The sequence below is a fragment of the Hemiscyllium ocellatum genome, chromosome 4, assembly GCF_020745735.1.
Source record: "Hemiscyllium ocellatum isolate sHemOce1 chromosome 4, sHemOce1.pat.X.cur, whole genome shotgun sequence".
NCBI lineage: Eukaryota > Metazoa > Chordata > Chondrichthyes > Orectolobiformes > Hemiscylliidae > Hemiscyllium > Hemiscyllium ocellatum.
In genome coordinates, this window is record NC_083404.1 from 20,200,216 (window position 1) to 20,344,394 (window position 144,179).

Sequence of the window (144,179 nt, forward strand, 5' to 3'; positions counted from 1 at the left end):
ACTCCATTGGAGAGGATGAGGTGTTGCTCCTCCAATTTGCCTGGGCAGCCCTCTCCAATTTCAAATAATTTTCCTTCCCCTCCTCCTGACTCCCTTCCAAGCCCCTTCCCCTTCCTTCCATTCCTGACCGACCCTTCCAGCTACCAAATAGATTTATTCCTCCTATTGACCAACCAGATCATTCCCTCCACCTGTGTTCACCGACCTTACACGTCTCTTCCCCCCCTCCCCCCTAATCCTTTATCTGCAGCTTCCCTTATACCCACCTTCAGTCCTGAAGAATGTTTACACCTGAAACCTTGACTTCGCCACCTCCTGATGCTGCCTGGCTTGTTTGCTTCATTCAAAATGACAATCTGATTTAACATCTCCATAAAAATAGCATTTACCGTTAGCAGTAGCTAATTTCCAGATCATGTTTTCCTATTTCCATTCGAAATCAATGTAACTTGTCTCCATGAGAATGAAAAAGATAGATAACAGATATACTTTATTTCAGAGCTTCGAGTTCATATTTTGCTGATTTTCCCAAACAAAAAGCTTTCCAAGCACAGTACTCTAAGAACTGATGCTCTGGAAGAGATTAGGGTGGAATTAATTTAATGATACAGTAAAAATATTGCTAAGGTATGTGTAGGAAGGAAGCACTAAATAGTTAAAATCTCAATGGTAACAAGTCACTTCCTCCAAATAGGTGGTGTGCAGTTCTTGGGAAGCAAAAGTAAGATTCAGCAGGAAGCATGAGTTGTTAAAACATGAATTCCTTTATATTATTAGACTCCCTCTGTCAGTGCCTAAAATGCACAATACAAATACACAACTGCCTGATGAAGGAGCAGCACTCCGAAAGCTAGTGCTTTCAATTAAACCCGTTGGACTATAACCTGGTGTTGTGATTTTTAACTTACTATAGTGTATTGAGATTTATATTCTCTCACCTCCCACTTCCATTAATGAATGAGAGGTTTAGCACATTTAAGTAGTTTGCTTCCACAAATATAAAACATTAAACTTGAGTATGATGTGAAGATTGAATTTCCCAATAACTCTTTTACATGTTCTTACTTTTGAGTTTAAAATTACTAATTTACGCACAACGCGATTAAAGACTTGTTCGCCAACTGAAAATAATTCATTTTAGAAATTTAATCACTCAAGTACGGTCGATGTTTACACTCACAAGTAGGTTGTTGTCTGACATCAGGTATGAACTTGTAACGTGTTATAGAGTGAGTTTTCTTAGGCTGTGGAGGGGATTGTTGTGCCTGATTGTCCCTGTTTCACAGTTATGTCCACACTTCGTTGTTGGTGGTGAGGGAGCATGTGGTGTTCACCAGATGATAGAAGCTGGTTGGCATCACAAGGGTTGGGATGCATCATTGCCTGGACAGTGTTATTTGAAGTAAGTTCTATTCCCTCCTGTAAGTTTTCATTAACCTCTATTTGTATCTTTGTTACAGTGTCTCATCAGGGACTGTTTAACCTTTATTTTAAGTTGAAAGGATTAGAGTATGAGTTTTTAACAATATTTTAAATGCCCCATTGTGTCTGAGCATTTAACTATTCTAATCCAATGTTTTAGCCCTTGGCCCATAACCTTCTGTGCAGTAGATTTCAAATGTTCAACTAAATACTTCTTAAAAGTTTTGATGGTTACTGCCTGTACCACCCTTTATAGGCAATGTGATCCAGATACCCACCATACTGAATGAAGAAAAATTTCCTCAGGTACCCTTTAAACACCAAAGCTAGGTGGGAGGATGAGTTGTAAGGAAGCTGCAGAGGTGCTTCAGTGTGACTTGGATAAGCCAAGTGAGTAAGCAAATGCATAACAGATGCAGTATAATTTGGATAAATATGAAGTTATCCACTTTGGTAGCAAAAACAGGAAGGCAGATTATCTGAATGATCATAAACAGAGAGGGGAATGAACAATGAGACTTGGATATCCTCATGTGTCAGTCACTGAACACAAGTGCTGCAGGTAGTAAAAAAAGCATTTATGTTGGCCTTTGTATCAAGGGGATGTGCGTACAGGAGCAGAACGTCTTGTTGCACATCTACAGGGCCCTGTGAGATCACAGCTGGAGTATTGTGTGAAGTTTTCGTCACCTTATATGAGGAAGGATACTGTTGCTAATAGTGCAATGAATGTTGACCAGACTGATTCCTGGGATGGCAGGACTGACACATGAGGAGAGGTTGAATTGCTTCGCATTACATTCAATGGAGTTCAGAAGAAGGGGTGGAATCTATAAAATTCTAACAGGACTAGACATGATAAAGGCAGGAAGGATGTTCCTGAGAGTGGGGAGTCCAGAACCAAGGGTCAGTCTAGGGATAAGAGGGTAAACTAATTAGGCCTGAGATGAGGAGAAATTTACTTGCCCAGAGAGTGGCGAGTCTGAGGAAATTGTTATCTTGAAAACAGTCAAGGATAAAACATTGTATGACTTCAAGATGAAGTATATAGTGCTTGTGGCTAAAGGGATCAAAGGAAATGGGGGAGAAGCAGGAATCAGGTATTGTTGGATGATCGGCCATGATCATAATGAAAAATACAGCAGTCTGAAAAGATTACTTACAGTATGGAAACAGGCCCTTCGGCCCAACAAGTCCACACCGACGCGCCGAAGCGCAACCCACCCAGACCCACTCCCTTACACCTAACACTACGGGCAATTTAGCATAGCTAATTCACCTGACCCGCACATCTTTGGATTGTGGGAGGAAACCGGAGCACCCGGAGGAAACCCACGCAGACACGGGGAGAATGTGCAAACTCCACACAGTCAGTCGCCTGGGGCGGGAATTGAACCCAGGTCCCTGGCGCTGTGAGGCAGCAGTGCTAACCACTGTGCCACCGTGCTGCTAAATAGCTATCTCCTGCTTCTGTTTTTGTTTCTAAAGGTCCTGCTCCTCACCTTAAAACTGTCACCCTGATTATCTGAGTTGTTGATTTTAGAATCAACATCCACCTTATGTCTCTACTACATTATTCACATATGCACATACCATACTGCCCATTTACACACCACCACATTCACTCAAACAAGTACACTAACATGCTGAAGGTCTGACTTCGAAACTGTAACTTACCAGAATATATAGCTGCCTTCACAGAAATGGGTAGGGCTTTCATGCAGTTTCTCTCCAATAATCTCTCTCTGTGGTAAGTTCTATAGGATCCCAAATCAGAAGGTTGGTTTCCAGGACTAATTGAAAGATTTGGGGCAATAAATGCATAAAGGGGAGACCACTTTACTGTAGTTTAAATTGCCTCAGAAATAAGGTAGTGTGATTAATAGTTTTTGTCATTTATTGCAGGAAAAGTTTTAAAGCATGAATTCCTGTCCTGTCGTTCTTTCAGTTAATAACTAGAAGTTTAAATCTCTTCCAGCTATTGTTCTCTGCAGAGATCACTATAGCTCTTGTGTTTTCTTCGTTTGATCATTCTGTTCTTGACTGCATGCATTGTTACCATTTGCTCAAGGAGTAGTTCAGGAAACCATGTGTATAAAATGAGCAAAGATGCACTTAGTGGGAGAGGTGTCCTTCTGCTGAAAAGAAAGTCATACCACTCTTGATTCGATCACTTGCTCTCAGCTGTAGCCGTACACAGAGTCATAGAACTGTACAGCATGGAAACTGACCCTTCAGTCCAACTCGTCCTTGCCGACCAGATACAGGCTGTTCTGGTCTGTCATCAGCACAAATTGACGAAAATGCAATTGACGAATTGTGCGCACTGTTTGGATAACGTGAACTTTCTACTAAGTGGGTATAGAGATTTTCTATAGTGATCTTCTACGGTTTTCTATATTGGTTTTCCAATAACACACTTTTCTATAGCATGAAGTTGCAAAAGAATGCAACCACCATGTTATATTAGAACGTTCTGTATCTTAAATCAATCTAGTCCCATTTGCCAGCATTTGACCCATATCCCTCTAAACCCTTCCTATTCATATACTGATCCAGATGCCTTTTAAATGTTGTAATTGTACAAATTTACTGATGTCATCATTGTTGAATGGGATTCATTATCCCTTCTCACCATTTGAGAAACTCTAAAACAAAAATTTGGCCAAGTGCTAGGATGTCTGCTTTTGTTGAGTCTGACATTTGTTTTTCCAACAAGTGAGAACCTTCTACAGTTGGCTGTCACAAACAGGTATTCACCAGTGGGCAAATCTGTAAAACCATTGCAAACTTCAGTCCATCATCTGAGAGGTAATGCAGACATCGAGAGAATTAGTGATTTGATATGATGGTTGTTTGACATCGCAATTCATTGGTTTTGTATGCAATATGTGGTCAATTTCCTTGGAGCTCTAACATTTTTCTGATCTTATTGTCACCCTAAGATTTTTTTTCTATGATATTGGGGCATCTTTTTAGCTGCTTAAAACTGCAGAATAATATTAATTTCAATATAAAGTTTTGCATGCAGTAAGGTTTCAAAAATGGGTATTCTGTTTATCAAACAACCATCATATCAATTCACTAATTCTCTCAAAGATGTCTGCATTACCTCTCCGATGATGGACCGAAGTTCGCAATGGTTTTACAGATTTGCCCACTGGTGAATACCTGTTTGTGACAGCCAACTGTAGAAGAGTTGATAGTTTGCCAATTCTTCATGTGCTAATCAAATTATACATCCTTTCAATATTTGTGTATCGAAATTACTGGATAACTCATTAGATGTGATTATACTGGTGTGCTTCTTTTAAAGATTGAGATGATCTTTCAGTTTGTGAACAATTTTATTTGCAAATGCTCTCAATCATGTATTTCCACTTTTGTGATTCCCTAGCTATCACACATAGTTGTAACGTTCTTCTTGTATTGTTGAAGAACAATGAGCCCCTGAACAAGCCTGCTGGCAGCCACCAAATCTAACACTGTATTTCACTTGTTTTTTTATGATGGCATCGTTCAATGAATGTAAGCTCGCCTGATTTTCCAGCTCAAGACTCTATCTTGAAGAATTTTGGTTTTTGCACCGTAATTTCTGACAATTTCCCCAACATTAGGTAAAAGATACATCCAATTGGTCCAACTGATATTAGCTTTTTTCTTCTGATCTTAGTTTAACTATAGATTACTGCAAGCAGTATTCAGAGTCATTATTGTTAACTTTGAATTAATCTTTCAAGAACAGATATAGTACATTTTGATTTAAGCAGTTTTTCCAGGCTTTACCCAATAAAGCAAGCTATGTTCAGAGTGAAACATAATCTTTATTCTTATCTTTCAACTAATCTGATAAAAATCAGCTTTTGTACATTTTGTTTCATGACTTTTACCGCTTCCATGTTATTTAGATAATTTACTTAATGTGTTGCTGGAAAGCGCAGCAGGTCAGGCAGCATCAAAGGAACAGGAGAATTGACATTTCGGGCATAAGCCCTTCTTCAGGAAGAATATTTCATGAAGAAGGGCTTATGCCCGAAACGTCGATTCTCCTGTTCCTTTGATGCTGCCTGACCTGCTGCGCTTTTTCAGCAACACATGTTTAAGCTCTGATCTCCAGCATCTGCAGTCCTCACTTTCTCCTATTTAGATAATTTGCCAAATAACATGCAACATTTTAAGGATATGGAACATGTGGAACCATCTTTAGAGTATATGCAAATTTACTAGTAAATTTTAATCTATAAATCTTTGAAACTTACTACATATGGTTTGTCTAGCTTATCATGTTGGCAGTAACTTGGTATTTTAAACCCATTTCAGTGGGTCTTACTGACATCTATAACTTTTCAAAATATTTACCTCAGATATAGCTTTGGTTCACAATAGCATTCTGGTATCAGAAACTTATGGGCTCAAGGGCTACTCCGATTACTGCAGCATCAAATCTTGGCTGACTCTTCAATGTGGTACTGAGGGAATGTTCAGAGGCATTTTTGAGATGGAATGTCGAGTGAAGATCCTACCTGCTCCCTGAGTTTGATGTCAATATTCCATTGGCCCTGCTTTGAATAATAGGTGGCGTTTGCCCTAGTTTCCTGATCTGTCTCAACAAACAGATTACCCATTTTTGAAACCTTACTGCATGCAAAACATTATATTGAAATTAATATTATTCTGCAGTTAAGCAACTAAAGAAATGCCCCAATATCATAGAAAAAAAATCTTAGGGTGACAATAAAGTCATAAAATTGTTGACCATAAGAATAAACAAACACTTATTTGATTAGACCAAATGTCTATTCTTTATAAATAATCTTTGATTAATTTTCACTCCTGCTGTTGAGTATCACTTTTGATGTGGTGTACATGGACTTCAAAAAGGCTTTCAATATGATGCTACACAACAGAATTGTATGAAAGTCTATGAAATTAACAAGACAGTAGCAATTTGAATACAAAATTAGCTGTGTGTCATTGCAAACAGAGAGCAATGGTCAATTATACTTTTCAAGATGGAGGAGGGGTCGTGGAGGAGTTCCCCAGCGGTCAGTATTGTGACCCTTGCTTTTTTTGATATATATTTGATACAGAGTTTGTGTGCAGGGGTCAATTTCAAACTTCGCTGATGACACAAAACTCAAAAGGACAGCAGGACAGGTTCCAGTAGGGGTGAGCTGGGCATGATGATCACTCATTGACTGTGAGTTTGTTGTGGCTCAAGAGCAAGCAATCCCTGTCAGTTCGCAAAGGCAAATTCAGCTTCTGTTTGTTTATTGCTCGCTTTTGTTGTTGCTGAGTAAAAGTGAACATTCTCAACTGTTTTAGGCTCTCCTGAATGTCATGGTCACACATTGAGAAACAAGATGTTTGGCTACGTTGTGAATTGTGGAAAAAAAAAACAATCCCTTAGGGTTTGAAGATAGGATAATGATAAGGATAACTAACCTAGGTAGCTTGTTTCTGAAGGTGTAGTACACATATGAACGTGCATCTCTATTCGCTATAAAGTGTCAGCCATTCCACCTGACAGGACAAATCCTGACTGACAACATGTATGGCTGGGCTACACAAATGGCATGGCACTAGGAATCCCTGAAGGTTGTGAAAGTAGCAAGTATTGCCATCTCTGTCAAGAGGAAGTGAGGTTAACTGGGGCATCTTAGCACTGAGGTACATAAGTAATTAGACAAGAATAGCTTCAGAGAACACATTCAGGCTTAGAGAGAGAAACCCCCCACGAACCTCTCCAATATTGACACTTAGCTGATTTCTGATAAAGTTCTTTCCTAGGTTACAAAACCATAAGGCAATGTACAGTATTATACTCACAGATGAACAACAGTATAGATGTACATAAACTATTGCAAACATTCAAAAACATCTGAATTAGATAAAAGATTCACAATTCTGGCTGTCCTAGTTAAAATGATCAACTCTTATACTCTTGGATTGATGTTAATTGATAAGCATAGGCAAAGAGTATTGAATAACTGACTATTGTGGAATTTAAAACAAAAACTAATGGAGGTTTGAAGAGTCATTTTCGGAGTTTATGATTACAATATAGCAGACTCTAGGGTCATTAAGATTATTTATTTGACCTGAATGGACTTAATATGGACAATAAGACTCTGGTTGTGTGTGTCTCAGATACAATTCATAGAACAATAGTTTAAAAACTGTGTTAAGGTACAAAGCAAGAGACAAAAGTACCGGTAACTTTTTTCTGGCATGCTTTAATGTAATAAATTTATAACCTTTAATTTAGAAACATCTGAAATACAGTAAAGTAAAAGTAAACAATTCAACAATATTGCACATGGCTCGAACACAACACATAAATCATAAAAATGCAATTCCTTTGCCAGAAGCAAATACACAAAGCATCTTGTTGATTACTTTAAAAACATGTCAATGTACTGCACGTAGCAACTACTTATACAGGTCACTGCAATATCACTTGATCCAACTAATCAATGCTTGTACTGATGCAACTGAACAGTAACAAGAGGTTCCAGTTTCCATTACACATTCCCATACCATCAAAAACATACAGACAACAGAAGACCAAAAAGCTTTGGTTGCACTCAGTTTTATCATCAACATAAAAGTACAGCATGACGATTAAACTTGTTAAGCTTCTAAAAGCAGCAATAAAGTACACAGCTGAGCTGTAATAAGCCATTGAAAAGTATGTTTAAGCAGATTCTGGAGTCAGCTGCCTTAGAAGATCAGTATCAGTTATTTTCTGTTCAAAACTCTGAAGGCAGTTTTCACCAATAGGAAGAATAAGTGTTTAGAACTGTGCCTACAACAGTGTTCAAATTGAGATCCAGGCCCATATACGTCAACAAAAATACATCACTTTTCCATGTCTTTTCAAAAATGTCACCGCTACAAAGTCTATTGACATAGTGCTCAGTAGTGGATCAACTTTGGCCACATAAGTTCATTTTATTTTCCTCACTCAAGGAAAGCATTCACATTACCCATTCTTCAAAAGCAGCTTACAACACTGTAAACTCATTCCACCATAAGTCAAGTAATATATCTATACTTATTAACAGTGCAAATTAAATCTCACTGATGTGGTGAAACACACCTAGCCACATACAAAGACGATGCAATAAGCTAATTCCAGTACTCTTCAAGTATCCTAAACTAAAATCGAAGTGCAATTAGTGGTTGTCTTTATTTTTATCTGAGTGGCAAAACAGTGTGCGAGGTGTATGGCGCAAAGAGTGCAAGGCCACCAAACAGCATCCACGCAGCAGAGTCCCAATATTGTACAGGGGCTCTGTTCCTCCTCTATGTGTGGAAAATACCCATGCCAAAGTTGGCACTACAGGAACAGCCACTGCCAATAAATCAACGATAAAATGGCTGCTCCAGTAGCTTTTCTGACATAGTGCAGATGGCTGCTCCTCTGACACAAGACATTCACCACCATCTGTTACATCAGGCGTGGATGTGAAAGTATGTTCTGTCATATGTTTTAATCTGGGCAAATGTTGATTGTAAGTATATGCCTCAGGGCTCATGAAATGGTTAACAGGTTCCACTTTAGATACCAGAATCGCAGTGTTAGGATTGTTTGGAGTCAGATCCAGCAAGGCATCACTGACTATTGTTTCAAACTGTGGGGCACTTGCTGCTTGACTGACATCTGACACCCAAGTTGAAGATATGGGACTGACTGGGCTATTATGCTGTGATTTCAAAATATGCAAGATGAGGTTCTGTACATCTGGGCTATACGGTACTACATCAGTCTGGATAGCCTGCTCCCTCACCAGCTTATTATCATTGGTTACAAAGATCATGCCACTCTGATCAGAAATCTCACGTGCTGCCCTGTTAACAAGTGTTACCTGCCTTTCCGCGGCTTGAGGCCAAGAGCCATCTCCAGGGCTACCTTCAGCAGGTTTTGACCTAAGAATTTGATCAAAGAGATCTGTTCTGCTTGCCATGTCATCATTGGCCAACAGACCACTATCAGCCATTTCTTCAACTGCTTGATCTTCTAGGCCCATGGCTTCAGTCATTTTTGTGTAGGTAGTGCTTCGAGCCAATGACTTTACTGGTGATGGACACATGCAGTCCAGAGATGAATCATCCCTTGAAGCACCATTCTGAGCTAACTCCATGCTCTGCAGCAAAGACTCAAGTTTCTTATTTTGGATGTTAATGTCAACAAAGTATTTCTGAACACCTTTGTCCTTTTCAACCAGACTGTTCTTCATAGTGTCAATCACCTCACGTAGTTGCTTGATTTCCTTTCGAGCTTCCTTCAGCGCTAACTGGGCTTCAACTCGGTGGCATTCTTCCTCAATCCAGTCTTCTCGCATGCGAGCAAGCTGGGACTTGAGATCTGCAACTTCAGATTCCCTGTTAGAACATAAGATATGATAAATATAGCCTACAGAGTATTAAATTTGCCAAATAAATGGATGTATCTAAAAATGTACAGGAAGCCTTAAGTACTTTTGTAACATGAATGCATAGAATCCTCACAACTTGTAGTAAAAGACATCAAATTAAACATAAATTGAAGGCATATGTTTGGAGAGATAAAATAAATTATGAGTCTTATGAATGCAGCTTAATGAAATTTTGCACATTATATTATGGAGAATACTGGATATTATCAACACATTGTAGTGGAACTAGACCTGCGTATCACAACTTGGGAGCAAATTGTTGCAGCCTCAGTTAAAAAAAAAACTATTATAAAACTGTATTAATTAGCCAAACTGTCCCAACGTAACAAGTTTTGTGCATCTTCCTCACTGGTCAATTATATTATGTGCAAAATTCAAAATATGGCAGTGTGTTATTCACTTAAATTTAAGATTCTTCACTAATTGCCATTTCATTGACACATACATAATTTTCTTTTACAGGGAACAAAAGTAAAGGGTTCGCTCGATGTGATTTTTGACTTCATCTGGACAATTATACATATTCCAGAATTTTAAAGGATAAATGATCCTGTGGGTCTGCTGATCTCCTCACCTATCTCAGCGTTACAATAAATATTATGGATCCTGAAGGGCCCTAACTGTTCAGGCATTGTGTGCACATGTCCTAATAGTGCAAGATCAACTCATTTGAAAAAAAACAAACTTTCTGCCACTTGATTATTTTGATCTAGCTTTATACAAGCTCAAGTTGCACTCTACTTGAGATCCAACCTTTGATCTAAGAGATTCCTGTTAGTATTCGCATTCAACATTTAACACAATTTTAAATTCAATGGTGAGATATGGGTGCTCCTGGTAAGGCCAACACTTACTCTCCATTCCAAATTATCCTTAAGAATGGATAGTGGGATGCATTCATGAGTTGTTGTAATCCATGTGCTGTCAGTACACCCAGAGTGCTATGATGAGTAAGTGACCCAGCAATAGTAGAGGGATGGTGATATAGTTCCAAGTCAGGATGGAATGGGGTTTGGAAAGGAATTTGCAGGTGGGGGGGGGGGGGGGGGGGGGGGGGTCTTTCCATGTATTTATTGTCCTTGTGCTTCGAGACAGCAGAGACTGCAGGTTTGACAGATGTTGTCAAAGGACCCTTGGTAAAAATTGTTGTATTTTATAGACGGTACACACTATCCATCAATGGTGGAGGAACTGAACATTATTGTTAGATGGATGCTAATAAAATGCGCTGCTTTCTCCTGAAAATTGTTATTAAAGCTGCATTCTTCCAGAAGAGGAGTATTCCATCACACCTCTGACTTGTGCTTTGTAGATGGTGGACAAGCTTTGGGGAGTCAGGAAATGAGTTACTTGCTGCTGGATTCCTAGTTTGCGACTTGCTTTTGTGGCCACAGTATTTATATGGGTGGTCCAATTCAGTTTCTTGTCAATGATAACACCATCACCTTCCCCCAACCCTACCCAAATATTTTGATAGTGGGGAGTATTAGTAATGGTTAATACCATTGAATGTTGAGTGGTACTAGTTAGATGGTCCTTTGTTGGAGATGTCACTACCTGGCACTTGTATGGTGCTTGTTTAACATTCAATGGATCAGTTCAATAATTTTCAAAGGGCTGATGTCCCCATGAAAACCAGGTCAGGACTGGCTGTATTTTCCAGAGGTGCAATTGGAAAAAAAAATGGCCAGTACTCTGTGCACCCTTACATCCTGCCTCTGTTACTGCCCTGAACCATTTTCACAAAGGTACAAATTGAAACAGAAAGAGTTGTGGACTAACAGCGATTCTATGTCCATTAAACTGTTAAATTTCCAGAAGGGTGACCAGACTTCAGCAGGTACCTTGGTGGCATAGACCATGGATTGGAAGAGAGAAGAGTTTAAAAAGGAAATCTAATGAGTTTGTTTCCTTTGCAATTCATCACGGACTGCTGTAGCATGAACTCTATCGGTGTTCATTGAGGCATGACAGTGTTGTGATTGGAAGATGTTTAAATATCCCTTGCCATATTGTTATTTCTCTTTTCTGGCATGCTGTTCAGTAAAAAGAAATCAACTTTGTACACATAGAAATTTGTAAGATAGATTAAATGTCCATAAAATGAATAGGATGTTAGAACACTTTCTACAGTATTCAAAACAAAGCCTAGTTTGATAATGATGTCTAAATGATTAACCTTTTCCCATTGTTTTATCTATTCTGTCTAGATATCTATTAAGATCCCAGTTGTGAAGTCAGTTTGATTACTTAGGGGGAGCTTTGAGCTTTTGGCTGAAATCCAACTGCCTAATAGTTTTGTAAATGCTTGACTTTGTTTATACAGCTGAGCTAAAGAGGCAATTTGTTAACTTCGGAAGACCTATGGGTTTAGCTAGCTCTCTTCGTGAAGTTAAATATCGGTGACAGAGGGAGGGTAGTGAAGGTGAGGAGGATAATGGAGATAAGGTAGGATTAAAGGTAGGGGGAGGGTTAAACTGTTTGAAAGGCTTAAAGGTCTATTGCCTGGGAGGTCTTTCCAATTCAGCTCAATCTTTGCTACTGGTTCTTTTGGAAAAAAATCAGGCTACTGTTTCCTGAGAAATAAAGTATGCCTTTTAATGTGACTGTTCCAAAATCACCCATGATTCTGTTCCCATCACATGTCTGTCACGAAGGCCAATTAAAATACAGCAGCCAGAAAACCCTGCTTCCTGGTGGGTTGATGATGAAGGTGGAATCGCAAAGGTGGGTTTAGTCCAGGCTCCCAATTTCTGCCTTCAAGATAACCAGTTACATTGAGTTTTTAAATCTACAGAAGTCATCAATAATTTTGAGGCTTTAATAGTGTTGCATGGTGTGACACTGTCATCAAGAAACCTTTTAGCTGCTCTTTTCTTCCTTAATAGTAAACTCCTAAGGAGAACGAGTGTCATATGGGGAGACTTGATGCCTCCTTGCGATAATGTCAGCTGTACTCAGAGTCAGCACATTGCTAATGTTTCAGGGAAGATATTATGTACAATCTTGTATAAAATTCAAACATTCCAGAATCTTAGGTTTGTATTATGGAAAACTCACCACAAACTACAGAGGTAAATGCTATATGAGCAGCAGAGCTGGAATATTATGCTGGAAGAGGAAACACATCGGGTCTTCATGCAGTGTGTAGAGACCTCAGGCCTAGATTCACTGGAACCACACAACAGTTCCAATTCATAGAATCCCTACAGTGCAGAAAGAGGCCATTTGGTCCACCTGATCTGTACCAACCCACTGAACAACAACACACTGTGACCCAGCTTCCCCATCACCCAACGTTGTCCCAAGGCTAATCCAACGAGTCTATACAATCCTGGGCTCTATGGAGCAATTTAGCAATCTTTGGATTGTGGGAGGAAACCAGAACATCCAGGGAAACCCACGCAGACAAAGTGAAAATGCCTGTGTGGAGTTGCACAGTCATTCGAGGCTGGAACTGAAACTGGGTCCCTAGCACCAGACACTAACCACTGAGCTGCCCAAACAGCGTCCATGCAGCAGAGTATCAATATTGGGACCGGCAGACCAATATCAACATGAAATTCTCTGTAACAATCGACTTTTTTTTACTGGCTGTTATTTACAGTGAAAGGCTGAATTCAAACTCCAACAGCGAACAAATCTCAAACACACCACTTTACCCTAACTGATAAACTGGAATTGAACAAGAACCATACAATGGTACACTGTGGTCATGTTCACATATTCAGCTTGAGAAATGATCCAGGATGGTTCTCTGTGTTCCTAGATTTTATCCTAAGACCATCTATAAGCTTGCCTTATCTTTGCTCTGGTGTCCTGGGCTCCTCCATCATTGAAGATGTGAAACTTTCTCCTCTAGCAAATTGGTTAATTGCCCACTAACATTCATGACCGAGTATGGCAAGACTGCAGAGATTAGATCTAATGCATTGGTTATGCCATTATTTAGTGCTGTCTGACATATACTGCTTAGACTTGGCATACAAGTTATCACGATTTGTACCTTCAGCAAGTTGACATCTCACTTATAGGTAAACCTCCTGCACCCTTCACTGAATCAGGCTTGATCCTCTGGCTTGATGGCAATGGTGGAGTGGGGATATACTAAGCCATGAGGTTATTCATTTGTTGCTACTGACCACTGGGCTTCTTAGTTGCTCTGTCTTAGATCTCAAACAGATCTTCCAATACATTACATTCAGCCTGGTTTTGTGACAGACAAGGATTGTATATGGTGGTCACTTTTCCAAATCTGTTATGAACATTTCAATCTGCTACAGATGAATTAGTGAGGACAATGTGAAGTATTTCTTTCCCCCTATTGGCTCCTTCACCACCTACAACAGGCATAGTCCAACAGCAATGTCCTTTACCACTTGCCTAGTTTGGTCAATAGTGGTGTGATTGAGTCACTTTTGGCGAGGGATATTCAATTTGTCCACCCAGGGTATGTTCTGTGCCTTTGTTATACTCATTGCATCCTCCAAAAAAGTGTTCAACGTTGATTAGAAATGATTCACCCCAGCAGAGGGTGGCTGATAGTTGGTAACCACTGGGAGGTTTCTGTGCCCAAGAATGAACTGATACCATGCATCCAGAGTCAATATTGAGGACTGCGAAGACAACTCCCTCCTGACTGTATATTACTGTGCTCCTACCCCACATGTATCTTTCTTGTCTGTGGGACAGAATATAGAGATGAACCTGCTTGGGACATTAACTGCAAAGAGCATTTTACAGTCATCGGTCTTTAAATTTTAAAGGGTCTTGATAATGGACATTTATCAACACTGTAGTGAACAATTATGGCAAATATAGTTAAGGATGGGAAGATTAAAAAAATGAAGAATACAAATTAAGTGAATGGAACAAAACAAGATAATAGAGCATTTTGAAATAATATTGAAAGTAATTTTTCAATTTTTTTTGCGAGAAAAGACTATGATGGAAGAGGACAAAATTCAAAGGTTCCATCAGGCCGAACATAATGTTTAAGTAAGGGACAACGTTTTCACGCAGAGGGTGGTATGTGTATGGAATGAGCTGCCAGAGGATGTGGTGGAGGCTGGTACAATTGCAACATTTAAGACGCATTTGGATGGGTATATGAATAGGAAGGGTTTGGACAGATATGGGCCAGGTGCTGGCAGGTGGGACAAGATAGGGTTGGGATATCTGGTCGACATGGGTCTGTTTCCATGCTGTACATCTAATGACTATCACCTAGCTCAGGAACCTACCTTTCTTTCACTTGAAAAGACTTTCATAAATAAAATTTGCTTAAAAAATTCAAAACCACAGGTAGAAATTTGGTGATCCTTTATCAAATACACAATAAGTTGTCTAAAAATGTTAGGTAGCATGCAAAATTTGCATACATGATTAATCAAATTGAATGTACTGAATTTATTCATTTTTGAGATAAAAATGCTTCTAGCAGTTCAGAATAATTTACTTTCTCAGATATATTAGAAACAATAATGGTCTCAGACATAAAACTTGTTCCTCAAACCAGTTATATGTAGACAATTACTATGATGTGGCTGTGCCAGACGACCAGGTTTATATAAAGACAAAGGTTTTTTTGTATTAACACAATCATTTGATTTTTACAGGGCAGCGCATTGCTTAGCTTTTTTTTTCATTCTTGTGATAAAAGCAAGGCTCTTAATTTTCTTAATTTATTTCTAAGCTTTTCTCTTTCCATATTAAGGTGATCCAACTGGAAAAGAGCCACAAGTGTCTGGAACGTTATAAGTTGCAGACCCACAGCCTTGCAGATAAATCCACAACATGATAGAAATTGCTGTTGGCAGAACTCATTATTTGTAATTAGTTGTGAATATGACAACACGATAAATAGGATGTAACTGCAAACAAAATTAAGGAAACCAAACACAGGTTCGCTGATTGCTATAATTCACTTTATTCTGTTCATGAAAATAACCACCCTCTGACAAACAACTGTAATTCCTCTTCTTACTTTGCCCTCATTGGCTGCCTACACAGTATACTTTGAATGCACAGGGTACGACAGAGCAGTTCGACACTAGAAATGATGTCGAAAGAAAGTTGACCCAATTGTTCAGAATGATACTGGGTCAGTTTTAAGCAAAGTTGCTCCTTTTCCAATGGAAGTGCCACTGCAGATGTGGACCAAGGGAGAATGAGACATATTTACAGCAAGGGTGGAGGTTTCCACTTGAAATCAGTGCAATCGCTAAGATGCCTTACATCTGTCTATAAATTAGAAAGTGACTTGTTTGCAGTACGTACCAATAAAGATAAAAGTCCAAGTTGGTACCTCTTGCACCCACTTGGAAGTATTATTTTAAGCAATGCACAAAGAGGGGCTGCTATCTCATAAAAGAGAAGCGTCTGGTGGTGATTTAACCTGAGGCTCACCAGATCTCAGCTGAGGGAAAAGGTTGAGAAGGAGAGTCCTTCATGGTAACCTCAAACCAGTGATGGGAACCGAACTCACGCTGTTGGCGTCACACTGCTCCAGAAACCAACAAGCCAGCCAACCGAAAAAATTCAATTTTGCACATGCACATTCATTTTGCTAAATCTGGGTGGTTAGAAGCCTTTCTGACAGATAAAGCGACTACTGTGGATTGGAAATATAGAGTTTTTGTTATGTAGTCAGCAGAACAGCTAAACCTTTGAGGGAGCCAGAAGAAACCAAGATGTGAAATCAGAAGCTTCAAAATGAGCTGGAAGCTCTTAAGGAAATAAACAATAAATCCCAAAAAGATTTGAATCAGTTTGACGGAGCTTGTTTCCAGCTGTTTCTTATGGTTCAAATCTTCGTGGCTTTTATTGTTTCATTCCTCAAGAGTTTCCAGCTTATTTTGATGCTTCTGATTTCACATTTTGGTTTCTTCTGGTTCCCTCAAAGTTTTAGCTGTTCTGCTTGCCACATGAATAAGTCTCAACATAGACCAGTCTCTCAAACTGGAATTCTGAGCAGCAATATCCAATCTGGAATAAAACCGGACTCTGGTACCATTTAGGGTTAGCAAATTCTGGGACAGCAACTACATTCCATCAAAGTAAAATGCCAACACAAACAAGAATGGTGGACAATATCACTGACTGTGGAAATCAATGGTACCCCCAGACAATTTCACCAATACAAGATCTGGATGCATCAGCAAAATGCCTCTATGTTATTATAGATTTGTACGCTCATCTGTTTTGTAAACAGTTTAACTTTGTTTTGGAATGCTCAGTCATGTTACATATGTACCTTCCCTTTTTAAGAGTGTTCACATTTAAGGCCTCTACGCACTCTACGAATACAATATTGCAACTCTGTCTGCAAATCTGCTGTAGGTCTGAAAGATTTGCACAATTAGAAATTAGTTGGCTTTCTGCAAAGTCTGCTTCATAACTTTAATGTGTTTTACTAGTTAAATAAGCTAACTCATTGAATCCCTGATACGTGACTTATTATTAGACTATTATCATTAACATTGCATGGGGTATCGGATGGAGACTGTTTGGCAGTCTTAGAGACAGGGGTAGGGGAGTGGAGGGTTGAGGTTGTAAAGTACACACAGGGGGGAGGGAAGTGGGTACACTGTGTCCTGGGGTGGCATTCCTGTTGCACAAAATATCTCACCTTTCTTCCTGATGTTTGAAACAAGAGGCTGCCCACTCAACCTGCCTACCCATGCCAACCTTATTATGACATGAGCAATATAGTCACCAGCAGCTCTGAGGAAAGGTCACTGGACCCGAAACGTTAACTCTGATTTCTCTCCACAGATGCTGCCGGACCTGCTGATCTTTACCTGCATTTTTTTTTATATACTGGGGTCAACTAATAACAAGTTCAGTTGATCTTTATATATTTACATACAGTGGATAGGCTGACAGTTTTAGGACCTGCCCTCCCTTTATATTATGTGGAAGAACAGGAAGGTAGTGGGCTGGACACACACCACCAAAACCACATGTGGCAAAGGCATGCAATATCCAGCCCCATGGTTGAAAAGAAATTTCATTTCTCATTTTAAGGGGCAAATGTAGGGGAATGGGTTGCTCTTCGGAGGGTCGGAGTGGACTTGTTGGGCCGAAGGGCCTGTTTCCACATTGTAAGTGATCTAATCTAATCTAAAAAAATGTTATATTGGAACCCCAAAGGAATTCTTAACCTCATCACTTTGGTATGATTTAAATAGAAACCAGAAACAAAAATAATAAAGAACAGTTCTGGCAGGAATGAAAAAAACCCAGAAAACTTTAAAACAAAGCTAATCCACTGAGTAAAACCCACTAAAAGAAATTGCAAATGCAAAATAAAACGTTATGTTTAGTGAACACAAATGCACAACATAATCCCGCTTCTTCGACTGTAGGTTTACGGGCTCTCATTAGTGCACCTGTAGGCCGGGATGCTGAAATTCAATTCGTTGTGACTTTACTGACTGTAATGAAGACTTACGGTGGTCCGTTTGCTGCAGAGTCAATTGGGTATCTTACGTGGTTGATGAATGATGATTTAATGGTCTTCTTCCACTGTCAATGGGACTTTGTGGTGGGTGCCAACTGCTAATTCTCAAGCCCACCAGGTAAAACTTGGCAGAGTGGTAACCAGGCAATGGAAAGGAAGTTTCTTTTTTGGCCATGTGACCAGTGGAGACTTCCCAAAGGTAATGTTTCCCTCAGGGTTTCCATATCCACGGACCTTACATCTCTGGGCTTGGGAGCCTGAGTACGGCAAGAATCTGGACCCAGCTTTTAGTCCAGCTCCATTGCTGTATGTGCTCCTTTGCACGCGCTGGTGGATCAAGAGAGGGGCCACTAATTTTACTAGCTGCAGCTCTCAGAGAGAAGGCCTCATCTCCAATGGGGTATATTATGACCAGACCAAACCTCCTCAAAGTATATTAAGAAGCTAGTCTAGACCCTTACTTTTCCTTATTTTAAAAGGCAAATATTGGGCGTTGCATTCCAGATGCCATTCCATTGGTCAAACTACTCGGCTTTAAGTAAACACACTTTATTTTTACACTACAATTAAAATACAGACAAAATAAAAACTAAAAGGCTTAACTGTAACTCTATTGGAATGCTGAACAAATAATATAAACTATTACTAATTAACTGTTCCAATATAGTAACATCCCATAAACACACGCTTAACAAAGGCAAGTTCAGTAAAATAGATGGCCCCACATGCAATTCTAGCAGCAGGATGAGAACATCAGCTTTCAGCTGTAACAGAGACAGGAGAAGAGCTTCCACATCCAGCTTCAAGTCCCCAGCAAATGCAGAAAGCTAAAGCTAAACATTCTGGTTCTATGGTAGCTAGACCCTGCCCATTCAGGCTGCTTCTTTTGTTCCAATTTTAAAAAACTCAAGGACTCAAACTTTTTACTTTATTGGCTTGGAGCAATCTACTTGCCACCTCTGTCTCAACCTTTCTTCATTAAAAAAGATGAAACATACCTCTTAAAGCCTTGTATCGTCACAGCTGGAAATATGCCTCGATCTGATTTCAGAACCTATGCCTGACGCCACTAATGTCCTGCCATGCAGCCCTCATAAAATTGTTTTTGCTGTTTTCCCTTTTAGTGGGCCCTCTGGTCTGAACATGACCATTTAGAATCATAGAAACCCTACAGTGTGGAAACAGGCCCTTCAGATCAATAGGTCCACACCAACCCTCTGAGGAGTATCCCACCCAGATCCATTCCCCTACCCTATTACTCTACATTTATCCCTGCCTAATGCACTTAACCTACACATCTTTGGATTGTGCGAGGAAACTGGAGCACCCAGAGGAAACCCACACAGACACGGGGTGAATGTGCAAACTCCACACAGACAGTTGCCTGAGGCAGGAATTTAACCTGGGTCTCTGGCGCTGTGAGACAGCAGTGCTAACCACTGTGCCACCGTGCTGCCCATAAGTTTGATGAACTGGGTTTGGGAGTTGATTAGCTCAGGTGGTTGGACAGCCAGTTTGTGATGCAGAGTGATGCCAACAGGGTTCAATTCCTGCATCAGCGGATGCTACTGTGCAGGACCATCCTTTTCAATCTCTTCCCTCGCCCGTCTCATGAGAGCGCACTCCTATGGCAACTCTACCTTTGATGATATACATTAGTTCAATATTTAGGTGCAATGACTTATTACTTGAAGTCTGTACTGCAAAAAACTGACAACTTACGGCATCACACATACATAGCTAAAATCTTGTAACTGCTGTTAGTGTCCTAAATTGGGTGCATTGTTGCATTCTTTACACATGAACAAAAAGGAGAGACAGGGACATAGCAAATGTCACTCAAACAGATCTTGACTGATCATCTACTTCAATGCCATTTTTCCCTACGAGTCCCCTATCTCTTGACCGAAGTCCCCTTTAAGATGTATAGCCGTTGGCACATTCTGCATGTGCCGATCTGCATACTGTTGCACTGGCTTCACCATACATGGAAATCTACTGACATCCGTCTTGAACATGCTCAGTGATTGATTGCCCTCTAGGCTTGTGAATTTCAAAGGTTCATCAACCTGAGTGAAGAAGTTCCTCCTTATCTCGGTCTTAAATGTTCTTTAGGTTTCTGATTTGAGACTTATTCTAGACCTAGCAGCTATGGGAAACATTCTATCTCACATCCACATTTTTGTGTTTTATTAAGAGGCTCATAAGTTTCAGTGAGATCACCTTTCTTTCTTTGAAACTCTTCAGAATGCCTGCCCAGTTTCTGAAAACTCTCCTTATAATGTAAACCCACCGTCCCAAGTATTCTTATTTCTCTCCATTGTACTCCCTCTATAGCAAGTATATCCTTCCTTAGATAGTGAGACCACAACAATACACAATCAGTCTCAATAAGTGATCTCAACAAGCCCTTAGTCAATTGCAGCATCATGACTCTATTCCTGGATTCAAATCCTCTTGCAATGAAAGGCAATACACCACTTGCCTTCCTAACTGCTTGCTGCATTTAGCTTTTAGTGACTCACGAAAAAGGACACCAAGGTCCTTCTCAACATCAAGACTTCCCAACAGCTTGTATATCAATAAATATTATGTATTTCTGCTTCTTTGTACCAAATAACTTCACAGTTATTCACATTATATGCCATCCTGTTCAACTTCCATATCTGATTTGATAAAATAGGCTAAAATGGCTTTACATAAGCAAAAACACTGACTTAAGTCGGTTGTAGTGGCCATCTAGACAAGCTGAATCAAGCTCCTGGAGGTACAAATAAACAAGACTAAGTATAAACGGAAATTAACACACCATCAAAATAGAAAAGAACAAGTCTTTCAGAAATGTTCTCTGTTTGATTTACACATCTCTGGAGGTTTCACATATTGGAATAAAAGTTATCTGCAAATTATCTAGTTTGTGAAAAACAGCAAAGCCAGATGTGAGAGTCTACGAAGTAATTGCATTTCAGGTATCAACTTTTAAGAGAGAGGTGAAAATAGACTCAAACAGCAGCAAATGGAAGTCTCAATCTCAGTCCATCTCCGTTTCGTAAATACAGACGAAAACAAATGCAGATGCTGGAATCCAAACGTAGATGAGCAAGAGGCTGGAAGAACACAAGCCAGGCAGCATCAGGTGATAGAGAAATCGACGTTTCGGATATAACTATTCCTGAAGAAGGCTTATACCTGAGGTGTCAGCTTTTCTACCTCCTGATGCCGCCTTTCAGCCTCTTGCTTGTTTACTTCACTGTCTTAAAACTGAGCCTAGTAACACAGCAAATTGAAGGAACATTCATTCACCAAGAACTCAAAAGATACTTACAAATTTTACTGCTGCCGCTGAAGAATACAAGACAATCATGGCCTCATGATAAAAAATAACATCAAGGACTCTACTGACTTTTAAACTGCCCCATTTTAATTTTTTTTAGTACTTGGCACTTCTTCCCTTTTTACACTTTATAGATAGATGCTGTGTTTTATTATTTTTCTTAGAGTTAGTACATAAGTCCTCTTTCCGTCAGTCAATAAAATCTTGTAACTGGCTCCTTAGTCTTGGCTAATACTTTGTCTTAAATGAAGTATAATATAGCTGTGTTTGAAAAAGTATTAAAAAATCTTTGTTGAGGCAATCAATGTTTGGGGTGGGTGGGGAAAACAGTTCAGGGGCTTATAAAAAGGGGCACCAATTCTCCCCTTCTGTGCCTGGTGCCTCTGTGCATCCACCTCATTATAAAGTGCGAGTGCAAGTTTTGTGTCAGCAGCCAATTTGGAAATATTGCATTTAGTCACAAAATCAACATCATTAATGTAAAATGTGAATAGCACTGCCTAACCACTGAAACCCTCAGTACCACACTAATAACAACCGGTCACCTTGAGAATGATTCGTTTATTTCTAACTGCTGTCCCCAGTCTGTTGGTCAATTTTTCAATCCATCATTACTCAAATTCAGTGGATTCTAATTTTGTTTACTGACATCCTGCCTGGGACCATACCAAAAACATTCAGAAAATCCAAATATCCCACATTCACAAGTCATCTCCAAAAGTGACTCCACCATTTCTCTGTTCTCTACTATAAATTCATTTGTCTCTGCCAGAAAGCAACCACATTTTTCCTTGCAAATCTATCCTTTTCACAGATCTAAAGAAGTTTTAACAGGCTGACTTAGTGTTTCTTGTTAGCTTTCATTTGTAATATCTTAACCTATTTCGATATCAGTTTTTTTGGTCATTTTTTGCTGGATTTCAAGCTTCCCGTATCCTCTGGCTTAATATTTTTCTAGCAAAATCAAAAGTTACTTCATTTGATCCAATGCGAATTTTAAACTTATCTTGTTAACAGTGATGATTCACCTTTCCTCTGAGATTCAAAAGCTCAATACAAATGTTTATTTGTTGTAGACCATGTATTGATTTTTAAAAATGTTACATATTGCCTGTTATCAAATATTTTAATTTTTTTCCCCCAAATCCATCATAGTCAATGTGCCCCTTCATATATTCAGAGTTCCCTTTGTTTAGATGTAGGATTCTAGTTTCAGAATTAACTACATCACATAGAACTTAATGTAAAATACTCTCATGTTATGGTCACTATTTCCTAATGGATTTTATTTTAAAGTGAGGATATTAATTTGCCCTTTCTCATAACATAATACTAAATCTAAACAACTTGATCCCTAGTTGGACTCATTACATATTGCTTCAGAAACCCATCCTGGACGTACTCTAGAAATCCATCCCCACAGTATCATTGCTGATTAGATTTACCTAGACAATATACAAATTCAAGTGTATAAATCAATACAGAATCAATGACTTGACAATAAATGCAACTTTGTACACACTATTCTCACTACAAAATTTTGGACTTGAGGAAATCCAGTTTGGAAGCCAGCTAAATCATCGCGGGCAAGATTTTTAAAAAGTTAGCCTGACTGTCATCCGACAACAAAATCTAGATCATAATTTCCAAATAGTCATGCAAAATTGTGAATGCTTCCTTGGTGATGGTCAACAAAACAACATAATTAGTTAAAAGAACTCTGGGAAAGTTCTGACAAATTATCAGAGCTTCATATTTTTACTCAAGCAGAAGGACAATCTTTACAATGAACAGAAAACAAACTGAAAGTTATGGCTTTAAGAGAAAACAAGATACAGATAAGGAAGAGCTGAAAATGTGTTGCTGGAAAAGCGCAGCAGCTCAGGCAGCATCCAAGGAACAGGAAACTCGATGTTTCGGGCATAAGCCCTTCATCAGGATAAGGAAGAGTCAGGGTGTGCAGGTGGTGAAAGAAAAGTGGGAGAAGAATAAATATTTAAAAAGTTAATTTCAGCAGATTTTTATAAATTCCTTCTTGAGGTGAAGGTGATGCTTGCTGGGCCAATATTACTTACTCCCATTTGTCCTGGAGAAGATTGTGGTAAGTTCCCTTTTTGAATTATCGCAGTCCTTGGGATGTCAGTACATCCACAATGCTATTTGGAAGGTTCCAATATATTTGATTCAAGAAAAGAATAGCAACAGAGTTCTAAGTTATCTTGTGTGACTTGGAGAAGGATTGCAGTTTGTGGGGTTCTCATGTATCTGCTGTTGGTTAGGAGCATGGCTAATTCTGGAGCACACGTCTTCGTGAAATGGCTGGAATGTTGTCAGGGTCCATCATTTTCATATTAACCAGTGCCCTCAGGCATCTCTTAACATCATATGGATTAGAGAGAATTGGTTGAAGACTGGCATCTCTGACACTGGGGATCTCAAGTGGGACAGAGATGGATTATCCACCTGGCACTTGGATGCTAATGCTTTATCCTTGTCATTTGCACCTGGGTTCTCCTATTGTTGAGAATGGGGACATCTATAGAATCTTCACATCCTATTAATTGTCCATTACCATTCATGACAGGATGTGTTAGGACTACAGACAGAGAGATGTTCTACTGGTCATGGGATCACTTAGACCTACCTACTACATGCTCCTCCCACGGTTTGGTACAGAGGTAGACGTTTGTCATAGCTTCACCAGGCTGACACCTAATTTTTAGGCATGCCTGGTGCTGCTCTTGCATTCTTCATTGAACCTCTGTGCTCCCTACTTGATCATTATGGGAGAGTGGGAAATAAGCTGGGTTGTGAGGTTACAGAATGCGACAACGCAGATGGCACACAATGCTTCATGGTTGAAGATTTTGCCTTCACAAGAACAGTATGGTGGCCACTTCTACTGATTCTGTCATGGACAGACACATCTATGATAGGGAGATGGATAAGGATTAGGTCAGGTGGATTTTTCCCTCTTGCTACTTCCCTCATTAGTTACCAAAGAACAAGGCCAACAGCTATGTCCCTTCGGATTAGGGCAGCTCAGTCAAAATGTTGCTACTGAGGCACTCTAGGTGATAGACATTGATCTCTCCCACCAAGAGGGCATTCTCTGCCATTGCCAACCTCTGCTTCCTCCATGTGATGTTCTATAGAGAATTCACCACAACATTCTCCAGGGCAAATGGGAGTAAGTAATATTGGCCTAGCCAGCATCACCTTCACCTCAAGAAGGAATTTCTATAAATCTACTGAAATTAACTTTTTAAATATTTATTCTTCTTCCACTTCTCTTTCACCACCTGCACATCCTGACTCTTCCTTATCTGTATCATGTTTTCTCTTAAAGCCATAACTTTCAGTTTGTTTTCTGTTCATTGTAAAGATTGTCCTTTTGCTTGAGTAAAAACATGAAGCTCTGATAATTTGTCAAAACTTTCCCAAAGTTCTTTTTAACTAATTATGTTGTTTTGTTGACCATCACCAAGGAAGTAATCACAATTTTGTATGACTATTTGGAAATTATGGTCTCGATTTTGTTGTCGGATGACAGTAAGACTAACTTTTTAAAAATCTTGCCCGCGATGATTTAGCTGGCTTCCAAGCTGGATTTCCTCAAGTCCAAAATTTTGTAGTGAGAATAGTGTGTACAAAGTTGCACTTCATGTCAAGTCATTGATTCTGTATTGATCTATACACTTGAATTTGTATATTGTCTAGGTAAATCTAATCAGCAATGATACTGTGGGGATGGATTTCTAGAGTACGTCCAGGATGGGTTTCTGAAGCAATATGTAATATGCTGCCATGGGAAGTCAATGTTGAATTCCCTCAGTACAACAGCTTCTCCTCTGTATACAACTGCACTCCCACCTCTGGTGGTTTGATACAAGTCATCATATCCAGGGAAGGTGGTGGTGGTGTTTGGATCACATGGAATGAAACATTACTGACAATACCAGGGTGCTACTCATTTTGTGTAGGGGAAAGGTCTCCCAATGCTGGCACAAGCACATTACTCCCAACCAATCGTCTTCCTTTAGGCTCGAACAGTTTAATCCAACACAGGCTTGCTCGGTCATTTCAGAGGGCAGCTTAGAGTCAACCACATTGTTGAGGGGCTGGAGTCACACTTAGGCCAGACCACATAAGGACAGTAGATTTCCTTCCCTCAAGGACATCAATAGGCCCGATAGGTTTTAATGACAATCCAAGGTGGTTACATGATTGCTATTAAGTTAGCTTTTAATTTCAGATCTCATTGAATTCAAAGGTTTGATTCTGATTCAAATCTGTGTACCGCAACATTAGCTTGGATTACTAGCTCAATGACATCACCGCAAAGCCATGACCTCCTTGAGAAGAATTTGCAAGACACTGCGGTTAGAATTACTTTGAGTAAGCAAAACATTCAAGTCAAGGGAAGTCTTGTAAACTCGTGATAAATGTATTCTACTACCGTTTTCAAAAATAAATAATTTAATCTACAATAACATTTTGCTAAGTTAAGAATCAGACTCACTGGGGTCAAAATCAAGAAGCACTCAAGCAGAAGCAAAGAGAGGACAGACGACTGTGAATTATGACAGGTAGCAGCAAGTGTTGGAACTTTGACAGCAGACCAATAGGACGCAGGCACGCATAAAACGCGGACAGAGGAAGAAGCAAATTAGTTTACAAGAGAGTAAAGTAGTGGAAGCGCAGAAATTTGGGTTTCGGGTTCAAGAAAGAGCAGGAGCTTGGAAGAAAGAGACACAGGAAGCAAGAAGTACTAAGAGACAGGGAGAAACCAATGGGAGTTCAAATTTAGACTGGGAAGGAAAGCAGGAGTAGGAGTTAGAACAAAGGAGAAGAGGGGAGCAACCACAATTTAATTACAAAAAGGAAATTGCAGAAAGTAGGATCTTGGATTTAGAGACAGAGTATACAGTGGGAACTTAGCTTCAGAAATACTTGACATGGGGACCTCAGATAAAGGAAAAAGTACATGTAGTAGAGTGTCTTCAGAAAAAGAGAAGAAATAGCTGGAGACCAATTCTTGAGAGAAACGTAACAAACTGACCTGAGATTCAGGAAAGGCAAAGAATCAGAGAGAGGCTTCAAGCTGCTGGAACTTAGACTAAAGTTGGTGACAGGAGGAGGAAGCAGGTGTAATCAGTAACTAAAAATATAGACCTAGAGGGAGTGACGAATGTGAGAATACTGACCTACTTAAGATTAAAAGACCAGATAGAAGGAAGGGAGACAGGAAAAGAAATGTTAATTGCCAAAAATGAATCTAGATAATAACCTTCAGTGTGTTTGTTGGAGCAAATACCGATGCCAGCGAACGTGTGCAGTAACTATTAACTTTCCTGATGAAGGGCTTATGCCCGAAACGTCAAATTTCCTGTTCCTTGGATGCTGCCTGACCTGCTGCGCTTTTCCAGCCACACATTTTCAGCTCTGATCTCCAGCATCTGCAGACCTCACTTTTTCCTAGTAACTATTAACACCCCTTATTTTGGTAGACTAAGAAAATGGGCAATAAATCTGACATTTTCTTACAATTCTGCAGCCACTGATTTCTATTCTCAAGTTGTGACTGCAGTATTTTACAATTCTACCTCTGAGATGAAGAATCAGTATTGTGAGCCTTCTCTTGCTTGATGTATTCCCAGACTCACTTCTGCAAGAATTGAGTAAATCCTTAATCCCTGAACATACTCAATATTCAGTATCACTCCTCCTTATACAAAGGTTGCCTCATATTTCTGACAATATATTAACTTACAAACAAAAAAAGTGCAGACACTCGAATCCAAAGTAGACAAGCAGGAGGCTGGAAGAACACAGCAAGCCAGGCAGCATCTGAAGGAGGAAGGGTTATACCCAAAATGTTGGCTTCTCCACCTCCCGATTGTCTACTCTGACATATACTTGGCCATGAATTCAATTCCATTGATAACAGGAACAATTGGTGGAAAAAGTGTAATAGAAGTGAAGGTGTCCTAAGTGTGTGAATGAGTGAGTGAGTGCGTGTGGATACCTACCTAATAGGTATGTCACATGAATTATTCAAGAAAATACATTTATTTCTATACAAACCTAAGTCCCAGCACATAGCACTGACACTAGAACACAAGGTTAAGATAAATAATTCCTCACAATTTGGAGACAGGGAATGGAGAGTAGAAAGAGGTCTTAAAAAAATACAAATGCCTGTTGTTTTCATAGCTCTTTGAATCTCCAGATCTGCAATGGCACATTTATAGAAATAAATTATTTCACATGTTCAAGTTTGTGCTCTTATTACCTGGCCCGAAGGTTGAATGAGATAGGTTTAGAGAAAGGGATAATGATGAGTATACTCATCTAAAAACAGATAAAGCACAAGGTAGCAATGATACAAAAAAAAAAGTGACCCCAAACTCTCAAGTCAATCTGACACAGTAATTTTTAGTTTTCACGGTGAACACTTTAAACAGCTGCACACAACCTGTTTAGTGTGGGTAGCTTTGCCAACTCTGATATCCACCTTATGTACCTTTTTAAAATCAAGATCGATCTGTAATTCCAAATTTAATTTCAGTTTTCTCACCATTGACTATAATATGCAAATCTGATAACTAAAGAAAAATGATGATATGAATTCAATGGGATCCACTGATATGTTTCCCAACATCTCTCAGACTTGATGCCTTATCTGCTCACCACAGGTTTTCATTCAGGAAAGGTTAGGCAAGATTGACACCAAAATCTAAGTTGAACGTAAACAACTTATTAGTTGTTAGAATTAAAATAATTACCACCTCTCTTGAAGGCTGCTTTCAGAATCCTTTAGTTTTGTCCTCAGGTGTCTAATGGTAACCTCCTTTTGTTGCAGTGGAGTCAAGTACTGCTCCGGGTTTGGGGGCGTAATGCCATGATTATCACTGCAAGAAGTGTATTTACCAGATCGCCTGGAAAATGCAGATAATGACAGTAAAAGGAAAGAAGAGAGAGTGAGTTATTGAAGCCCAGGTGAACAAAACAATTGAAGGATTCAAAAAAGGAAATCTCACTTTTAATGAACTAGATAAAAACAATAATAGTTGTGAAGAATTCAATATATACCTTATTTTCTATCTTTTTCTATAAAAAGAGTTGAATACTTTAAGCGGTTCCCAATGATATTATAGCAGATTCTACAGGTAAAATTTGAAGCTTACTGCAAGACATCTGAGTTAAGAGAAACCAGTAACTCAGAATAGTTCCCCAATCCTGTCATTTGGACAACATATGTTCATTCATCTTGCTCAAATGGTTGAGTTCAGTTTCTTGACTGAACCGAATGTGGTGAGCAGTCTTCAAAGATATAAGTATGACAGGCAAGATATCCTTTCCACTGTTTTATTCACCCAGAAATTGAATCTACTTATGTTATTTATTTTTAGTAATTCTCTCTGAAAAGTCAGCAAAAAGAGGAAAGAGAGAAAAAGTGGCTATGTTGGGTTACAGGTGCAGAATGATAAAAGACAGTTCTGTTCACAAGCCACAGGTTTCTATTGTAACTACATAGTTAACAAAACTGATCTATTCTATTTAAGCAACATAAAAAGATTGAGCTCACATGATATTTCAATGATAGAGCTATATAAGCTAATTCCTCATCTGGATCCCATGCTGACTGTTCTCTGGCTCCAGTATGAATGGGGAAAGATTACATTTTAAGGACGGGATAAATTTTGTATGAGAAATATACGACAAGTCACAGGGCCCCGTAGATCTGATCCAAAGCCTCGAAGCAAAGGATGGAAGAAGGGACATTTCAGGGTCTGATTCCAGACCAGAAGGCCTTTGCATCGGGGCCAAATGGGGTAATGAGATCCTATTTTGAAACCACAATCTGTAACATAAAGGCATCTAATGACTTCAGATCGCTTTTGCTGATGACCTTTCCCTGGCCTGAGAAACTGAACTGGTCAGAATTTAATCCATGGAGCAGGTTAAGACAGAGCTTGTCAGTCTTGGTGTGATATTTAAATTACCAGACAAAAGTGAGGACTGCTAATGCTAGAGATTGATGTTGAGAGTGTGGTGCTGGAAAAGCACAGTAGGTCAGGCAACATCCAAGGAGCAGGAGAATTCATCAGGAATACATTGGGAGGTATGTGGGTGGGGGAAGAGGTAAGTGTGAAGGTAACTGAGTGCAATATGTGGATGGAGGTGGGGGTAATGGTGATAGGTCAGAGAGGAGGGTGGAGTGAATAGGTGGGAAGGAAGATGGACAGGTCATGAGGGCAGTGCCAAGTTGGAAGATTGGAACAGGATATGGTTGGGGGCGTGGGGGAAGAGGGGAAATTAGGAAACTGGTGAAATTCACACTGATGCTGTGTGATTGGAGGGCTGTGAGGCAGAAAATGAGGTGCTCTTCCTCCAGGCGTCGAGTGGTTAGGGAGTGGCGATGGCGACAGCCCAGGACCTGCAGGTGCTTGGCGGAGTAGGAGGGAGAGTTGAAGCGTTTGGCCACGGGGTGGTGGCGTTGGTTTGTACGGGTGTCCCAGAGATATTCTCTGAAGCACTCTGCAAGTAGACATCCTGTCTCCCAATGTAGAGGAGACCACATCGTGAGCAATGGATACAGTAAATGATGTGTGGAAGTGCAGGTAAAGCTCTGATGGATGTGGAACGCTCCTTTGGGGCCTTGGTCGGAGGTAAGGTTGCGAGTTGCGGGGGGGGGGGCGGGGTTTCACAGGTTTTGCAATTCCTGTGGTGGCAGGGGAAGGTGCCGAGGGAGGAGGATGGATTGGTGGGGTGTCAAGGAGGGAATAGTCTTTACGGAAGGCGGATGGGGTGGGAGGACAAATATCTCTCTGCTGGTGGGATCCGTTGGTGGAAGGTGATGCGATGTATACGGAGGTTGGTGGGGTAGAACGTGAGGACCGGGAGGGGGTTCTGTCCTTGTTGCGGTTGGAGGGGTGGGGTTCGAGGATGGAGATGCGGGAAGTAGATGAGATGCACTAGAGGGCATCATCAACCCCGTGGGAGTGAAATTGCTGTCTTTAAAGAAGGAGGTAATCTAGTGTTCTGGTCCTCCAGAGAGCAGATGCAGCAGAGTCGGAGGAATTGGGAATCGTGTTTTTACAGGAGCAGGATGGGAGGTGGTGTGGTCCGGGCCACCTTATTTAAAGACCGTAATTTCCCCTCCCATGTGGTTGATGATGCCCTCCATGCATCTCATCCACATCCTGCACGTCCGCCCTCGAATCCCATCCCTCCTGGGCTTCAACTTTATCCCCACCAACGTCCACATGCATTGCATCAACCTCCACAATTTTCGCCACCTACAAAAGGACCCCACCACCAGAGATATATTTCCCTCCCCATCCCTATCTCTTTCTGTAAAGATCATTCCCTCCTTGTCAAGTCCAGGCCCACCACCAACCCACCCTTCTCCTGTCGCTGCAGGAACCGCAAATCCTGCAACCACACCTCCCCCCCCTACCTCTGTCTAAGGCCACTGAAGAAATCCTCCACATCAATCAGAGCTTTACCTCCACTTCTACACGTCATCTACTGTATCCGTTGCTCCTGATGCGGTCTCCTCTGCATTGAGGAGACAGGATGCCTACTTGCAGAGCACTTCAGGGAATATCTCCGGGACACCCACAAAAACCAACCCCATTGCCCTGTGGCCGATAGCTTCAATTTCCCCTCCCACTCCACCAAGAACACGCAGGCCTTGGACCTCTTCCATCACCACTCCTTAACCACCCAACAACTGGAGGAAGAGCGCTTTATCTTGCACCTCGGGACCCTCCAACCTCATGACATCAATGTGGATTTTACCAGTTTCCTCATTTCCCCTCACCCCACCTTATCACAATTCCAACTTCCAACTTGGCACGCCCTCATGACCGGCCCATCTTCCTTCCCACCTATGTGCTCCACCCTCCTCTCCGACCTATCACCTTCATCCCCACCTCCAGCCACCTATCGCACTCTCAGTTACCTCCCTCCAAGCCCAACCCCCTCTCATTTACCTCACCACTCCTCAGCTCGCAGCCTCATTCCTGACAAAGAGCTTTTGCCCGAAATGTCGATTCTCCTGCTCCTCAGTTGCTGCCAGCACCACACTCTTGACATATTTAAATTACCAGCCTGTCTCATGGAGGGTCTAATTAAACCTGGGAGTGTGCAGGTTGAAGGAATGATACAATTGCTTTTGAGATTTTAAAAATTTTAACCCAACCTGATTCCAACCCAAATGCTTTGGTGTGGTGAAATGCGGCCCATTGGGCTTGGCTGTCTTCAGGTAAACCCCATGCTTTTGTGTAAACTTCCTACCACATGAGCACAATAACATTTACTCTAGAACTCCTGTGCCACATTCGCTGTAACAACTGCTTTTCATTCTTACATACACATTGAAATACTGTGTACAAGGGCTCAACTTTAAAATTTTCATGTTCAAAATTCATGATAGCCCATTTCTTGAAGAACTTTGCATTCATCCAATTCTGATCTTCAGCACGCCCTCTCTATCCTACCACTGACAATCATTACATTAGCTGTCCAGGTTACAAGCTTAGAAATTCCCTGCTTAAAAACTCTCTATCTTGCAACCTTTCACACTCATTCAAGATCCTTTTTAATATATAGCTGTTTGACTAGCTATATATAGTTGGTGAAACTGCGTGAATACCTTCTCTTACAGCTTGGTGTAATTTTTTTGTCTTATGCTCCTGTGAAGCACCTTACGATCTTTTCCTACGCTCAAGGCTCTCTATCAATGCGAGCCATTTTTGCTTTTCAGCAATGCATACAGTTTTACTCAGTCCATCATTGTGGCCCAGCAGAACTTATGGACTTATCAATGATGGGACAGGAAAAGGTAGGCTTTGTGAATACTTATCTCAACCTAAACATCCACAAGGCTGAGCACAAGCCCTTACAGCAAACATTCAATCTCTGCATTAATGGTTTTTAAAGTCTCAAATGATTTCACTTCCATTAAAAAATAAAGTAGTGCTGTCACAGGGAATGATTCATATATTGATGGAGGAAGGTTGTTTCTATTGAATGAATTCTGGGACACAATTTCCTAGTAGTCACTAAAATGTCATTGGGGCTATTTTTTAAAATTTCAAGAATACCATAATAGTCACAAGTCTGCAAACATTTTATAGCTCCAGATGTGACTATTCAGCCATCATGTAATGCTAACACTTCGTAAGTGAAGATTTAATTCACTTTGCTGCAGCCTTTACATTATCTTTGATTCTTTTTCTTTCTTTATTCATGGATATGGACGTTATTGGCTAGGTCAGCATTTAGATTAGATGATTAGATTCCCTACAGTGTGAAACAGGCCCTTCAGCCCAACTAGTCCACACCGGCCCTCCAAAGAATAACCCTCCCAGACCCATTTCCCTCTAATACACCCAGCACTACGGGCAATTTAGCATGGCCAATTCACCTGCCCTGCACATCTTTGGACTGTGGGAGGAAACCCACGCAGACACGGGGAGAATGCAAACTCCGTACAGACAGTCGCTCGAGGTTGGAACCAAACCTGGGACGCTAGTGCTGTGAGGCAGCAGTGCGAACCACTGAGCCACCATGCCACCCACTTTACTATTCTGAGTTCTGAAGAAGGGTCACTGGACTCGAAACATTAACTCTGCTTTCTCTGCACAGATGCTGCCTGACCTGCTCAGTCTTTCCAGCAATTTCTGATTAAGTTTCAGCATTTATTGCCCAACCCAAAGGGCAACTGAGTGAACCATATTACTGTGGGTCTGGAGTCACATGTAGTCCAGACCTCATATGAATGGCATCTTTCCTTCCCTAAAGGACACTAGTGAACCAGATGTGTCTTAAACAACAGTTAGCAACAGTCTCATAGTAATTCATTATCCATCCATCCTTGAAATGTGCCTTAACGTCTACCTAAGGCAAAACATTCCATATAACATAATATTCTACAGAAGGAAATTCATTCTAAACTCTCTCTTTGCTCTCTTCATAACAATTGTAAACAGTGGACAGCTGGTCAGTACAACTGGGTGATAGTAGAATGAAAAATAAAGTGTTGGGGAATAAGCAACCATTCTTTCATTGCTCAATTTTTCTTAAAACTGCATTGGAAAAAACTCAATTTATTCTTAATAGTAGGAATAGAAAGAAATTATAATTCAGATTTACACCAAATTACAATAAGGAAACTTATCTACAAAAGGAATACACAGTGGAGTTCTGTAAGACAGCAGTTTATCAACTCTGCTTGCCTCAGATGACAATCTGTACTGTTGCAAATTGCATGATTCAGTAATAACTGTGCACCAATGGTTTCATATCTGCTGCTGACCTTACTGCAGCATGTAGAGGTTTTCAGTTTTTTGGGTTAAGAGTAGCCGATTGTGTTTGACATAATGTTTAACAATAGGAAAGAGGAAGAGACGCACTCCAGAATGTGACATTTGCATGTCTGAGTACAGCTACTGTGATTACTTCAAAAGCAGTCTTTTCGGGATTTTTTTTCAAAATGAAAGTCAGATGGAACAGAGCCATTATTCACCAATATAGTACCCTACTTCAAGTACAGTTTACACAAATAACATTCTCAGTATCTTTTAACAGAAACCTTCAGAACATAAGGAGAGGTTTTCTCTCTTAGTTAACACCAAACAAAGTGATTATGTGACCTCCAAAATTTCGATCTCTTCATCATTATAACTACTGGACTATAAACAGGGAAGTAATGAAGTCTGTAACTTCCTAACTGTAAAGTAATCAAAATCTTGCCCATGTATAAAGCCATTCTTGGGTCTACTCCCTGGCATTCTGTTGATGCATCGTGTTCTTTCAATACTGCAATTATCACCCCACAAAATGAGAGACGGTACATTATTAGACACAAGCATGCATCACATACTTCAACCATTTTAATATTTGAATACGACTGAATTGCAAATATGTACTTATAAGAATTGTGCAGCACAAAACGAGTGACAAAATAAGACTCTCTTCTGGTGTCAGCAATTTAGCACAATCCATTTTTTGGTACAAATCCACACAAGTCCTTCAGAAGCATAAGAAATGTTAAAATTATTGGTATTATTGCTTTCTTGTCATAGTATAATGTTTTCTGCCTTCTCAGCTGAAAGAAAAGATCAATAACAGTAATGGAGAGAAAATAGACCCAGAATAAATTAGAAGTAAAGCACAGACATCTGTTATGCAGCTGCTGCAATAAAAATTAAATCTAGGACAATCCTAAAAACAAAAATCAACAGGTAGTTGCCATGGAATTGTTCACAGTAAACCATGTGATTTCAGCACTTTGTTCTACATATATAACACTGTGGAGCAAGAACAGGATTGAAAACAGACATGAGAGGAAAGCTGAGCCATTGCCAGTTCAACTGAATGGAGTCAGGATTTGGCTGACATTTTGTCAAGTGTGTAGGGAAGGGAACATGGTTCCTTTTGTTTATTGAAGTAATTAAAGTCAGCTGTAGTGAAAGCAGTAATTGGTAACAAACACCAAGGTTTGCCCAGAAAGATTCATAATAAATCAATTAAACTACTCCTTCCACACATGAATTCGGCTGTTTTCATAGCATGGTCCATAATTTGCTCACCGACAAAAATATGCCTGAAGCCATTAGTTATGAATAATTTGTAGCTTGTAATACAATTTTGAATCCAGAGTGTCAAATCAGACTTACACATCAGCAAAATTCTACACCACAACCTACAATAATAATTCATAAATTTTTTAGTGTTTCGTTTTTAATGCAACAGTTCTAATTTTTATTTTTTCCCCATAACTGTAAATGTGTTCATAATTTTTACTTGTTTCAGTTCATTAAATATCCTTGCTCCTTTAAACCTTCAATCAAACACCATTACCTGATTCTTGGAATTCATTAATAAAATATATATATTATATATATATATTTTATCAGAGCTAAGAGTTCACACATGCTTGAAAATGCATAACCTACTTTCTGGGTGTACATGTGACAAATATTAGCACTGGGACCAGAACAATGAATAAACGGGATATCTAGTCAGGTTTACCAAGTTATCCATGGCACAACACAGTTATAGATATTGTTTATGAACCTCAATCAGACATCAGTACACATCTCCAGCAGCTTGGAGTTAAACACGGGTCTTCTGGCCCAGAGGTAGGTACACTACCGCAGCACCACTATGTCCAATGGCATAGTTGCACAATTAATAATATACTGTATCATCTTGAGAAAATCATTTCCACAATTATGTTTTTTTTTTAACTCCCCACTCTATTTATAATTGAGATGATCAAATAATGTCAATTAAGGGCAGGTTTGTGTTCTAGTCCTTTACCAACCGAAAACTGTATTGAAAATTTGTAATCTCAGTTCACAGCCTCTCTTAGCAAACAAATTAAATACTGTCTTCTTAGTTTAGGATAGATTCGAACACTAATTTCAGGAGGTGAGGATCAGCGTCTCATCTACAATAGAACACATTCTTTCCTTACACACATTATTCATATTGTTTTACATTTTTTTCCTCGAGATATGATGTAAAGTTAAACTGCAATCCATTGAAAGTCTTAGGTAAAATTATTTATTCAATTTTACTGGTGCACTTTTGGTGTCTAACCAATAACTGATTTGACTACGTAATGAAAAAACACATTGACACTGAATTTTTTAGTACATATTTTTAAATTGTAATAATTTTGACATTTAAGCCCAGTTCAAGGCTACTTGGAAAGAGGAGGAGGTGGGGCTAACTGGAGATTTTTCCCAAAGAGCTGGCACAGGGACCATAGAAAAATGGCCTCAATACTTTCCTATTAATTTTGATGATAACCACAGTTTAAGAAGTGGACTTATTGCAAAATGCAGGCTTGCATAGCACTACCATTCTAATTTAGACCTTTCCTTGCTATTTCTACTTTTCTCTAAATACAGCTCTTATTCACTGTGCTGCTGTAACTATACTTTAATATTAAACCACACTGGTCAGGAAAAGGAGGCTGTGACTGTGAGTGAGGCAGGGAATGGGATCCAGAGAAAAATAAATTCAGGACCCTCGGCCTTTGCAACAGTCCAACACGTTTCAAGCTCTCTGGTTCGGTTGAGGGTGCGCTGCAATGAGATATCTGACCATGGCACAGTCATATATGAGGACACAGCGGTATAGGGGGAGCCAACAAAACAAAAAGGGATTAGTAGTTATAGGGGACACGGTTCTCTGCAGCAAGAGAGGGAGTTCAGATGGCACTGTTGCTTGCCCAGTGTCAAGCTTAGGGCCATCTGCTCATTTCTGGACAGGAACTTGGAATGGAAAGGAAAGCATTCAATTGTCATGATCCATCTTCCTAATTTAAAAATCACACAACACCAGATTATAGTCCAACAGGCTTAATTGGAAGCACACTAGCTTTCAGAGCGACGCTCCTTCATCAGGTGATAGTGGAGGGCTCGATCGTAACACAGAATTTATAGCAAAAATTTGCAGCGTGATGTAACTGAAATTATACATTGAAAAATTGATTGTCTGTTAAGCCTTTCATCTGTTAGAATACAGTGACAGTTTCACTTCTTTCATATGTAAATCACAAAACCCTTTTTTTTTAAAAAAGTTGCATTCTCGGGTTAGATGTTAAAATTGGTGATAGCTGGATAATATGTTGAAGGTGTTAGCCCCGTGTTCTCTGTCTATGACCTGATGTTTAGATTGATTCTAATCGAAAAAGTGAGACAGAGTTTTACATAAATTCATGCAGTTTTTGAGCTCAGAATTCTACATGAATGTATACAGTTTTTGAGCAAAGTGCAATGTAACTCTGCAAGTACAAATTCACCCCACAAAATGTGCGTGCGCATGTGGGTCTTTGTCTGGGGTGGGGGTTGTGAGTGTGAGAAAGAGAGTGTGTGTGTAGTGGGTGCAGAGTGTCTTAAGTCTGTGAGGGGGTGCATAGAGAGTGTGGGTGTGTGTGCAGGAATATCTGTGGGTGTGTGTAGTGCAGTGGTGATCACCTGTAATGTGACATGAACCCAAGGTCCCGGTTGAGGCCCTCCCTATGGGTACCGAACTTAGCTATCAGCCTCTGCTCGGCCGCTTTCCTCTGTTACCTGTCCTGAAGTCCACCTTGGAGGATGGTCACCCGAAGGTCCGAGGCTGAATGTCCTGGACCACTGAAGTGTTCCCCAACTGGGAGGGAACCCTCCTGGCTGTTGATTGGTGTGCATCCACAATCCACAATCACCTGATGAAGGAGCGTTGCTCTGAAAGCTAGTGCTTCCAAATAAACCTGTTGGACTATAACCTGGTGTTGTGTGATTTTTAAACACTGTCCACTCCAGTCCAACACCGGCACTTCCACATCTTCCAAATGACTTAGGCAGAAGATGCGCTTAGACAATAAGAGAAACTCTGCATCAAACTGAACAGCAGAATCTCAAAAGGAATAATCTCTGGATTATTAAATGGCAGAGGGCATGTTCGGTTCATGAAATGAATATGTGGCTCAAAGGCTGGTGTAGGAGAAGTGGGTTCTGGTTCACAGGGCACTTGTCTCAAAACTGGCAAAAGTGGGGAATGGTCTGCACTAAACCTTTGAGGCTCTAGGTTTTGACAAGACATTTGATAGTATGCCAATCAAAAAACATTGTGGAAAATAAAAGCTCATGGTGTATTGGCATGGATACAAGATTGGCTTGCTAATAGGAAACAGAGTGTAAGAACAGGCAGATCTTTTTCAGACTGGCAGGACATCACAGGGGTCAGTGTTGGAGCCTCAACTCTTTACAATTTATATAAATGATTTTGATGAAGGGATCGAAGGAATAACAACTAAATTTTCTGATGACAAGGATAAACTCTATGCTGCACAAACAATACAGTCAAGTGAATTTGATTGCCTTTGGGTAAATTATATGCACACATAAAATATTATCATGACACTGCAGTTAAGTACTTCAATAGATGATTTTTTCCATCTTCACCTTCTAACCTGAGAGCCTACACCATTAAGCCAATTCATTTTTGTCTTATAGATGCATGCAAAAGGAATGCTTCTCAAGGTTCCAAAACAAAATACTAGGCCACTATCGCCAGTCCTTCTGTGATTGGTCCTCTCCTTGATTCATCTGCCTGCCTGTGATCGGGTTTAGCTCAGAATGACACTTGTAGAAATAGTAGGGCATCATTTTGTAAGGGAATTTCCCTGCTCATACATCGTGACTGCAGTGCAAGTGCCACGGAAAATTACTTTCTTGGCACGAACAGTTTTTACATTTCTGAGAACTCTTTTGCTCGTCTGCCAACGTTGTAGTGGAAAATGGGAAGAATGCAGCTGGAAATTCACCCCCTGGTTTTGGTGTGGTTTCCAATCAGCATTTCTCGGATTGCTAATGATTCTCAGCTTGTGTACTCAAAGAAGTGTTTGCAGAAAGGAGTGTTTGTGGGCGGCACGGTGCACAGTGGTTAGTACTGCTGCCTCACAGCGCTAGAGACGCAGGTTCAATTCCCGACTCAGGCGACTGACTGTGTGGAGTTTGCACATTCTCCCCGTGTCTGCGTGGGTTTCCTCCGGGTGCTCCGGTTTCCTCCCACAGTCCAAAGATGTGCAGGTTAGGTGAATTGGCCATGCTAAATTGCCCGTAGTGTTAGGTAAATGTGTAGATGTAGGGGAATGGGTGGGTTGCGCTTCGGTGGGTCGGTGTGGACTTGTTGGCCCGAAGGGCCTGTTTCCACACTGTAAGTAATCTAATCTAAACAGTGACTATTTCAGAAAATGAGCATGCTAATTGGTTTGATCCAGGTAAAGACATAGTTCTGTTATAAAATGATTTGGAACTATGGGAAACTCACATGATAAAACTCCTAAGCAATATGCAAAGGTCAAAAGGGTAGTATCTCATTCTGATAGTTTTGACTGTACAAGCTGTAGCTCAGAAATTTCCAATGACACTTTTGGGTTTATATTTCGGCTCATTAACTCAGCAACACGTAGTTTAGATGAGATTCCCCGACAGTATGGAAACAGGCCCTTCGGCCCAATAAGTCCACACCGACCCTCCGAAGAGTAACCCACTCAGACCCATTTCCCTCTGACTAATGCACCTAACACTATGGGCCATATAGCATGGCCAATCACCTGACCTGCACATCTTTGGACTGTGGGAGGAAACTGGAGCACCCGGAGGAAACCCACGCAGACATGGGGAGAATGTGCAAACTCCACACAGACAGTTGCCCAAGGCGGGAATTGAACCCAGGGCCCTGGCGCTGTGAGGCAGCAGTGCTAACAACTGAGCCACCGTGCGCCCCACATTTATTTTGTGACTTTATTCAGATTTGTGGACCAATAGGAAGAGACGGGTATTTGTCGTATTCATGGCTGGTCTCAGACTAGAACTCCCAGTAAAACATGTGAAGTAATAGAAATTCCACTCTTGCAAATAGAAGAACTCTAGTTGATTTATAAGCTTGCAGGTGACACCAGGAAGGTAGTATGGTGGATAGTGAAGAAGGTTATCTGGAAATACAGGGAGATCTTGATTGACTGGACCAGTGGGCTGAGGAATGGCAGTTGGAATTTAATTTAGATAAATACAAGGTGTTGCATTTTGGCAGGTTAAACCAAGGCAGGACACCTTTCTGTTGTTGGACGACCAGAAGTGCTCACAGCACTCAATGTGACCTTGCCAGCATCTTATACAGCTGCAACAAGATGAAAGGAATGGGCTGTAGATAGTGGTGGAGGAGAGTACAATTTTGCCATTTAAGAAACATTTGGACTGGTACATGGATGGAATAGGTATGGAGAGGTATGGGCCAAACACAGGCAATGGGACGAGGTTAACTGTGAAAACCGGGCGGCATGGACAAATTGGGCCGAACAGCCCGTTTTTAGCTGTGAACCTCTATGAGAAATCCCTAGCTAAGAGAAGAGAAAACAATTGTACAACACAGAAATAAGAGAAAATATGCAATGTCATCATTTTTCAATAGCACACAGCTTCAATGTAGTTGCTTAGGAAAACTACATGCTCAGCAATCAAGTCAGACTTCCACTGTATTTTAGACTATATAAAGCGAAGGGAAAAACATGATTTTCAAGAATTTTATCATTCCATTGCTTAAGTATTAATTTTGCCATTTACAGACAAACTCATTGCAAATTACTTAATATTTACACAATTAGCTAAGAGAATGTTCCTCTCAAATGTTTTGTGCCTGGGTATTTGCAGTTGTTGTTGGTTAGCTATATGTGTCACACAGAATCATTGAACAAATTAGCTCCAACATTGGCCAGTTAGCCTATCCAGTGCCAACTCTTTAGAAGAGTTACCCAATTAGTCCCTAACATCCTACTCACAGAAACCAATTCTCTTCAAAGCTGATGACTGAACCTGAAAGATTGAATCTTTTCAATCAATAAGTGCCAGATCATAGTAACTCAGTCCTCATCATGCTTCTGTTACTTTTGCCAATTACATCATCATCACTTAAGCTTCAGGGAATCGCTTGGGGGAAGGTTTATCAAAAAAGTTAAGCGATGGTTTGGATATGTTAAACAGAGATTAAAAGCATCAGAGAGAGATGAGAAACCAGAAATGATTGGAATTGTTTGGAGGGTAGGGTCTCCAATCACAAGCAGTAGGTGAAGAGGTAAACTGAATCCAGCAGGTAAGAGAATAGAGAATTACCAACTGGATAAAGCCATCTTTGCCTTCCTTCAGTCGTTGGACTTTCAGAGACCAGCCAGGGTTAAATTTAAAATGATTCTTAAACATAAAGGAATGCAGTTTGACCATAATATTTCAATTATTATAACATCTTGTGGGAACTCAGTCTTTATTCCAACTCTTAACACCGGAAGAAGGCTTTTGGGTTCAAGATTCAGATTTTTAACATTTTAATATCTATCAAATCCAAATGAGCCCATTTTCCAGAGAATTCTACATGCTTTTTTATCAACTAGTCTTCTCAAATGTATCTTACCATCTTTAGAGATGTAATTACACTTCCAGGTCTCTGTTAAACAATCCACTGAAAACGGTTTTACTTTGATTTCCACGTTCAGCAAACAAAAGGAATATCTCCTTACACAGTTTCTTTGTCATAATAAGCAATGAAGTAATCAAAACGCTTAATAGAATCACACTTTAGAACATTGACTGTACACTACTGAAGTATTATGTGCATTAAAATTGTAAATTGATTAGTCAAGACTTTTGTCTAAGCCAAATATTCTAACTTGAACACTTAATCAGAATTTGTGCATAAGATATACAGATGCCAAGTACTTCTGATCAGCAAAATAATAAGTAACTCCTACCAGCTTTCGTTGGTATACCTGATAGTTGGACTGCTGTCACTGCCTTTATATGAACCAGAGTTACTGCTACTGCTGCGAGATGAAGCTCCATAGGTATCGCGAATGTTTGCTGTATTTCTATACACTGCTGAGACTGGATCTTTCTCACGTGCTACAGTGGGGCTCCCCGACTGCTTGAGGCTACTCGATGCATTACCTCTCCCATGAACACCACGGCTGACAATTTGAAAACAAGTTATTCTTACATCAATAAAGTATAGATTAAATTCATACTACATAACACAAAGTATGCAATCTCAATCAGCAACTTTTCCAACACTGGAAATAAATCTATGACCTGAAGAGAAAATTGATATTGCTTTATAATCAATACACACAGAACAATTAAAGGAAAAGTGACAAGAGCTATTAAGGGCAAGTTTTACAACAAAACGAACAGCAGAATACAATACAATGCCATATAATACTCTTTCATTAAGCGTCATAGTTAGTTCAATAACACCTTTGTGTAGCTCAGAGAGCAATTATTTAATGAAGGTTAAAATCAGGTAACCGTATTCTGTTGACAAAAGTTAAGGAGATGATTATACAATATGCCTCCATTCTATTATTGGACTACTGAGTTGATTAAAATCCAGCCCTTTGTAGTATTCTGGTCAAGGATAACATCCAAATCATTAATCTTTTTTCTGTACAGGCACTGAGAGATCGGTTGTATTTTCTAACATTTGCAATTTAACGAATGATAGGCATTCCTGACAGCAATGTTTCAGTGACTGATTGGGAAATGTTGCCCATTGCCTACATTTACATTGTCACTGGAATACACATTCATAATGTCATTGAGTAAATATTCAGTATATCATCTACTTCCAGGCAACTTATGATGAGTGTCCTAAAATGCATAAGACAATGTAACAATTGATGACCAATGCACACTTGTATCTCTGATTAGTCGTCCATGGAATGTGGAGGAATTAAAGGGTATTTGAAAAGTAGGTGCTTGCTTTTTAATGTTTACAATAGTCAATCCATGGCATGACCATATATTATTCTATTATGTTGCCTCGTCCAAACATTTTAATTTCAGCCATTAGATTATTCCTTTCTTAAGTTAGTGAGGATACACTGGCAACTTCAATACAAAATTCTTAGTCTTTTATAATTAGTGGATTAATTATTTTATATATAAAATTTAGAATGTCAGTTATGTATGTATACAATTTTGGTTCTGCTGAAATTTCACACAGTAAAATACATCAGTGCACTGTTTTTCTTTCAAACTGGCAAAGAAAACTACAAAATTAACAAAAACTGTCAGAGATTTTTGTGAACATCTTAACATGTTTGGTAAGTTTGTGAATTTAGTAAATTTTTTCTAAAAAAGAGAGGAACTTTTTCAATTTGTCACCCAGGTGTTAAATCAGCATTATGGATGAGTCACTCATGATAAAAACTTTGAAAATAAATTTTCTTTGATTCTTAGCCTGGATATTACATGCTCCCGCTCCCACGGATGTGTTTTGGCTTTGGAATGGAAGGATGGTGCATCTGTGTGGAGCAGTAGTTACTGGAGACAGAACAGGCCTGTCTCGCAGCTATATAGGACTGAAAAAAGGTACAGTATGTAAGAAACTGTGGCTGGTTAAAAAAAAGGTTGGTTAGCTCAGCTGGTTGTACAGCTGTTTTGTGATACACAGTGATACCAAGAGTGTGGCTTCAATTCCCGCACCAGCCGAGATGACCATAAAAGGACTTGCCCTCTTCATCCATCACCTGAGGTGTGGTGACCCTTAGGTCAAACCACCAACAGTCATCTCATTCTAAAGACAGAACCAAACTAAGGTCAGTTGGCTAGCCTACCCACGTTGCACAGTATGGAGGGGAGGCCGGTGACACCCACCCACTATATATAAATAAATGGTTGAGTCCAACAATACCCAGCCCACAGTATAATGTCAATTCCCTGAGCAGTTGGTTTAAAGCTTCTGAAACAGTGTGTGGGTAAGAGATGCACATACTCATTTTGGAAGGTGCCCTTTGTTGGGGGCAGCCTTGACATGACAATACACCGATCCACACATACTTCAAAACCCACCTCCAACTCCCTCATATCAAACCCCCAAACCACACCAAAAATTGCAAACCCTCCACAATCAAAGCCCCCAAGCTTAGTTTGGCCCAGGGTTCCCGTGGAACTCTTCTGTGAGCCTGCCTGCAGTCCCCGTATGGAGTTGCGTGTCCATCGGGTCAGTAGGAGCTCCAGCAGTTCCACAGGATGGGCATCATGCCAACGAGGGGCAGAAATACCATTCACTTTATGGCTCCAAGGTAGGCTTGCTCTCTGTTGTTGGTTTACCATGGGGAACTGCCAAGCTCCAGCCTCTCACCTGAAATTTCTGTCCCTGGAATCACAACCCTGATTTCACCTTACATGGAGGAAATAGTCTGAAAATTTAAAATTATGACAACACAGACAAATTTTGATAAAACCAACCGGGGACTGGTTCATTGTTGAAACTTTAAAAGTTTTATAAGTTACTTACTTAATGAACACAATTGCATTAAGCTAGTTTTTCATTTGGCGGAAGGTTTGACCTGTAACCCCCTGGATACTAAGCATCCTGAATGCTCTGATAATATTTGAAAACAGCAGAAGCTGGGCACTGCTCCACACAACGATGAAGCAAAACTCTGGTACAACTCCAAACAGCTAGATTTAGAGAATGCTCCCTTCGATTCTCTCAAAGTCAAAGTTCACATTGTGTATGTGTGTGAGGGAAAAGGATGGGGGTTTTGGGGGGAGGGAGGGTATATTACAAGTCACCCCACCTTCTACATCAACTTCATTTTTCACCAAGTTGCAGGCAATCATCTCCGTAAAATTCCAAATAAATTATCCGTTCAGTCAGTGGTCAAATTGACATTGTAATAAAGGTCCTTGAGAAAACGGATATTTGATATTTCTGATTGCTACAGATCTCAATTTTCTTGTTTTACCTCAATAGGCTTGTGTTGCATTAACCAGACAACACCTCAGTAATTTTTACAAAGTTAACAAGGCTTACCTGCGGGAAGCCGAGCTCCGCTTACCACCTGTACTGGACATAAGACCTTCAGGTGCTGAGATGCTGCCTGTGCTGCTGGAGGAACTAAAGTCAGCTTCACTGCCTGCACACAAGAACAAAATTGTATTAAAAAGAATCACAGGTTAACCAAATGTGCACTGTTTTCTATTATCACATGTTATGCAGCTGGTTTCCCTGGATCAGGGGACATCTCAGGAGCCAGCACAGCTGTATGCAATACATTAGCCATAACTGGGAGAACTTACATGTACACATGTAGGCATGGTGGGTCCACACTGTTCCCATTGCACTCTATACTAAATCAAAATTAAATTGACAATTGTTAAATAATTCAGAAATGAAAACAAATTTTTAGACATCAACCTAAGGTTAATTGAATACTACACACTGCTATACCTTCCGGTTATAGACATTCTCTGTGGCTGAACAAAACTGGCTACACCTTTTCAAAATCACTCAGCAAAAGCTGCTTTGGCTTAAGCTGCCAACAATGAACTGTCAGCAGTGAGACACAATCAATCCTGTTTAGTGGAGATCAGCTCTAATTACATAAATGGATCATGCTCAAGTATACCCTCTACAGTGTGTATTTGCATACACTGGTGCAGTGCCTCCTCTGTTTCCACGTGATCATTGCTGTCGGCCATTCTATTTGCTGAATATCAGATTTAATGATGTTAATCTCCAATAACAGTACCCACCTTCTTATTGTCTCCTGCAACAGGGACTAAACATATTACCTCAAATCCATCACAGCAAAGTTTTCTTCTACTTAAGTTATAGATTTAGTTTGGTCCAAGCCAAACAGAAAGCTGCTCCTTTTAGAAGAAAAACTAAGTGTATGGTACAGCAAGCCCACATCTTTGAGAATCAACCACCTGAACTCTTACCAGAACATGTCCAGACATGAAAAGCAGCACCTAGGGTTTATGCTTTGAGGAATTAATGATGATATGCCAGGCTACACATTTCCAGAAGGTGGGGATGTTGCAAATGGAGATGGATTGGAAGGGAAGAAATGGCTCTGGAGGCCTGAATGTAGAAGGCCTTTATGTGGAAGGCCTGTACCTGTATCCCACGCACACCGGTTTTATGGGATGAAGGGTGTGCGTTGTAGGCATTTGGAAAAGTAAGGCATCCTTTTGGGATTATTAAGAATAGACTGCATGGAGAAAGCGTATGGGTTCTACGGAACTGTCAAGTAATTTGAATCCCTTTATCATTACATTTTGGAAAATGAAATAACCTACAGACGAAAAAAGGCTTCTAATTTTGACAGCTGTTTGTTGAGGGCCATCATTATAGCACGACTTCTGCATTACTGCTCCATAATCCAACACGGTGACAGACGGAGGGTTGTAAGCTCACACTGTGATGAGCTGCCGCAAGTTAGTCGTCTTTAATAGAACATAGAACAGAACAGCACAGAACAGGCCCTACAGCCCACGATGTTGTGCCGACGATTGATCCTTATGTATGCACCCTCAAATGTCTGTGACCATATGCATGTCCAGTAGTCTCTTAAATGTCCCCAATGACCTTGCTTCCACAACTGCTGCTGGCATGCATTCCATTCTCTCACAGCTCTCTGTGTAAAGAACCCACCTCCGACATCCCCTCTATACTTTCCTCCAACCATCTTAAACTATGACCCCTCGTGTTAGTCATTTCTGCCCTGGGAAATAGTCTCTGGCTATCGACTCTATCTATGCCTCTCATTATCTTGTATATCTCAATAAGTTCCCCTCTCCTCCTCCTGTTCTCCAATGAAAAAAGTCCGAGCTGCGTCAACCTCTCTTCATAAGATAAGCCTTTCAGTCCAGGCAGCATCCTGGTAAACCTCCTCTGAACCCTCTCCATAGCATCCACATCTTTCGTTTAATAGGGCGACCAGAACTGGACACAGTATTCCAAGTGCGGTCTAACCAAAGTTTTACAGAGCTGCAACAAGATCTCATGACTCTTAAACTCAATCCCCCTGTTAATGAAAGCCAAAACACCGTATGCTTTCTTAACAACCCTGTCCACTTGGGTGGCCATTTTAAGGGATCTATGTACCTGCACACCAAGATCCCTCTGTTCCTCCACACTGCCAAGAATCCTATCCTTAATCCTGTACTCAACTTTCAAATTCGACCTTCCAAAATGCATCACCTCGCATTTATCCAGGTTAAACTCCATTTGCCACCTCTCAGTCCATCTCTGCATCCTGTCAATGTCCCGCTGCACCCTACAATAGCCCTCTATACTGTCAACGACACCTCCAACCTTTGTGTCGTCTGCAAACTGGCCAACCCATCCTTCAATCCCCTCATTAAAATCATTAATTAAAAACTACAAAGAGTAGAGGCCTACGGACAGATGCCTGTGGAACACCACTCACCACTGACTTCCAGGCAGAATATTTTCCTTCTACTACCACTCGCTGTCTTCTGTTGGCCAGTCAATTCTGTATCCAGACAGCTAAGTTTCCCTGTTTCCCATTCCTCCTGACCTTCTGAATGAGCCTACCATGAAGGGCTTATTCCAGCAACACATTTTCAGCTCCGAACCTTATCAAATGCCTTGCTGAAGTCCATATACACCACATCCACAGCTCGACCCTCATCAACTTTTCTAGTCACATCCTCAAAGAACGAGATAAGGTTTGTGAGGCATGACCTGCCCCTCACAAAGCCGTGTTGACTGTATTTAATCAAGCCATGCTCTTCCAGACAGTCATAAATCCTATTCCTCAGAATCCTTTCTAACACCCTGTAGACAACAGACGTGAGACTGACTGGTCTGTAATTGCTGGGGATTTCCCCATTTCCTTAATGTGAGGCTCTGCATACAAATGACAGTTCTTGTATGAAATTAAGTACTTGAATGGATTTAAATGCTTTAAACAAGCTTTTCTTGATGTGGGTATTTTAGTAAACATCAGAGTGAAATAACTGATAAGTAGTTAGAACTTTATTTTATTTCAGCTCAACATGGCTCCTGAAGTCTGCCCATGGTGGATATGGGGATATAAAGTGAAAGGTATAGGTTATCACAGGGTTTAGGGAGGGTCCTGGGATGAGTGGCATTGGGGCTACAGGATAGTTGAAGGGGCCCAGATTGTCAATGAGTTTTAAGTGAGCCATGAGGGTGTCTAGGAGGCATGGGGAATGAGAAGGGATTAAGCACTAAAGGTTACCTTTTGTTTTACTGACAGCATAAGCGAACCACAGTCCCACAGTTTTAAGGCAGGCTTTTTAATTAGGCACTTCTTAAACATTTGGAACGGAGACCCCTAACCCCCGGAATAAAAATCCACTGGCTCAGAGCTGATTCTCCCAAACTGGATTGATGGAGTCAGGCAATCTCAGATTTCAATGAATGAATGATTTATTGTCACATATATTCAGGGAGATACAATGAACAGTATTCTGTCACCACAATCCGATGCCATTTTGAGATACAAGACAATAAAAAGAAAGTACTTATTGGTAAATAGGGTTACTATAGTTACTAATAGAGTTACTATATACTATAGAGATAAATGGAGTACTTAAATAGTGCGATCTTTCATCTGAAATGCATGTGTCCTATCAATGTCTCTATTTTTGTGAGATACGTGAAAATTTGCTTGTTCCAATCCTGTGCCGGCTCCCTCCTTCACCAGGTTTCCTAGTACAAGACGTTTGGGGTTACAGTTCTGAAATGTAATCTATAACCTCTCTTTATAGGTGCTGCCAGATCTTCTGCACATTTTGAGAACTGCTTTGTTCTTTTAGATTTTTGGATTTTCATTCTACTGTATTTTACTTCTGAATGTGAACGAAGAAAGCACTAATATAAAAAGCAGAGCACATGTCACCAAAACAACACTGGCTCCTACTACTGTCAATGCCAGAACAAATTTTACAAATGAAAAGTTATTGCACATGTCCAAACTAAAGGCAGTTTATTTTCCAATCCCACCGCAACAACTAAAGAAGACATAACTGTGGTGTGAAATCTTTTGCAAAATATGGAATAAAGAATCTGAAACTAGCAAAACTTCTAGACAGTGAGTAAGAACATTGAAATCCAAAGACAGCAATTAGTGAAAACCTGACTTAGCCTCAGCTTAGTACTCAGCTGTCATTCAGTTTCTTATCCGATGAATTGTAAGGACTGGCTTTTTCCAGTGAAACCCACAACCTGCTAAAACAGAATAAAATTAATCTACATTCTAAATTACTTCAATGAGCCCAGTTTGGGTTGAACATTACATCCTGGTACTAACAGCACCAATGATAATGATTCCCCTTGTTAGTACATCACAGAGTAGATGCTACAATGTGTACCTTTAGTTTTGTTTTATTAGGATCATTCTACTCTATGCACGGCAAATAGATTCAATGCTCCAGAGAAAACAGCCCCAGCCTATTCAGCCTCTCCCTGTAGCTCAAATCCTCCAACCCTGGCAACATCCTTGTAAATCTTTTCTGAACCTTTTCAAGTTTCACAGCATGGTAGCACAGCTGTTAGCACTGCTGCCCTACAGCGCCAGAAACCCAGGTTCAATTTCCACCTCAGGCAACTGTCTGTGTGGAGTTTGCATTCTCCCTGTGTCTGCGTGGGTTTCCTCCCACAGTCCAAAAATGTGCAGGTTAGGTGAATTGGCCATGCTAAATTGCCCGTAGTGTTAGGTGAAGGGGTAAATGTAGGGGAATGGGTCTGGGTGGGCTGCTCTTCAGAGGGTTGGTGTGGGCTTGTTGGGCCGAAGGCACTGTTTCCACACTAAGTAATCTAATCTAATCTTTCCAATAGGAAGGAGACCAGAACTGCACGCGGTATTCCAGCAGTGGCCGAACCAATGTCCTGTACAGCCGCAACATGACCTCCCAACTCCTGTATGCAATACTCTGAGTAATAAAAGAAAGCACACCAAACGCCTTCCTCACTATCCTATCTACCTACGACTCCACTTTCAAGGAGCTATGAACCTGCACTCCAAGGTCTACTTGTTCAGCAAAACTCCCTGGGACCTCACAATTAAGTGTATAAGTCCTGCTAAGATTTGCTTTCCTTAATGTATCAGGTTGCCAAAATACATTCAAGGAAAATTTAGTGGCCGAGATTTGAAAGCAAGAGTCAACCAATATTCTTTGTCTGAATTATGATTCATATCTGAAGATTATACAATGGTTTTAACAATGACTAAGCAGAGCATCCCTGATGAAAGGCTTTTGCCCGAAACATCGATTTCACTGCTCCTTGGATACTGCCTGAACTGCTGTGCTCTTCCAACACCACTAATCCAGAAAATGATGAGGCAGAAGCTACTCAGCCATAATGTCTTACCTTCTCCGACTGCAGGAGTTGGTAACAGACAGCACCTGGAGGTGTTTTTTTTTCTTTTAAATAAAATGAAACGATAATGCAAAAACAAACATGAAAGGAGAATTCAAAAGCAGAATATATTGTTGGATATGTTAATGAACAGGAGATTAGATGGCATCACAATAAGATAGAGGTGTAAGCAAATTCAGTAATTGCTGATCACCAAAAATCAATCCAATTTAGCATGTAAATTCTTGCATTTATTGAGTTGAATTCTGTGTGGCAACACAACCTTTTGAGAATTCCACAGGCGAAGTACTGATGCTGTTGAGACTTAGGGAGTTCTGATGTAAGCATTAGTCACCTAAACTCTCAGAATAGCTCCGTAGGCATTTGAGCAATATAAATCTAACCCACATAGATAATAAGATCACAAGTTATAGACGCAGAATAAGGCTACTTGGTCCATCGAGTCTGCTTAGACTTTGACTGTAGCAGAATTACCTCACAGCAGGTGAATGTTGGTGTTGATGAATGTCCTCTGCATAACAAGGAGTGTCAATCCTGTGAGCTTTAGTTTTGATGACAAAAAGCTGTGAGATTGAGACAGTGAGGAGGATGTCAAAAGCTTTCAAAGCAATTTAGAGGTGGGGGGAATGCATGGCAGACCAACACAGTTAAATGTGAATTTGTCCAGTACAGTAGGAAAACTAGAATGGCTAAATATTATTTAAATAGTGATAGATTGGTAAATATGACACCCACCTCCCTTTGTTCACCCATTATATACCAGTCAATGAAAGTGGACAGTAGGTAAAGCAAGCAGTTAGGAAGACAATATGGGTATGTTACCCTTCATTGAAAAATAGAAAGATCTGGAAGGAGATATTCACTATTAGGAAAATGATGAAATTGTTCTGATACAAGAAGCATCTCAAAATACGTTATTCACCGCCATGACTATAATCCAAATTCTGAACATCAGCACTGGAAACTTATTTGTGAACTTTGCTGCATCTTCCCACAACTAATCATGCACCCACCCAGGCAAGTGGGAGGATTCCATTGCACGCCTGATTTGTGCTCTGTACATGGTGCACAGGCTTTGGGAGTCAGGAGGCAAGTATTTTTAGCCTCTGACCTGCTCCTGTAGCCATTGCATTTATATAGAATCATAGAGATGTACAGCACAGAAACAGACCCTTCAGTCCAATTCATCCATGCCAATGAGATATTTTAAATTAATCTAGTCCCATTTGCCAGCATTTGGTCCATATCCTTCTTACTCATATACCCATCCAGATGTCTTTGCAATGTTGTAATCATACCACACCGCTTCTCCACATCCCCCCCCCCCCCCACCCCCCCACCCCCACCTCCTCTAGCAGTTCATTCCATACATGCAGCACTCTTCATGTGACATGGTGTGTCCAGTTCCATTCTTAGTTAATGATAATCCCCAGGAATTTAACAGTGAGGGATTCAGTGATGATAATGCTATTAAATGTAATGGGGATGTGATTAGATTGTCGCTTACTGGATATGGTCATTGCTTGGCATATTTGTGGTGCAAATGCTACTTGCCACTTGTTAAGCCAGGTCTGGGTATGGTCTTGCTGCATTTGGATATGTTCAGTATCTGAGGAGTCACAAACGGCGCTTAGCTTTGTGTAATCATTAACAAACATCCCCACTTCTGACCTTATGATGAAGGGAATGTCATTGATAAAGCAGCTGAAGATGTTTGGGTTGAGGATATTACCCTGAGGAACACCTGTGGAGATGTCCTGGGGCTGAGATGACTGACCTCCAACGACCACAACCATCTTCCTTTGGGCCAGGTATGACTCCAGCCAGTAGAGCTTCCCTCCTGATTCCCAACTACTCCAGCTTTGCTCAGGCTCCTGGATGCCACACTCAGTCAAATGCAGCCTTGACGTCAAGAGCTATCACTGTCACCTCACTTCGAATTCGGCTCTTTTGCCCATGTTTGAACCAAGGCTGTAATAAGGTCAGGTGCTAATTGGCTCTGTCAGAACACAAACTGGGCGTCAGTAAGCAGGTTATTGCTGAGCAGGTGCTGTTTGACAGCACTGTTGATCACACCATCCAGCACAATGGGCAGTAATTGGCTAGAAATTTAGCATTTTGTGTACGGAACATACTTGGGCAATTTTCCACATTGTTAGGTAAATGCCAGTTATTGTAGATGTATCGAAACAGCTTGGCTAGGGATGGACCAGGTTCTGCAGCACAAGTCTTTAGTATTGTCACCAGAATATGGTCTTTGCAGTATCCACTGCCTGCAACATTTCTTCATATCACATGGAGTGAACCAAATAGGCTGAAGACTGGTATTGGTGATGCTGGGGGTCACTGGAGGCGGCTGAAATGGATCACCCACTCAGCACTTCTGCCTGAAGATTGCGGTCAACGCTCAAGCTTATCTTTTGCAGTGATGTATTGAGCTCTTCCATCAGTGAGAATGGAGATATCTGTGGAGCCTCTGCCTCCAGTGGAGTTGTTTAATTATCCAGCACCATTAATGACTGGATTTGGCAGGACTGCACACGTTAGATCAGTTCTGTTGGTGCGGGATCACTTAGCTCAGTCCATTATGTGCTACGTATCTTGCAAGTAGTCTTGTTTGTTGGCTTCACCAGGTTGACACCTCAGTTTTAGGTATGCCTGATGCTGCTTCTGGCATGCTCTCCTGCACTTTCCATTGAATTAGGGCTAACCCCCTGGCTTGATGGTAACGATTAACTGAGGAAGGGGAAGGGAATGGGATATGCCAGGTTGCAAGACAGTAGATTGTGTTAGAGCACGTTTTGTTGTTGATGGCTCATAGCACCTAACGGATGCCCAGTCTTGAGTTGCTAGATCGGTTCATGGTCTGCCCAATTTCACAGCAACATGATGGAGGATATTCTCAATGTGAAGGCATGACTTTGTCTCTAGAAGCAATGTATGGTCTGGACTCTTACCATCATGGATATTTGCATCGGAGGTTGGCAGATTGATAAGGCTAAGGCTATGAGCTGTCATTAAGCAAGGGAGTGAAAATATTGCTGTACATCGCTGAGCTATATCAATATCACACGTGACAGCAGCATATGCAACCAACACACACACGGGTGCATGCAGTCTCCGATTTGAAGTTTTGTAGTCAAGTTAACAAACAGACAGAGAAACAGATGCACCACCAAGCACAGGATCAACAACAACCTCCAACAGCTGCTGAACAGTCTCCACATGACAAGATCACAGCTGAAGATGAACAGGATATACAGGAGACCTATAACTGACCATCCTCAAAGTCTGGGTATGGACTGTGGGAGCTGCCGTTATGCCTATATCTTTGAGAACTCTTCTGTTTCTTCTTCATTCCAAGAGCCAAATTCCTCACAAGGATGGCTTCTGGGGGACAAGATTTACCCTCTTCAACCATGCCTGATGATCCCTGACTGAGACTGAGTGCAAATACATCACAGCCAGGACCTTTATAGAGATAACAGTAAGCCTCCCAAAGATGAAGATCCCAAAGATTGGAAGTACAGCACCAATCATGTGCATCGTATAATCCTGGTACACTGTGTTCTACACAACTGAAGCAGGCGAATAGGTAATGGGACAGACTCTGAAGAGCTAGAAGCAGAGCAAACAGTGCAACTGCAACATCACCTTCTGCATGACAATGCACTGTAGCATTGGACACAACAAGCCAGACAGGACATCATTGACATTGGTCCCAGTAAAGTCAAAATCAAAATTAAAGATAAGTTTATTAACTAAATAACTGAAACACAGGGTGATTGATTCGCGACTTCATATAAACAGCAAAGAGGAGGACAGGACATGAGAGAAGTTAAGTTATAAAATTACAAGATTTGTTAAATCCAGAAGCATTGGAAATCATTTCTCACGACCTGTAAGTTCTTGGGAGGTCATTGTCCAATGACAGTATCCTCATCGAACTAAGCTTAGTAGTTGTCCAAAAATAAAACAGAGGATTGAACTTGATGGAGATCCAAGACCAGCAAAAATAAATTGCTGGAAAAACTCAGCCAGTCTGGCAGCATCTGTGGACCAAAAACAGAATTAATGTTTTGAGTGCAGTAACAAATTCAGCAGGGCTTGCAGTTCCAAAAGAGGGTCACTGGACTCAAAATATTAACTCTGCTTTCTCTCCACAGATGCTGTCAGACTGGTTGAGTTTCTCCAGAAATTTGTATTTTCTGTTTGTGAGTAGTTTTGCTTTTCGCAGGCAAAGTTTCAGTTTCTTCCAGCCAGCAACTTGGAGCCAGAGACAAAGTGTCTGAGGCAGGCTGCAAACGCCTGCTCTCCCTCTGAAAGGTCAAACATCAACTGACTAACACTCCCAGAATGCGTTATTTAAGATTTGAAATATATGACAAAGTCAGGTATATCAGGTGTCAAGGGTCCCATCTTGACTGGAAGGTTGTTAAGCTAACAATGTAGCGTTATCAACCCCCCCTTCAGACTCTCTAATGGGGGTCTCCTTTCTTTTTAGCATTAGCACTCAGTTTAGTTTCTTGGGTCTTGATGTATTCCTTTATCCAAAGCTTGCTTGAAAATTAATTAAATGATCTGCTTTGGCCATTTTGAGTCCAACAAGATGGTCCAATTTTTTTAAAGAAGAATAATTTAAACGAAAAATACTGACAACAATAGAGTTTTCTTTGGCATTCCTTTCATAGACTCTGGTCATAACAATTGCAAAAATGAAGATGTTGTCACCAGCAAACAATGCATCTGTCACTTTCTCCACCAGTGACAATCTGGTTGATCTGTCAAATACTTGCAGTGGTTGAGAAGTTTATGGTGGTGTATAGTCAGACTGCTTAGTCAGGCTTCACTGTTACGGGAAGCGACGTGGATCAGCCAGAAAGGATTGTATTACTAACTTTAAGGGGAGGTGAGAAGACCGATTTTTTGATATTTCCAGGTCAGTAAATGTGGGCCATCAAATAATGACAGATGTAAACATATTGCCATGTCCGGTAAGAAAATCCACTTTTAAAAGCACCTGACTATTCAAAATTGGCACAATCTATAATAACAAAAACTAATGCAGCAAACAAAATAAAAGATACACATTGATATATATTGGGAAGTAAGAGCAGAAAATTTGAGGTTCCTTTTTATGTATCAGAGTTCCCAAGTCCTATTGGACCTCCAAACCTCAAGCATAGAAAATACTGTGTTTATCCTTTTTGAGACTAATATGGATGATTTCAAATGTGTCTGTATTGAAACTGATTTTCCACAGTCTAGATCATTTGCTTAACCTGTTAACATCTCCTTGTCAAGTTATGTTGCCATTTATATTGTTTTTAATACTTATATTGTAATGTCAATGGCAAACTTAAAACAAAGGTTGTTATTCCATCTTCCAAGTTGTTCATAAATATGGTGGGGTATTGGTCACATTCGTCCAAATATGGCACCTGCCCATATCTCTGCTCTTTATCTCTCAGAAAATTCCTGACCAGATTAGCAATTTGCCTGGAATTAGTATTCATGTTGTTATACTTCCTACTTTTTTGTTAGCCATTATAAATTGAATAGTTATAACATAAATGCATCAAGGATTGCAGCCAGGAATTCAGACTGAATGAAAACTAAATACCCGGAGTATATTTTTACCTCTACTTTTTTCTATCTTTGTGTCTCACTTCAAATTTACAAAGTTAGATATGTGCAAGGGTCCTATCCAGGCTTTCTTCTCCCGACCTTGCTGTTGATACACTACACATTGCTGTTGCTCAGGGAACAGCCTTAAATGATTTAGCAGTTCAACAAAATCAGCCGTACGGTTTGCCATGACAACAGAAATGAAGGAAAAAACTGAGCCTATTAAAAGAACGCTTGTTCTTGAGGGAATGCAGAAGTCTGCCTGATAAACAGCTCGTATATTGGCCCTGTCAGGAAAGAAATTTGATTGGGCACATGCCCTTGCTGTGAATATCCAGTTATATATTTGAAGATCTTTGTATTATTGATAATGTTGACGTGCACTCTTTCTGAATTTTAAACAGGTAACTGCAAGGCTCTAACCTCACCCTATCTAAGGCTTTGCTCTCTGCTTCTGGACATTACTTAAACCCCCTTGGTATTACTGCCTTGTTACTAATTGCAGGTACACAGCGTTCTTGTTCGTTTATCTGCAACATATTTCGGTTTAAACTGATCGTCATTATTCAAGCCAAATCTGAATTTTTAAAGAGGATTCTGCCATCTTACTGCCTGCTGTATGAGGTCAGATTGAGATGGATGAGGGACTGCTATATTCCCACTCCATCTTCACAACCACCTATCTCCTCACCTGGTTTCTACCAGGCAGGTAAATATGAGAATAATCCATGGGAGCTGTCTGCAACAGAAAATAGCAAGCCTTTTAAGTTGTATGGAGATGCAGACCTGTTTTCAAATAGACATTGTTTCAACAACAGGACCGTGTAAGTCCCTTGATTTAACGTGTACTATATGGAGGATGAGCAGAGAGTATGGTGTGGATATGTAACATTCAAAAATATAACCATGTCTCTATATAGTGGCATGATACACCAGTTGCAGGCACTGTAGCCAGGTTTGAAAGAGAAAACAATAAATTAGCTACATTATCATATAAATGTTCAAACAGTTTTACATTTTGTATGCAAATTTGTATAGAATCAGAGTTGAGAAAATTTCATTGAAGTTGACAATACTTGAATAAAATTTAATTATTCCAATGGTTGCAAGTCAGTGGCCAAAATATATTTATGACATAACATCTCTTGACTCAAAGCAAATTGGAATTGCATTAATTAATGCTGAAAAGGGGTAAGCCGTACTTTGTAACACATACAAATCACTCAAGTTACTGGCAGTTTTTCAGGTGAAATCTGAAACTTAAAAGCATTTTCCAAGTTGTTAGTTTGCATTATCAAACATCAGATTTGAGTGATCACAGCTGGTGATTACTTACGCCAGTTAAATGTAGTTCCTTGAAACACAGTCCCAGCTTAGCAGCAAAACACGTGTGTACACTTTAGCAGAACACTCCCGACATTATAAACCAATTCTTAGTCTGATACATTGTGAGCAATAATATCAGGGATTATCCCTGTATGGTATACAGCAGTACTGTATACGTCAGTATTTCCTTTAAATTACACTTTGCATGCAAACAACTACAACAAATCATAACTATGAGCAGTGACAGAACCCTACAATGAACAGAACTAATCAAATCATTTAAAAGAGCAGCTTTGAAACAAAAAAAACACTAGTGCCAATATGATGATATTCTGTTCTCAGTGGAAAGTGTAAACTGCAAAGGCTGTATCCCATGGGACTGCCTCACTGCATTTTCCTTATGGAAAAAATTTGTCAGACTTTAACAACAATATTTGATGTTTAAATAGCTTTGATAGTATAAAGATCGCGTATTCTATTCCTTAATGCTACCAAATCCCAAAGCTTTCCTACTATTCTGCAATTATTACAACCAGCACATTGAGAGATCAGGCAATGGAATGTCCCAATGCTCCCCATTCTCCATTTCCCCAGAACTACACTCAGAAATACTCCAAAGTCCAAAAATCATTTACTGTATCATTTTTTCTGCATTACCACAAGCAGGAAATTTTATTGCATCACTGACTCATACTTCGTACAGGTAATCAATCTTCCCAAATCCCATTTATAATTAATATAACTGATTTTACATTTGTCAATGCTTCATTCATTATAATATACACTAATAGTCATCTTATTCCTCGATTACACCAGAAGAGTCCTCCATGCCTATTGCACATTCTTCCATTATAATAACATTTCAGGCTGCCTTCCCATTTTCAAGGTTTGAGCACCCTACTAACTTCTTATCAGTGTTCAACCTATGGACATTAGTATTTGCCCAGTTGCCAGACTCCTTAATGCATCTCTCTCCAGAGGTATTTTCAGTTATGAACAAAGTCCTTTCCATCTACGAACTTACTGTGAATGATCATGTTAATTTCATAGCCTTAACCCAAGCCTGGCTGAGGGGTGATAACAAATTTTCCACAACTGAGGCCTTGCCCTTGGCTATACATTCCATCGATTGCCTGACCAAGACGATTGTGGCAGCGTTGTGGCACTTACCACCAAGTCAGTCCTCGCAGACACCTGGCACTTGATCCTCCATTGAGCATATTGTCCCGATCTACCTCTTCAACCCCTCATTTAGACTTTTTTTAATATTAGATTCCCTACAGTGTGGAAACAGGCCCTTTGGCCCAACAAGTTCACACCTACCCTCTGAACAGTAACCCACCCAGACCCATTTCCCTCTGACTAATGCACCTAACACTATGGGCCATATAGCATGACCAATCACCTGACCTGCACATCTTTGGGCTGTGGGAGGAAACCGGAGCACCCAGAGGAAACCCATGCAGACAGGGGGAGAATGTGCAAACTCCACATAGACAGTTGCCCAAGGCTGTAATTGAACCCGCGTCCCTAGCACTGTGTGAGGCAGCAGTGCTAACCACTGAGCCACCATGCCACCCCAAATTCGGATTCTCTACACCTCAAGTACCAGGCCAATGTTCTCACCAAACTCTCTTAACTGCTTTCCACCCCAAGAACCAAATGGCTTTGAACTCTAGCTGATTTCAACTTTCATTTCAATTCATTAATTTCTCCCTCTGGAGTTCATTTGCTTAATTCACCATTCATGTAAGCTCCCCAGTTGATCACATAGATTTATGTGAAGGCTACCTCAAATCTCTCTGGTTTTAATATTAGGGTCAAAACAGAATCTTGTTTAATCTTCGTGGATTACAAGATTTATTTCTCGTGATTTCTTTCATCATTGTCTCATTTTGTATTTGCATAAGTTTAAATGATTCTCTTATTGACATCTTCATGGTTTATCTCATTGATGCTTCTGTAGGGCTAGGGGCACATCGGTTACTTTTACTTTATTTCTCAGGCACTTTACACAAATTATTACTGTAGGGTTCACTAAAAATATTTGTCGTGTATGCTGTGTAAATAGGCATGGAAGGGGATGATTTATCATGAAGGGTATGATGAGCCACTGGGATTCAAGCTGGGGGACATGAACGTGCAAGGAGGCTGTTATGAAGATAGACAAGTAAGACCTTTTGAGATTATCTTTCAAAGTCTTCCTTCATTCAGACCATGGCTTATGACTCAGAGTCCACAAACCACCAGTTATAATCATAAAATCACAGAAACAGACCCTTCAGACCAACTTGTCCATGCTGACCAAGTCTCCCAAAGCAAACTAGTTCCACTTTTCTGCATTTGGGCCATATCCTGCTAATTCTTTCCCCTTCATTCACTATCCAAATGTCTTTTAAATGTTGTAACTGTACCTGCGCTCACCACTTCCTCTGACAGTTCATTCGACATACAAACCACCCTCTGCGTGAAAAGGTTGCTCCTCAGGTCCCTTCTAAATCTTTCTCCTCTCACCCACCCTAGCTAGTCTTTATAGGACATTTATCTTGGAGCAGCAGTTGGGAAACCCCGCAGTTGCAGCTGGGTACACACCATTGGTGATCCCTTAAACCTAGTATGGTGTGGATTCGGGCCTAGTACATAAAAAGCAATTGACTCGGTGGAAATATGCAGAGGCCGTGGAACGTTTCAGGTAAGGAAATAAAGATGTGGGTTCATTACGCTCAACCTCATTTCATAAAAGCTGGGAATGGGTCAAAAATGCATGTCGCTCTACATTTTTAAATGGTTCAGGAAAATCTGGCCTATTTCATCATGATATAAATTTACAAAGCCACCATGACAGTTCTAAAAGTTGCTAACAGAACTTAATGCATACAATCTTTCCTTATTCTTGAAGCACTCAAGCTAGGGACAACCCAACTGTGCTTGGATATATTTCAATATTGTTCACATGATATCAACTAATTTAAATCAGGGTTCCCTACCTGGTTGCACCAGACATAACGTTTGCTCCCTCTTGTGTTTGACGTGCTGAACGCTCCACTCTGTTGCAGCTCCAGAGTTTGGTTTCCGTCCACTTTCTTCCTCTTCACTCACTGTGGGAAACGTCAACAGGGAACTGGCTGACTTCGAAGGGGATTTAACTGGAGACACTGACTGGCTGCTGGGACATCCTGTATCATCTGCCCAACGAGGACAAGAAAGAAAACAAACAATCAGGTGATTGGAAGCTCGGACCATTCGCAGGACCTGATAACATGCTATTTCTGGATTCATGATGCAATGTTACTTTCATGTGCAAAGTCTCTAGTTAAGCCAAAGAGGAGTTCAGTCTTCATCTACATCCAAGTTACCTTCAAGCAGAAATGATCTGGAGGTGCCAGTATTGGACTGGGGTGTTCAAAGTTTAAAAATCACACATCACCAGGGTATAGTCCAACAGGAGTTGGAAGAAGCAGCACTCCGAAAACTAGTTCTTCTAAATAAACCTGTTGGACTATAAACTGGTATTGAGTGTGTTGCTGGAAAAGCACAGGTCAGGCAGCATCCGAGGAGCAGGAAAATCAACATTTTGGGCATCAGCTCTTCCTAATGAAGGACTTATGCCGGAAATGTCGATTCTCCTGCTCCTCGGATGCTACCTGACCTGCTGTGCTTTTCTAGCAACACACTCTCGAATCTGATCTCCAGCATCCGCAGCCCAGACTTCCTCTTATAACCTGGTGCTGTGCGATTTTTAACTTCAAGCTGAAACATCTCTAAGGCAGACTGAAGCTATCTAAATTATTCACCTACTGATGCTCAACTGTTATATTTTCAGTACATTAGTTTTGAAGATGTTAGATTTGCAGCTTTAAAGCCAAAACCTATTTGGAAATAGGAAACGGCCAACAATTTTGTTGTTGATTTACAAATCCTACATATGGTTACCTTCAGGAATTACCAAAAATGGAAATCCAGGATCATGGGTTGAATTTTCCCAGCCACTGATCATGAACATTGACAAGAAAGAGGAGAGCTAAAAAAAAAGGCCAATTCTCCAACAAAATGTTGAAGGGCCAGGTGAGATTCTCACCAGGGAGAGGCTTGTTTAAGTGACTGCTGGACAGGCACATGGAGAGCCATGAGTTATGGAATGGGTAGGTTAAGTTATTATTTTTTACATTAAACCTCGGCACAACATCGTGGGCCAAAGGGCCTTTTCTGTGCTGTACTTTTCTATGTTCTATTATATAAATTCAACTAATTGTGGAGATGCTGAACAAATTTAAAGCAGGAATGGTTACGGGGCGATTTGCCAGAGTTGTTCAAAATTGAATCGTCTTGATAGAGTTAATAAGGCACTGGCAGAATGGTCGCCAATTAGAGGATGGAGATTTAAAGTTATTGGCAAAAGAACTTGAGCAAAACATTTTCTTTACACACCCAGTTGCAATCTGGAATGCATTGTCTGAAAGGATGATTGAAAGCATTTCAGTAATGGTGTTGTGAAATGAATTGGGTAAGTACTTGAAATGAAAACGTTTACAGGAGATTGGGAAATGAGCAGGCGAATGAGATTAGTGGATGGTTCCATCAGAGCTATGATGGACTGAATGAAATGATCTCCTTCTGCACTACATCAGTCTATGATCCTTCTGTATTTATTATCTTTTGTCCTTGTAGCATATGAGTGATAATACCTCATCAGCAAAATGGCTCAAGGAAAAAGGAGAACACAATTCAAACTAATAAAAGCTTCATTATGTAAGAATAACTCATGAATGCTCCTTGCTACAACATGTAATCTCCCATTAGTTGGGGGTCTGAAGTGGTGGTGGTTGTGGGGTTGGGAAGATTCTAGACTTAATAATTGCCCTAATTTAATTTTGCACAACAATCTCTCTTTGTAAAATCCCTTATCAATTGAAGCATTTACACAAAAATATGATAATCATTTCAAGACAATTGTTTAATAAATAGATGTATAACCAGATATTGTTTTGATAGATGTTGTTTACTTTCGTCTATCAGGCAATACTTGAAATAGTTGAAGTACGTTTCCATTTCGTAAATTGGGGGGGGGGGGGGGGGGGGGGGGGGCTGTTTCCCAAGTGCATGATTAAAGGCAGGAGCTCTGGACTGCTAGAAATAGCCGCAGATAGTGACCAGAGATCAGGCGAGAAACATAACAAGGCAAAGTAGCAGCAGACAACAAGCTTGTGAGGATTGATTATGCACAAGACAGTATAGTGGAGGCATGCAGGGAATTAAGGAATGAATCTGAGAGAAAGCTTTGCTAATTTCAGAAATAATCCACCAGATTATTAAAACCAATTGTTTATTTACAAATCTCTTCTTGTTAAATAACCTTAAACAATATTCTAACTTCAAAAAAGGTCTACATCAAGGGCCAATAATACGCTTACAGGAGCTGCGTCATATTTAGCTGTGAACGAATGAATCCACATCACTGGATCAAGCAAAGTCAGCTGATTTACATAGTAATTGCTCTAGGGCACTTATGACTAGGTAATGAACTAGGAGGCCCTAATTGCTCCAGAGGTGTGGAACAGCATCTCTCAATGGGTGGATTAGAGAAAATTAGGTCATGGGGTTTAGTGGTGCAATGGTAGTGTCTCTAACCCTGAACTGGGAGGACTGGGTTCAGGTTCCACATTGGTTCCAGAGGTCGTCTCTGAACAAATTGATTAGAAAAAAAGTGTTCAAATGCAGCTCTAAGAATTGGGAATATTAAGACTCCACTGTCTTAATAAACCAGCAACCAATGATTGCCTCCTGTGGTTAGGTGTGCTGCATTTTCCATACCTGGCAGAAAGAGTATGAGAAAAGCACGGACTAGGAAATGGGTAAGGGACAGTAAATCAGAGGATCATGATTAGTAGACCATTTCCCCAACGCCTTATTTTCACTATGGACATCCAGTCCCTGTACACCTCCATCCCCCATCACGAAGGACTCAAAGCCCTCCGCTTCTTCCTTTCCCGCCGCAGCAACCAATACCATTCCACTGACACCCTCCTTCGACTGACTGAACTGGTCCTCACCCTGAATAACTTCTCTTTTCAATCCTCCCACTTCCTCCAAACTAAAGGAGTTGCCATGGGCACCCGCATGGGCCCCAGCTATGCCTGCCTCTTCGTAGGATATGTGGAACAGTCCATCTTCCGCAACTACACTGGCACCACCCTCCACCTTTTCCTCCGCTACATCGATGACTGTATCGGCGCTGCCTCGTGCTCCCACGAGGAGGTTGAACAGTTCATCAACTTTACTAACACCTTCCATCCCGACCTGAAATTCACCTGGACTGTCTCAGACTCCTCCCTCCCCTTCCTTGACCTTTCCATCTCTATCTCGGGCGACCGACTCAACACAGACATCTATTATAAACCAACTGACTCCCACAGCTACCTGGACTACACCTCCTCCCACCCTGTCCCCTGCAAAAACTCCATCCCATATTCCCAATTCCTTCGTCTCTGCCGCATCTGCTCCCAGGAGGACCAGTTCCAACACCGCACAGCCCAGATGGCCTCCTTCTTCAAGGACCGCAGATTCCCCCCAGACGTGATCGACGATGCCCTCCACCGCATCTCCTCCACTTCCCGCTCCTCCACCCTTGAGCCCCGCTCCTCCAACCGCCACCAAGACAGAACCCCACTGGTTCTCACCTACCACCCCACCAACCTCCGCATACAACGTATCATCCGCCGTCATTTCCGCCACCTCCAAACAGACCCCACCACCAAGGATATATTTCCCTCCCCTCCCCTATCAGCGTTCCGCAAAGACCACTCCCTTCGTGACTCCCTCGTCAGATCCACACCCCCGGCACCTTCCCCTGCAACCGCAGGAAATGTAAAACTTGCGCCCACACCTCCACACTCACTTCCCTCCAAGGCCCCAAGGGATCCTTCCATATCCGCCACAAGTTCACCTGTACCTCCACACACATCATCTATTGCATCCACTGCACCCGATGTGACCTCCTCTATATTGGTGAGACAGGCCGCTTACTTGCAGAACGCTTCAGAGAACACCTCAGGGACGCCCGGACCAACCAACCCAACCACCCCGTGGCTCAACACTTTAACTCTCCCTCCCACTCCACCGAGGACATGCAGGTCCTTGGACTCCTCCACCGGCAGAACATAACAACACGACGGCTGGAGGAGGAGCGCCTCATCTTCCGCCTGGGAACCCTCCAACCACAAGGTATGAATTCAGATTTCTCCAGTTTCCTCATTTCCCCTCCCCCCACCTTGTCTCAGTCAGTTCCCTCAACTCAGCACCGCCCTCCTAACCTGCAATCTTCTTCCTGACCTCTCCGCCCCCACCCCACTCCGGCCTATCACCCTCACCTTGACCTCCTTCCACCTATCCCACCTCCATCGCCCCTCCCCAAGTCCCTCCTCCCTACCTTTTATCTTAGCCTGCTTGGCTACTCTCTCTCATTCCTGATGAAGGGCTTATGCTCAAAACCTCGAATTCTCTATTCCTGAGATGCTGCCTGGCCTGCTGTGATTTGACCAGCAACACATTTTCAGCTGTGATCTCCAGCATCTGCAGACCTCATTTTTTACTAGCAGACCACTTAGCCCATGGAGTTTGCTCTGCCATTCAATTAAATGATGACTGATCGAATAATCCTCAGTTGCATCTTCTTGTCTTTTGCCCATAACCTTCAATTCTCTTACTGATCAAAAATCTGTCTATTTCAGCCTTGAATATGCTCCATGATCCATTTTCTGTACCCTCTGTGGTAAACAATTCTACACATTCACTAGCCTTTGCAAAGCAACTTTTGATTTCTTTTGAATTGGCAAAGGTATTTCTCCTAATTTCTGTTCGATTTGGATACCCCTTATTTGATGATTGTGTGTCTTGATTCTAGTCTCATTTAGAAGTGGAAAAACCTTTCACATCTACCCTGTCAAACCCATTAAGAATCCTATATATTTCAGTAAGGTAGCGATCTACCTCCCCCCTTACTCCCTTATTCGTCCGCCCTTCAGAAGGTGCGGGCGCGGTTAGAGAAATGGAATACATGTTGGCACACGCAGTGATGCCCACATCCGAAGGACAAAAAAAAAAGTTCAATGGCTCCAGTTGCCTTGTAGGATGGTGAGTTTACAGCCAAGCCTACATTTTACATCGGAGAGTAGCCTTCCACACCTTTTTGCAACTGCATGAAGCACTATGGGTGAGATTCAAACTTCAGGCTCAAATGCAACACTTTATGAAGGTGTATTACTCGCAATTGAAAGAATGCAGGAAGTACAGATCAATTCCACCATCTGGTAAATATTCTTCCTGCTGTAGAGATGCTCTATTTTGCTTTGGCTATAAATGTCTTAAATTTGACAAAAATCTAAAAACCCAGCAGCAACAATCTGATTCTTTTGATTCATATGTTGGAAGATAATGTTGCTTTAGCTCCTATTGTGTTCCAGTTCCATTGCTGTTTAACCTGTGTCACTGTTGGAAGATCTTGTACACCAGACTTCAGAAATGGAAAATTAGTAATTAAGAACAAACAGAACAGATACACGATTATGGTTAATATTCTGCTCATGGTCTTGGTAAATGCAATCTTAGCTTACATTTCATATAATGTTCATTTGGGAACTGTTAACAGAATCACAGAATTGTTATACTGGAGGAAGTGGCCATTCAACTCTGTCTGCACTGCTCTCTAAAAGCATTTTAACTTAATGTCAATAACCCGGCACGTTGGATTATTTAAATAGAAAACAATGCCTTAACTAAACCTGCCTCTGCCGCAGTTCCCCACAATACATTTCAGATCCTAACTCGCTGTGAGAGATTTTTTTTTCTAACTTCACACTGGTTTCTTTAAAGCTCTGCCATCTCCATTCATGGAGTGTGGACAGTTTGTCCCTATTTAAATCTGTCCAATCTGCTCATGACTTCAAAAGCTTCTACTAAATTTCCCTATTGCCCCTAAAGAAAACAAAAAAAAGTCTCAACTTCTCAAATCTTTCCTGATAACTGAGGAACCTCATCCCGAGTTTCATTCTCATAAGCCTTTTCTGTGTTGTCTTCATTGCATTCACATTCTTCCCACAGTATGGCACTCAGAACCTGACAATACTTCAGGTGAGGTCTTATTTAAGTTTATAATAACCATCCTGCTTTATTACTCTATGCCTTTAGTTATAAACTTTAGAATATTAATTATTCATTAACTACTCTCTCCAAGTGTGCTGCCGCCTTGACTGACTTATGTACACACCCCATCTTTTTGCTCTTGCACAACATTTAGAATAGTAATCTGGCTCTCAATGTTTTGTTCCAAGATGCATCACTTCACATTTCTCTGAACTGACCTACATCTGTCACCTGCCTGATCTCTCCAGCAATGTGCCAATGTCCTTAAGCTCTGCAATGTACTGTTCATGGTTTATAATTGTCCCAAGTATTTTGTCAAAAACGTGGGAGTAGTGGTTTCCAACTCATTTGGGGTTATATGTGGGGGTCAGGAGAGTTATTTGCAGCTAAATAACCTCCAAATAGTAATTCAAAATTGTCCATCCATTACATTTAGGATGAGGTCCTCCTAAATGGAAAATTGTGTTTTATTTGGGGAAAGAGGGTTTTTAAGAGGAAATGGAAAGTACATTGAAAGTGATCAGACATTTTATTTTTCATTTTTCTAACATACACATGCATATGGTTAAAATGCTAAACGAAAGTAAAACAGCATTCCTCCAGCTGAAAATTCCTTTAATTAATAATCAAATAATTGTAATTGGTCACATTGAAACATACACAGAAAAAAATTGAGTGCATTAATTTTAGCTAGGAGAGAATAATTCATGAGATGTGATGGCTCTTAAATGTGTCAGTGACGCAGGAAACATTATGTTGGAGAGCTAGTGGAGTAGTGGGAATGTCACCCTATTGGTAATCTAGAGGAAAAAAAACTTTATCTTGTCCTCACAAATATGCATGTCAACCTACATCTGCCCATGCAGTATTGTTAAGAGTGACCACAGCATAGACATTGTGGGAACAAAGTCCCATCTTCACATGAGGTTACCCTCCATTGTTACTAGCATGTTAAACGGAATAGATTTCAAAAGAGCTAGCAACTCAAATCCTAGCACTTGAGATGCTCTGGGCCATGAGCAGTAGAACTGTGTTTCAACACTACCATCAAGTTGGAAAATGAATTCTGGTTTAATGAAGACTGCAGAAGGACATGCCAAGAGTAACAAAAGGAATACCTAAAAATGTGGTGTTAATCTGATGTGGTTATAACACAGGTCTGCCAAGCAGCAGAATTAGCATGCAACAGCTAGGGCCAAGTGATTCCACAACCAATAGATTGGATCCACGTTCTGCAATCCTGCCCATCAGTCACGAACTGTGAAGGGGAAGCTAAATAACCTCATCTTCAGTGCGGAAGTCCAGCATGTAAGTGCAAAATTCAAGGCTGAAGCATTGGTATCCATCTTCAGCCAGATATATGGTGTGGATGATCCATCCCAGCGTCCATCTGAAGTCCCCAATATCACACTCAGTCTTCAACCAACTCAATTCATCTGGCTGAAGGCACTGGTTACTACAAAGGCTAAGGCCGGCAATAGTACTTGTGACGTACTGTGCTTTTAAGACAGATGTGTCTGTCCTGTTTCTGTTGCAGAGAATTATTGCCATAGTGATGTCGAAATGACTCCTTCGGACAGGCACTTGGTGAACAGCTTTTGAATTCTCCCTGGGTGTTTTTTTTTTAAAATGAGCGGGCGGGGTCAGGGCTGACAGACCCAGAATCATTTTTAGTTTTACTTTGTGAGTTGAAGGTGGCTGGCTGACGAAAACAGCTCAAGGAAAGTCTCAGATGAGCAACCTCCTTTTAATAATCAAAAAGGGACAGATTGTTTTTTTCTTCTGGACTGGAGAAAGACAGCATATGAGAATTGTAATAATTTTGCTGAATTGCAATTTTGCCAAATTGTGTGTTCATTGCGAGGCTGCCTATATCAGACAGTTAATGATTAGTGGTTAAATAATGCATTATCTTGTAAACTATTTCAATAGAGTGAAAGTTATGACAATTCTTCTTTTCTCTGTATTTTAGCTGTGTCGTAAGAACAAGTGTTTTTTGATCAAGGCCTAATAGCTGACCAAACAAATCACATCTGCGACACAGCACGTGCACATATCTTTAAATAAATGTTAGGATTTAGGTTATTGCCTTAGAATACTTCGATGGCCTGGTCCATAATGCACTGAAGGTTTGTACTCTGAATTAGCTGCACCACTAACTAACCAAGCTGTTGTTATAATGGCATTTACGCATCAATGTGGAAAACTGAAAACCAAAGTATTGTGGATGTTGGAAATCAGAAACAAAAACCAAAATTGCTAAAAAAAAAACTCAGGTAAAACAGCATCTGTGGAGAGAAAACAGAATTAACATTTCATGTCCAGTGACCCTTCCTCAGAACAGATGTGGAAAACTGCCCAGGTATGCTCTGTCCATAAAAGGCAGAACAATCCAACCTGGCCAATACTGACTGATCCAGCCTACTCACACATACCAGCATGGTAATGGAAGGGTTGTCAATACTGTCATCAGGCAGAACTTGTAAAGAAATAAAGTGATCACTGACACTCAGTTTGGGTTCTGATAGGGCCATGCAATTCCTGATCTTATTACAGCTTTGCTCCAACATTGTCAAAAGAGCTGAACTCCAGGTATGAAGTGAGTGACACTGCCCTCGTCATCAAGGCAGCAAGTAAGAATGGTATCAAGGAACCCAAGGAAAACTGGGAATCAGGCAAAACCTTCTGCTTATTGGAGTTACAACTCACACAAGAGAGTACATGTGTGATTGCTGGAGATCAATCATCTCATCCTGAGGATAGCATTGGGATTTGAGAAACTTGCCTGTGGCAATCATTTTCAACTTCTTCATCAATGACCTTCCCTTCACCATGAGATTAGAAGTGGGGATATTTGCTGATGACTCTTCAGCTACTGAAGTAGTTAGTGTCCATTTGCAGCAAGACCTGGACAATATCCAATCTTGAGCTAATAAACTAGCATGTAATATTCATTCCACACAAGTTCAAATCAATGACCATCTCCAACAAGAGAGCGTCTAACCACAACCTCTTGATGTTTGATGGTATTACTATCACTGATTCCTCACGATCAACATCCTGAGGATTATCATTGGCCAGAACCTGCCTAGACCAGTCATCTAAATACTATGGTTACAAAAGCTGGTCAGTGGCAAGGAAGTCTGCAGCAAGTAACTCACCTTCTGTCCACCATCTACAAAGAACAAATCAGGACTGTGATGGATTACTCCTCATTTGCCCAGATGAACAGGAACACTCTCCACCTGTCTGGATGAGTATAGTTCCAACAGTCAAGAAATTCAATGCTAGTAACAACTTGATTAGCAACCCATCACTTTCAACACTGATAAATAATGGGGGCAGTGTGGATGATCTACATGTTGCCATACAGTGACTCAGTGTCTCCTTCAATAGCACCTTCCAAACCTGCAACCAATACATCTACTTTCCTACTTCCATGTGGTAAGGAATGGTAGATCAGCGATGATGTTATTGAAATCCACAACAACTTCAAGAGGCTGAATGGCCTATACCTGTTCCTTACGATTGTATAGGAGGACAAGGTCACCAGATGCATGGGAACCTCTAAGGCACATGCAACCAAGACTTAAAAAGAACTGCCATTCTTTCACAGTCACTGAGACAATATCCTGAAGTACCACCTTTCCAACAGCATTGTGGGTGTCAGTACAGGCCAAAGACTGTTGAAGATTAAGGAGGCAACTCATCGCCACTTTCCTGAATTTCAGGCAATTAGAGATGCACAAGATATACTGGCCCAGCCAGAAATGCTCAGATTCTGTGAATTTTTTTTAAAAGTATCAATTTTGAATGTCTTCAATAACAAAACATTTGTGCTTCATCAGCCCTTTCCATTTCAACATGGAAAATAAAGATATCACAGATGGTGAGATGAACAAGGGAAGGAGTTACACAGTTACTGGTAGGGCTCTGGGTAGTGTCCAACAGTGAAAGACTTAAGAGTTCAGATCCATAGTTCTTTGAAAGTTACATCACAGGTCGACAGGAGGGTAAAGAATGGCATTTAGCACACTTGCCTTCATTGCTCAAACCACCGAATTTGGAGTTTGGACGTCATGGTGCAGTTATACAGGACATTGGAGTACTGTGCACAGTTCAGGTCATCTAGCTGCAGGTAGGATACTATTAAATTGGAGGGGGTTCGGAAAATATTTACCAGGATATTGCCGTGATTGGAAGGTTTGTGTTGTGAGGAGAGGCTGCATAGACTGGGATTTTTTTCAATAGAGCGTAGGTTGAAGGGTCACCTTATAGAAGTTTATAAAAGTATGAAGGTGACTAGTAAAGTTATTTTCCTTAGGGCAGGGAGTTCAAAACTAGAGGGCAATTTTTAAGGTGAGAAGAGAAAGATTTTAAAAGGAACCTAAGGGGCAATGTTTTCACACAGAAGGTGGTTCATGTGTGGAATAGAAGTGGTAGATGCAGTTTCGGTTACATCATTTAAGACATTTGGATTGGAACATCAATAGAAAAGGGTGAGAGGGATAAGGGTCAAATGCAGGGAAATGGGACTAGTTTAGTTTGGGAAAATTAGTTGACATGGACAAGTTAAACCGAAGGGTCTCTTTCCATGCTGTATGACTCTGATTCTACAATCACAAAATAAATAGGTTTGATGGCACATAAACCCATGTCGCTGATACCTTCAAATAAAACAAAGTAGTATTTTTAGGAGAATGGTGCTGAAATTAGGATATTTAGATTTGGTTAAAATATAGATCTAAAACAAATAAATAGCTGACTTAGAGATCAATAAGATTGATGAGATCATTTCTTTTATTGCGTTTTAAAATTTCATTCAGACATTTTGAAGTTGTTACCAGAATAATGAAGCTACAGTGGTATTTGGGAGTTTATTTAAAAAATAGTATTAGCTTCAGCTTCACTTTGTTAAAATTATAAATTTACAAACAGGTCCAACTAAGGAGACATTAATTGATGTCTCTGCTGACTTTTTAAAATAGAAGCAAAAGCCTACTACAATTAATCTATTTATTAATAGACTCATTCAGAACTGAAGGACATAAAATAAATACTTAATTAAAACTAACTGCTGACTCCAAGGTTGAGAGTTGTAAAATGATTTGTTTCCAACGCAGCACATCCAACGTAGTAATTAATTTAACCATTGCTTTTTGACCTCTGATGTCATACAAATGACAGATAGTACAGAAATGCAATTGTCTCAGATGTTCACCCAACTAAAGACATCTCCAATCAGGTTTCACAGAGGGTCCTGTTACCAACATTTATCAACTAACAGGCATGTCTTCAAAATAAAGTTTAGTCACGGATCGCTTAATATTTTACATTCAAATTCAATTTTCTTTAGGATAACATGCTATTAAACTGTTCAAATCCCAGTGTCTATAGTAATTACTCACTACTTATTCATCACATTACACAATGTACTGTAGAGTCATAGCGTCAACTTAATTTATTGCTAAACATATTAGATTAGGACTTAAGTCACTGATAGAATGAAACATATACATAAAACTGTTCAAAAATGCATCCGAATATAATGTATATCTTCCCAAAGGAAAGGAGTATTCAGTTGTATTTAAAATATTCAGTTAATGGTATGGTATTGAGAGAATATTTTCCCCCAACTTACTGATGTTATTATAAAATTTATTTTCTTATGATACTGAGTCATCACTTTGACCAAATCACAGAATAGTTACAGCATAGAAAGAGGTCATTCAGCCCACTATGTCTGTGTGGGTTCTTTGAAGAAGCATTTCGCTATTGCCATTCCCCAGCCTTCTCCCCATAGCCCTATGCATGCTTTCTTTCAGAATACAATCCAATTTTCTCTTGAACGCCTCGACCGAATCTGCAATGTTATGGTATAGTTATTTTTAAGAGACAGCTAGGGCAACGATGCTTGCACCATTTCTTTAGGACGTGATGAAGAATATTGGGCCGCACTTTTACATATTGAATTACTCACTGGGTCAGTCAGTCATGGGAATCTCAAGAATTGAGAATTTATACACAGGCTGGAGTTTTTATTCCAGATCAAGTCTGTGTGAGGTCACCAATCAGACCATCGCTTGCCAACCAGCTGGGCTCCTGATAAGGCAAGGAGTCCTTGATGAAACAAGACCAGGTAAAGTGGGGACAATCTTGAAAGCAGGGATGTTGGCTTACTGAGGATGTTGATTGACAGGTTCCTTAGAGTGAGATTTCAGTGTTCTAAGAGGAGGGAAAAAGTCGAACACCTGGACGATGGTGCAGAGTTGGGATGGAAAAGGAACCAGGGCCTCGCAGGTGTTCATGAACCTTGAAGGGAAGAACCAGAGGGCTGGAAAGAGGTCAAAGGCTTCAGATAAGAGAATCAGAGGCTATGGAGAAATTAGTAGCTTGGAGATTGAATTGAAGGCCCAATGAGTGGAGTTGGGGGGTTGGCTGTGAGGTAGGAAAGAATTCAGGATTCTCAGAGGGTAAGGTAGGGGAAAATCAGTGGTGTGGCCAATAGGGTGGGGAAAATATGGGTGGTCTGGTAGTGAAGATGAATTGGAAGCCTAACGGTTGATGGGGTGAGAGCGAGTATATATGCTGCAGGGGAATTTGGGGCTGCTGTGGATGGTGAAGAATCCTGATGTAGTGGATCATGGATGGTGGTAGGGGCGAAGTGAGGGGATTGCAGAGAGGCACGTGAGGGAGTCAGTGGTTCAGAAATTGGGCAAGTGGAACAGGAGCCAAGGGGCAAGTGTCGAGACTACTCCCTGCTAGAATTGGGTGCCTTGAGGATCCGTGGGATGGGGGTGAAATGGGAAAAATTGTCATGGTGGTGCCTGATAACAGAAACTGAGGCCTAGATCCTGAACATCAATGTAAAAGGCACTCATCTCCTGAATTACACAAAGTGTTTGCCTTGATGAAGCTACTGTGTTTCCAGCTTGGAAAACATATTCCAATAAAATTCACCACTTCGATCGATTAAATGTGCCAAACTCTCTCTTTGCAGCATGTTTTTATACTTTCCACTTTCTTGACTCAATTAGTTTCAGCTGAATTTTTCAGATTTTAACTCACCCCTACCTCAAAAGCCCAGCTCAAACTCCTCCTTGTATAAAAGGTTTAAATTTCCCTGGTTGTGGTTGTAACCTCTGTCTGAAATTATTGATGCGAACAAACAGGGTGAGTAACCGCAGCCGGAAAATAAAAGGAACATTGAAAGCCACACAGAAAAACGTGCTCAGAATCTACCCTCAACACGTTACTGATAAACACATCTCCCATAGGGCCTGCATTATTTACACTTTACGGATATCAAAGGATTGGCTTTCGTTTGAGAAGGGTGGTTGCCTTTGTAACCTCCATTCAGGGAGGAGGGGAAAGAAAAGTTTGCCAAATAATTTGGTAAGACAGTGTCCATGTAAATGTGTTGTGGGCACAGCTGGATGACCCTGTAAGGGAGACAGAGAGAGAGAGAGAGATCACTCCATTGTCTCAAAGCTGAAAATGGTAACCAGTGAACGTTTAGCATCTGGATTCCACCCTCTTTGGGACCGTTCCAATATTTTATCTGACATCACATTGTCTTGACTTTGGCAGCAGTCCTACAGATAGCAGAGACTGCAGTACAGTCACTAACCGGGGACAGCCTTGTTATCCAACAGTAAACAGAAATGCTGGGTTCCACACAAAACAGATGTATGTGCAATGAAGGAGAGAGAGCACGTAGTCCTTGGGAGGGGTTTAAATAATGCAAGGAAACCCGAATAATGAACGCTCGCTCATCAGAGAGGTACCTGAACAGAAGCTGATGCTGCTGACGGTGGTGGACCTCCGGGAGTGCCCGGAGCTCAGGTCGTAATCCCGACTCTCCTCCTCGGAGATCGGGGACTCGGAGGAGGGCGATCCTTTCTGGATGTGGGGATAAGGGCGGAGAACCAGTCTCGGGATGCGGCTGCGTGGACTTCGCTTCTCTCGCACCTTCTGATCCTGCCCAACAGAGAGAGAGAGAGAGAGAGAAAACGTGTGTGTGGGAGAGAGAGAGAGAGACTGTACACATCCTCCCGTCCGAACCGAGCCGGGAATAAAGCAGAGGAACAACATACCTGTTCCATTCCGATTGTGCTGTGCCTCTAAAGGCGGCCAGGGGCTGTGTGTCTGCCGCAGGAGGAGCTGCTGCTGTCAGCCTCTCGGTCAGACATTGATATCAGAGACACAGACACATACACAGAGAGAGAGAGAGAGCTGCAAAGCGACACGCCAGTTCCTCCACCCCCCTCCAATTCCATGCAAATAGACAACTCACTGCGCCAAAAAAAATTCCATCCTCTCTCTCTCTCTCGATCTAGAAAATAGCATTTCAGGGAGTCACCTTCTGCAGCAGCGCCAAGAGTCATCACTAATTTCTCCCTCCCTACACACATGCGACAAAATCTCCCACATCAGCATCCCCTTCCCACACAAGGATCCAACCCATCCTGGGGCACCATCACATTGAGGGCTTGGCGGTGGGGTTCAGAAAGGGGAATACCAGAGCGACATTACCTTGTGATATTCATTAAACGGTCCCATCCCGCCTCTTCCTCCTGGAACCTATCATTTGGGATGAAAAGAGATACATTAGGCGCATGCGTGTGGCTGCAGAGGTGAGAGAGTACACGTGGAGACTCGGGTAAGGGGAGTGGGTGTGTATGGGGGGAAGCAACACCAGAGCAAATCAGTCAAATCCCATTGACCTTCACAACACATCTGGCCCAGTCCTCCTTGTCAACGTCCAGGTCAAAGTCACCCTCACTCGTTCAGTTTTTCAATGTCCCAGCCCCTTAGTCTGGTCTAATTCCCTCAGACTAACCAGTTATAGACACCATATATTTGTTTCAAATAAATTAAATGATTTCATTTTGATTAACAAAGATATATTTTAAGTTTATCATGGAAACAAATATATGTGAAAAAAAACACAAAATTCAGCAATGTCTCCACCTAGTAACAGATGACTCATTTTGACCATTTTTGCACAGCATGGCAAGCCAATATTTTGAACATCAACATTTGTAGCATCCGAATATTCCACTGGGGATGATATTTAGAGAAAAAGTGACAATCACATCTGTGGAATAATTAGCCTTGCAATAAAATCTTACTGCTACCCCACCCTTCCCTTTCCCCCTATTGTGTCATCTGTGCTAAGATGTTGCATCCTTGCCTGAGAAGGCATGGGTTCAACCCACACTCCAGAATTTGAAAACCCAATCTAGGCTGGTATTTTAATGCAACACAAAGACAGGATTTAATTGTCAAAGTTTAGATTGGATTCTAAGTTGAAAACCCACAAACCAGCTTAGGTAAAGGTTCCACAGCAGTATTCAGAAGAATATCAGTGTTCCTGTGGCAATACTGCAAAATTAGTGTATCTGTTCATTTGGCTCGTGGCTGCATGTTGGATCTTCCTTCGAATTGGCAGACCTACTTTGCAACATTTGACAACAGTGACAACATTCAAAACAACTTGCATTCAAAATAGTATGAGATCATGAAATACATTATATAAATGCAAATTTCCATAACAATAAGTTACAGTACAATATATGGACAAAGTGAGGACTGCAGATGCTGGAGATCAGAGTTGAAAGTGTGGTGCTGAAAAGCACAGTAGGTCAGACAACACCCAAAGAGCAGGAGAATTGACATTTTGGGCAAGAGCCTTTCTTCAGGAATGGGCTTGTGAGACGAGGGAGTGGAGAGATAAATGGGAGGGGTGTGTGGCTGGGGGGAAGGTAGCTAAGAGTGCGATAGGTGGATGGAGGTGGGGGTAATGGTGATTGGTCGGAGAGGATGGTGGAGTGGATAGGTGGGAAGGGAGATGGAAAGGTAGTACAGGTCATGAGGGTGGTGTGAAGTTGGAAGGTTGGAACTAGGATAAGGTGGGGGGGGGAGGGAAATGAGGAAACTGGTGAAATCCACATTGATGCCGTGTGGTTGGAAGTCCCCAATGGAAGATAAGGCACTCTTCCTCCAGGCGTCAGGTGGTTAGGGTTTGGTGATTGAGGAGGCCCAGGACTTGCGTGTACTTGGCAGAGTGTGAAAGATGAGGTGTTCGGCCATGGGGCAGTGGGGTTGGTTGGTGCGGATGTCCCAGAGATGTTCTCTGAAGCGCTTTGCGAGTAGATGTCCTGTCTCCCCAACGTAGAGGAGACCGCATCAGGAGCAATGGGTACAGTAAATGACATGTGTGGAACTACAGGTAAAACTCTGATGGATAGGGAAGGCTCCGTTGGGGCCTTGGATGGAGGTGAGGGGGGAGGTGTGGTGCAGATTTCCCAATTCCTGAGGTGCCGGGGATGATGCCCAGAGGGGAGGGTGGGTTGGTGGGGAGGGTGGACTTGACAAGGGAGTCGTGGAGAGAATGGTCTTTAAGAAAGCAGACAAAGGAGGGGAGGGAAATATATCTCTGGTGGTGGGGTCCGTTTGTATGTGGCGGAAATGGCGGAAGAAGATGTGTTGTATAAGGAGGTTGGTGGGGTGGAAGGTGAGGACCGGGGGCTCTGTCCTTGTTGTGGTTGGATGGGTGGGGTTCAAGGGCGGAGGCACAGGCAGTGGATGCGATGCGCTGGAGGGCATCATCAATCACGTGAGAGGGGAAATTGCGGTCTTTAAAGAAGGTGGGCATCTGGTGTATTCTGTGGTGGAATTGGTTCACCTGGGAGCAGATGTGGCAGAGGCAGAGGAATTGGGAAGAGGTCCGTGTAGAGTTGGTCACTGTTGATGGAGATGGAGAGGTCCAGGAAGGGGATCGAGGTGTCTGAGATGGTAGAGATGAACTTAAGGTCAGGGTGGAATGTGTTGGTGAAGTTGATGAACTGTTCAACCTCCTTGTGGGAGCACGAGGTGGCACTGATACAGTCATCAATGTAGCAGAGGGAAAGATAGGGAATGGTGCCAGTGTGCCTGTGGAAGATTGACTGTTCCACGCAACCGACAAAGAGACAGGCATAGCTGGGACCCATGCGGGTGCCCATGGCTACTCCTTTTGTCTGGAGGAAGTGGAAGGATTCAAAGGTGAAATTATGAGATTGAGGACCAGTTTAGTCACATGAATCAGAGTGTCAGTGGAGCGGTATTGGTGGATATGCCAGGAGAAAAAGAAACAGAGTGCTTGGAAGCCCTCATCATGGGAAATGGAGGTGTATAGGGATTGGATGTCCATGGTGAAGATGAGGCGTTGGCAGCCCGGAAACAAAAGTTTTGGAGGAGGTGGAGGGCGTGGGTGGTATCCCAAAAGCATGTGGGGAGTGCCTGGACTGGGGTATAGGACAACATCAAGGTATGTGGAGATGTGGAAATGTGAAGTTGAGTACAGTACAATATATAACATGCAAAGGAAAACACAATATTTACAATATTAATGTAAAGTGGACAATGCTTTGGGCAAGTGAAGTCAGAAGAGTATATGAAAATCTTTTTTATGCATTGAATTGGAATTCTGTGCGATGGAATTTGAAATAATCAATGATTTCAAAAGGAAATTGAATGAATACTGGAGGAAAATAAACCTGCAGGACCAAAAGGATACAACATGGGATTGGGACTGATTAAGTAGGTCTACAGAGAGCCAGCATGGATTCAGTGAGCCAAATGACTCCTTCTAATTACCCCAAGGCTCAGGTGATATGCACATCCTTCCATCCTGGGCTCTAACTGTCTATCTCAACCTTAAAAATACTTCATGACAAGTTCTTTGCAACTCTCTGTGGTGAAAATAATTTCACAGATTCACTGCAACCTGAAGAAATTCTTCCTTACTTCTGTGTTGAATGGGTGACGACATTCGCTGAGACTATGTTTTCTGGTCCTAGAATCTCCTACAAGGGAAAACAACTTTCCCACACCTGCCACATCAAGAGTCCTCATGATCCTATATGTCTCAATAAGGTTGCCTCTAGTTGGGGCTTTACAGTGTAATTGATCAAAGCCTTCAGAGTTTGTCAGCTTCTCAGAACCTCTTCCACTGTGCACTCATCCCACTGACTGACACAACATGAATTGGAAACTTATAATAAATGTTAGGTAGAACACACAATAGATAATCAAGTAGAGAGCAGAAAATACAGGGAAAGAAAAATAATTAGAAGGCATCTACAGCACCCCAACACCACTTTAAATATTTACACAGTCTACTATTGGTACATCATAGCGTAATGTATATCATCTACCAGATACACTGTAACAACTCGCTAAAGTGCATCAAGGCTCCTCTAACAGTAACTTCCAAATCTGTAACTTCTACCATGTGAAGGAACAAGACAGCATATGCATAAGAGCACCGCTACCTGAAAGTCACCCAGTCACACCCCATCTTGACTTGGAAGAATACCGCTGTTAGTTGACTGTTGCTGACTCAAAATCCTAGAATACCCTCCATGCATCAATGTGATTCTTCCCATCACATGACACACGAACCTTCTAAGACATTAGTGCAGCACCAAACTTTGCAAGTAAATTCGGGATGGTCAATAAATGCTGCCATCAATACGTACTTTGCAAAACTGAGTTTAAAAATCTATTTGTAAACTTTTCTATTCACAACATAAACTCGCAATAGACAATGCTTTTAAGATCACCATTAAAATTGTGCAACAATGTAAAATGATAAAGACTTACGGTACTTTGTTCTACCTTAATGTAGAACATACAGAACTGCATCGCAATGCTGGTGTAGTGCAGTTTGAGAAACACATGTTGGTGAAGTTGAGGTAACAGATGTTAATGAAAATAGAGAACCTAGGCCTTGGAATATACTTGCCGTTATTCATTACTCAATAATATTAGCTAACATATTATTTATTAAATCTGATATATGTTCATAATTATTATGGATTACTTCTAAGTGTAGACCATGTCCAGTATTTCCATTGTTAGCATTGATTATGATCATTTTGTCTCCAGGGGCAGTGTTGAGTAATACTAGAGTATGTACTGCTTGAGTCATACTTATAACAAGTGAACTCCTTTGCAGACCATTGAGCAACACAGTTCAGTGACTATTATATCTCAAATGCACTGTACAACATTACCACAGCTTTGTCTTTGTTTTTGAGGAAAGTTGTGAGGCACCATAGAGTCATAGAGATGCACAACATGGAAACAGACCCTCCGATCCAACCTGTCAATGCTGACCAGATATCCTAACCTCATCTAGCCCCATTTTTCAGCACTTGGCTCATATCCCTCTAAACCTTTCCTATTCACATAACAATCCAGATGCCTTTTAAGTGTTGTAATTGTACCAAGCTCCACTACTTCCTCTGGCAGCTCATTTCATATATACACTACCCACTGCATGAAAAAGTTGCCCTTAGGTCCCTTTTAAATCTTTCTGCCCTCACTCTAAACCTATGCTCTCTTGTTCTGGATTCCCCCACCCCAGGGAAAAGGCCTTGTCTATTTATCCTATCCATGCTCCTCAAGATTTTATAAATCTCTATAAAGTCACCCCTCAGCCTCCGACATTCCAGGGAGAACAGCCCCAGCCTATTCGTTCTCTGCCTCTAGCTCAAATCTTCCAACCCTGGCAATATCCCAGAGTATACAATGAATTGCAAAAATATATTAATAAGTATGAAGTATTTAGGTATTATAAATTCAATGGAACAAATATTGCATAACTTCTAATTGAAGATTCAAACGAATTGGGTAACTTTACTGAAAATGAAAATTGTAAAACACAGACTAAAATGTTTCAAATTATAAAATAAACGTTCCTTATATAACAAGAAGGCTTCATTTCCACTGTTCTGCATTCAATAAAGACTGTTCAAGGGCATGCCAGAAGCAGCACCATGCATAACAAAAAAGGTAGCAAACTGTTGAAGCAGCAACACATGCCTACTTGAATGTCAAACAGCTAACATAATCCCACAACCAATAGATCAGATCTAAGTTCTACAGTTTGCCACACCCATCCATGAGTGATTAGATTAGACTTACAGTGTGGAAACAGGCCCTTCGGCCCAACAAGTCCACACCGACCCACCGAAGCGAAACCCACCCATACCCCTACATTTACCCCTTACCTAACACTACGGGCAATTTAGCATGGCCAATTCACCTGACCCGCACATCTTTGGACTGTGGGAGGAAACCGGAGCACCCGGAGGAAACCCACGCAGACACGGGGAGAACGTGCAAACTCCACACAGTCAGTCACCTGAGTCGGGAATTGAACCCGGGTCTCAGGTGCTGTGAGGCAGCAGTGCTAACCACTGTGCCACCGTGCCGCCCACGGCGGTGGTGGACAATTAAATAACTAATGAGCAGGAGAAAAAGGGTCCACAAATATTCCCATTTTCAATGATGGGTGAGCCCAGCACATTAGTGCAAATGATAAGACTGAGGTACTTGCATTAATTTTCAACCAGAAATGCAAATGGCTGATCCATCTCATCCTCTTACTGAAGTCTCCAGTACTGCAGATGCAAGTCTACAGTCAATTCAATTCACTTCACATGAGAGAAGAAACAGCCAAAGTGCCTATGTACTGTAAAAGCTATGGGCCTTGACACAACATGCTGGCATAGCACTGAAGACATGGGGTCTAGAACTAGCCACGCCTGATAATGAGGATAAAACCTCATGAATTACAATCCTATCAGTCTACTCTCAATCATCGGCAAAGTGATGGAAGGAATTATCAACAGAGCTATCGGACTGCACTGACTCAGAAATAACCTATTTTGTGACACTCCGTTTGAACTCCAATCCTGCAATCTCTACTACCTAAAAGAAAAAGGGCAGCAGATGCACAGGTGCAGTAACACTAGTATGTTCTGTTCGACACCACATACAATCCTGACTTGTCACCTCATGTTGTTCCTTCTCTATTGGTGGTCATTGTCCTAAAACGCCATTCCTAATCGCATTGTGGGTGTTCTTACATCACTTGAAGCAATGCAGTTCATGAAAACAGCTCACAATCACCTTCTCAAGAACAATTGGGGATACGCAATCATTGTTGACCTGGCAAGAAATGCACTCATTCATAAAAAAAATCAATTCCAAATCTCCCATACAATACATAAAACTGTCAAATTGGAGTGTCTTCGAATTGTATGTTCTTGTTATAAGGTGTACTGTCATAATGCTTAACACCAAGCAGTTAAACAAAAACCTTCTCAGAATCATGTCTTTTTATTTTGTGTTTTTTAAGACTGTGAACTGAAATGAGGAAAGCCTATTTTAAAAGCAGTGTTTTAAAGGAATGTGGCATGGTTTGAAAGCTAATAAGCTGCTACTCATATAGCCAGCATTGTAAGTTTCTCTTCAAACAAGTTGAAATTGAAATGCTTGCAGATGAACCGAAGTCAAAGGGTTCTGTATTGAACTCTGGGTGGCAAGAAGAAGTTGACCAATCATTGATGACAAAGATCTTTTGCTTGCCAACAACTGTGAGATTGGTTCTCAGGGAACAGAAGAGCTTGGGAATGGGAACAACATACAGACAAGTGTGTCAATAATTGTTGCTTGGTACAGAAACCCGATTCATGCTTTCTATTGACCTGACTCTGAAAATCAGGTGAATTGGGGAATTCTGCATGTTTGTTTTAAAATCTTAAACTATTGTGACAAATCCAGGACTAGACGGGTTTACTTTCCAGCATGCTACCCCAGTGAGTCATGAAAATTCAATTATTTTTGCTGAGTTGAATTCATAATCATAGAAAGAACAGAAGAGTGGTTCTAAAAAATTAGTGTCCCAAAGCACAATCCCTGTCAATGCTGATCTTTTAATATAGCATGGATTAGAAAACATGTAATTATACAAGGTTGTCACTTAGTCACTTTAATAATTCAGGCAAAAAACCTACAGGTACTTGACATTTTTAATAACTGAGATATTGAATTAAAATATGACCTTCAGTATGGTGACTTCATTGGAGAAAGTGTTCTTCCTGTATTGCATCACTAATTTAAACAATAATCACTGAAGTTTGTATTTGCATCCAGCACAAATCAAAAATATTTAAAAAGCTTTGACAAAGGGTCAGTTAGACTCGAAGCGTCAGCTCTTTTCTCTCCTTACAGATGCTGCCAGACCTGCTGAGATTTTCCAGCATTTTCTCTTTTGGTTTCAGATTCCAGCATCCGCAGTAATTTGCTTTTATCCAGTTGATTTAACTTCTGCTGTGTGATGTGGAGTCCAATGTCTTCTCAATCACCTAATCTTCTAAACAGGCAAAAAGACACCCATCAGCAGTCAGCAGCATCCTTTTTCAACTGTGAATTTGTTAGGACATGACAGTTACACAGTGAGCAGGGAAGTCACTGCAGTTAGAAGAAAATTATATTCAGAAGAATATTGGAAACAGTGAAGCTCTTCAAAGATGCATTGGCTTTTACCTTTCCTTTGTGGATCGAGAGAAGTAGAAGTGCTTTTTTTTCAGATGCCACAAGAAAAGGTTAGACCTCTTCTGTCCAGATCCCTGGCCATACTTAACTGAAAATCCTGGAAACCCAGTCCTCCCACTCACTTGAGTGCTGGCAAATGACCATAGATCAAGCAAATTTTGACAGGCAGTAGCCTTTCCAGGCAGGAAGCTGTGAACCTTTTAAACTGGCAACAAGACAAAAGTTCAAAATTAATTGAACTGTTTATTTTTGAAAATTGAAGGAATTACATGAGAAATGCTCTCCATTTCCTTCTCTTTTCACCTTTCCCTATTTTTTCTACTTCTAACATTTTACAAAACATAAAATAAATGCTACACTTTCACTTGGGTCATGTTTGGGGATGGGTTCATGTGCACTAGCATAATTACTATTTAACAAGTTACATAGGCCATTTGCATGATAAATGTAAATACAATAAGTTGTAAATTGAATATGGAAAAATAAGAACAGAATATTTGATATTAAAATGGAGGCTTGAATATATCTATGCAAAATAATAAAGTCTAAACCACATAACTCTGTTTTATACGACTTCATTCTGTGAAGATCATGGGATATCAGTGAGTACACATTAAATATTGTTGTTGTGGTTCTGTTCGCCGAGCTGGAAGTTTTTGCTTCAAACGTTTCGTTCCCTGGCTAGGGAACATCATCAGTGCTATTGGAGCCTCCTGTGAAGCGCTGCTGTGATGTTTCTTCCGGTATTTATAGTGGTTTGTTCTTGCCGCTTCTGGGTGTCAGTTTCAGCTGTAGTAGTTTGTATGTGGGGTCCAGGTCGATGTGTCTGTTGTTGGATGTTCTTGCCGCTTCCGGGTGTCAGTTCCAGCTGTAGTGGTTTGTATGTGGGGTCCAGGTCGATGTGTCTGTTGATGGATGTTCTTGCCGCTTCCGGGTGTCAGTTTCAGCTGTAGTGGTTTGCATATGGGGTCCAGGTCCATGTGTCTGTTAATGGAGTTTGTGGATGAATGCCATGCCTCTAGGAATTCCCTGGCTGTTCTCTGCCTGGCTTGTCCTATGATGGTAGTGTTTTCCCAGTCAAATTCATGTTCCTGGTTGTCTGAGTGTATGGCTACTAGGGATAGCTGGTCGTGTCGTTTTGTGGCTAGCTGATGTTCATGGATGCGGATTGTTAGCTGTCTTCCTGTTTGTCCTATATAGTGTTTTGTGCAGTCCTTGCATGGTATTTTGTAAACTACGTTAGTTTGGCTCGTGCTGGCTATTGGGTCCTTTGTTCTAGTGAGTTGTTGTCTGAGTGTGGAAGTTGGCTTGTCTGCTGTTATGAGTCCTAAAGGTCGCAGTAGTCTGGCTGTCAGTTCTGAGACGCTCCTGACGTATGGTAGTGTGGCTAGTCCTTTTGGTTGTGGCATGTCCTCGTTCCGTGGTCTATCTCTTAGGCATCTGGTGATAAAGTTGCGTGGGTATCCGTTTTTGGCGAATACCTTGTATAGGTGTTCCTCTTCCTCTTTTCACAGTTCTGGTGTACTGCAGTGTGTTGTGGCTCTTTTGAATAGTGTCCTGATGCAGCTTCGTTTGTGTGTGTTGGGGTGGTTACTTTCATAGTTTAGGACTTGGTCTGTGTGTGTTGGTTTCCTGTGTGCCCTTGTGGTGAATTCTCCGTTGGGTGTTCTTTCTACTAACACATCTAGGAATGGGAGTTGGCTATCCTTTTCCTCTTCTCTCGTGAATCGTATTCCTGTGAGTGTGGCGTTGATGATTCGGTGTGTTTTTTCTATTTCTGTGTTTTTGATGATTACAAAGGTGTCATTGACGTATCTGATCCAGAGTTTGGGTTGGATTTGTGGTAGGGCTGTATGTTCTAACCTTTGCATAACTGCCTCTGCTATGAGTCCCGAGATTGGTGATCCCATCGGTGTTCTGTTGATTTGTTCGTATATCTGATTGTTGAATGTAAAGTGTGTGGTGAGGCACAGGTCTAGTAGTTTAAGTATGCCGTCCTTGTTGATAGGTTCGGCCTCCTGTGTTCTGTTATGTATGTCCAGTAGGTTGGCTATTGTTTCTCTGGCTAGGGTTTTGTCAATCGATGTGAACAGTGCCGTCACGTCGAATGATACCATGGTTTCTTCTTTGTCTATGTGTGTATTCCTGATGATGTCCAAGAATTCCTGTGTTGATTGTATGGAGTGTTTGGATCCGCTGACTAGGTGTTTCAGTTTTTGTTGTAGTTCTTTGGCCAGTTTGTATGCTGGTGTCCCTGGTAATGATACTATGGGTCTGAGTGGGATGTCTGGTTTGTGTACTTTGGGTAGTCCATAGAATCTGGGGGTGTTGTTGCTTTCAGGTTTCATTCTTTGCTGGTCCGCTTTGGTTATCTGTCCGTTTTTGTCTTTAAATATTGTCTTTTGTTAGCAACAATGGATATAGCTGCTATTACAGACATCAAAAGAGATCATAGAATCATGCAATATTGAAAAGGTTATTCGGCCCATTGTGTCTGCTCTGATAAAAGCTACTCTCAGTCTACATTTGGCACATAGCTTGAATGTGATGACATTTCAAATGTTCATCCAAATATTTTTTAAAGTTTGTGAGGTTTCTCACCTCACTTAGCCTCTCAGGCAGTTAGGTCCAGATTCTCACCACCTTCTGGATGGAAACTTTTCCTCAATTTCCCCTCTAAACCTCCTGCCATTCACATAAAATTATGGCCTCTTGTCATTGACCCTTTACCTAAGGGGAACAACTGCTTTTTACTCACCAGGGCAGCATGGTGGCTCAGTGGTTAGCACTGCTGTCTCACAATGTCAGGGACCCACATTCGATTCCAGACTTGGGTGATTATCTGGGTGGAGTTTGCACATTTTCCCGATGTCTGCATGGTTTCCTCTGGTTGCTCCTACCCCAGTCCAAAGATGTGCAGTTTAGGTGGATGGGCCACACATGCACTTATTATTGAGGAATGTGTAAGCTAGCTGGATTAGCCATGGTAAAAGCAGGGTTATGTAGATGGGGTAGGTGTGCTAAGCTTGGGTGGGAATCTGTTCGGAGGATCGGCGCATAATTGGTAGGCTGAATGGCCTCTTTCCAAACTGTAGTGGTTCTATGATCCCAGGCAACATACTCCTCTGTGAATCTCCTCTGCAACTCCTCCAGTGCTTAGCCGTCTTCCTATAGTGCAGTGACCAGAACTGCACACAGTACCCCAGCTGCTGCCTAATCGAAGCTTTGTACAGCTTCAGTATTACTTCTCAGCTCATATACTCTAAGCCATGATTGCTAGAACTGAGTGTCCTTATGCCTTCTTAATTACCTTGTTAATCTGTCCTGCTACCTTCAGGGACCAGCATCCTAAGATCTTCACTGTTCTTTGAGCTTATTATGTCCTGCCATTCAATGAGTACTCAGATTCAGTGTAATCAGATATAAGATTCCATAGTCCTATACTATATTCAAATATTATGCTAAAATATTGCCAGTTTATCTCCATCAGTATTGAACAAAGAGTCCAGACTGGCTCTAAATGATAATAAACCCTGAGAAAGGCATGTGTGACTCACTATTTTTCCATGCTTGTGCCTGTAGAGGAAAGGGAATTGAAAAGTTACTCTAAGTATAGTTACTGAGCCATGTGTGAAAGGTGCTATGACAGATTGTCATCAGATTGCACAGATGGTCTCTCTTATTACCCACTTTGTTGAAAAAAGTTTGTTTTGCTCATTCACATTGCTACATGATGACCAGACCCATGGAACTGGAGACTGTGGTTAAGAGGCTGAAGTGAAGAGCAAGACATGAAGCCAATCCAGAGGTCCAAAAGCTGCAGCTTGGAAAATATCTGAAGGGAAACTCCATGAAAGTGGAGATGAATTGCTACCACACTTTGAGGCATTCCCAGGTGGTGAACTGCAGAATGTGAAAGACCTCGCAGGGCCTGGAGAAAGTGTGGGAAAGGGCCGATGGCAGAGCACGTGGCTAGTCACAGGAAGAAATCAATCATCCTCATCAAGAATAGGGAGCATATTTTTAATATGAGAGGAGAAAGATTTAAATAAAACTGAGGGGCAATTTTGAATACAAAATGTTTGGAGGGATATGGACTGAGCACAGGCAGGTGAGACTAGTTTACTTTGGGATTATGGTTGGCATGGATTGGTTGGATCAAAAGGTTTGTTTCCATGTTGTATGACTCCATGACTCTATGACTGTAAAAAAGGAAAAAAAAAATTCTTGAGAGGAAAGATGCAGATCGAGGGAAGTACAAAAGTAATTTAGTTCCATAATCCACGCTGCAATTACTTTTATCATTGGAAAAACCTTGTCTTTAGATGACAAGAAAAGGAAAAACTGCGAGTGTTGAAAATCAGAAGAGAAAACAGAAATTGCCAGAAAAAAACTCATCAGATCTGGTAGTATCTGTGGAGACAAATCAGAGTTTACATTTCGGGTCCAGTGACCCTTTTTCAGAAACTTTACCGTACCTGTTAGAAAATGCTCAGCATGATTGGGTAAACCAGTGCCAACATTACAGCAAATACCAAGTTGTAACAGATATGAAGAAGAAGCCTGACAAGGATCAGGGCAGTGTTTAGCCGTACATCTTCAGCAATCTGTTGATGCCATTCTGCGATGCAGAGTAAAAGTATTAAATGCACATGATCAAATGTTATTAATGAATGGAATACTGTTGAAGAATTTAGAGTGAGATACAGAGTAAATGGGATTGCACCTTGACTCCAAAGACAGTGACTGAGCATGTGAAAATGAATTATGTCACAGTGATGTCAGGTCATTTAGAGTTGGAGCCAGGTCTATGAGGCGGCACTAAGACATCCTCTCTTACCATCCACCATGTGTAACTATGTTCAGTAAAGCCAATTGCTGTTCACTCAGAAGAGTGCAGATCTCACAAATTTGACTGTGTCTTCTGATGTAAGCCAGAATGTAAAATTTGCGCTGCCTGCTTATTTAAGTGATTTCTGTGTACAGTTTACATTTACTAGGTTGTTGTGTCATGCTGAGTTCTTGTGCATGTCGAAGCAGCAATTGCAAAACCAAGAGAGCCAATACCATTGAGAGCTATCCTGTATTACTTAAAGCCAGTCATCCTGTTCCACCTCTCCCCAGCCTCGCCTTCACACAAACACAACTTTAACTTTCCTTCTCTTACATTTCAAAGAACTGACCTGTGATACAAGTGAAGGAGGTGGAAAAGCAGCAAGGTAGTTAGAAAAGGTATCATGCATCCTTAAACTGTCTGACATCAAATCAGATACTGGCAGTGTTCATACATTAGAGAACAGCATGGAGGTAGGATCTGCACAAGATGAAACAATTGGTGGTGGGAATCGTGGGGAAATTGGGGGAAAATGTCAGGAAATAGATGGTGACGTCTTGCAAAGTATTCATACTACAAGAGGAGGAGATGCTGGATGTCTTGAAATGCATAAAAGTAGATAAATCCCCAGGACCTGATCAGAACTCTGTGGGAAGCTAGGGAAGTGATTGCTGGACCCTTTGCTGAGATATTTGTATTATCGATCATCACAGGTGAGGTGCCAGAAAATTGGAGGTTGGCTAATGTGGTACCACTATTTAAGAAAGGTGGTAAGGAAAAGCCAGGGAATTATAGACTGGTGAGCCTGACATCGGTGGTGGGCAAGTTGCTGGAGGGACAGGATTGACATGTATTTGGAAAGGCAAGGACTGATTAGGGGTAGTCAGCATGGCTTTGTTCGTGGGAAATCATGTCTCATGAACTTGATTGAGTTTTTTGAAGATGTAACATAGAGGATTGATGAGGGCAGAGCAATGAACGTCATCTATATAGACTCCAGTAAGGCGCTTGACAAGGTTCCACTTGGTAGACTGATTAGCAAGGTTAGAGCTCATGGAATACAGGGCGAACTAGCCACTTGGATACAGAACCAGCTCAAAGGTTGAAGACAGAGGGTGGTGGTGGAGGGTTGCTTTTCAGACTGGTGGCCTGTGACCAGTGGTGTGCCACCAGGATTGGTGCTGGCTCCACTACTTTTCATCATTTATATAAATGATTGGATATGAATGTAGGAGGTATAGGAAGCAGATGACACCAAAATTGGAGGTGTAATGGACAACAAAGAAGGTTACCTCAGAGTACAATGTGATCTTGATCAGATGGGCGGAGGAGTGCCAGATGGATTTTAATTTAGATAAATGTGAGGTGCTGCACTTCGGAAAAGCAAATCAGAGCAGGACTTATACACTAAATGGTAAGGTCCTGGGCAGTGTTGCTGAACAAAGGAGCTTTGGAGTGCAGGTTCATAATTTTTTGCAAGTGGAGTCGCAGGTAGATAGGATAGTGAAAAAGGTGTTTGGTATGCTTTCCTTTATTGGTCAGAACATTGAGTATAAGAATTGGGAGGCCATGTTGTGGCTGTGCAGAATATCAGTTAGGCCACTTTTGGAATATTGCATGCAGTTCTGGTCTCCTTCTTATCAGAAGGATGTTGTGAAACTTGAAAGGGTTCAGAAAAGATTTACAAGGATGTTGTCAGGGTTGGAGGATTTGAGCTACAGGGAGAGACTGAATAGGCCGGGGCTGTTTTCCCTGGAGCATCGGAAGCTGAGGGATTACCTTATAGAGGTTTACAAAATCATGAGGGGCATGGATAGGATAAATAGTCAAAGTCTTTTCCCTGGGGTGGGGGAGTCCAGAATTAGAGGGCATAGGTTTAGGGTGAGAGGGGAAAGATTTAAAATGGACGTAAGGGGCAACTTTTTCATGCAAAGAGTAGTGCATGTATGGAATGAGCTGCCAGAGGATGTGGTGGAGGCCGGTACAATTACAACATTTAAAAGGCATCTGGATGGGTATATGAATAGGAAGGGTTTAAAGGGATATGAGCCAAGTGCTGGCAAATGGGACTAGATTAGGTTAGGATGTCTGGTTGGTATGGATGAGTTGGACCACAGGGTCTGTTTCCATGCTGTACATCTTTATGATTCTATGACTATAATTGACAGAAATGAGCTGCAGCCAAGGAAGATAGTAAAGCTATGACAGGTATAAAGTCCCTTGAGTCGAATGTCTAGTGCTGCAAAAGCAAGCAGGTCAGGCAGCATTCGAGGAGCAAGAGAATTAACATTTCAGGTATAAGCCCTTCATCAGAAATGAGACTTGTGGGTTGAGGCTGAAAGATAAATGGGAAGTGGTTGGGGTTTGGGGGAAGGTAGCTGAGAAAGCGATAGATGGATGAAGGTATGGGGGATGGTGATAGGTCAGTGGGGGAATGATGGATAGGCCCAGAGGGTGGTGCCGAGTTGGAGGCTTGGAACTGGGATAATATGGGGGGAGGGGGTTTGAGGAAACTGTTGAAATCCACATTTATCCCGTGTGGTTGCAGGGTCCCAAGGTGGAATATGAGGTGTTTCTCTTCCAGGGATCGTGTGGAAATGGTTTGGCGGTGGAGGATGCTGAGGACCTGCATGTCCTTGATGGAGTGAGAGGGGGAGTTGAAATATTCAGCCATGGGGTGGCGGGGTTGGTGGGTGTGGGTGTCCCAGAGATGCTCTCTGAAATGATCTGGAAGAAGGTGTACTGTCTCCCTGATGTAGAGGAGACCCCACCGGGTGCAACAGATGTAGTAGATGACATTGGTGGGGATGCAGCTAAATTTCTGATGGATGTGGAAGGATGCTGAAAAATATGTTGCTGGATAAGCGCAGCAGGTCAGGCAGCATCCAAGGGGCAGGAGAATCGACGTTTCGGGCATAAGCCCGAATGAGGACGGTGTGCCAAAGCAGGCTAAGATAAAAGGTAGGGAGAAGGACTTGGGGGAGGGGCGTTGGGAATGCGATAGGTGGAAGGAGGTTAAGGTGAGGGTGATAGGCTGGAGAGGGGGTGGGGGCGGAGAGGTCGGGAAGAAGATTGCAGGTCAAGAAGGCGGTGCTGAGTCCGAGGGTTGGGACTGAGATAAGGTGGGGGGAGGGGAAATGAGGAAGCTGAAGAAATCTGAGTTCATCCCTTGTGGTTGGAGGGTTCCTAGGTGGAAGATGAGGCGCTCTTCCTCCAGGTGTCGTGTTGCCATGATCTGGTGATGGAGGAGGCCAAGGACCCGCATGTCCTTGGCGGAGTGAGAGGTGGAGTTAAAGTGTTCAGCCACAGGGCGGTTGGGTTGGTTGGTGCAGTGAAACGTTACGCAAGTAGACGGCCTGTCTCCCCAATATAGAGGAGGCCACATCGGGTGCAGCGGATGCAGTAAATGATGTGTGTGGAGATGCAGGTGAAGTTGTGACAGATATGGAAGGATCCCTTGGGGCCTTGGAAGGAAGTGAGGGGGGAGGTGTGAGCACAAGTTTTGCATTTCTTGCGGTTGCAGGGGAAGGTGCCGGGAGTGGAGATTGGGTTGGTGGGGGGTGTGGACCTGACGAGGGAGTTGCGGAGGGAGTGGTCTTTCCGGAACGCTGATAGGGGAGGGGATATATCCTTGGTGGTCGAGTCTGTTTGGAGGTGGCGGAAAGGACGAAGGATGATACGATGTATCTGGAGGTTGATGGGGTGGTAGGTGAGGACCGTGGGGATCTGTCCTGGTGACGATGGGAGGGGCGGGGCTCAAGGGCAGAGGAGCGAGAAGTGGAGGAGATGTGGTGGAGAGCATCGTCAACCACGTCTGAGGGGAAATTGCGGTCTTTGAAGAAGGAGGCCATCTGGGTTGTTCGGTATTGGAATTGGTCCTCCTGGGAGCAGGTGTGGCTGAGGCGAAGGAATTGGGAATATGGGATGGCGTTTTCACAGGGGACAGGTTGAGAGGAGGTGTAATCTAGGTAGCTGTCAGTTTATAGTAAATGTCCGTGTTGATTCGGTTGCCCGAGATAGAAATGGAGAGGTCTAGGAAGGGGAGGGAGGAGTCTGAGATGGACCAGTTAAATTTGAGGTCGGGGTGGAAGGTGTTGGTAAAGCGGATGAACTGTTCAACATCCTCGTGGGAGCACGAGGTAGCACCGATACAGTCATCGATGTAGCGGAGGCAATGGTAGGGGGTGGTGCCAGTGTAGCTGCGGAAGGTAGACTGTTCCACATATCCGATAAAGAGTCAGGAATAGCTGGGGCCCATGCGGATGTCCATGGCTACTCCGTTGGTTTGGAGGAAGTGGGAGGATTGGTAAGAGAAGTTGTTCAGAGTGAGGACCAGTTCAGTCAGTCGAAGGAAGGTGTCAGTGGAAGGGTACTGGTTGGGTCAGCGAGAAAGGAAGAAGCGGAGGGCTTTGAGGCCTTCGTGATGGGGGATGGAGGTGTACAGGGACTGGATGGGGCCTTGGATGGAGGGAGGGGAGTGGTGTGGGCACAGGTTTTGCACTTACTGCAGTGGCAGGGAAAGGTGCCAGGAGTGGGGTGTGGACTGGTGGGAGGTGTGGACTTGACAAGGGAGTTGTGGAGTGAATGGTCTTTTCGGAAGGCTGATAGGGTTGGGGAGGGAAATATATCTCTGGTGATGGGGTTCCTTTGGAGGTAACAGAAGTGGTGGAGGATGACGCTTTGTATGCAGAGGTTGGTGGGGTAGAAGGTGAGAACAGAGCGAGGTTGCACAAGAGTTGTCTTGCAGGGAATCCAGATGAGGATGTTGAGGTTACCTACAACAAAGGACAATGGCATACACACATGATACATTATACATGTTGTGCAAAGTCTATGGTCACTGTCAGTAAACATAGATTACTCCAGCACTGGTTTGGTATAAAGTTTGGAGTCTATCCTTTCCAAGGTGGAAGTGATAGCCAACATCATTCAGCTCACATGTGGATCAACCTGTAGAATCCCAACAAGTCCACACCGACTCTCTGAACAGCATCCCAAACAGACATCCCCCGTAACCCTGTATTTCCCATGGTTAATCCACCTAACCCACACACCCTGGGTCATAATGGACAATTTAGCATGGCCAATTCACCTATCCTGCACATCTTTGGATTGTGGGAGGAAATTGGAGGCCCTGCAGAAACCCACACAGGTGCGAGGAGAATGTGCAAACCCCACACAGACAGTCACCCGAAACTGGAATTAAACCCAGGTCCCTGCTAACCACTGAGCCACTGTGCCACCCTATGGTATAGCATGTCATGGATGATGTCTGACCTTCCAAGCCAACTTCAGCAGCAGTGACTCAACATATGGCTGCTGACTGAAGCAATTCAAGTATAGCTTGCTTCTACACAAGCTCAGACAGCAGCCATTAGAGCTGTGGATATTAATGTAGATAGTGGGCTGCAGGCTCTCAGAACAGTCCAAAAGTTTATACGAACCTTTGCTTGGGTTTTTGAGGTGCTGCCTACAGCCCAAATCTGCTATCTTCTCTCAGGATGACAGCATTTATGATCCCACTCTGCCACCCAACCAATGGCCTCACTTTTACCCCTCAGGCAGCCAGGCCTGAGATAACTCAGTCAGAAAGAAAGCCTGCTCATGCTAAGGACGCTCAAGGTCATCTTGTAAAGCCAGCTACAGGTTCTCTCACTGGATGTCAGGACACATCAGGCACCAATGCTGCGATCAGTGGGTTAGCCCTGTGGAAAAGCAAAGGCACATCGAAGACAGGCACAAAGAGACTGCTCCAGGGTGACTGGTTGATATTTGTATGGTATATTGACATTTGATTTATAACACTTGTCTGTTTATTTTGTTTTGGTTCTTATGTTATAATTGCAGTCAAGTAGGCAGCTTAATGTTTAGAAATAGAGGGCAGGCATGGTATGGAACAGTGATGCTGAGGTATGGGGTTACATTCACTAATCAAAGATAACCCCAGTCAGAAATGAAGTGTATTAATTGTGTCCTCCGTTCTATGTTCTCAACTGATCACTGTAACGCGGTGGCTATGGCATCATGATGCCAAGGTTGTGCAGAGTAAGAGACAAAGTAATAAAGTTTACATTGAGGTGACTGCGCATGCATGTGAATACATGGAATGTGATAAATAAAGATTAGATTGCTGCATGGAAATATTTTATTTAAGTGATAATGGAGATCTGGCACAAAAAAGGCTAGGACAAAGTCGTAAATATTCCTGGATGCAAGATGTTCAAGAAAGATAGGGATTAAATATCAGCAGGAAAGGTGATAGTTTTGTTGAAGGTAAGTATTACGCTGCTGGAGAGACAAGATGTACTGGAGGGAGAGAATCCATTTGGTTTGAGCTAAAAAAAAGTTCAGGTAACGTTACATTATTCGGTGAATTCTACAGAGCACCAAGTAGTGGGAAAAAAAATTCAAGAAACAAATTTGCAGAGAACGCAAGAATATAGATTAATTATACAGAGTGACATAGATATCCTCATGTAAACTGGATTAGTGTATAAAGGGCAGAGAACTCCGTGATTAAATTCAGGAGAATTTTCTATATCTGATGTTTCCAGTTCAGTAAGAAAGAAGCCACTGCTGGATCTGCTTCATGGGAATGATGTGGACCAGATGGATCAAGAATCGGTCAGGGATCATTTCAGGATGATGATCATTGTAATTATGCATCCTATTCTATTTTTATATATATATCATAAATTCATATGTCTTCATTGATGTTGGTACCTCCCTATATAAACCCACCATCCTGTAATTACACCCTCTTGGCAATGGTTACTCTGCAATAGTTTGATGTGAGAGCGTGTAATTATAGCATGACAAGTTTACATGGAAAGTTTCCATTTTAAATGTGGATAAATACACTTATCATGTTAAAAGTTGACATGAATGAATAGCAGGGTTATAATTACAAGAGAAAGAAACAGTGAAAGTGGGAGTTTAAATAAATATCACAGCCATACTTAAAAAAAATAAACACCAGGAGCAACACATAATGAACTGTGCACAATGACAGTAAACTCTTGTTCAATAACGACTGTGCTCTCTCATAGTATTCTCTCCAGAGAGCATCCAGTTACCTGCAGTCACCTGGGCTCCTTTAAAGGCTCATAATGATTTGGCTAATGATGAGAGATTGAGTAGACTGGGTATACACTCTGGAATTTAAAAGAATGAGGGGGGATCTTATAGAAACATAAAACTATGAAGGGAATAGATAAGGTAGAAGCAAGGAAGGTCTTATGAGGAAAGGCTGAGGGACTTGAGGCTGTTTTTGTTGGAGAGAAGAAAGTTGAGAGGTGACTTAATAGAGACATACAAGATAATCAGAGGGTTAGATAGGGTGGACAGGGATGGCGAGCACGAGGGGGCATAGTTTTAAATTGAGGGGTGATAGATATAGGACAGATGTCAGAGGTAGTTTCTTTACTTAGAGAGTAGTAAGGGTATGGAATGCTTTGCCTGCAAAGGCAGTAGATTCGCCAATTTTAAGTACATTTAAGTCATCATTGGACAAGCATATAGACGTATATGGAAGAATATAGGTTAGATGGGCTTCAGAGAGGGCCGAAGGGCCTGTACTGTGCTGTAATGTTCTATGTTCTATGTAAGGAGGTTGCTTCCACTGGAGGGTGAAACTAGAACTAGGGGACATAGCCTCAAAGTAAGGGGGAGCAGATTTAGGACTGATGTGAGGAGGAAACTTCTTCATCCAAAGGGTTGTGAATTCTCTACCCAATGAAGAAGTTGAGGCTACCTTGTTGCATGTTTTTAAGACAAAGGTAGACAGATATTTGAACAGTAAAGTATTAAGTCTTATGGTGAGAGGAGATAAGTGGAGATGAGTCCATGAAAAGATCAGCCATGATCTTATTGAATGGCAGAACAGGCTCGAAGGGCCAGATGGCCTACTCCTGCTCCTAGTTTGTGTGTTCTTATAATAAATGCAAATGGGAGAGAGCTCTTATGTGGCCTGCTTCTGGCCACAAACTCCAAGGCCACATAGTGACAATCAACAATACATCCCTTAGCTCAGTTGCAGAATTCTGATATCTCAGAAGCATCCTTTCCAATAAAGGCAGGTTAGGTGATGGGACCATCTATCTCCTGACAAAAACAAACTCAGCATTTGGCAGCCTTACCCACAGGCTTTGAAGAGAGTGTGCATCTGACTCAAAAAGATCTTTGTTTATAAGATTCTCACATAACACCTTAATGCTTGTGAAGCATGGACAATTCAACAGCCAGATACATTTCACCTTCACCATTTCAGATCAGATCCATCCACAACATCAGGTGGCAGGATAATGTTCTTGCAAAGTATTCCACATTGGCTGTGTGGTTTGCTGAGAGGACTGATGTTTACAAACTTAATATTCCATCTCTAAACGAGTAAGGGAACCTGGACTGGAGAATGTCCCAAACTTTGATACAAAATGTCCTGAAAGTCGATTCTGGTGCTGTTAAGTGGACTCCAACACACTGAAAAGAACAAACGCGGACTGATCCAAATGGAGAAGTCTCTGTCATCAAGCAGTTGGAAAATTTGAGGAAAACTAAAACAGGTTCCAACAAGTAAGCATGTCAAAAGTCAATGTCTTTACATATTCTTCTCACAGCGGTGTTATATGGAATATCTGCAATTGACTCTGCAAGCCAACATAACATTTGAGGCACCATCAAACCAAATGATGAACTGGTTTCCTTGCTGAACACCAATACCCTTGAAGCAAGAAGAGAATCCATTATGGCAAGCAATATTAAAAACAGCACCAGCTCCAAGGCAATGAAATTCTCAATGATCAGACCCAGAACTTAGAAAAGCATGCAGAGCTTCATAATGGGGTGATTGAGTTGGGGAGACAACTCACAATGGCTGCTGCGTGGCTGCTAACAGGTGGAGATGGTGGCTGACAGTACTGGGCTGAAGTATTGTTTGGCTCTCATGGGTTCCTTCAGAGAAGGAAGCAGTTTTCATTGGTGGCCTTACAGATGGCAGGATCAGAAACAGTACAGCTAGGAGGAACAGGCTGTGACACAGCGAGAAACAGCAGAGACACTGCGGCCACAGCAAAAGAGTTTGCTGCTGGTGTGGGGCCACGTTGATTGTGTGGAATGATCTCAAGTTGAGACGTGAGATTTCCAAAAGATCAACCATTATACCTTGCAACTTGAAGAGTCTGATTCTTCAATCCAAACTTCTTTAATTGGTGACAGCATTATTCTTCATATTTCTAAATCCTCGAATGGCAAAAGACAAAAGCCAAGCTTTCTCAAAACTGTTTAGATCAGGAGCGAGCTTTCAATGGCTTTTCATTATTTCGGAGTGTTCAGTGCTGGGTCCCCATTGTGAAACGCTAACTTCCTTAAGATAAGCTTTTTCACCGAAGTATTTATATGTTTGGTGCCAGTGGAATAAAAGATTACCCCTCTGGAACTTTCATGCATTCTGCATCCTTATATCCCGCACCCTAGCTTTGTCACTGGAAATGAATAGGTTATTTTCCCGCCCTAAAAGCATTGTGGGGTCAATGTACAGCTCAAGGACTGCAGCGGTTCAAGATGTTCGCTCACCACCACCTTCTTGAGGGCAACTAGAGATTGGCAATAAATGCTGGCCCAGCCAGCAACACACAGGTACTAGAAGTGAGTAAAAAAAAATTGTAGTGTCATTGCTTGGGTGGTATTTCCATTAAACCAATAAAGTGGAGGTCCCAGCTGACAGACACAAGCCACAAATTAAAATGAAGTGCAAGAATTAAGCTATGTTTGCATTTGCTCTTTAACATCAATCTACTCAAGTGATTATGGGCCCCGCATCACATGTTGCTACACATTGCTACCAAGCATTACAAGTCATTGAAGAAAATGATGATTTAATGTCTCATACACGTCAGTGAAAGGAAAATACCAGTGGTTTCTATTAATACAATTAGATTATGGAGTAAAATTGAATTATAAATTCCTGATGAAAAAATTTGCATAGGTCACTTAATTAAAATATAGAAAACGCTATTTTGATTCTCAACGTGATTTAAAATTAAACTGAGACCTCTTCTGCCTTCAAAGAGCTGAATTATTCTCTCAGATGACAATACCTATCCTAGGATAAAATCATTGAAGCAATATATCTGGTTGTCAACTCATTGTGATGGAGCATTGTTATATACAAAATAGCTGCCTCACATCCCTGCATTCCAACAATGGGTACACTTCAAAAGTAGTTAATTGGTTCTGATCTTTTCTGGAGACATCCTAAGATTATTTTATTTTAGCGATGGGAGCTCTCACTTATACTGAACCTAAGGAGAGATAATTTTATTGCCCTGCTTGAACCAAACTGGATTTCAATGTCCACATCCTTTCAATCACCAAGACTACTTACTTTCACTTGTGGAATATTGGTTGTCTCCATCTTTATCTCACCACCATATCGGTTGTAAACTGAATCCATGTCTCCACTACCTTCAGACTCAATACCTCAAGATCTATGCTCCTAAGCCATCAAAACGTCTGATATACCTGCTGCAGTTTTCCTTCCTTAACACAATTCTATTAGCTTACAGCCTACAATGCAGTAAATGTCTCATCAATGTCCTTGTTTGCAAAGAAATATGTAAATATCTTTATCAACTAACACCACAACTAACATTCCCCTTTCCAAATTTCTGATGTACTGTCCTTTGATCTTCCAGCTCTGCTTGCTGGTACATTCTCGGCCCGCTCTGTTTAATCACCAACAGGAGAGTTTAAACTTTGAAAAACCTCTTTAAAACCTGCATACTTTGTTACTACTTCTTAAAAGACACCTTCAACCAATCTTTTCTCCTAACTCTTCTACTGTTGTTTAATTTATCCTCTGCAAAGTAACTTGGAATATTCATTACCTTAAAGATTTGTATGAATGCAAACTGAATTTTCCAGAAAGCATCCTGTTGTGATTCAGCTACATTATTTTTATTTGAATTGTTGTCCTGGATTTTACTGATGCTTGGTAGGGAGGCTGGAAGATGGGGGTAAAGTAAAATTGTAGGGAGCTGTACTGAAACAGTTCCTTGATGAGTTCTTGTCAGCCATACGTTCTACCAGTGACTTGACTGGAGGCAGAAAGGCTGCTGACCCAAAGAGGATAATTCTGTTACTAAGGGGCAGAATTAGGGGCCATTTTATGGTGCATTCAGCCTTTTGCTGTGGACAGTTTGACACTTAACCTCCCAGCTGCAGCTCAGGGAATAAGGATATATGAGATAAAGAGAGAGCCAAGAGTAAAAAGACAGTGCCACAAACATAAATACAAACACTCAAAGTAGGAGCAGAAGTAAACCATTTGGCTCCTCAAGCTAGTTATGCCATTCAATAAGACGGCGACAAAAAAAATTGCAGATGCTGGAATCCAAAGTTGACAAGCAGGAGACTGGAAGAACACAGCAAGCCAAGCAGCATCAGGAAGTGAAGTCACCATTTTGGGTGTAACCCTTCTTCAGGAATTCCCCAGTGCAGAAGAAGGGTCAACTTCTCCACCTCCTAACACTGCCTGCCTTGCTATGTTCTTCCAGCCTCCTGCTTAACTACATTCAATAAGACAGGCCAAATTGCCTCCTTCTGCACTGCCACAGCTCCATGATCCTGTGAAATCATGGCTATCTGTTTCTGTCTCAAATCTCACTTTCCCGTCCAGTTCGGAAATCCTTTGATTCCACTGCTTAACAAGAATCTATCTAGCTTTGTCTTAAAAATATTCAATTATCTCACATCCATCAGCTTCTGAGTCAGAGAGTTCCAAAAATGCACCACCCTCTGGGAGAAAGAAATTGCCTCATTTCAGTCCTAAAATGACAACCTCTAATTTTCAAACAGTGTCCTTTAGTTTTAGGCACACCCACAACAGAAAACATTGCTTACTCATTGAACTTGTCAAGACCATTCAGGACCTTATACACTTCAATCAAGTCACCCCTCACTCTTCTAAAATAAGCCTTGCCTTTAACTAATGTTTTAGTCATAGAATCATACAGCATGGAGACAGACACTTCGGTACAACTCATCTATGGTAAACAAGTTTCCCAAATGAAACTAGTCCGACTTGCCTGTGTTTGGCCCACGTCCCTCTAAACCTTTCCTTTTCATGGACTTGTCCAAATGTTTTTTAAATGTTGTAGCTCTTTTCGCATTCATTACACATACAAACCACCCTCTGTTTGAACATGTTGCTCCTCAGGTTATTTGTAAATTTTTCTCCTCTCATCTTAAAATTATGCCCTCTAGTTTTGAACATTCCGCTCCCCCCCCACCAAACTTTAGGGAAAGACATTTGCTATTCACATTTTTTATGCCCCTCAGGACTTTATACATCTCCATAAGGTCACCCCTCAATCTCCTATGCTCCAGTGAAAGAAGTCCCAGCTTAACTTGCCTATCCTTATAACTCAAACCCAACAGTCCTGGTAACATCCTTGCAGAACTTTTCTGTACCCTCTTGAATTTAATAATACATTTCTTATAGCAGGGTGACCTGAACTATACACAGTATTCCAAAATTGACCTCACCAATGTCCTGTACAACTGCAACATTTCATTCCAATTCCTATACCCAATGGTCTGAGCAATGAATGCAAGTGTGCTAAGCTCCTTCTTTACCAGCTGTCTGCCTGTAATGCAATCTTCAACAAAATATGCACCTGAATCCCTAGATCTCTCTGTTTTAAAACACTCCCTAGGCCCTACCATTTAAGTCCTGGCCTTGTTCGCCTTATCAAAATGCAACATTTCGACTTATCCAAACTAACTCCATCTGCCACTCCTCAGCCTATTGGCCCAATTGATCAAGCTTCCTTTGTAAACTTAGATTAACTTCCTGACTGTTATACTTCCTATATTCTGATCCAAATTATTTTCATAAATGACAAACAAAAGTGGATCCAGCACTGTTCGGTGTAGAACACTGCTGGTCAAACACATCCATTCCAAAATACAACCCTCCACCACCATTCACTGTCTCCTATTGTCAAGCTAATTTTGTATCAAATTGGCAAGCTCTCTCTAGCTTCCATTTGATCTAACTTTACTAACCAGTCTATCATACAGAACCTTGGCAAAGGCATTACTAAAGTTCATGTAGACAACGTCTACCACCGTACCCTCATCCATATTCTTGGTCATCTCCTTAAAAAAAACTTAGTCAAGTTTCTGAGACAAAATTTCCTAACACAAAACTTTGCTGCCTATCCTTAATCAGCCCTTGTTTCTCCAAATTCTGTCTCTCAGAATCCCCTCCAACAACTTATCCAGCACTGACCTCAGACTCACCTGTCAATAATTCCCAGGCTTCTCCTTGCAGCCTTCCTTAATCTACTCATTTCAGGTATCATCTCCTCTGAGCTGTCTTTGTGGAGTTTATATAATAAGATCAAAACGACGCACTGTATTCGAGATGTGACCTCGCCAAAGCCCTGTATAGCTGAAGCACAACATCCTTGCTTTTTTTATTAAAACAAATAATTGTAGATGCTGGAAATTGGAAATAAAAACAGAAAATGCTGGAGAAACTCAATAGGTCCAATAGGTTTAGCAGCATCTGTAGAGAAAGAAACAAATGTAACATTTTGAATCTATTCTGAAGTAGGGTTACTGGATCTGAAACTTTAACTGTGTTTTTTCTCCATAGTTTTTGCTAGAACTGTTGAGTTTCTCCAGCAATTTCTATCCTTGCCTTTATGTTTAGTCAATCTTGTAATAAATGATAGCATCTCATTAGTCTTCCTGAACACATACTGTAGCTGCGTATTAACTTTTTGTGACTCACGCACGAGAAACCCTAGATTCCTTCGCATCTCAGAATTCTGCAGTCATCATCTGTTTAAGGATAACTTTTTAAAAATACTTCCTGCCAAAAAGAACATTTTCCCATGTGGTACTCCATCTGCCAGATTCCTGTCTTCTCTTTCAATCGATTTACTTCTGTCTGCAAACTTCTTATGTCTTCTTCACATCATGTCCTCCTATCCATTTTGGGCCTTCTGCAAATTTACCTATTGTACTTTTTCTCCCCTCATCTATGTCATTGATGTAAGTTATAAGAAGTTAATGTCACAGCCCAGATCCTTGAAGGAGTCCACTTGCCACATTTTGCTAACCAGACAAAATCCATTTATGCATGTACTATTTTCTCCTAGTCAGCCAATCTTCTATCTGTGTTAAAAGCACAAGTGTTCGCCACAAGTTTTCACTTCCCACATTTATCTTTGATGTGACACTTTTCAAATGAATCCATGTACAATCTGTCTACGGACTCCCCTTGATCCATAGCATTTTTTACTTTATCATAGAAGTTTGATGAATTGGTTCACCCCTTTCCCATACAGACTGTTCTGATTACCTTGATTTTCTCTGAGACCATACCTATAACCTCTCTAAATCATTGATTCTAACACTTTTCCTGTGACAGATGTTGGCTAACTGGTCTATGCATCCAGGGAACAGGAGATTCGACGTTTCGTGCATGAGCCCTTCTTTCCTGAAGAAGGGCTCATGCCTGAAACTTCGAATCTCCTGTTCCCTGGATGCTGCCTAATCTGCTGCGCTTTTTCAGCAACACATTTTCAGCTCTGATCTCCAGCATCTGCAGACCTCACTCTCCCCTCTAACTGGTCTATGTTCTTGTTTTCTGTCTCCCTCAGTTTTTGAAGAGAGGTATTATATTTGCTACTTTCCAGTCTGATAGACACTTATCAGCATCCAAAGAATGATGGAAAATTAACAGAAATCTATCTACTACCTCATTAGTTATCTCTCTTAACATCTTCCAGGATGAAGTCCATCTAGACCTGGGGGCTTGTCAACCACAACTCCATTAGTTTGCTTGGTGCCTCTTACCTGGCAATTGTAATTTAACTGAGTTTCTCTCTTCTCTTCACCTCCTGTTTTATAACTAATACTGGGGTGCTTTTTGTACTCTCTATAGTGAGGACAGAAGCACAATACTTGTTCATTTCACATTCCATTTCAATATTCTCCTATTAACTATTAACTCCCATTGTCACTCTTGAATAGACCATCACTCATTTTACTTATTTTTTATCCTTTTTAAAGACCAGTAGAAACTCTCGCTATCTGTTTTTTACATTTCGAGGTAGCTTGTCTCATATTCTAACTTTTTCCTCCTGACTAACCTTCTAATCATCCTCTGCTTTTCTTTATATTTTTATCAATCATCTGATCTGCGATTCTTCTTGCCCAATGATACGTTTCTTCCTTCAATATGATGGTGGGTTTAGTAATTTAGTAATTTTCTTGATGTAGGAATGCAGTTATTCCAAGTGTTCTGAAATATCCCCGTAAGTGTCTGATATTGTTTCCACATTGATCTATCCCTAGCCTAACATTTCAGTTCTTTCTAGTTAGCTCAATTTTCATGCCCACATAGTTGCTTGTCCTTATTTAAGTTTGCAATGCTACTCTTAAACCTGCTCATCTCCCTTTCAACCTGGATTTGGCATTCAATCACCATGGCCTTAATATTTTCCCCAGAGTGATTTTCACTCCAGCATTCAACTCTCTCATAATTCTATATCTTGTCCTTGCCTACCTGCAGTAGGATCCAAGTCTTCAGCTTGTCTCAGCAATAACCATCATTCTAGCAGCACTTCTCAGCTTCTGCCTGTCTGATTTGGTTGGTAGTAAGTGGAGGAGGGCCCTAACAAACACAGAGAATCGTGGAGAAACTCAGCATGTCTGGCAGCATCAGGAGAGCGATAAACAGAATTTACGTTTGGAGCCCAGTACAACTCTTTGGATCACCCTGCATTCTGAAGTAAAGTCATACTGAAGTCAAAATGTTAACAGTCTTTTTCCATCAATGCTGCTGAACCATCTGAGTTTCTCTAGCAATCTCTGTATTTGCCTCAGATTTTCAGTATCTGCAGTATTTTGCTTTTATTTTAGGGTAAGCAAGCTGCTGTTTGATTATTAATTTTGGTGATTTATTTTCCAACAATATTTGCAGCTTAAAAATCTCCTTGTATATTAAATTAACTTGAACAGAACAATGTTAATTTTGGGACATTGTGACAGCAAACTAAATAAAATGGAGTTCAAACTAAGAAGCAGGAAGTGAGGCAAAATTCCAAAATAGTTATCACAAGTGTAGAAGTTTGACATTTGGAGCAGAACACAGATCTGTTTCTCTTCTGTCTCAGTTATTAATATGGAAATTTCAGTGCAGGAAGAGCAGGCATTTCCAATACCCACACCATAATATGCTGTGAGTGAGTCAGATTGTATTGAGGCTACACTTGGAGGTTTGCCCAGCTCTTGCTTGTTTGGCCAAGCAGTTTGCAGGAGCATTCATCTTTTCAAGGGCCCTCTTTGCATTTTTCATCTTGTCCCGTAAAAGACTTGGACTCTCTTCTTGGAGTAGAATTGAAACAGCGTGGAGAACTGGCATGGAGTTACGGAGAGGAAAGCTGGAGGAAGAAGTTGCACCCAGCCTCACTTCTGCCAGTGTAATTAGTTTGACAGCATTGTTGAAAACTATAAATAATAATAATCTGAAATGGCAAGAATGAAAACATACAAATATTTTTTCATTGAAGACTTAATCTCATGCAATGACGTTATTCAAATTAAGAGTCATAGAGTCATACAGCATGGAAACAGACCCTTCTGCCCAACTAGTCCATGCCAACCGTAATCCCAAACTTAACTCCCCCCACCTGCCTGTGCTTTAAGAATATATAAGATATCCACAGCTTTATGCATTTGAAATACCTAAATGTTGTTGTTAGGTTGCAAACTTTTAAAATTTACTAACTTGCAAAATACTTAATGAGAAAAGTTTTCCTTTTGACTAAATTTGAAAAGTTATACTTTACAAAATGGTATTTTTTTAAACATATGAATTTTCGGCAATCTCATCTCAATACTTTTTTTTAAATAAAGTTCTAGATAGTTGTGTCAACAAATTGAATGCTCAGTATGAAAGGTATTTCACAATTGAGTTATAAAATACTTCTTTGATACATGAAAACAACATATTGATCGGAAAACACCTGCATAATCGTATTTTCACCTGATATTTGAATGTTATTAAAAAGCACAGAGAGCATTTAAATATTTACACCACTGGTACTTTCCACATGCATTTCCTCTGTGCACATGCTGTAAAATCATACAACACTGAATGGGTCAGAATTCAATCATGCTATAATAAATCTTATTTTTTGTAAATATTTGAACAGAATTAAAATGAACCTTGTACATAAATTGTGCCATGATTTCTGGTCTTCAATGCTAATCTGTATGCTTATCCAATTAATAGTGATAAGGTTTGGAACTGTTAAAATATTAGTATTTATATTGCTGGTATGGTAAGCATTCAACACAACTTACAACGATTATCAGAATCAACTGGAGTTTAGCTATAAAAGGAACATGTTGAAATGAAAAAACATTTTTTTCTATTTTCAATGAAAAATCCAATTTATTTTTGGACATAATACAGTTTCCATAAAACAAAGCTAGGAAATAATCACATCAACTTTGTTTAAAGAATTATACATTTTTACTGTTCCACTTATAAAATATGATTACACGTTTTAGAATTATTATGACCTGCCTTATACGCACACTAATTTGCTGCAATTTTTAGACATTAGAAGATTTGTAAATGCCTTAGTATTGGATGGTAAAGACAAGATACGAAGTAACAATGATGTGAATTTTGTATTCAGTGAAGACAGAAAGGTACCCACCATTCATCCCACAGGCAACTGCCCAAGAACATTTGAACAGTGTTCATTTCAGTGTGGGGGTCTCTACAGGTTATCTGTGGGTAAGGTATAGAGCCATGAGGCTTTTTCAATGAAATAAAATTGAAAACTGCTCATGCAGAGTTCAGTATTCTCACCAGTGAACAAAACAGTTAGGAATCTAGAGTTATAAGGACAAGGCAAGATCAACTATGATCACATTGAATGATGGAGCAGACTCAATGGACTGAAGAGCCTAGAATCATTGATTCATACAGTACAGCAAAGATGGGCCACTTGGCCCATCAAGTCTATACTGACAAAACCCAACAACCTGAGCTTATCCAGCCTCTCTTCTTAGATAAACTACTCCATTCTGGTAAATGTCCTGAGCGTCCCTCCAGTGCAATCACATCCTTCCTGTACAGCGGTGACCAGAACTGTAAACAATACTTCAACTATGACCTTCTTCTCCTCCTATTTTATATGGTTTTATCATCACCTGTCCCTGTATTCAAGAATGTCATCTATTTAGATTTGACGATTTCTGTCAAGTATCTTTTTGTGATGATTTTTGACCTGTGTCTCTTTGGGCACATGGGCAAGAAGTTTAATCCACTAGTGTGATCTGAATTGTTTAATTTTCATTTTTTCTCTGCTGTCACTCTGTTTAATTATTGAAATATTATGAATCAAAGCACAATAGAGCTTATTGGATATGTCGTACACGTTTCGAATTACTGAAGCACACTCCTCACTGTCATTAAATCAGTGCTGTTACAGGTTAAAGAGAGCGTGTCTTTATAGTGTTTTATTTGTCCTCCCTTGGAACATTAGTCATTTGAGAGTTGTGAGAACAGGAACTGGTAGAGGACATTCTTTTTTGACTATCTGAACAGAGTCATCAAAAGTTGATTTTGCAGAAATTTTGCCTGAATACTCGGGGAGTTGCCTTCAAGAAGCACAATAGAGTTTGTTTGAAGGTCCTCCTAATGAATTGGGAAAATGCAGCAGATGTATTGCCGGTGAAATTTCTTTAGCACTTTTGTTTCACTGATGCACACTTCAAATCATACTTTAATACATAACTGTGTTGATGGACAGTTACTCTGTACACTAGGAGTTTTGTTGACTTGTGGAGGTGTTTATTATCACTCACTGCGGTAGTTTGCGGAAAGTTGAGTTGCTACAGCTGATGTGGTATTAGATATCTATGCTGCTGGTAGTCTTTTGAAAGATGAAAACACTATGGGAAATATTCAACATATTACAGAGTCTCCCCTTCGACATATATTGGCAGTGAAATATTGAGCAAACCAAGTGCAAGTTGAAAAAGGAGTTTTATTTTAGCAAAATTCGAGGACCTGCCATTTTATTGGATGCAAAATTGACAAGATTGTGAGTGGCTTGCAAATCTGGTGCAGAGTGGACAACAGCATTGCATTGTAGTCATCTGCAAACTGTACATCGTGTATGGTTATGATAGCCAGTTTAGTTTTGGCACAGAATCAACTAAGGTTAAAGGGGCTTCCAACAAAGCAATATTTAATACTGGCAGTAGAGGGCATTTGACATTTATTTATGTGAATAGCCACGGTCAGATAGACTACAAAGAGTACAGGAACTTCCAAAAACACAGGTTTGCCTGACCCTAATCAAAATTTGAATTTACCTGTTTCGGATCTCCCACTCAAATTAATTGCAATCGTATCATCATGATTCAAATTCAAGATTGGGACATTGCTTCTTGGGCATCCAAATGACTTCATCTTATTAGTTATTGTGTTTCTGATTCTATTTTAATCTTGTATCTGATAGCTCTATCACACCTTCACTTGGTAACTTTGGTAATAGTTGTACAATAAACTAACCTCTGACTTTGTTTAAAACTAAAGCTTTCCTGCTAGCTATTTCTTTAAACTTGGAACATTAAAGAAAACGAAAAGGGAGATAAATGATTTATATCTATTGCATTTCATTGACCATACACTGTAAATGCCTAGTGATCTCAATTATCTCAATGGGGGTCCTAACCATTTAGTAGGTAGTTGGTTAGCTCATCGACTGGATAGCTAGTTTGCAATATAGAATAATGTTAACAGCGTGTGTTAACTCCTGCACTGGTGAAGTTTATCATTACAGTCTCTCCCTCTCAACCTGTCCCGTTGCCTCAATTGCAGTGATCCGCAGGTTAAACCATTACCAGTTGTTTCTCTCTAACACCAGTGCGGGACTGGGGTAATATGGTTACCTTACCTAACAATTCCAGGGAATCACTTGGATAAGTAGCCTGCATCTTAGCTGAAGTCTCAATACTGCTCAGTGTAAGAAGCAGTTTAATGAGGAATCCCAACAAACACAAATCAGCACTTGGGAAATGTAAGCTTCTGAGGCAAATACAGTGCGCGTAAGTGCATCTGGACTTCGTCAGGGATTAGATGCAAACTAGCAATGTATGTTCAGTGTACTGCTACACGCTATGTTGTAGAGGTACTGGTGTTGGACTGGGATGGACAAAGTTAAAAAACAGGCAAAAGTGAGGACTGCAGATGCTGGAAACCAGAGTTTAGATCAGAGTGGTGCTGTAAAAGCACAGCAGGTCAGGCAGCACCCGAGAAGCAGGAAAATCGACATTCCGAGCAAAAGCTCTTCATGATGGAGCAGTGCTCTGAAAGCTTGTACTTCCAAGTAAACCTATTGGACTATAGCCTGGTGAGATTTTTAACTCCCTCTATTTGAAGATTTGGCTCATGGTGTTCTCCCACTCTGGCCTCTTGTCTTTAATACTGTGTCACAGAGTACCTGTAATGTCTACGCCTTGAACTCCTTCTCCTTTCTATCTTTTGTTTCGATTATATTAGATTCTCTATAGTGTGGAAATAGGCCCTTCGGCCCAACAAGTCTATACTGCCCCTCTGAAGAGAAACCCACCCAAAACTATTCCCCTACCCAATATTTACCCCTGACTAACGCACCTAACACTGTGGGCAATTTAGCATGGTCAATTACCCTAACCTGCACATCTTTGGATTGTGGGAGGAAACCAGAGCACGCGGAGGAAACTCACGCGGACACAGGGAGAATGTGCAAACTCCACACAGACAGGTGGGAATCGAACCCAGGACCCTGGTGCTGTGAGTCAGCAGTGCTAACCACTGAGCCACCATGCCGCCCTTCTTTCCTCTTTTAAGCTTATTTTTATATCCTAGCACTTAAGCTTTTAATGATCCATTGAAGTGAAACTCATTGCAATGGTTTGAAATATTACACAGCTGTAAAGCATGATTATGCAGTTTACTGTATGAAACGTGGTACTTAACTGTCTTATATTAGTGCAGTTACTGTTGGAACTGGTCGCAAAATCTCTTAAAAATAGCAAGTGCTCAGAATTTTAAAGGTCATAGATTGGGGATGAGAGTGTTTATTCCTGTTTGCAAAAGGTCTCCTAAGATGTACTTGGGAGCATCAAAATGTAAATGTGCATATTAAAAGATGATCTTTGTTATGTTCATCTCAGAGGTTTCCAGCTATGGAGAGGCTCGGTATGGCATTATATAATCAAGGAGTATCAAAATTGTTTCAATCAAATGATTGCCCTTAAAATGTTTAATAGAAGTGGAGTACAGAAAAGTACCTATAAAAAGGATCAAAACAAAGGGAAATAAAATGTACATTCTAAATGAAAGTCACGCTTCCCAAAACAAAACTTGCTGCTTGAATATTACTGATCCACCCTATCCCTCTTGCTCATTTCCCCATGAACATGTTTCTTCTTATCCCTCATTTGCTGGTCAAATCTTGCCAATTTTAGATTTGATTACTTACAGTGTGGAAACAGGCCCTTCGGCCCAACAAGTCCAGACCAACCCTCCGAAGAGCAACCCACCCAGACCCAGACCCATTCCCCTACATTTACTCCTTCACCTAACACTACGGGCAATTTAGCATGGCCAATTCACCTAACCTACACATTTTTGGACTGTGGGAGGAAACCGGAGCACCCGGAGGAAACCCATGCAGACATGGGGAGAACGTGCAAACGCCACACAGACAGTTGCCTGAGGGGGGAAATGAACCCAGGTCTCTAGCACTGTGAGGCAGCAGCGCTAACCACTGTGCCACTGCGCCACCCATTTTTTCTTATGTTGACTACCCCTAATTAGATTAGAATTTTCTGTGTAGACTCATTTTCATCTTCTCTATTAAAGCAAGAGAACTAGGAGGTGCTATCAGGGAATAGGGCAATTTCATCACTGTTCTTGTGATTCTGATCTGTTGCCTGTCGTTAGAATTTTGAGCAACAAGGGAATAGCTCAGTAGAGTAAGGAATAACATTTAGAAGTAACATTGGTTGCCTCAACAAATCATATAGATGCTTCTCATCTTTCTTTTAGTGGTTTTTAAAAATAAATTATGGAAATTGCACAATGTTTTAATATAAAGTACATATCAAAGAACAAAATAATGCCACTAAGAACAAGTCCACAAGCTACATGCCTCTCTCTGTCTATATATATATAGTTTTTTAAATGAATATGTTTGAACAGCTGAGCAATTACATGAGTTAGACACCAAGATTTCATATCCTTGTACTGAATTCAATATATAACCAAAAATTATGGCATTCATGTTTCCACTTTCTGCTATATTTAAGGATCATGTACAATATTATTCTGGGCAGTCTGAATCTAGATACCAATATTCATGGCTCCATAACAGAAATTTGGCACTACATTAGAAATCTCATTCAAATAGGCCAGAGAATACATGGAAGGAATGAAAAATGGAAAATATGATTCTGCTATAGCAATGAGTTGAGGCGCTCTAAGGTTGAAATTGAAGCATACTGGCAGGGAAATTTAGAGACTGCCTGACGCATGAGGTTGTTATAGATTGCAGTCCATGAGCAGTATGTCAACTCCCAAGACTACCATCCTCCAGCATGACTTTCAGAAAAGTGAAAAAACTTCAACAATGCAGTAATCATAAATCTAATGAATTTACCAAACTACCCTTAATTAATGATCTACAAAGATGAGAATGATTTTCAAAGAGACAATTTATATTTACAGTGACAAACTAAAGCTTCTAATCATGAATGCTGCTTAATAAGCAAGTTTAAATTTGCAGCTTTATGAATCATTACTTGGATACCTCCTAATAAGTGATAAATATTTGATGTGTACTCTCTCTTCAAAGCATTTGCTTAATATTCCTGATTAAGGGCTCTGGCCCGAAACGTCGAATTTCCTGTTCCTTGGATGCTGCCTAACCTGCTGTGCTTTAACCAGCAACACATTTTCAGCATTTGCTTAATATTGTCTGCTTTAGTTTTGCATCTGACCTGCTGCTTATCAAGTCCCAATTACCAGCACATCTCCAATTCTAAAATGTAAGCTTTTTAAATATTATCATTATCAATGTACTCCACAGATTGAACTGTATAATAACTTCTGAAAGAAAACTGAAATACAGTACTTTCTGCATGTAGTACCTGGTAGCATCATGAGTGGCTCAACAGCAGCACTACTGATTGCGCTGGTTGGATCCAAAAGGTCATAGCTGCCAGGGTGGGTTTGCGTCAAGGGGTGAGGGAACCAACAAGAGGGAAAGACATACTTGACTTCATCCTTATCAACCTGTCAGCTGCAGATACATCTGTCCATGACAGTATCGATAAGAGTGACCATTGCACAGTTCTTGTAGAGTCAAAGTCCCACCTTCACATTAAGAATACCCTCCATTGTGTTGTGTGGCACTATCACCCCTTGTGCTAAATGAGATAGACTTAGAACAGGAAAAACTGATGACTGAGGATGTGAGAGATAGAGTCGAAAAGTGTGGCGCTGGAAAAGCATAGCAGGTCAGGCAGCATCTGAGGAACAGGAGAGTTGATGTTTCGGCCATAAGAAGGGCTAATGCCCCAAATGTCGACTCTCCTGCTCCTTGGCTGCTGCCTGATCTGCTGTGCTTTTCCAATGTCACACTTTTAGACTTAGAACAGATCTAGCAACTCAATACTGGGCATCCACGAGATGCTATGTGCCATCAACAGCAGCAGAATTGTATTCCAATGTGTACTGCAAACTCATGGCCTGCATATACTATTCTTAACAATTATCACCAAGCCAGGGGATCAATCCTGGTTCAATGGACAGTGCAGAAGGGCATACCAGGGGGACAAGCACCAGGCATATGTAAAATGAGATGTCAACCTCATGAAGCTACCAAGCAGGACTACTTGCATTCCAAACAGCATTAGCTGTGGCGACTCACTCACCTCCTGACTCCCCAATGCATGTCCACCAGCTACAAGACACAAACCAGGAGTCTGAAAGAACACTCCCCACTTGCCTGGATGAGGGCAGCTCCAACAACACTCAAGAAGCTTGACACCACCCAAGGCAAAGCAGCCCACTTGATTGGCACCTTATCCACAAGCATCCACTCCCTCCGCCACTGGCACTCAGTAACAGCAGAGCTCACCATCTCCAGGATTCACTGCAGTAAGTCAGCAGAACAGCACCTTCCAAACCCACAACCGCTTCCACTCAGAAGAACATGGGCAGCAGAGACTTGGGAACACCACCTCCTGCAAGTCCTCTTCCTAGCCACTCACCACCTTGACTTGGAAAGGTGTTCCTTCACTCAGGTTTGATCAAAATCCTGGAATTCCTTTCCACAGGGACTGCAGCAGATGAAGAAGGTAATTCCCTACCAGCTTCTCAAGGGCAGCCTGGAATGGACTATGAATGCTGGCCAGCTAGCGATACCCACCAGAAAGAAAATTGACTGTCACATTGCACTAGAATCCGGATATTCCAGATAGTATTCCAAATCCAATAATTGTATTAATGATTTTAAAAAAAAGATTATAACTCTGTTCGACTGGATGAATGTATTCTGCTTCTTGCAGCTACTGAGATCAACTCAAAAGCTGCTTGGGCATATTGATTCCAAGACAGAAGGTAACCCAGCGCGATTTTGGAAACAGACATGTCCCCAAACCTGTAAACACCTTTCGAAGGGAATTATCATTCTGAGATTGTCAGAGAACATTGCCCCTTCCGTGCTGCCCATTAACATCGAGGCAATTAGTCCTGACAATTGGTGTAAAAGCTAACAAGTCCTGACCTCCGCCAACAAACTGTTATCCCCAGAAAATGTAATGTATATATATATAGCACACTTAGCCCACCCTACATTTGAAACAGAAAAACTCGCTGATACATCAGGCAACGTTAATATCGAACAAGTAATCTGTCATTAGAACTGGCATTCGCCTCCAGCACATTTGGAACAAATTTATGTTTTATTTTGGACAGCAGCTCTTGCTAAACCTTCTCAGGGGAGGGATAACCAGGATTATAACGCTGTAATAAATCAGTTACTGTACCATGAATTTCGAGAAGGGAAACTCAAGTGTAAAATCTTCAAATGAGGACTCTATTCCTGCCAAACCTCAGTCATTCCTCACTCTCCCTCTGGATGGGGGTGACAGAGGGTAGTAGGATTCCAGCAGCCTCGTTATTGACAATCAAAACGAACGGCATTTATTTTACAGCAGAGCACCACAACTTGTGTAAACAACCCATTAAAAACAAACAAATAAAATACAAACCCGCAGATCGCCCATATCTTTCCACAATAAATAAAAGATGTTGCAAAGCAGTTATGGCCCAGATTTTTTTTTAACCGAGGAACCCGATTTGCACAATATGAGGAGGATGATTAAGAAATAAACGACTTACCTTCGACACCAGTGAGGAAGAAATCCTTCCCTGTGCCTCCAAAATTACTGAATTCTCCCGATCACAGGAGCTAGCGGGGGAACAAAATGAAAACAAAAACACCAGGAGCAAATCACAAAGCCAAAAAAAATGAAGTTCTGTCAGTATTAAGGTGGAAAGTCTGTTTTGAAGCGAGAGAGAGAGAGAGAGCAAGAGGGATGCAGTGAGTGAACTAGCTGCGGAGGGGAGGAGCGAGCAGACGATGATGGGATGTGACAGTCTCCAAAATAATCATCCAGGAAGCGGCCAAAACTGCTTGTTCCTAACGTACAAGCAAACCACGACCTTCTGCTGCTAGCAACTGTGCTGACTGCAGGGGCTTCAGAGACGTCAGGAGCTGGGGAGGGAAGATGATGCTTAGATAAAACTGTCTGTCAGCTTGATTCACTCCAGAAAGCCCAAACATCAGGAGAGCCCCTCGGGGAACAGCAGAGAGCTGCAGCGCACAGCGAGCTAAGTATTCTGTCTCAAATACTACATTTTTACAAACAAACAGAAAAAAAGGATAAATGTATTTCCCCTCATTGAAAATAAATCAGCGACCTGGCGCCTCTCTCCCCTCCGTTTGTGAGCCAAATGCACATGGGCTGTGTCCAAATCTTTCCAGATCTCTGCTCCTACCTGGAATGAAATCGACAGGAAGATGGAAATGACGAAGCAGCATTCTCCCAGAGCTTAAACATTCTGAAAGCTGAAACATAAGAACTTGCTGCAATTGCTCAGCCGTCTGGACAGTGCCTGTGGATGAAGCGAAATGATCCAAGATTGTTGTTTCAGTTCGGGCCAGGACATGTTGGAATAGTCACGGGCTGTGGGTTATAGACTTCTTCCTCAACTCTCAGCTCCAACTGCGCCCCAAAATGCTCGGAATAGAACTTAAAATAACGTGGCAAGGTCAAGATGGCATCTGGGAGCTTGTTGAAACATGAGATGTGACAGTCACTTGGCATTCGAGAATAGAGAAAACACAACTCAAATTGCATGGAAGAAATTGGGTGCATCAGAGGCAAGTTATGTAAAGAAAGAGTAAGATGTTCTTCTGCAGCTACTTGTTATATATGAACTCAGTGCATTATTTAATAGACAAGCCTATTGAATCCTCAGTCGGAAGGAAAGTGCCTGGAAGGTATGAAATGCTAGCGGAGCTACTCAAGTAGGGAAAACCCTATCCCTAGTTGCACCTTGACAACTTCCTCCTCCTCCGAGAATTGGTTTCATAGGATATGGATAACACAAACATCATCAAAGGCAATTCAATGGATGCAATAGCTCTTGGGGCATCTCATTCTCAGCATCTCTCCGAAGGCCTTTGTCAGAGTCATTCCAATGAGGTACAATTCATGAGCAACAAAATATACCCAAAGGCTTCAGAACAGATACATCCACAGTCGATGTGAACCTCTCTCTCTGTCAGCTTCAAGACAGGAGCGCTGTCACAACAATGGGTGTAACCCCAAATTACTTATGGATATATTGAGCTTATACATACAATATGTGTTTTTAAAAGAAGTACATGCAAGCTGAGAAAGTAAAATCAATGGCTTTCTTTAATGTCTTTGTGTAGATTACATAGACCATCAATAGGAACCACAGAATGTTGCACCTGAAGAATGTCAAGACAATTTCAGACAGCAATGGAGAAATGCCATTCAAAAAAATCTGCACTGTGACCCCTCATGACTACACTGATAATGAGGCGCTGATTACCCACCACCTTTTGGCAGAAACCAATCTTCCAGGGCATGTTTCTTTGATTACCACCATGAGATGTTTCAAAAGAAAGGTAGCTTTGGGCCAAATACATGCTTATATTTCATCCTTGCACAAGAAAGGTTATAGATCAATTATAACCAATGGTTTATATGTCATGCGATACTGGTGTGCTAGTGTTATTTCAATTTGCAAACATAAACTGAGAACTTCCATTGGACACCCTTTTACATTCAGATGAAGGGAAATAAGGTCACTCTCTGATTGGAGAAGACAAATAAAATCAGAAAAGCTACTTTTGAAAGAAGCAAAATAATTTTTGTTTAACTGCAGGACCAAGAATTTTCAAGTAATTGCTAACTGACAAAGTTATAAATATCAGAATCGCCCTCTTTAGTGGCCACAATATTCCACAATCTATTTTTCACAGACAAGTCAAGACCTGATTTTTTTCACTTTTACTTTTTGTGCTCCTCTTTCACTTCTAATTAGTGTATATATGCATGGTGTTTTGTGATCGTTACTCAAATGTTAGTAGCTAATGAGCCCATTCTTTCTTTTACACAAGAAAGCTTGGCTCCTTTTAAAGGGTAAACACATTTGGGCAGGAAAAATGTGTCTATGAAGTAAGGGATCCTTTTAAAAGTAACATTGTAGTGACCAGTCAGGGAGAGGTTGAATAGAGAAGGGGAGCTAGTTTATTCCTCTTCATCCAGGAGCAACCATTTGGGGTTTCCCACCCACAGCTGGAATGAATTGAGGACTCTTGCAGTAGAGTGCAGCAAACACCACCCCACCTTGATTTTATGGATCTCACAGAAGAATTTGACTTCTACCAGATGCTAGAGCAAATCTGCTGTCCTCCCAAGCCTCACAGTCTCACGCATTTATGACAACTTGCAATTCACTCCCACAATTCCAACCCTGACAATTGTGAGATCAAGAATGGAATGAAACTGTGTTTGTCTTAGCCTGCTGTGCCTGGTGCCCTTTTTCGCTGTCCTCCTAACTAATGTATTTTTCTGCTGACATGGAAGGACTGTAAATCCAAATATGATCAGATGAGAACCTCCTCAAGCTATCAAGAATGAAAATCAAGAAGAAATGCCTCATATCTCAATCAAAGAACTTCTGTATTCTAATAATACTAGTCCATTTGCCCAAAAAGACAACCAGCTCCAAAAGACTGACAGAAGGTCTGTCCCATTCTTGCCATCTTCTCTATCATTGTCTTTATCAAGAAAACTGTAGTTATGGGGAAGGGTGTTGTGTCTGTAGCTGGGATCAGTCTCAACAATTAATCACGGATAGCAGTCAACATAGCCTGCTGCATTGGATTAGATGGAAAGCTCATCAAAATACCTGGAATCTGGAGAAACTTTACAAAGGATAGCAATGTTGATGTTAAGTCAATTGGTCTTATGACTTAGCCAGAAGCTTTGAAATAGCTCTGTCCAGTGAATATAAATTGGACACTTTATGAGGAGATAATCAGCTGTGAGTAGTCAGTTCAAGTCATTTTATTGTTAGTCTGTTCTACAGTCACCAGACATGTGGTATCGACCTATTTCTTAGAAAACAACAATCCCAGAAGGAAAATAACCCAGCAAAACTGGTGAATGAGATATAGCAGGTTAACTAGTCTTGTATACCTTGAACTGGAGGACCTGTATGACTGGTATGTTCATTTCAAGTGCCACTGTTTCTTCATTTTTCTGAGGTGCTTCTTTCCTCACATTAATGTGGTTAACCAGTTTTAAACAGATATAACCTGTTAGCCTACAGTTATGTAATAATGTACTTCTTGCTACTCAAAAACCTGGCCTTTTGCCAAAGGCATTTTAATGATTCATTCTAATATTAGTAAGCCCATTGACTACTGTCAAAGGAAGGATAATCCTTCCTTTGACACTCGTCAATGAGATTACTAGTAGATGGGAATGGCTGACCAACTGTAATTATGTTCTTTTTATTCATTCAGGGCACATGGTCTTCATCGGCTGGGCCATGAAAAAGCTCTTGCCTTTTTAAAAGACTGGATTTGCCACTTCTTTAATGCCGTGATCATTGGCACCTTGGAAGGAGCCGCTGGTGTAGACCTTCATTGTCACTGTCATTTTCACAACCATAGGCATTGAGTTCCCCCAAATCTGTGGGACTAAATGTCATCCTGCATCAGAATGTGCAGGTCAGTGATGGTCTCCTCAGGTATCCACAATCATTGGCTCTCTGAGCACTTCAACATTGTCCATTCCCTTGTCTTCCCCATGATCCTCCAGCTGTTTCTACACAGACAATTATTCAATTCCTTCTTGAATGTCTCAATTAAACTTGCTTCCACCAGGTTCCAGGCAGTGCATTGTAAATCTCAACTATTGCCACTGTGCGAAAAGGTTTTATCTTACCTTGCATTTATATCTTTTGCACAACACTATCTTGATTATTTTTTTGAGAGGGACCACTTTCCCATTGTTAACTCTGATTGGGGTGGTAACATAATGAGCTCACCTGTCATTCCTAATTGGCAGGATGTGGTGATGGTGCCATTTTTTTTACCAACTTTGGAAAAATTGCTAATATGATCCTGCTGCACTCCCTTGCAGCTTGTGGATTTGAGTCTTGTTCCTACACCATGTTTTCCCCACTCTGATAGAATCGTACACTGTATTTTTTTATTCATTCACTGTATGTGGACTTCACTGGCTAAGTCAGTATTTACTGCCCATTCTTTATTGCCCTTGAGAAGGTGGTGTTCTGCAATCTTCCTTAACTGCTGCAGTTCATGTGATGTAAGCTTACTCAGAGTGGGAACTCCAGGATTTAACCCAATATTATACTAAATCAGGATATTGTGTACATTGGAGGATGTTCCCATGTACCTGATACATTTGCCCTTCTGAGTGGTAGAGGTATGTGGAAAAGGAAAGTGTTGTTAAAGGAACCTTGTTAAGTTCTGCAGTGCATCTTGTATATGCTACACACTGCTGCCTCTGGGCATTGGTGATGAAGGGAGTGGCTTTTTAAAGTGGTAAATGAGGTGCCAATCAAACGGGCTGCTTTGGCCTGGACTCAAATTTCTTGAATATTATTGGAACTGCAATTGTCCAGGCAAGTGGAGAAAGTTCCATCAAATTCCTGATTTATGGTTTGTAGATAGTGGGTCAGCTTTGGGAAGTTGGAATGTCACTTGCTGTAGAATTCTGAACCTCTGACCTACTTTTTGTGGGAGGTAATGGTGTAGGGATAATGTCACAGGTTACCTGAAGGCCCAAGTTAATCGCCTGAGGACATTGGTGGAATTTAAGTTCAAAAATAAATCTGGAATTAAAAACTACTCACAATAATAGTGATAAGGAAGCTATTATTGACTAGTATTAATGTCCTTGAGAGAAGGAAATCTGCCATCCTATAGCTGTGACCTACATGGGACTCCCAACAAATTGCAAAGTGGTTGTCTCTCAACTGTCCTCGTAAAGCACCTATTCGTAACTTTGCTTTTAAAATATATTTTTCCTGCACCTCTCAGCATAATGAGGCTTTACTAAAAGTCCAGATATCCACAGAAGGTCTATGTGAATGAATTCATTGACATAGGTGTGAAGCAGATTGTCAAACTATTGATGTTATAATAATCTATTCTTTGTGATCACTTTTGTCAATGGTTTAATGTTTATTTGCACAAAATAAAGAAGTGTCAAGTGTTACAGCATGTGTTATAATTTAAAAGTCCTGGTTGATTGACACACCTAGGTTGTAGCATAGTAGCTTTTAAAAGAAAATCAACGGGTGTTTTTGAGCATTCCTCGCAATTTGTATTGTAGGATTTATTGGTTTTGTGTGGAGAGTAGGCTGAATGAATGGGCATGAACGTGACATGAACTGGGATGGTGGATAAGAGTGGCTATGGGGGTGAGTGGGTGACCATGAGTTGGCATGAAGAGTATGAAAAGCCATAGAGGTGGATGAAGTGGGGCATGGTTAAGACTTTTGCATTTACATTTGAAAAAATTCTAAAAATACTGACTATGGTTCATGACTTCACTGGGGTTCTATGAACAAGATGTCATGGAGAAGTGGCCTGACTTAGAGAGAATTGTATGGGGCTAATGATCCCATTTCGGCTGCGCAGGATGTCGGCCTGCTTCTTACATTCTTTTCTTTTGCCACGAGAAAGTGTGTGCACTGGAAATGGGATGGGAATCTGGATTTTGGTCTCAGTCTCTATTTTTAATGGTTCTGGAATCCTTGGGATTCGATGAAGACTAGGCCACAGGTTCCCCAGCATCATAGATGCTCGTCTTCAACCAATTTGATTTACTCCATGTCACATCATGAAATAGTTGGAGGCACTAAGTATGAGCAATGATGACCTGTGCTCCAGAACTTGCTGCTCCCCTACCAATGTTCTTTCTTTCAGCTCTTCCATCTCTGCAGGGATTCTCCAGAGATCCTTCATCACTGAACTTCCCTCATTGTAAGGTCAAAAGAGGGGATGTTCACCAATGAATGCACAATACTCAGCACCAATCTTGAGCCTTCAAGTATTAAAGCAGTTCATGTCCAAATGCAAAAAGACATAGACAATATCCAACATAATCTTAAAAATGATAAGTAACATTTGCACCACACATATGCCAGGCAATGACCATCTCCCATAAGAGACAATCTAACCAATAGTCTGTGACATTCAATGACATTACCATCCCCCACTATCAACATCCTGGGGATTACCATTGCCAAGAAACAAAATGGAACTCACCACATACATAATAAAAGCAAATTACTGTGGATGCTGGAATCTGAAACCAAAACAGAAAATGCTGGAAAATCTCAGCAGGTCTGGCAGCATCTGTAAGGAGAGAAAAGAGCTGACGTTTCAAGTCTAACCGACCCTTTGTCAAAGCTCCTTACAGATGCTGCCAGACCTGCTGAGATTTTCTAGCATTTTCTCTTTTGGTCTCACCACGTACATACTGTGGCTGCAACAGCAAGTCAGAAGCCAGGAATTTTTCAATGAGTAACTCACCTCCTGATTCCCATTAACAAGGCACATGATGGAATACTCCCCAGTTGTCTGGATGACTGCAGTGCCAACAGCACCCGAGAAGTTTGTTATCATCCAGGAGGAAGCATTCCACTTGATTGACACCATATCCTTAAAAATCTAGTCCCTCCACCACAGATGCTCAGTCACAACAGTGTGTAGAATTGACAAGACGCACCACAGAAAGTCACCAAAGCTCCTTAGTCACCAAAGCTCCTTAGACAGCACCTTCCAAACTTATGACCATTTCCACCTAAAGGAACAAGGGCAGCAGATACTTGGGAACACCACCATCTATAAATGCACCTCCAAGCTACTCACCATCCTGACTTGGAAATATATCACTGTTTCTTCACTGTTGCCATGTCAAAATCCTCCCTAATGGGTCCACCTATAACACATGGACTGCAGCATTTCAAGAAAGCAGCTCACCATCAACTTCTCAAGGGCAAGTAGGGACAGGCAATACATGCTGGCCAGCCAGTGATGCCCATGCTTCATTAATCAAGAGAAAAAAATCTAAATTTAGAGATCTGTGTTTCTGCATATTTATTAAATTTGTGCCACTTTGTTCAAGCAACCTTTTCCAGTTTTTCTGTTAAATGTTCTGTTAAATTTATGGAGCAATTTCACTTCTGCCTTAAAACATGGCTAATAGCCGCATCCATTTAAATCTTCAGAACAAATTTTACAAACAGCTAGGAGAGAATGGAACTGTTCGTAAATCAAACAGCAATATAGTTGTCGATGTAAATAGGCTACCAACCGTCAATTCCAGATCACTGTGCTAAGTTGTATTGATCTGTTTTGACTGAATCAGTTCCTTTGCAGGTTGCATGTTTCTGCAGGGAGCCTGTGGGTGGAAGAAGCTATTATTAATGAAAGAAAAAAACACTGTTTCTACAATGAACTAAGCTTTGTAAATAATATCCTGATTCCAGCTGGATTCCAATATTAAATTGGTAATAGAATAACAGAGATAAAATAGTTCAATAAAAAAGGGACTTAGTAAATATTTTGGCCTAAAACTTATCCTGTAGGTAATAAACCCCAGAAATATAGCTTTTCTTACATTATATTTTTAAATAAAATGTCTATAATTGGCTTTTCAGAGACATTCATTTTTTCGGTTCCAGAGAAATTGATGACTGAAGCCACAATGTAATTCCGAATCTTGATGATACAGTAAAAGCCACACACTAACATCCCTGCTTATAGTTCAGCTACAACATTTCAAATACAGCTTCTCTAATACTGAAATATGCGATTAATCCTTTCTCCATACAAAACGATTTCCAGACAAGGCAGTGGGTCTACTGTACTTGCATCACAGTGGAGTCTCCTCTACCATGAGATCAAATGCAGGCTAGGTGATCACTTTGCCGAACACATCTGCTCTTTCCCTGAGTTTGCAGTTGCCTTCTACTTCACGCAGCATTGTATTCCCATGCCAACATTGCTGCCTTAGGCCCACTGCAGTGCTCCAGTAAAGCTTAATGAAAACTGGAAGCATAACACCTCATCTCCTACCCAGGTATCTGATAGCCCTCAGGACTCAACATTGAGTTTGACAATTTCAGAACATAAGCACCTTTCTCATGTTTGCTGGCCACACCCTCAGGTTCTGTCCTGCATGGGTTGCTCTCAGCACAGCCAACTCATTTTCAACCATTCATAACGCTCATTATCAAGAAAAAAAAGCACTGCGGATGCTGGAAATCAGAAACAAAAACTGCTGGAAAAATTCAGCAGGTCTGGTAGCAACTGTGCACAGAAAATAGAGAAAGTGACCCTTCTTCAGAACCCTCTGTTACCACCTATTCAGCTTCTCTTCCTCCCCAGCATGTTATCAACAAACCCCTTTGCATGCTTCTCTTTTATTTCTGCCTCTTTCTGGCTACTGTCTTCATCTATCTGTCTCATTCTACGCCCACCCTCTCCCAAACGCATTCCCCACAAATCCCACCTCACCTTCATCAACAGCAATACCACCCTTTCCCAGTTGTTTTCAGTTCTGATGAAGAGTTACAAGACTCGAAATGTTAATTCTGCTTTCTCTCCACAGATGTCGTCAGACCTGCTGAGTTTCTTCCGCAATTCCTGTTTCTGATTTTTAGCACAAACAGTTCTTTGTTTTTGAAATAACTGCACAGAGGCCAGTATCCCATCACCAAGCCCCCTTTATTTACCTGTGCACAGTACATGGACTCTGACCATCTAGCTCAGAGCCAGCCTCTATAATGAGGAGACTGAATCTCCTGTTTATATCTGTCAGCCAGGGCTCCCTGATTGGCCAAGGTTAAAAGCCCCAATCAAGGATGCCATAGCCAAAGATATTCACTTGGCCCTTATTTCAATCACTATGGTTTTATTATAATATAGGTAGTGGAGGCTCCTGGTGAACGTGGTTTGACAGTTTTATAAAGTAGTGGTTAATGTACACATTAATCTACTGGTGTCACATACTGTCTGGTGGGAGAGACAAGGAAGGGTATTCCAGCTTTTGGAAAGGACAGGGCTATCTATACCAGCTACCTCAGGCCATCAAACTATGTCTGACCAGCTGCAGTTGCACTTGTTGCAATAAATCTTCTTGTTAGCTAAGAACAGTGAGTCTTTTGTAGATATTTTATAATGTTACATCCTCTACCAGTAATCACTACATAGGTCCAAGAAAAAGTAGAAGTAAACAATTATGTGCAAAAAACTAACTTAAACAGCCCTTATTCAGGACATTGTGCTGGCAGCAGTAGTTAATACCACAAGGTGCCAGAAATCATCTGGGAAATTACCATTTGGGGTTTCTTTGGAGCTTTCCTTACTCCATGGCGTTTCCAGCGAAATGACTGAATTGAAGCAGGAGCAGTTCCAAGGAGATTTTCAACACTGACATTCTTCAAAATGGTGGTGTCAAACGTGGGGCCTATACGCCCAATTAGGCCTATAGAATGCTTGCAGAAGTTGAATGTTGGGCCCAGCTTTTGAAGCAACTTTGATCTGAATATAACATTTAAGATGTATTTAGATGTGAGCTTGTGGATGGCGAAGGCAAACAAGGCTATCGGTCAAATGCTGGAAAATAGTTATAGTAGTTAGATAGTTGCTTTTGAATGGCATGGACACAATGGGCTGAAGGTCTTTTTTCACTATATCTCTGTGACTCGCTGGAGAAGTCGAAAAATTCTTTACTGATTGGAGGATTTTGGAAACACTATGGCTGAAGCAGAGGTGGAGGCAACTCGTGATGTTGTTATGGTGAGTGGGAGCATCTTAGTCATAATTAGAAAATGGGTCTTGAATTTCAATTTTCAACCAAACAGGATAGCAGGTTGATGGGAAACTTAATGCAGTCTGAGCAAGTGTCAGCAAGTGAAAGAAGTGGCGACAGATTAAATTTACACAGAGGCTGAAAATGATTCCTTCAGTACACTCAGTGTTGGGAAGAGGAAATGACAAATTGAATTAATTCATGAAACCCTGATGTAATAGAAGTGTTTGCACCTTCATACATATTCTGGATTAGTGTTGCTGGAAGAGCACAGCACTTCAGGCAGCATCCAAGGAGCAGGGCTTTTGCCTGAAACGTTGATTTTGCTGCTCCTCGGATGCTGCCTGAACTGCTGTGCTCTTCCAGCACCACAAATCCAGAATCTGGTTTCCAGCATCTGCAGTCATTGCTTTAACCATTATAACCTTGTTACAATCACAACATCCTCCTTGGCAGTGCATTACAGACACCCACCACCCACTGGGTGAATTGCCTAGCTTACTGAGTATATTCAGTTATTAGACTTCTGTAAAACAAATGAATCTCTTTGTGAAGCCAATTAATGTCATTTTTTAATGATGATGATAAATTTAAGAGGACTTACTTTTTTTTAGGTTTTATGATTTTCAAGATAAGTCTAAGGCCAAAACATTTATATAGTCACTTCTTCATTGAGCAGCTTTATATATGTTATTCTACCTACTAACCTAATAATGTGATCGGGTGATTAGAAAGATTATGTAATTATAGTTGTCTAGCTCAAACTTGGTCAGAGTGGACAGCAATAAAGTTCTGGAAGATGTTAAGTGTCAGGTCTTATTTGAACTCTTTAGTTGAATGGGTTAGTTGCTTGTTCTACTAGGAGTGGGACATACAGGTTGTTAAAGTGATAGTCAGGTACCTGATGCTTTCTTACCAACGTTTAACTACCTGCATTGGCATTGTCAACCTCTAATAGAGACTTGATAAATATTCAAACATCAGCTAAACACTTTGCGGAGCACATCTGTTCAGTCTGCTCTGAGCTTCCTGTCATTTTAATTCTCCACCTCGCTCCCACTTTGACCTCTCACATTTTCATACATTGTTCCAATTTAAAAAAAAATAACTGAAGCTTGACTATCAACATCTCATCCTTAGATTAAATGTTTACAAATTTATGCTCTCAACCCTGAGTTTAAAATTTTACATCATTACCACTGATTCTATATGTGTGGGTACCCAGGTTTTGGTGATGATTCTGCTGGTATCATTTACAGTCTCCCAATTTTCATCTTTTAGTTTCTTTGCTTTTCCAATTGGAATTTTATTTTGCTTTGCTCTCTTTTGTCATTTGAACAGGGCTGCATCTTGCCCTTTCACAGACATTTCCTTCTGTAACCCCCCTCGCCTGTACTTAATTTCTGTACTTGTTTAAAAAATTTGATATACATTCGATATATCAGTTTTGACAACAGACCATTGGCTTGTAACATCAATTACATTTCCCTTTCCATTGATGTTCCCTATGCTGCTGAGGGTTTCAGCATCTTCCCTTTTGATTTAAAGTTTGAAATCTGATGATGTTGCTGAGACGATGATACAATCAGAACTGTTGATACCATCAGTAGCACTAAGTAGCTGACCCATGAGTGAAATTCTACAGCATTGTGGCCTGGATGATCAGGCAAGCTCAAAGTTGGAGATATTCTTGTGGACTAATAGAACTCACTGGCTCTCCCCACCCCTTTCCAAGCCCACTTGCCTTTGAACCTATCTGAGCCTCTGTACACTTAACTGATATCAGTGTTTGTTCTATTTAGATCCTACTGGGGCATCCTGTCATCCAAGAATCCTTCCTTACCTACTGGCCAGCTGGTAAAGTTTTGCTGTGGTGCAGGAGTCTGATTTCTGTCAGAGGTGATCGCACGATGTGTTACTCACCTCAGCTCTTACACTTACACCCTGAGTTTTAATCCTGAGTTAAACTTGCAATTGCACAAGTGCAAAAGACAATTTTATGAAGTTGGACAACAGGGATGGGGTAATGAAGGAAAGTGATGTGCATTGATCATGTCGAGTGCTGCAAAGGAATCATAGAGGGAAACTTTGCCAACAAATTTAAAACTGGCACAGGTTGAGGTAGTCTCCATGCTCTGAATAGCAAGATGGAGAATTAAAATGACAGGAAGTTCAGAGTAACCTGAACAGGAGTGCTCCACAAAGTGTTATGTTTAAATACTTATCAAGCCTCTATTAGAGGTTGACAGTGCCAATGCAGGCAGTTAAACGTTGGTAACATTCCGTCTGTCCCACTCCTAAAGAACAAGCAACTAACCCATTCAATTAAAGAGTTCAAATAAGACCTGACACTTAGCACTTTCCAAAACTTTATTGCTGCCCACTCTGACTAAGTTTGAGCGAGACAATTATAATTACATAATCTCTGTAAGTCATGACATGGAGGTGCCAGTGTTGGACTGAGTTGGACAATGTCAGAAGTCACATGATACCAGGTTATAGTCCAACAGGTTTATTTGAAATTGAAAGGGCAGCACTAAACCATTCGCTGTGTAAAGATATATGTTTCTCACTACACATTAACCCCATTTACCAATTACTTCAAATCTACTGTCTCTTGTTCTTGATTAATTTATGAAAGGGAACAAATTCCTTCCTGATTGTGACCATGCGTAATTTTGAAATTTTGAAACAAATCTCCTCTTTGCTTTCTCCTCTCCAAAGAACAGAGTCCCAACTTTTCCAATTCATCCTCCCAGGTGGAGCTCTTATCCCTGGAATCATTCTCATATACCCCTTCTAACTCTCTGCAGTGTATTGACATCAAGATGGCATAGTGGTTAGTACTTTTGCCCCACAGTGTGAGGGACCCAGGTTTGATTCCAATCTTGGATGACTGTGTGAAGTTTGTTCCTTGTCCCTATACTGCATGGGTTTCCTCCAGGTGCTCCAGTTTCCTCCCATAGTCCAAAGATGTGCAGGCTATGTAGATTGGCTATGCTAAATTGCCCATTGTCTCCAGGGATGTGTGTGTAGATTAGCAATGGGATGTGCAGGGTTATGGGATTGCGTAGGGTGTATGGGACTGGGTGGGATGCTCTTCGGAGGGTCAGGTTAGACTCAATGGCCTGTTTCCACACTGTAGGATTATGTGAACTTTCTTAAAGTGTGATGTTGAGAACTGTGCACAAGTCTCCATCTGAGGTCTAACTTGTTCAATCTTACAAATGCACTAGACAAAAAATCTTGGAGGTAATCATTAACAAGAAACTCATTTAGACCAACCAATTAGAGCATCCATTATAAGAGTAGCTCAGATTTAGGGCATTCTGCATTGCGTGGTTTGCCCTCTGACTGTAAAATGTTTCTCCATTACCAATGGGGCATAAACCAGAAATATGATAAAATACTTGTCATTTGCCTGGGTGTGTGCAGCTGCAATAATACCAAGAATCTCGAAATCATAAGCATTTCATTCGTTAGCATAAATGTCCATTTTTCTACCATGGCTGTAACTACAGTTAATATGAACTATGAAGCACACTGTAGAAATTCACTAAGACTCATCTGTAGCAACACATCAACCTCCACTACTTAGAAGTTCGAAGGGAGCCAGTAGATGGGATCAACATCATCTTAATTTTCACCTCCAAATCATGTAGCATCTTCACTTGGATATTTATTGCCATGCATCCATTATCAATCAATCAAAATCCTGAACTTTCCACCCAATAGATTTGATGGAGAACCTTAACTATGTGCTTCAGGACCAACCAAGAGTGGCAACAAATGCTCGCTATCTCTGTGATGATTGTACCCTGAGAATGAAAAGGAAAGTGCCCTCGATGGATTTTATGTCAGTGGTACATATTAAAACAGGTAGCACATCAGGAGCATTAACATCTGCACTGTGACAATGAGACTTCCAGGAGAGCAGGTGCATTCAAAGTGAACGTTTTAACTAATTTCTTTCAGATATTGGGGAACATTTTAAAGAAGCAATGCCAAATGGCTTCCAAACGGTTATTATACCAGCCATCAGGACATTCAGAGACAAACTGGTGCCCCCTCAGGATTATCTCTTACTGATTGGTGGTCATTTAGATTAAAGTTCCAACTCCAATGTGTTATGGACTAGGCCAGACCCCCTCAAAACATTTCCAGAAAGTAGCTCAGACTCGAACTTTGCTAGCTGTTTTAGGCAGGTGTAATGCGAATATTCCAGGAGGGAGGCAGCTGGTCAAACCACTTAGTTTTAAACAAAACAGAATTTATTTACAAGATTACCGAATGAAACACAAACAAAACAGAGCAAATTACAGAATAACTTAATCTATCTGAAAACCCAACAGATCATCCCAATTTAATAATGCTGTTCCAAATGCTTGCAACAATCCCCATAAACACTCCTTTAGCACAAAAGGTAAAATCAAATACAGGTTCGTACAGGAGAAAAGAGAGAGAGAGAGAGCCCAGTTTGGACCTGCTCATTTGGGTCCAGCAGCTTCTTCAATATGACCGCTAAAACCCAATCTGAACCAGAGAAAAGCCGAGCTGGGAGAACTGACCACTCCCCTTTCCTAGTATGAGTGTTTTTACAAACTTGAAAGTCTTTTTCCTAAGGCAGTGTCTGTTAGATATAATCAAACTGGCCCTAAAATCTTTCAACTTAGACTTTTCGGACCTCTCTGAGGAAAAAAAAACCAAGGACAACATACGCTGTTACATTCCCAACTAAACCATTTCTCACTACCCTTTGATTTTTGGTTGGTTATAGAGTCATAGAGTCATAGAAATGTACAGCATGGAAACAGACCCTACAGTCCAACCCGTCCATGCTGACCAGATATCCCAACCCAATCTAGTCCCACCTGCCAGCACCCGGCCCATATCCCTCCAAACCCTTCCTATTCATATACCAATCCAAATACCTCTTAAATGTTGCAATTGTACCAGCCTCTACAGATCCTCTGGCAGGTCATTCCATATATACACCACCCTCTGCATGAAAACATTGCCCCTTTGGTCTCTTTTATATCTTTCCCCTCTCACCTCAACCTATGCCCTCTAGTTCTGGACACCCGACCCCAGGGAAAAGACTTTGTCTATTTATCCTATTTATGCCCCTCATAATTTTGTAAACCTCTATAAGGTCACCCCTCAGCATCCAACGCTCCATGGAAAACAGCCCCAGCCTGTTCAGCCTATTCCTGTAGCTCAGATCCTCCAAACTTGGCAACATCCTTGTAAATCTTTTTTGAACCCTTTCAAGTTTCACAACATCTTTCCAAAAGGAAGAAAACCAGAATTGCACGCAATATTCCAACAGTGGCCTAACCAATGTCCTGTACAGCCGCAACATGACCTTCCAACTTCTGTACTCAATACTCTGACCAATAAAGGAAAGCATGCCAAATGCTATCACAACTGATGAATCTTCGCCATCCTATCTCCTGCAACTCCACTTTCAAGGAACTATGAACCTACACTCCAAGGTCTCTTTTTTCAGCAACACTCCCTAGGACCTTACCATTAAGGGTATAAGTCCTGCTAAGATTTGCTTTCCCAAAATGCAGCACCTTACATTTATCTGAATTAAACTCCACCTGCCACTTCTCAGCCCATTGGCCCATCTGGTCCAGATCCTGTTGCAATCTGAGGTTTATTATAGAATCTCAGTGCTGAGCCAGCATTTACTGCCCAATCCTAGTTTCTCTTGCAAAAGTGTTGGTGAACTGCTTTGGACCGCTGCCGTACACTTGATGCAGATACACCTGTAGTGCTAATGGAGTGTGTTCCAGCATTTGGACCCAATGATAGTGAAGAATCAATGATACATTTCTATGTCAGGATAATTTGTGGCCTGTAGAGGAACTTGCATGTGTTTTCATGTAACTGGTGCCCCTGATCTTCTAAATGGTAAAGGTTGTGAATGGGGATGGTGCTGTCAAAAGAGTTGATGAACTTCTGTATTGCATCATGTAGATGTTACACATTGCTACTTACTGTGTGTTGGTGGTGGAATGATTGAATGTTTGTAGATATGATGCCAGTCAAGGAAGTTTCTTTTTTCTGGATCTTGTACTGCTTGATAGCATTGCTTATGACTATTTCTTTCACTTCATTACTAATTGAGAGCTGAATGTTGGGGCAGTAATTACTTGAATTGGACTGTTCCTGCATTTGTGGCAGAACGTACTTAGGTAATTTTCCACATGATTGGTGAAATATCAGGGATGTAGTTATACTGGATAGCTTTGCCAGGGAGTGGAAGTGAAAGGGTGCAAAAGTGAGTGGGAAGATGATGGACTGGCTACATGAGTGATGGCAGAATGATTAGGTGAGTGAATGTTTCATGAATGAGAGAGTGGGTAGGTGAGTGAATGGATCAGTGAGTGTGTGGTGAGTGAAGGGGTGAATGGATGGTTGATTCGATGTGTGAGAGGGAGTGGATGAATGAGTGGGTGATTGGATGGGAGAATGCAGTTGGAGATGTGGGAAATGGGGTTGGGTTGGTAGGGATTTAGAGGATGACCAGTCAGGTTAGAAAGGCTAGGCTGTAACATTGAGGAAACAGGATAGACAATCAGGTCTGTAGGGTTAGGAATTGGACTCGAAGGGTTTGGGTTTGGCATTTGGTATGTTGGAGTCATTGGGCAGGTTGTTGAGTTGAGGTCATTGGCATATTTGAAAATTGCCAAAAGGACCGTAAAATTATTAAATTCAGTGCAATATTGTAAAAGACAACACTATAATGGAGAAATACATCTACTGAAGGAAAGGGGTGAAGTCTAGACCAATGACCAATGTTACACTAGTTTCTAACTATACAACAAATAGAGGTAAAAACTAATGAAACCAGAGGCAGTAACAGGAATAGTGACAAAATCAAAGTGAAGTGACAAAAAGCCAAATTTCTCTTTGATAAAACTTCTCAATCATTGCACTTAAAGGCTATTCAGACTACAAACGTTCAACATTCTCAACAAGAGTTGGTGTGTGACATCTTGGGACCTGTGTGAAACTGCTGTTATCTCAATCATATGCAGCAGACATGAATGACCAGCTTTATTGTTGCAACAGCAGACATATATGTGCAAGTAGAAAAATTGTTTCTTCATTGCACACAACTGATGAATCTTACCCACTGCACAGGCTGCAGGATGGCCAGTAGTCCCAGAGGTCCATGTTTCCCCAACAAGTGCAATGGATCAGCAATACCAGTTACCCTAACAACAGTTCCCAGATATGGAATAATACATCTTAGAAGACTGATGAAAGTAGGACCAACTGGTACTAATAAGAAGTTTTGTTCAGGAATATTAATACATTATTGTCCAAGCATAGGAGTGACCTTGGGTAACTTATAACAAATAATAGAGCATGCAAGATTTTTGTGAATGGGGGAAATCATATTTGCAAGTAATGCTTTTATATATTGTTCACTTCTGGCTTGCCATAGTTATGTGACCTCTGGTGTAACTTGGTGTCACTCTAGAGGCAGTAGCAATTAAAATGCTTTACATGAAACAAAATCTATTCCCTATGCTAAATTTCCTCCTGTCCAAGTATTTTGCGGTATATGGCCTATAATATTGTGTAATTAAGGATTAGATTTTGGTGTATATTCTTTCGATTTCGAATTGCTCCGTTGAGTGGAGCACAGAGAGGATAATTTGAAAAAGATGCTGATATGGCAATGGCATGACATGCTTGGTTTTCTTTCCATTTAATGAATGGGTGGAAACAGATATGTTTCATAATGGGATTATGAGCCTCCCGACTGGATTTTCCCATCTGTGTACTACTCAGGTGACACCTAATATCTAAACAGTAAAGAAAAAAAATAGTTTGCAATGAATTTCTGCAAGCATTCAATGCTCAGTACCTTCAGTTGAGGAGAAACATTAATACTGAAAAAGGCAATTTAAATCATGTTTCTGTACAATTTTTAGGATTCCACATATCTTCCACTGAACGAATAATTTATAAACAGGAGTCCGGTCAAAATTCATCCTTTTTATTTCTTGAAAGCTTATAATGTTCAATAGTGATTGATAGCTACAGATGATCAATGTATAATTAATTCACATAAAACCAACCACGATTCCTGGAAATTAGATAAAATAAGTTATTTTCCTAAAATTGCAGTAATTTCATTGCATCCAGTTACCCTGCAGTTTGGTCATGCTTGTCGTGAAGATGCACTGTAATCATTTGCGTCAGCATTCTGCACTATTATTGTCAAACAAGCACAGTTAGCACAAACCAACATCAGAAAGAATAATTTGCTTTCAGATTGTACTTTTCATCACAAGCAGATATCTCACAACGCTTTACAGCTAAAGAGCACCTTTTTGAAATGTTGGGAGTAAGAAATACAACTGTAATTGTACAAATAATAATAAAATCGGCAAATAGGTATTGACTTCAAGAAGGTAATGTATTTGAAAAGCTTTGCTTTCTGATTAGTCATTTAAATCCTTCAATATTTTCTTATCATACAGTCGTACCAATGATGATGAATCTTCAGCAATTTTCCACCGATCACTGTCATGTTCCAGTTTATGAACATAGAATAGAATCCCTACAGTGTGGAAACAGGCCTTTCAGCCCAGCAAGTCCACACCAACCCTCCGGAGAGTTTCCCATCCATTCCCTTATTACTCTATATTTCCACCTGACTAATGTACCTAACTAACTCATCCCTGAACTCTACGGGCAAATTAATATGGTCAATTCACCTGACCTCCACATCTTTGGACTGTGGGAGGAAACCGGAGCATCTGGAGGAAACCCACGCAGACACAAAGAAAATGTGCAAACTCCGCACAGACATTCGCCCGAGGCTGGATTTGAACCTGGGTCCCTGGTGCTGTGTGGCAGCAGTGCTAACCACTGAGCCACCATGCCGAAATTAGCTGAACTAATTTTTCCTGAGGGGGTCTGAATCTTCACCAAGTGTACCAACTGATTCAAATTTCATCCCAATAAAGTACAAAATAACTGGAAATCTGTTAAACATCTTTCTGCTTAGCCCAGGGATAGGGTGCTTTTGTTATTACTTCAGCTACAGCCATCTGCCTCAGGATGATGACCAAATCTGGCAGCTTCCTAGTTTTATGTTTTAATGGATTTAGACAGAATGCCAATTGGGAGTCTCAGAGCAATTAGTCTTGTAAAATGGTTTGAAATTTTAGCATTGATTTTCCTCTTAGGATTCTGTGTGTCCCCTGTGTAAAACTCAGGGAAGGATAGCAAGACTCAGATGACTGAATTTGTTTCCATTCAATGCAGAAACAGAGTTTCCAAGGATTTCTAGTGGTGATTGGGATGTGTGATAGGGCATGACGTATCCTGGATCTGACGTATTTTTGGACCAAAGAGATGCACTAAAATGATGCAGGAGGAAGAATTGCATGTCTCCCATCTCATTATTTAATTGAGAATGCTCTCTGAATGCTTCAACATGGGTTTTTTCTATCTTCCTGAGAAATAAAGGAAAAAACAATGAATCTTGTGTGTCCTTCCCCTCTGCCTTTCCAAAATTCCAGCCTTAAATAGTGAGCTATTTGTAGGTGGAAGGATGCTGCCGCCATTCATATTGCCTTGACTTTATCTAAGGGTCTATTGGTTAACTTCAACGTGGCCAATTACCATCCCACCACTCTACTGTCGATCATCAGTAAAGTGATGGAAGATGTCATCAACAGTGCTATCAGCAGTACCGGCTCAGGAATAACCTGCTCAATGATGCCCAGTTGGAGTTCCACCAGGGCCTCTCAGCTTCTGACCTTATTACAATCTTTGCTCAAATATGGGCAAATGAGCTGAATTCCAGCGATGTGTGAGAGTGACAGTCTTTGACATAAAGGCTGCATTCGACCGGGTATGGCATCAAGGGGCCCCAGCAAAACTTGAATCAATGGAAATCAGGTGATAAACTCTCCAGTGTTTACCTGACTCATAGAAAAACGGTTGTGGTTGTTGGAGGTCAGTCATCTCAGCTCCAGGATAATTCTGTAGGAGTTCCTTAGGATAGTGGTCAAGTCCCAACCATTTTCAGCTGCTTTATCAATAACCTTCCCACCATCTTAAGGTCAGAAGTGGAGATGTTCACCGATGATTTCACAATGTTCAGCATAATTCATGACTCCTCAGACACTAAAGCAGCCCATGTCCAAGTGCATCAAGATCTGGATAATATCCTAGCTTAACCTGACAAGTGGCAATTAACATTCCTGCCATACAAATGCCTGACTATAACCATCATCATTAAGAGACAATCTAACCACTGCCCCTTGACATTCAATGGTGTTACCATCACTGAATCCTCCACTATCAACCTTTTGGGAGTTATCCGTGATCAGAAACTGAACTGGACTCTCCACATAAACACAGAGTCTAAGAGCAGGTCAGAGGCGAAGAATACTGTGGCAAGTAATTCACCTCCTCACTCCCCGGAGCCAGTCCTCCATTTACAAGGCACAAATCAGGAATGTGATGGAATACACCTCACTTGCCTGATTGAGTGCAGCCCCAACAACACTCAAGAAGCTTGACACCGTCCAGGACAAAGCAGCCTGCTTGCTTGCACCACATCCATAAGCATCCAGTCTGTCCACCACTGATGCTCAGTAGCAGCAGTATGTATTAACTACAAGATGTCCTGCATAAATTCACCAAAGATCTTCTGATACTATTTTCCTAACCCATGACTACTTCCATCTAGAAGGACAAGGACAGCAGATATATGGGAACACCACCACCTTCAAGTTCCTCTCCAAGTCACTCACCATCCTGACTTGGAAATATATCATGGTTCCTTCACTGTTGCTGGGTCAAAATCCTGGAATTCCCTCCCTAATCACATTGTGGGTCAACCTTCAATAGGTGGACTGCGGCAGTTTAAGAAAGCAGTTCACTCCCACCTTTTCAAGGGCAACTCGTGATAGGCAATAAATGCTGGCCATCCTGCAATGACCACATCCCACAAAATGAATAAGTTTTTAAAAAAAGTCTTAACAAGAGGAAACTTTATTCACCAAGGTGTGGTTTATCACATGATAGTAGTTAAATACAAGTTACACTAGCTAGTTAGTCATTGACCATATCTGTCTCCTTTGAGATCCAGAGTGATCAGATTCATACAGTTGTCCAGCACAGAAAGAGTAAAAAATGAGGTCTGCAGATGCTGGAGATCACAGTTGAAAATGTGTTGCTGGTTAAAGCACAGCAGGTTAGGCAGCATACAAGGAATAGGAAAGTTGACGTTTCGAGCATAAGCCCTTCATCGATTTCTGATGAAGGGCTTATGCCCGAAACGTCGAATTTCCTATTCCTTGGATGCTGCCTAACCTGCTGTGCTTTAACCAACAGCACAGAAAGAGACCTTGCAGCCCACTCTGTCCTCACCTGTCATCAAACACATATTTACTCTAGTCCCATACTTTCCCATACTTGACCTATAGCTCTATCTTGGCCTGGAGATATATTACTTGTAGTGTACCTTTAAAGTTAAAAGTTATGCCTCTTGTACTATGTAGTCCTACTTCTGTAAGCTGTAACCTTTGTTTTCATGTATTTGATCATTTAAAACAGTGACACTGACCCTCTGTCACAAACATTAAATTAATGAGGTGTCCGCGGATGCAAATCTGTTCTGTCAAATTGCAGTCAGTTAGTTCATTAGTTTCCTCTGCATTGGATATATTTTCTGTCGTATCTCTGGAAATACTCTGGAAGTGACCTGTAGTTTTACAGATTGAGCAATCTCATAACTGGACACTGCTCATTCCTATGAACCTTTACTTATATTTATTCATTCATGGGATACTGGCACCACTGGATGGGCCAATAGTTATTTCCCATCACAATTTCCCAGAGGACAGTTATGAGCGAAATACGTTGCGGTGGGTCAGGATTCACAAGTAGGCCAGAGCAGGCAAAGATGACAGCTTTCTTTCCCTGAAGGACAATGGTGAATCAGCCAATTACATCCACAACTATGGTTACATGTGCCATGGTGAGATGTGAACTCGTGTCCCAGAGCATTTGGCTCAGGTGCTGCATTACTAAGCAAGTGACATAACCATTATATGACTGCAGCCTCACAGGTAAAGTGTGTTACAGAGCTGACACTGACTCTTAGGAGCTGCTGTTTGGCCTCCTGTTTGTGTTGGCTCCTCATGTGTATCTTCATCTTAGGAATGTGTAAATTCTGTTGCTTTCCTATGGTACGTTATCCTCCTTTCAGAATTTATCTGTTATTATTCCTGGATTCTGCTTCTAGCTCAACCTGAATATCTTTCGCCGAAGTGTCCAAAGATTGAGAACTATTTTCCATTTCCATTGTAGGCGATTGCTTTTTATATTTATTGTCATCCAAAGACTTCTGCAAAACTCCCAAACTGCAAACCAAAGAACATATTTTTCCCCATACAATGGGTGATTCCCTTCAGATTTAAAAAAAATTCTGGACTTTTCTGGCTAAAACCTTGATGCATAATCATCTATTTTTCTCAATCATAAATCCTCTGTCAATAAAAACCCAGTCATTCTGAAAGCTATTCTCTCAAGTCATTTTAAAAGAGTCACCATGGCTAAAACTAGAAAAACCCATTTGCTACTAATTCAAATTTCAAACCTAAAATAAATTATGTTAAAACATAAATATAAATCACACCATCTACATTTAGAAATCTTCAATGTTAAACCTTTCAACTATTGTGAAACAATTGGATATCTGACTGTTGATTTCCATTTGCAACTGAAAGGTCCTGATCTCCAGTGTTTCATCCGCAGTTTTTAGAATAACTATACTTCATCTCCATGATCGGAAAGAATAATTGAAAAAGTGAATTAAAATGTTTAAGCTGTATCCTGTAGTGACATTGTACTCCAATAGTAGACCTTTTGGTCAAAAGGTTGTGTAGGAAAATATAATCAAAGTAAAATGCAACTTGATGAGAATTCATACTCTCAACAAACAGTATTTCAACTCCATCACCATAACCAACTTGATTCATATTGTAAATTTCGGCAATAAATTTCAGTTCAATTCATGAAATTGATGCAGTTTGGATAATTTCAATTCAAAAACAAGTTTAATAATTCTGCCTTGCATCATCTATCAGTGTTTATGGGGGGGTAAAGTGTGTAAGGGAAGATTAACATCTCTCAGAGTAGCCTCCCTGCACTTTTGAAATGGCTTGTCCTGTATTATTCCTCGATTTTACTGATGGACCCAAGGACCTGAGTGTCCGTTTCTGCCACTTCAATCAGTGTTGAGCAGGATGTGAGTTGCAACACCAAATGACAGGAGCTGTAAAGTCTTGTACCATCAGTGATTCAGGGATTTGCTTACAGTGGCATGTGAACAGATGTCAAGTCCAAAGATCTTGGAGGCTTTTCAGCACCGCTGTGGAACACTTGGAGTATGAAAAGGTATTAGGTAATAAAGATAACTCTCGGCTGCTGTATTCAGATCAATCTCCAACTCATTTTGACCATGGATCAAGACAGATCAGGAAGTGAGATTGAGGCTGATGATGCACAGCTCTCTATCGCTACAATCCAGTTCCTGGGCAAATCGTTTATGTGTAATAATTGTTCAATTAGAAAGTTTTGAAATTACAAATTAAAAATATTCACAGTACTTCGGGGTTCTGACCTGTGTTCATGACAATGGAAAGGTGGCTTAGTTAGGTCAGTTCGAGGCTATATCAAAGATTGGATTAGTGAATTGCCCCTTCAGAATGCTGAAAGTAGTGGGGAAGATGTGTTTGATGGTAGCATCATGCTGGAAGAAATGGAAATGGAAAGGATGATCTATTGAGGCTTCAAGAGAAAGTGAAGATTAGTAACACCCTTCCATGATTCTCAGAGGATGATGATGGAGTGAGACCAGATGTGCTGTAAGATACAATGTTTTCAAGAATATTATAGAATTCATATGGATTTAGTAGGTTTAATTTAACGCAATTCCTATAAATGTTGAGATCTCTTCTTTCAGGGTTCCAAGCTGACATTCCCAGTTGAATACGACGGTGTCTTCTAATCTTATCTGTACAAGTGGCTGGTAAAGATTAACATAGATACCTCAACCTGTAGTAAACTAAACAACAGTCTAAGGGAGAAAAGGGAGAACATGACCACCCTGATATCTTGGGTCTGTTAAACCATTTTCATCAGTTAGAAGCAGGTGATTGACAGCATGAACTGCAAGTTACAAGAAATAGGGTAAATGACTGGGTGTTAGTTTGGTCAGAGGGAAGTGCTCATCTAATGGGCGAAGGCCAGGAAAGATGGGGGAAGCCTGGGGGAAGAGGTTCCAAACACATTGACTTCTGAGCAGACAGCTATCATTACAAACGACAGAGATCAGCATTCCCTCCGCACCATCTGTCCATTTATCCTCTGGGATCAATAAACAGCTCTTATATGTCACAGGCCATATGTTTTCCTGTCTATTTAGTCACTTATCATAGCCAAATTGCAGCTTCATAATAAACTTAATAAACTGCCTTACAATCACTTTTGTGGCCTCAAACCTTAAAATGTATAAAGGGTGTTGGATCAGACATCTGGAGGGCCCTGTCAATCACATTGGGGGGAGCATTTGGCTGAGGACAGAGGAATACATATTGAAAACACTGGAATGGAAGTCTGCACATCTGAACAGATGCAATGGGAAGTGTGAGACTGATAGAATGCAACAGAGATTTTGCAGTATGTGGGGTGTGAGGAAGTTTGGTCAAGTTTACTTTTAGATTTGGATTTTTTTTAGCTTTAGATTTTATTGCCATGTGTTCTCAAGTACAAACATGCAGGAAGACTATGAAAAGTGTATAGTGTTGCCACACAAGGTGCCATCCGAGGTATATGTACCAAGGTACAGAATCATGAGAACAATGGTCTTGCAATGATTATTCATTTATAGTGAACTAATAGAAATAGAGACAGAGAGAAATTAGAAAAGGAACAGAAGAACAGAAGGAACAGAGAGCAGTTAGAAATGAGCAAAACTGCCCAAAACAGGTGATGGACTGCGGCTGCAGGACTGTGTTACCCACAGCTTTCTTGCAATTCCTATACAATATTCAAAGCTGCGACTCCTTTTTAAGATCCAGCAATAAGCATACTCTTTTCAAAAGCTATCACTAATTCCTCCTTTCATGATGCCTTTACAGCCCTGGAATCTAAAAGTTCATCATGTATTTCCTTTCTTCTTCCTCCATTTAAACCAGATCCAGCCATACCCCAAATGAGGTCTCCATTTTGACGAGGACAATTGCTTCTAGGTTCTCCTCAAAATAAGTTCAACACAACTAGGCAGCGGCCGCAAAATTGTACAAGTCAGCTTTTAAGCCATATGTACGTCCTTTCAGCCAGTGAAATGAAACCCTAGTCCGCAATTCTTTTTTACAAACTGCCTTTTCTTGGCTTACAATCAGTGACACAGTTAGACTGATAGTAAGTTTAGATCATGCCATGTTTCAAGCACAAATAAATGCGATCAAAACATAGTGGACAAAATTTATGAATAGGGGAATTGTTTTTCAACCTGTTGCTCCGCAAAGTTGAGACTGTTACATTAGCATAATAATTATTAAAAGAAAGTTGCTTCATATTCAAGTGTAATGGACTTCATGCCCAAAGGAGATTCTTGATGGTAATCCTTTTTTTAAAAAAGTTGCAGATTTTCTGGAAAAACAGAATAATAACTGATGACTGTGGGAAGAGCTGCTGAAAATTGCTATTTTGTAAGATAACACAGTTTAAATATATATTTTTCTTCACTTGCAAGTAATTTTTCTTATACATTTACGTGCTGTGTTACTGGCAATGCCAACATGGCTGGAAAATGGGAACATATATCTTGACTAAATGTTTTAAATTGGAAGTAACCATTAATTATATTTATTCAATACTGCAGATAGGTTTTAAGTACTGTAGGTATATAAAGATTAATAATGCACAAGCACAAATGGCTCATGACCAAGGCTACCATTTGTACTTTTCACAGAAAAATAGGCAGATTAGTGATGTACAATCCTTGAAACAATGAACTTACATTCCTGTCTTGGCTTAGCAGACCCATGAATAGGCCTTTCCATCCAAACTGTGTTAGTTCTGTTCAAGGGTTGTATGTGAGACAAAAACATTATTATTTTTTTCTGCAGGCAATAATTGATGTGCAACTCAAATTGTGACAATTTGGGTTTTCATGTTGAAAATTATTTATCATTCTAATTTTCTTTTACAGTCCTGCTATTATAAGAGGGGCTAATGAAGGTCCCTATGTTCTGATGCTGAAATAAGATTGTAAGTAAATATCAAAATGTTCTTAAAGCTTTCTTGACAAAATAATTTTAGCAGCTCAATTTTAGCAGTAACATCTTTCATCGCATAAAATGCAATTCATCTGTCTGAATACATTTCCTAAGGGCAGAGAGGAGATGCATGATGAAATAGAACATGGCAAGTATGTGTTGACTAAATACCATCACAAAGGACTTGAAAATACAGCAATAGTAAGGTTTTATTTTCAGTAAATAGCTTCCTTTAGATTCATATCTAAAATTTTTAACAGAGCATCTGTAAACTCAGATTTGCTGCATAAATTCTGTTGGTTTGTGTGTTTCTCCTTTTACTGGAAACTATAGGTATTTAAAGATTAATACTGCAGACTCACAAATGGCACATCACCAAGGATATCATTGACAAGTAGACAGGCTCGTGATCTGCAATCCTTGAAACAATGCAAATCCTGAAATCCCATGGAATAAATGTAAAATTGATAATACCATCAAGAATGTTTTCCCCAAACCATGGGTGAATTTTTTATAAAATGGAATTTTACTTATTCAGTGGCTGTACTGTGTATTATACAATGAGGATTCAAAGACATTTTTGGACAAGTTAAAATGCAAAAGAGAAAGTGTTCTGCTTCTGGATTTCTACAATAGACCGCAAAATAAATAAAACCTCAAACAACAGAAGCTCAGTAATCGATAACCAGCACCAAGTTTATCAAGTCAGTGAAGCGCATTATCAGATTCAAAGAAGAGGTTCATAAAGTTGTAAAGAAGAACCTGAGGATTGGGAATGTTTTGGAAACAAACAAATTATGACCAAGAAAGGGGAAAGTAGAATATGACAATGACAAATAAACTAGACCTGAATATACAAATAGTTTGTAAGAGCTTTTGAGCTGGAAATGTGTTGCTGGTTAAAGCACAGCAGGTTAGGCAGCATCCAAGGAACAGGAAATTCGACATTTCGGGCCAGAGCCCTTCATCAGGAAGAGCTTTTACAAACATATTGAAAAGAAGAGTGAAGAAAATGAATGTTGGTCCTGCAGAGACTGGAAAACTTTTCATGGGGAATGAGGAAATGACAGAGACAGGGAATAAATATTCTGTGTATTACTCTATGCTGGAAGGCTTAGGCCCAAAACTTCTAGTCTCTAGGCAATCAGGGTCCAGATGTATGACAGAAAGATATATATCAGGAGCTGAGGTGTTCATAGTGTCATAGAGTCATAGGGATATAAAGCACAAAAACAGACCCTTCAGTCCAACTCATCCATGCTGACCAGATATCCTACATTAATTTAGTTCCATTTGCCAGCACTTGGCCCACATCTCCCTAAACCCTTCCTGTTAATATACCCAACCAGATGCCTTTTAAATGTTATAATTGTCCTAGCCTCTACCACTTGCTCTGGCAGCTCATTTTGTACATGCACCACCCTCTGCGTGAAAAAGTTCCCCCTCACCTTAAACCTACACCTTCTAATTTTGGATTCTCCCACCATGGAGCAAATACTTTGTTTATTCACCTTTTCCTTGCCTCTCATGATTTTATAAACCAATATAAGGTCACCTCTCAGCCTCTTAAGCTGCAGGGAAAATAACCACAGTGTATTCAGCCTCTCACTGTAACTCAAACCCTCCAACCCTGGCAACATGCTCATAATGAGTTGGGAAATTTTAAATGCTGGATAATTCCTTGCTGTCTAGGACCCTGCACAAATGCCTCCAATCTTGACCTCGAGCCAAAGACTTGAGACAGATACACATAAATTAACTTGAAAGGTATCAAGGAAATTTTAATGTAAAAACTAGATTGAAGCCTGGATAACTTGACAATAAACTCCCCCAGCAGCCACTCTCTGACAATCTGACCAACAGCCAATCATATGAGCGCTCTCTCTGCCATACTCCACACTGATTATCCTGCCAAACACTCGACTTTTCCACATGGCTGACCACCCACCCAAAACTTGACTATTGTCTGACCTGACCTGATGACCTCAAATACCTCTTTGTGTGGACCAGATTACCACAGACCTGATTACAGGGCAACAAGATCTGGCTACTACTTTGACAAACCAAATAGCCCCTGACCCAAATACATTTTGGCCACCTGATTGCTCCCAACCATCCCTTGAACACCTCATCCATTCCCCCATTCATTTATCTACTTATCCATTCTAATCTGCATGCAGAGACTGTACCTTTCAACTTAGCTGAATACAGCAGCTAATGGTGTACAAATGGGATACATACTAATTTTTCTGGCTCCACTCTACTTCAGTGGAGTTCCCCAGGAGAATCTGCTCTGCACATTTGTTTTTTAGTGAGATTGGAGGATCCCCGAGGAAATGTAGCAATGCTGGATCTGGAAAATGTTTGCAAGCCATTGTTTGGAAGGTTCCGAACACTAATTGAGAACCTGAAAAAGAGGGGCTAATTCTTCGTCAGCTCTCTCCCCAGAGAGAGATGTGACCCACAGTGCCACAATCTCCACCACAGGTGGGATAAGGATGCAGATCCTGAATTCACCTCATCTGGAATCCACTTTTTGCCACTAATCTGATCCATACTAGGAGGCCAAACATTTAAGTCCAGCTGCCTCCCAAGGAGTTGGAAATGAGATGGCAACATACACTTTCATACACATGTTTTAGAATGGAGCTATCGATAAAGATGGAGGATTCAATTTCTCTCCATCACATAACTGACCAGAATTTTTTTGCCCCTCTTATCAACAGCCAATATTCCTGCTGGAAGGATTCAAAAGTTGATACTGGTTGCATAATGAATGCAACCCTCAACTTGAAGTTGAACCCAAGGTTTCTGGCTCAGCAAAACTGACACTACCATCTGTGTCACAAGGAGTTAATAATGGTGAGGGAGGTGGAGTAGTTAACAGCATCAGAGAAAAAGTATCAGAGAAACTTTAGGAACTAACATTAGGCAAATCCACAGGACTAATGTTCAACATTCTATACTTATAAAATAACCATAAAATAAATAATGCATTGGTTATGAACTTTCTAAAGTCATTGGATTGTAGAATGTCAAATTATATTATAAGTTATCAGATGAAATATTGATTGAAAAGTAATTATGTGACAAAATTATTAGAATTCTTTGAGTGCATAACAAGAAGTTTCTATGTTCTATGATTTATAAAAAGCAAAAGTGATGATCCAAAGGAAAGGGGGATAAATTAAGGACCTAAAGAAAATCCTATGTAGGAAAAGGACATGGCGAGATACTTAACAAATTCTTTGCTTTGTTTTCACTAAAAGAAAGGATTCTGCCAATATGGCTGTAACATTGGAAAGATGATTTTTATTCACTCCTGGCATGTCAACCTCATTGGTAAAACTTACATTTACTTTCCAAGGGCAAAGGGGAATTGATGATCTAGAGGTACTACCACTAGACCATTAATCCAGAGAGCCTGGTAATATCCTAGGGACCTAGGTTTGAATTCTGTCTTGATAAAAGTGAATTTAGTAAATATCTGGAATTAGGATTTTAATAATGACCATGAATCCATTATTGGAGAAGAACCTATCTTGCTTACTAATGCACATTAGGGATGAAAACTGCCATCCTTATATGGTCTGGTCTGTATGTGACTCCAGATCCACAGCAATGTGGTTAATGCTGAACTGCACTTTGGGCAATTAGAGATAGGTAATAAATGCTAGCCTATTCAGTGAGGCCCACTTTCTGTGCATGAACAGAACAATCCATAAGAAGGTGATAATAAATTCTTTAACCAGGCAGACTTAAGGGACAGTGCTTTTAAGATTGTAGTTCAGGAATATTGTCTGTAACCAAAGAACAATGATAGAGTCCCAAGTCAAGGTGGTGTGTCTTCCAGTTAAAATTGAGATGTGGAGAAATCTTTTATCTGAGAAGGGAGGGCTCTTAGTATTTTCAGATTCTCTGTCCCAGTGTTACTGAATACGTTAAAGGCTAGATAAGGCAGATATTTGATCTACAAAGGAGCCAAGAGTTGTTGGGCTGGAGGCATGCAAATGGAGTTTCCTGATGCTGTTGCTGATTCAGTGAGTTTCACCAGATAAAGGGAGAAGGCAGCCAGTAAACATTGTCAAAGAACATCATGAACTTCTTAAAAGGCAGATTCCAATTTAGATGGGGCACACAAACAGGACGTACTATCGAGGGCAGGATAAGGGATTGAAGGGGAACTTACAGTGGGGAGGTGTTCTTGGCTGATCAAATTCCATTGATGAAGTTCAAGAGGAGAAGGGAAGTCCCTTGAAGAGATAGCTACTTACCACTTTCTGAAATCATGAGACAGGTTAGACAAATGAAGCCACCTGCTTAAACAACCACTGGTTCTCACTCCTGAAACAATCAAATACACTATGTACTCCTGCAAGACTCTTTCTCATTGCAGAGGCCTGCTACATTCTCCATGAGGTATGAATTTGGAAAGAATGAAAGTCTGGAAAGATGGGAACAGGGAACAGGGGAACATGAAAAAGGAGGTGAGGAGGGATAAGTAGAATGTCGAGGTTCTTTGGTTGTACAGGGGACAGGCTTGACCCAGTGCTGATATTGAAAGTCTCATCAGAGCACC

General features: G+C 40.9%; 1 protein-coding gene across 1 annotated transcript; it reads right to left on the reverse strand.

The window, feature by feature from the left end:
• Positions 1–7,876: 7,876 nt before the first annotated feature.
• Positions 7,877–74,600, reverse strand: sybu (syntabulin (syntaxin-interacting)). The gene is made up of 7 exons (XM_060824173.1): positions 74,581–74,600; positions 74,272–74,464; positions 60,334–60,531; positions 45,047–45,149; positions 41,997–42,194; positions 28,453–28,602; positions 7,877–9,810 (listed from the first exon to the last, which is right to left on the reverse strand). The coding sequence occupies exons 1-7, from the start codon at positions 74,587–74,589 to the stop codon at positions 8,601–8,603; spliced, it is 2,061 nt and encodes a 686-aa protein (XP_060680156.1). The 5' UTR covers positions 74,590–74,600; the 3' UTR covers positions 7,877–8,600.
• Between the last annotated feature and the right edge of the window lie 69,579 nt (positions 74,601–144,179).

Coding starts and splice junctions, on each gene's coding strand:
- sybu (XM_060824173.1), bottom strand. Junction 60,532..74,271: donor CAGCATCAGCTTCTGTTCAG/GTACCTCTCTGA, acceptor CTCGTTGGGCAG/ATGATACAGGATGTCCCAGC. Junction 45,150..60,333: donor GTTATGTCTGGTGCAACCAG/GTAGGGAACCCT, acceptor TCTTGTGTGCAG/GCAGTGAAGCTGACTTTAGT.